General features: G+C 34.5%; 1 protein-coding gene across 1 annotated transcript; it reads right to left on the reverse strand.

Annotated features, from left to right (window-relative positions):
* Positions 1-22,890: 22,890 nt before the first annotated feature.
* LOC120626908 (lachesin-like) lies at positions 22,891-98,412 on the reverse strand. Its single transcript, XM_039894698.1, has 8 exons — positions 98,156-98,412; positions 70,762-70,892; positions 69,697-69,882; positions 37,574-37,763; positions 27,314-27,445; positions 25,823-25,951; positions 24,711-24,881; positions 22,891-24,099 (listed from the first exon to the last, which is right to left on the reverse strand). The coding sequence occupies exons 1-8, from the start codon at positions 98,265-98,267 to the stop codon at positions 23,744-23,746; spliced, it is 1,407 nt and encodes a 468-aa protein (XP_039750632.1). The 5' UTR covers positions 98,268-98,412; the 3' UTR covers positions 22,891-23,743.
* Between the last annotated feature and the right edge of the window lie 45,767 nt (positions 98,413-144,179).

Raw genomic sequence — 144,179 nt, forward strand, 5'->3', positions numbered from 1 at the left:
CAGCTATTAACGCCCACCTCCGGGTTTGCTTAAATACAAAAAGACTAAAACAAAGAAAAATTTAAATATTACAACTAAAACAATACAATTTACAATTTTATAATGTACGTGTTCGTGTATGCGTACGTGTGTGACAGTGCTTTTGTGTATGCGTAATTAAATATTCATTGTAGTAATTTAGATGTAGTCGTAATCGACGAATTCCATCCCCACCATCAACAAAAAGAATAACTGTCACTTTATTATTAGTATAAAATACCTAACTTTATAAAAATATGAAATTGAAATTTATTTTTCGTACTTCTATTTTCAATATTTATGTATCAAGGTTATTATCATTTATACCAACAAATAATTTCATCTTTTCATATTTACTAACAACTTCAACAAACAATTAAGTTTTCAATGCGTCTTGCAGTTCTTTTTAAATGTACGATTATGAAAACCAATTTTGCAGAGGTTTCTTGAACGATTTTTTTGTGGTTTTATTACGATTTCATTCATACCACCGCTTTTAACGGCCACCAGCTTTTTTTTTGTAGCTTTTATTTGGTAAATAAGTCAGGTGCGTTATTATTTGACAGCCGACATTCTGAGTCCAATGCCATGTGTTCGATTCCCAGAACTAGAAATGCTTGTGTGAAGAACATGATTGTTTTTCATTTCATTTTTAATTGTCTGTTTATCTGTATATTATAAGTATTTATGTGTATTCTATTTAAAAAAAATATTCATCAGCTATCTTAGAACCCGTAAGAAACCCGGGTTAGATGGTGATGTGTGTATTGTCGTAGTATATTTCGTCATCATCATCAAATCAACCGATTGAAGTCCACTGCTGGACATAGGTCTTTTGTAGGGCGTTTCAAACTCCACGATTTCTGGCCGCTTGTATCCAGCGGCTCCGCGCGACTCGCTTGATGTCGTCTGTCTACCTGGTTGGGGGTCGACCAAGCTGCGTAGTATATTTATTGATTTAATAATACCAGCATAATATAAGTATAGGGAAAAATAGCCTGCAAATGTGTTTCTCGAGCCTATAAAAATATGATAATTCGATTGCCTATTGTGTATCATTGGATCGGTCTCGGTGTTGGTCTCGAGGGAAATATAAATTTTCCACGGTAAATGCGCAAAGGTAACACCTTGAATCTTTTTATATCGATTGTATAAAAGGAACAGCAGTTCAAGTCCTATAAATAATAAGAATAGTTACGATAATAATAAGGGTTATTAAAACATTGTATATTAATCTTATGTATACTAATATATACGGTGATAGACTTCGACTTCACTTTTGGGGGCCCAGTTCGAATCCCAGCACGTACCTCTTACTTTTCTAAGTTATGTGCGTTTTAAGCACTATCACTTGCTTCAACGGTGAAGGAAAACATCGTGAGGAAACCAGCATACCTGAGAGTTCTCCATGATGTTCTCAAAGGTGTGTTAAGTCCACCAATCAGCACTAGACCAGCGTGGTGGACTACGGCCTTAACCCCTTCTCGTTTTGGGAGGAGACCCGTGTAGTAAGCCGGTAATGGGTTGATATTATAATGATGGTGATACTTTTATAATATAGCTAAAGATATTTCTTTTCTTTAGGTAGCTCGCTCATCTAGGAATTTAAAAAATCTGTATTGCATTTGATAGTTCAATTCTTGAGGAAGGATTATCTGATGTTAAATAGTAATTTAACCTAACGCTGCTCACCAAATACTTATATGGGAAAGTAAATAAAAGGGAAAGGGAAACGACGTAGACCTTCAGGTGATGCGACACGGTGGGTTCAGGGTTTATTGAGAGTACTGTGGAGGAAACGTTTGTAAAAAATAATTATAAAGGGTTTAATAGTATCACACGAGCGTTAGCATTTCGTCTATCTCAAGTCGTTAGCGTTAAAACAATTTGACGATATTGTTAAACAACTAAAAAGCAAGAAATAAAATATTTTCTGCAACATTTTTAAGTCGATGCCAAGTAAAATGTAAAATTACTCAGTATGGATATAGGTTAATTTTTATATAGTTAACAAGATGAGTGTACCTAGTAATTTTTTGCATTTCACTTGGCACGTAGATCGCACCAAGTTATAATAAAAAACTGCTCAAAAGATAGTAAGGATGATAATGATTTTAAGAAATCATCACTGCAGCTTTAAAAAAAAAATGAGAATAAATTCCGACACATACTACACTAAAATCAAACAATAGTAATCCATCAAAAAATATTAATATAAAATCATTTTAATACAACCGGTTCGTGTAGCCATTAATCATTTACATCTGATTTCACTCAGACCCTGACAATAAATGCGATGGCTTATTTTATCAGACGAGCCGTATAACAGTGATAGGATTAATATATGGTATATAAGGGTTCCTTTAAATAATGTTTATTATTGTATATATATTATGAAAAATAAGCTTAATTTGCTAAGCAAACAGATCTTCGATAATTTTTCCCTTAACAATTATTCATTGTACTAACTTCAACTATATTGACTTAACTAACTAATTAATATAATCTTAATATATATAAATCTCCTGTCACGATGTTTGTCCGCGATGGACTCCTAAACTACTGAACCGATTTTAAATTAAATTGGCACACCGTGAGCAGTCTGGTCCGACTTAAGAGATAGGATAGCTTAGATCTTTAAGTAAAGTCACAATTTTATTTGATTGCAAATTATTTGTCTATAATTAATTGACAGGCACATGTTATATGTATATACAACTATACTCATTTAAGGCTTAGCGATACTGAATACTTTAAAAACAAAATCAAACGCAGACGAAGTCGCGGGCAACAGCTAGTATATTATAAACATATTAATTAGTTAGTTAAGTCAAGATAGTTAAAGGTAGTCCAATGAAAAACACAATTGGCTAATTTTTCACTTAACAATTATTGATTGTATCATCAACATCTCTTGAAGATGCTCCGGTTTCGGAGCGAAACGTAACAACGTAACGTATCTCTATATATATATATATATATATATATATATATATATATATATATATATATATATATATATATATATATATACATATAAATTAAGGAGGATTATAACAACAAGATGATCGATCATTATGTTCCTTAAAATACGTTACAGACGAAAAAGGATTTCAACATATGGATACATGTTTGACTTTATATGCCCTAAGCAATTGCTTAAATTGCTTATGGGCTATAATCTGAAACTGATGATGATGTTGATTAAAGTAATCCTTTTTATAATAATTAGCTCCAGGTTAAACCCGGTTAACAAAGGTCGCTACCATTTGGATCAGTTTTTGGAACGAAACGTTTTTGCTAAGGAGGGATTAGTCTACCCTCTTCGGACTCGATTTCCCTGAGATGCTTTATCATTGGGGTTTCCGGCTAACATGAGGTTAACGTGTAATCTTAGCTTTATTTAGACGGCAACCTAAGCTCTTTAATAAAGAGATCTTTATGCTATCCTCTTTTACCTACTTATAAATAAACATATAAATATAAAATTTAAAAACCCCTTATTTTCAATATAAATCTACTAGTCATTATTCTACTAGTCTAGTTAAAGAAAAAAACGTACTTCGCATTTTTCTGGTGGTGTCCATCTTGATTTTGGAAAACGTCATAGCGTATAGTAATATACTAGTCGAGCCCTTCTATTTAATACCCATATTGAAAGAGTTGTGGAAAAATATGGAAACCGCCATTTTACAGCGGCGGCTATCTTATCGATTTACAAAAAATCTTCTTCCCACAGAGAGGCACACACACGCACGCACACAAATAAAAGACACGTCAAATTGATAACACCCCGTCGTTTTGGCGTCAGAAGTTAGAAAGAGGGCACACAAAATGTTGTGTTTATAATGGATGTGCTTTTCTCTTGACTGCTCAGCTGATTAAAGTATTTTTTTTTTATTTCACGGAGCTTTCTTGTTCAAGGACTTGGTTGTGATTATTATCATTAAAGCTCTCCAACTAAATTGAGCAGCGGGATGCCTTTTGGCTTTTTTAAAACTGAGTATAATTATGGTGATAATAAAAGAGTTACTGAAAATGTGCAAATCCTTCGAAATCAGAAGCGTTTCTGTGAATTGCTTGACTTTCATCAAGCATATCCTTAAACAAAAATATGGAATATTGTGGAAAATGTCGAGTCAATTTGCGAGCATTTGTCTGGTCGCCTTTATTTGACGGCCGAGTGGGTCGGGGACGGTAAATCAGCTTACATTTTTTTCAAAGGTTTTCTGTGTTTGGCGATCCGTACATCACTGGTACGGTTACAAAGCATGAAACAGTTTCGCTATAATCTCACTTGTTTACCAATACACCTATACCTACAAGTTTATATCTATGTGTCTGCTCAGCTTTCTTTTTCTAATAGCCATCTTTTTTGGTAAAGATTACTTCTCTTTCAAGTCTTTCTATTTTGGGTGGCCAACCTTTCTCTTTTCTAATTAAGTTTAAACTAACGTATTACTTGCCAATGCAGGTGCTATTTATCGCTTCTAAAAACTGGTCAATAGCCATTCTGTGTGCTACCACATTCGTTTTTTTCTAATCTAGCAACTTCCCATCACTTGCAACTATCGTGAGTTTACCCATATTTTGGTTCAAAAAAAAGGAAATTTTTCAATTTCATTCGCATATCTGTAGTGTTTTTTTTTTAAGTATAATAGAACCGCGCTTAACCACATTCTCACATGATGGAAAGTGTAGATGTGGCCTAAGATGGGATGCGCCTGCCTAGATGCCTATTCACTCTTGTTTTAAAGATAACCAGATTGTAAAAATTAGGATACACAGAACTCGGAAGCGTGTGCCAAACCCCAGTTAAAATACTCACATTTACAGGTATTAATCTATGAGGGCTCTCAAACACGTATTTATTTTTAAAGTATTAATGTTTGTCTTGTTTTAAGTATGTTTTAACACATAATGCTATAAAACTGTAAAACTGTGAAATTTTGACCATTTCTTTTATTTGCATCGTTTTCTTCATTTACTTTAATGGGACGGGGGATAGTTCAACATACATGCATTTATGAGAATATTTTTAATAATTCCGGGCGGAACTTGTAAGATTTAATCAATACTCTTGCTGATTGCTTTTTTTTATCATTGTGGCAGTGGGTTTGGTGGTTTTCTTTCATTCAATTTTTTAGCTCAAGTTTAGTATGTATTATTTCTTACAATTATAAAGTATGTTTTATTTTTAAAACATACTTTATAATTGTAAGAAAACTTAAAACATGGAGTGGGTAAGTAAGCCTTACAGGTTTTTTGAAACGAGGCAATCGTTCATTGTAACGTATCATATAGCTGTCAAAATAACATTTTTTTTTTTTCAAATAAATTACGAAGTAATTTTTTTTTTAAATTAAAATACCCGCTGGCTGACTGAGGCCTCATTTGGTTTTCCGCCCCGGGCCTTCAAAGCCCTCAGTACGCCACTCAAGCGAGGTAACGTGTCCTAAGCAGCTTCCTAAAAAACATACTATAATCTTTAGGTGTTTAGCTTCAATCCAAATGGATCATTAAAAGTTATTACTAATATTAAGTTCATTGGCATAGAAGTTCGATTATGAAATTGAATGCATTCATTGAGCAATTATTAGATTAGTCTTGGTCGGCTGAACACGCTAATCACATCAATTTAGATGGCAGACAGGATTGCAATGATAGAAATAGATAAGACGCTAATACTATAACGGTACTTTGCATTTCCATTTAAATCGGAATTCATTTCTAAGGTTTTAAGTTCATTTTTTGAAAAAAAAATAAGAACAATAGGGTTATTATAATTCCACGTAGTTGTGAAATATCTCTTGAGATTAACTATCGTGGCTAAAATCGGTCACAGAACGCTTTTTTTTCAATTATTTTCCTATGTTGGGATCAAATATTGAACCAAATAAGTTATATATGATGAATATCATTATAGTGATGATTTTTTATTTCAATCCCACGTGGATGTCCCTGTTTCCTGGATGCAGGCCAAGTGCCAAAAGTTTATCAAACTCAGTGCATTTGTTTAGCTTTACATTGGTCACAAATAAACAGACACACTTTAGTATTTAAAATATTATAATGAATTGACCAGCTAAAATATTTTTCAATCTACGTGTCCAATGTGACGATCAATCGCAAAACTAAATGACCAAGTACGTGCAATATGATCTACGAGGCCTTCGATCACCATCCATCAAACCAAGTCGGTTTTCGCCTTTACCTAACCGTAAGATCACACAAAAGACATGCCCCACGACAAGAAGTTTTTATTTGAAGTTATACTTCTTTAGCTGCGTTAGGAAAAAATCATGGGAGTGAAATTATACGATGTAAATACTTTTTGCTTTTGCTTTTTCGGAAGGACACTTGCCGATAACCACCTAAGGGGTTGCTACGGCGTCACCGGGGGAGTGGGGCGAGCGCGAAAGCTCGCCATGAGAAGAGCCCCAGGGCTCGACGACATCGGGGGGAGTATGGGAGACGTCGACCCGAGGGTGCCTCCTGCGAGGACTCGGACCTCGGCTCGGTTCGACGTTAATCTGACTGTTGGTGGACTTTTGGACTAATCATTGTTTAGTCCGAACGCCCCCGTGACCGTGGTAAGGATCCACGTCCGGATGACGTCAGAAATCGGGGCCCTCGTCTTCGCCGGCGAAGACGCTGTGTATGTTGCGTGTGTGTGTGTTGTTGGGACACGTTGTCGGTTGTTATTTTATCGTCAGGGTCGTCAAGGACATGCTTCGGACGTCGCCGCTTAAGCTCGACGTCGGGGACGGGGGTGTAAGTGGACGCCTCGACCACTAGGGGGTTGGGGTGTCGGACTGCATTTTCAAAGTAGGTCTTTGATAATGATTTCATGTACTGAGCTATGGTGGGAAGATCGCGGTCTCGGTGGAGATCTACGTTGCGCATGAACCACGGACTGTCCGTGGTCATACGCATAAACTTGTTACGATGTAAATATTACTCGCATTATTATATATACGCGCATTTTGCGCGCACATGGTTACATGATTTTAACAGGATGAAGGTAGTTGCGAAACCGCGTGAGAGGGGAATACATCGTCCGCCAGCTCACTTTTTACGATGCGCGCGCACACAAATCGGCACCCTGAAGTTGTCAGTCGGCAGGCTCATTTCGGTGATTTAATTGATTCAATTGTACAAGAATCCCAAATATAAATGTCCAGTGAAACTTCGTGGTCAGAAATGAGGTAGGTAACTAGACAATGCGTTATAATAAAACTTTCAATGTATTAAATACCTTTTTTCTATTGTTAGTATCGTTCTCTACAAACGTAGAATTTATTTATTCCGGTTTTTTATGAATCCCGTCGGAACCGTTTATTTTAATCACTGGGATAAAAAATAGCCTGTGTTACTCTACTAACTCTATGCTACAAAACGAGTTTATTGGTTTCTTATTTAAGGCAAGAAAGGACTAACAAAAAACACATAAGGTGCCTTTAAAATTAAATTTTAATTAGTTCGGATTGATGCAAAGCTGATAGTTTGGAGACATTTATGGCATTATCAATAAATGGGGCATAATGACGCAGTAGGTGTGCATTGGTTTTAATTAAATTTGCGCCTCCAACAAATGCAACTATTTGGCGAACTCATTCTAGCACCATGGTGCTAGAATGAGTTCGCCAAACCTCATTCTAGCACCATGGTGAGTCTTGGTTCTGTTGATTTTTTTATTTGGTCGTTACTTAAGTTTGGCTCAACTGCAGCAGGACATAGGATAAGTTATTCCCAAATAACTCACAGGGGAATGTTCCCAAAGGATTTAAAAATAAAGCTTACGCCTATGAATTCCTTGCTTATCAAAACTTTATCAGGAAAACCCACGGTTCCTGCGGGATTTTTAAAAAAAGCTAGTTTTGTCAAGTTCAAAATGTACATAATTGCGATATGTGACAAAAAGTATTGCTCCAAAAAATAATTACTTTTTTCTTGAAAATAGATATTTCCAAACATGTATCCGTATGAATGAATGAATACACTTTTACTGTACACCACATAAACATATAGTAAAATTATAAATAAAAATGTCAAGAAAACCAAAGAAAACGACAAACAAAAAAGGGAAAAGAAGTCATGGTTACGACCATTTTTTTTTGGTTTGTTTTTTGTCTATGTTTACGTATAAGATACTTATCGTTATTTTATTATTGCAGGCGTTTGGACAGTCACGATAATTTCTATTTATTATTTCTTCTAAACTTTATCCCTTGGGGCTTGCTAGTTGCTACGGTAACTTATAGTTGGTTTGTGTGTTGCCATGGATCTATATATGTATAATGTCTATTTGAATGTATATTTGTATATATCCTTCTCAGTAGGGGAGAATGTGCCTCGTTAAATCAATTAATTATAAAGCTTTGTTGTCTTCTATGATAAACTATTAAAAAGGCTTAAATAAACAGAGCAACAACATCAATTGATGTTAACGTGATAAATTAACAATCCTACGATTTTTACATGCTTTTTTTTAACAAATACATTAATGCCTGATTTCATTAAACTTAGGAAACGCTTAAATCGTATGCCTAATGATTTAGGTTATGCATAGAGAAAAAAACGTTTCACCTTTTAATTATAAGATGATGATTATGGACAGTAGGCACAATCTAAAAATACGGCATCGGTCAGGTGCGTAATGTTAGGGAACTTGTAAACTGACACTTGACAGACGATAAACCTATAAATTCGGATTGTTTCATTAACTTTAAATAAAAGATAAATACATGCCTAGGAATCTCCTTCCATTAGGCGTGACTTACTTAGGCATTGGCAGTCGTTAAGGAAAACGAGAATAAGTTTATAGGCACATTCCCAAATTGAAATTCGGTTTTTGTAAAAAAAACAAAATTACCTTTACACTTCTGAGATATTACGGTAAATTCACATGATCCTCGGGAGAAGCTCAGTAAAAGCATCAAAATTTTACATTTTCTCCATAACAATAGGGAAAACTTAAAGGAAAAAATAAGTCGTGAGAGTACCCAACCCTACACAAAGGTTCTTTCTCTAAAAGCCACTCAAGGTGACGACACTTTACTCCGATTAAAGTTATCGTAGTATACCAAACTGAATACAAAATGCAGGATCTGATAGCTTACTTTGCGTTGTTATTGTAGAGTATGCATGTGTATACGTTAAAGTAACGTTTAAATTTTTTTTTCACTATAAGCTGACTGTAACATTGCACCTCATGGTAAGTGACGATGCAGTCTAAAATATTTCCGGCCTAATCAAACCCAGATAAATCCTTAGTAGCAGTTCGAAAAGTCCGAAAGTAGTTTATTTCTAAGTTCTCTAACTCTTTATAAAATTTTGACAATAATTTATCATTTGTAAAACAAAACAAATCACTAAAAATCAGAAACAGTTCATGGTGTTTCTCCGGGATAAAAAAAATCATTGCAGTGTGTGAGCCAAACATTAGAGTGGATTAATATATACAATTTTCTGTAATGGTGACGATAGAAAAAGCTATAGTTGGCCCTAGCGCAGAAAGCCCCATAGCTTTAGATTTAAATAAGCAAATCTAGTTATCACCTTCAACTCTAATCACTATCATCATCATCATCATCATCATCATCATCATTATCATCATCATCATCATCGTCATATAAACCCACAATGAGAGTTGGTCAGGGCGGTAGACTACCACGCTGGCCCAATGCGAATTGGCACACCTGTCTTCACACACATTCAAGCACATTATGGAGAACTCTCAGGCATGCAGGTTTCCTCACGATGTATTCCTTCACCGTTGAAGCGAGAGATATTTTATTTGCTTAAAACGCTATGTACCTTAATACAATAAATAAAAATAAATAAATAATAATAATTATCCTACATAAATAAGAGTTGCGTGTGTAATGATAAACTATCTCTATATTAATTATTATTTATTTAAATAATATCCAAGCAGTTGCTGTATTTTAAATGTTTATAAATAACATTAATAAGAATAAATAGTCATAATCTACTACAATTATGGTCTACCAACTGCAAAGATAAAACAGTACAAGTGTTGACACACTTATACAACTGAATAGAGATGCCATACTCAATAATACCACAGAGTAACATTGACAGAACTTTGTAGAATTATGTAAACAATAATATTCCAATATTTTATTACGGAAAAAAGTATACTTTCATAAGAAAGTAAAGAGACTATAAAGTTTCTGACTATTTTCTAACATGCGTGGGATTCGAACTAACTTTATTCTAAGTCAGAGTCGCATTTAGTCAGTTATAATAAAGTGCAAAATTTGTAAGACCAAACAAAGTCCCACATTTTATGTATTAGTAACTTTCACAGCTTTATATTTTATGAGTAACTTTTCGTAAAAACAAAATACGTTGTCTGTGAACAAGGTATAAAGGTTATCCCAAAATTGTCCTCAAATAAATTCAACCGAAGAAAATAAACTCACCGAACTAAATATATACGACGATCGCAGTGTGATTATCACTATTTTATACTATTATAAGTAATCCTTACTTATAGCTATTAAAACAAAGATGTATTAGAAGGTATTAGTGAATTATCTATGTGTGTGATTGTTTGTTTTTTTATTCAGTGTACTGGTTAAGCTAACCAGTATAATGCTACACCGACAAAAAAAAATAGCAGAATGATGCTGTAGCCTATGTATACTTTACGGGATTTTAACTTAAGACTAACTTTAGTAGGTATTGACTTAAATTTTAAGACTATAGACCGAATGACACTCTTGAGTGTTCAGTGAGCAATATCAGTGATATTTCGCATAAATACAAAAAGTATCTTAAATACACTACTTAAATTTCGGTAAAGTAGTCTGAAAATAATTGTAAAGACATAATCGCATTCAAATGCCTCAATAATTAAAACACTTATAATAAACACAACGCAATTACAGATTTCTCTCGAAGCATTGATCGCAGGAAAACGTTTATTTGAAGGCGATAGTCTAGTGGTTAAGCCTGAACTAGACTATTGCCTTTTTTTAACCCAACAATAAGCCCCGAACTAAGATTTACGTGACACTATAACAACTATGACAGTACGTTAAATGTAGGGTCGCTAACTATATGTACCTACCTTTTCATTATTTCTATGTGGTTCATAAGGCGTCAACCAAATATGGGCACACTCATTCCATATTTCTTCATCATGTCAAATACGAGCACAATAAATGTTTATTGTCCTCGAATTACTCAAGTGAGAAACGGTATAAAGAGAAAAGAATGGGGCGCGCGGAAGGGACCACGACAAAGGCGATCCTTCTTGGGACCGCCAGCCGTGACGGCGCTTACATTAAGGTTATCGTCATCCGCCAAACTGAATACAAAGCCCCGCTTGGGAAGAGCCCACTGATTCATGAAACTGACTCTGTATATTATCATACCTAATGCTGTTTCAAAAAACTTACCAATAGACTTCCCTTTGTTTTAATTGTAGTAACCAAACCAATTTTTTGGTGCCACTTTCGGGCAGCAGCTTTAACTTTTCAAAGTAATGTGCGTTTTAAGTAATGAAATATCACTTGCTTCTACGCTGGCAGAACAATTTGAAGAAACCTGCATGCCTGAGGGTTCCCTTAGTGTTTTCAGACAGTGTGCAGTCCCCCAATCCGTACTAGGTCAGCGTGGTGGACTACTGCCTAAACCCTTCTCATTGTGGGAGGAGATCCTGATGAACTCAATATATATTTTTTTTTTAATTACGCCGCAGATATCACCACACCTTCTGACTTCTCTAGCGGTGGGTGTTGTATGAGGTGACTAGAGAAATATAATAGTGAACGGGCAGTAGCGTCTTCTGTGCTTCTACTACTATCTACTGCTATCGCTAGCCCGACTGACCAGTGTGGTGATTTTAGGCGAACCATCCAGTCGGGAGAGAACTTTTGCCCAGCAGTGGACTGTTGAAGGTTATTGATGAATAAAACAAAGCAGATGGCCCACCTTGGTTAGCGGAATACCGCCTGTAAACAGAACAATGAAAAATATAAAGTGCTACCCCGTATCCATTAACCTTAGGCGTAGATAATTAGCTTCATATGATATTTATCAAACCAGCAGCCACTATTTTCTCCAATGGACGGGGTACTTCATGACGAAGGTTTTAGTCTATATTAAATCCATTATGGTTTTCTGTTAATTGGTTTTTAATTCGTAATAAATTCACGAGACCAAGCCAAAGGCACAGCCAGTAATAAAGTAAATGCGTTTTAAGGAGACGGGTGAAAGGTATCGGAAATTATGCTAACTGACAGAAAAATTAATGATTATACCGACACAGATATACAGATTATTACCGAAAAAAAGTACGTGAAGCAATATGTCTAACTGTTATAGTTAAATCACTTTATAATCTTTAATAATTAGAGTTCAAATTAGTCAATTAAGTAGAATAGGTTTCCCATTCAATCGTACATAGGTAACAAAGCTAATTTGTGTTAACCCCGTGGGAACTGTTTCTGGGTATTTCAAGATTAAAAGTATCCATTTTAAGCAGCAATATAATGTATATGCCTTATTTAATCAAGATCGATGATTCAGTCTTTTCTAGGTAAGAAATAAAAAAAATAGACACACAACCTGGTAGAATTTGCTGGCAAATTTATATAATTAGTTAGGATAGTACTTATTATTGTCTTAGAAGAAGCAGTACATAAGCTATACAGAACTTATTAACAGCCAAAGATGCTACTTTTATTGAGATGGGTATATATCATAAAGAAGCTGAAACGACTTCTCAGCACGCTATTGTATTTTATAAATCGTTAATTAAATGCAGTATATAAGTTAGATGTTTGTATAACTATAGACGCAATAAAGAGAATAAGTTTCAGTTTTAGTTAATGAATTCATAGTTCCGTCCCAGTATTTGAACAGGAAACAAATGTTGGAGGACGGAGTCTAAACAACTTTAACATTAAGGCTAAGGTTTGAAGTACAGTGATAGCGATTAAATACATACTTCTCAACTTGCTTATATTTAGTTCATAAATACTATATATTTTTTATTTCACGGTATCAGCAAACCAATGTCGATCCAGGTCGAGTGGGTAACCAAACATAACTGAGTTGCCCCGAATGAAATTAACGTATAAAACAATAAAGAAAATAAAGTTTTTACTACTACATTTTTCTCTTTTTAGTTATATTTTTAGTGGATACATTTTAATGAGCCTCTTAAGAAATTTCAAAACTAGCAAACTAAAAAAATATCTAGTCTAGTCTAATGGTCTAAGTCTAAGAACTAAAGCTGCATTGAAAAACTCAGTGTCGTCGTGATACAAATCTTACTATACTTAGAAAACTATTTAAAGAACGATTTCTTTTCTAGCGGTTTCAAAAGTTTAAACATACCATCATTATTATATTTAAACATCATTTCATATCGATCTAGACGAGTTATAACACAACAATGACATAAATATATTTTAGCACTGCTGGTCTAAGCAGAAGCGTATTACAGAGAAAACCGTTTTTTTTGTTATTACCATCTTATTCTGCCACTTAAAACTACCTAGTTAATATTAGAGCTATTCACATTTTAATCTTCGCAATTTAGAATTTACAGCAAAAACTGATAAATCGCTATTACTCCCTACCTTCCCATGAATTATTTCCAAGAGTCTTTATACCAAGTGATACATACGAGATGCGAACTGAGGTCGGGGTCTTATCTGAATACCGGATTAGCCTCTGAAGCTAGTGTCCGTTCTATTTTACATTTGATTTAATTTAAATTAAGTAGCATTCAGCTTTTTAATTTTTTCCTCCCTATACCTACTTACAATGTTTTAATAAAATCTTTTCCTCTTTCACATACAAGTACTAACAACTAACCGTTTAAAAAAACAAGAGGAAACAAAATGTATTGACTTAAATAAAAAAGCATGCTTCATTATCACTATCATTTCAACCCACTTCCGGCCAACTATAGGACACGGGTCTCCTCCCACAATGACAAGGAAAGGGGGGTAATGTCCACCACGCTGGCCCAGTGCGGATTGGTGGCCTTCTATTGAAAGTAGCTCATTTTTAACATTTGTGACCCGTTCAACTTTTAAAAGAAGTATTCTATTTTATTTCAGCCAACGAGAACTCTATTACGCGAAGCTTTGTCCTCTAAGCTCTACAAAATATTTTTTCAAGAAACTATTCAATACTCAACATAGAAGTTTATTCAAAAGGAAGGAAGTATTAGTGCAATCTAGCGTACACTTACCTTAACATAGTAGCTTACAGTATGCACCTATGTATTATGTAAATGAAGATTGCCTGTGTAACGAATCTTATCGCATACATAAGTTGGAGCCAGCGATTCCATCCAGAAACATATTTTACCTGAAAGATTACGTTCTTACGGGAGACACAAAGATATCCAATGAAATTTCGCTATCAAGTAATTCTCTATAGGTACAAAAAGTTAATTTCTCATTAGAGATCTTATTTAAAATATGTCCATGATCTAGGATGTTATCCTTTATTGAATCTGACTAGTACTAAATGAAGTTGCCGGAACATAACTATTCAAAAACACAAAAATCAAAATTCAAAATTCATTTATTTCAAGTAGGCCTAGTTTATAAACACTTTGAAACATCAAGTCAGTCTGTTTGTAGTGACACTACCACCGGTTCGGAAGGCAGATACCACTGAGAAAAACCGGCAAGAAACTCAGCAGATTGCTCTGTTCCATCATATTAATAAATAATCTTCTATTCTTATCGTAGTATATTTATTAATTATAATGTACCGTTAATAAATAATATTCAAAGTGCGTATATTAGGCCTACTTGAAATGAATGAATGAATTTTTGAATTTACCTTGAATAGTTTTATTGATAATATATCTATATGTAGTTCACAGAGAAAAAAAAAGTTTGACCATATTTCTGAGTAAATGGATAGCCACTTTACACATAAATTGTAAGAAACTACAATGATATATATAATGAAAATTTCAAAATTTTCCTTAATTATTAAAATTTTGGCATAAAATAAACCAAATGTAGTATTATACCTATTAAATAGAAGCAGTACGTGACGTAAGGAGATGTTGACTTTACAACAATCTAGGTCTTAACAATTATTCATTGTAAAGTCAACATCTCCAGAGGATGCTCCGGTTTCAGACCGAAACGTGCGTAGGCAATGTACCCAACATCGCCGAGGATGTATATAGGATTATAAGGATTTAAGAAATTATAAATTACACCATACAGATTCTCCTGCTTTTCGCGGACTATAGCAAATTAAGCTTAATTTTCATAATGTATTAGAGACTTAATGAGTATTTTAGTCGTTTTGAAGAACGCGGTTACGCATCTATAACTTTTTTAAGTTATGGCATACGGAGATCGAATACATAGTGTGGAAACCTGCATGAATGTGAGTTCTTGAGACTTTCACAAAGGCGTGTGAAGTCCAACGATCCACACTTGGCCAGCGTGGTGGAATAAACCCTTCTAAATAATGCCTTTAATGAGCGGGTTATGAATTAATAATGATAAAGAGTAGGTATCTTATCGGTATCTACATAAAAGTAGTTTGGCCATCTATTTACGACTATTTAACCAAACAAGTGCCTGATTTCCTTCTCTATGAGAAGTTCCCAGTAGAAATCTCCCACATACACCCATTTTTTTAACCATATAAGTCAACTAGGTACATATATTTTGTAATAAATTTTCATATAGCAGGAGCAACGCAATATTACGAGGTAAAGTGTGGTATATTTCATGTCTGCGAACATAAGCGTCTACTTGATAATGCCTTCACCGTCTGATATTGTCTAATAGGACAGGAGACAGCTGCGAAAATATAGCTAGTAAAATTTATTTATAACGTTTGTAGTTCAAAATTTATTCGTTTGTTAACGTATGATGCAAAATGAAATGAGTTTGAGAACTTTTATTAACTATTATTTAATCTCGCTTGAAATAAGAAATCCTACATGGATATGTATATAATATTGTCTGATAATTTAAGAAAGTTCCTTGAGTATTTAGAGATGCTATTGTTCAATGAATGAATGAATTTCGTGAATTTGTTCAAATTGGCTGAAGAATGAATGAGTCCCGCGGGAATGGCTTATGAATCCATAAATTACATTTTGTTATGTTTTTTTTATTAATATTGATGCATAGTATAATAAAAAAACAAAACATTATGTATTAAGAGAATTTATTTCACCTCATTTATAGAAAATATTTTATTATGTGGTCTCCAAGACTACACCTTTCCACTATGACTATTGGAGTAATTTAGATTTATACCATAACACAAAAATACTTATTATAAATAAGAAAACGCTTACTTGGCAAACAATAACAATTGATTGATTGATTTACTCAGGCGAAATTTGGCTTAGGTTAAAAATAGGAGCAATTTATGTATGTGTTTATCCTTGTTTATACCTCTTTAAGCGAAAAATTAACTGACTTAAAACAAAACTGACAGTCCTCGTGTACCACATTTTACGTGCTGTGAAATTTGTAGAAACTGAACCTACGACTTTCGTTATTATTCAACTGGCATACTTACGCCATAAGTAATCGGCGCTAGTTTTATTTAAAACTTTATTTTTAGGTACCTTCAAACAACCCTATATCAACAGACAAAGACATTTTTTGTAATATTTTGTAACAGTAAATAAAGGAGGCTATAAATTTTCATAGCTTGATTACGGAAATTATGTATTTAAGACAAGGGTCGTGGCAAGGTCTTATTGAAGATACTTAGATAGGTATCTATCTTATTTTATTAATTAACCACTTTAATTCTCGGATAAGATAATAATTAGGTTTTATAAACAAGTTACCGTATTTCGAACCCTTGTAACTTAAATATCAAGATGACGAATGTAGTTTCCATAACCTTACAACAATGCAAAAAATGTATAGAAGGTTCTTATGAGATATTAAATTGAGATTAGATTGAATTAATGCGATCCATTTGCAAAATAGTTTTTATAGTTTTTTCAAGAAATAATCTTACTCAATAGAGTTTTCGTAACTACACTAAGTTTAACGTTAAATAAAATTTAGATAATACCTTCTTTTTTAATTCATTAAAAGGGTTATCATGAAATATTATATCAACCCTATCGTACCTCTCTCTAATCTTTTACAGCTTATGACTAACTACTTGTATAAAGATATATAATTTTTGTTTCCCCAGTAGTTTAGTAGTTAGCCAAAAAAGAAAAAAAGTGATTAAAATAACCTGAATTAAATTATTTTTTATTAATTATTTATTCAGAATGTACAATCTACACATAAGGTATAGTTTTTTTTAAATTAAATAATGGCAATTCTTCCTTACAACAGTGGCATTGCTGGAACATTTAGTTATGAATAAACAAATAAGTAAGTAATGGATGTGATAAGATTTTATTGACCGCGACTACGAGCGACATTTTTCCGTTCTATATTAAGCTCCTTTATTAATATCAGTTATCGAATACTTTTATAAGAGGTATGGAATAGGTTGAGTGTATATGTTGAGGATGAGTTATAGCATGTATAAGTATATGAAATGGTATCAAACTTGGTTGCTAATGAGATGTGTCTGTCGATAATAATGAGGGAAACACAATACTCTTGTCTAACAAAATCAGATATGGTAAAAACTTTTCGTTATTTAAATACATTAAAAAGCTATATAGGTACCTACCTACTGTACACACGGAATAACATTTTTTTAATAAAAAGAGAATCAAGTAGGGAAACGATGGCTGCGAATTTATTCTAAAATTGAATTGTATTTTCAACCTCAATTTAAGTCTTTTGGGGGTGAAATTTTATAAATTCTGAAACTGTACTTTACTATTGTCAATGTCAACCTAATGAATTAAAAAAACTTTTCTTTATTTACTTTCTCTTCTAATATATATTTTTTTATATTTATGTTAAATATAATACACATAATAATTATAACAAACTAGCATTATTATTTACAAAAAATATAAGCCGTCTAACTGTTCACTTATGGGCAACCTAAATACCAGTTTTAACGATATTACTTGTACTTGTTGCGGATTCTAGTATCAAGTTTAGTTACCATTATATAACCTTTGAAAAAGTACGCTATCAAATGCAGTAAAGATTTTGTAAATCCGACTGGTTTTTTCAGAGTTTCTAGCGTTATAACAAACGAACTTGCATCCCCTGTACACCCAGTTCTGGATTATAATCAATAAAGTTGCATATCATATAGTCTTCCTCAAGAATAGGACTGCTCAATACAAAAAATATTTTTTTTTTAATAAAAATAACGTTCAAGCCTTAATAATGGGACGTAATAGCCTTATCTAAAAACTTCATTCATTCATTCAGTTCATTCACTCTCAATATCCACCTATACTAAAGCCAACATAAGTGAACGAGTTGAATTATCATAAAGCTATTATAGTAGGACGAGGTAGATTTATGGAATAATTTGATTTATTCACTCACAATATCTACCTAAAATATTGACTTGGAAGATTTTCGCATTTCCTTAAAAATGCAGTCCATATTCCGCGGATTGAGTAAGAGACTGACATATTTCACAGTTCTTCGCGACTCGGAATATTGATCAGCCGAATCTCTCATACCGCAACGCCAGATGCTCACCGAAAATTACTTTCGAATAAATCCGCTGAGCGCCACATAAGTGATATACTCACGTAAAACGTGCCATGACAATGGGAGTAATCATTTATTTATGAGATGATTACTTGGATTTGGTGATTTATTTCTCAATTTCACTGAAGCAGTATATTATATTGTTTATTCCTGATAGCAAAACCGTTTTTTAGATACGCCGATACCTGCCTAAACAGCTTGTACGTTAACTTAAAAGAAAAATTAAAAAAGTTCACAAACTGAAACCCGACTACGGACATACTTCAAACTAAGCTAGATAAAGCTGGAAACAAGCAGGTGCTTTAGTTTTAAACACTCATTGAATTACGAAGATCTTATATTTAACAAAAAGGCTTAATTTGTGATCCTTTAATGAGTAAAAGTAGGAGTTCAAAAGGTCAGGAATCCAGCAGGGTGATTACGTATCTCGCGACAGGCGTAAATTTTTTGAATAAGGTGATCTTTGAAATTTTTCAAAGATCACCTTATACAGTTGCTTTCGGTTACTAAAGCTATGTTTATATTTTTTTCAAATCGACTAATTTTTAGTAATTGTTATAAATCTTACTCTTGAACAAAATAAATTGTATAATGTTAATATTTCATTACTTCAACTGCTGTGAGGGGCAAAGTCTGAAACTACAGGTTTGATTACTTAGTCATTGTCGAAGGTACCAACATTATGAGTTTCCCGATTAGTTGAATGGGGTGATCGAATATTCGTTTAATGGTCAGTGCGAGTTCCATTCTCAAGTGGGTCAACGAGAAAATGACTTCTTCTAAATTAGGTCAAATTACTATCGAAAAGAAAATATTTGTCTGGAAACTAAAAAAAACGTAGCTGCAGGGAAGATGATCGCCAGCAGTATATTTAGGTTGTCGAAAAAAATAAGTTTTGTACATAAATAGCTTTCATGGAACGTTAATATTACGAAATTTTTTTTGCTCATTATGTTTAGGTACACTTATTTTATTTATTTTATTTTATTTAAACAACTTTATTGCATACTAACGGAAACACACTTACATTAACATAAATTGTATATAAAAGGCGGCCTTATCACTAACAGTGATCTCTTCTAGGCTGCCTTAACTATTGGAATAAGGCAATGAGAGACGGGAAATCGCAATTATATACATAAAATATATATGTATTATATACATAAACTTATTTGGACTTCCACGTATTTCTTTTTGGCTCACCTGATGTTAAGTTGAAAACCCTATGCAGTGCATGCAAGAAATACGTCCTGCAACATGCCGCGCTGTGTCCATTATCCAGAGGCGTAGGTGTTAAGCCTCATGTGCCTTTAATTATAACATTGCAACAATGTTGCTTTGCGGCCAAAATAAGCATGGTAGTACTTACCGGATGAGCTCTGGCACAAAAAGCTCTACTAGTACGTATAATTCTAATTCTAGTCTAATTTATAGGCAAGCCCAGTTAAACCTGGGTCTCTGCAATACTTTCTTGGCATAATAATTGTAAGCGCAAGCCTATCTCGTATTAAAAAAATACACGTAACCTAATATTCGCAATCCGAAAATAATATAGCCGATATTATACCACCAAAACTGCCATTGCCAGCGTGGAAAAAGACTGTAAAAATCAGAGAAGTAACATATTGTTTTGAGCAGATATCTAAGAGTGACCATCTATTGGTTGTTATGACGTTACGTTTATGATTGGCTTTATACACACGCGTACGCTTATGTCAAATTTTTGCATTAAGCACATGAATAAATCAAATGCCGTTGTGACCGTGACGAAAGCTCAAAGACGTAAAACTATTGCGTATAATTTTAATCTTGCATTTACATCTGCCAAGTCGCCGTCTACACGCAATTTCCTTTACGCATATTATACGTTAGTTCTAATGACCGCAAAAGTATAGATTATTTATGATGATTAGTAAGAAGAACTAAATAAATAGTTCTTCTTTTTAGGTTATTTACTTACTTTTTCTTCCCGAAAATTTAAACGAAAAAGATGTTTGAATTAAAAGCACACCATAGAATATATCTTTTATTTTTAAATATCATAAAATGATATCAACATCTTAATTTTAACATTGATAAATATAGAATTACGTTCATGCTAGAAATGTGTTTAACTTGATATTAAAATATTTACACGTTACTAAAACTTTTGGATATTATTGTCATAACAAATTTTATTATTATTACAATTACATTTCGCTTTTACATTCCAGTCATTACTATGCAATTTTACAATGGCCTACCAAATGGCCTAAAGAAAAATTATAATAATGTAAAAATAATAAATGCTTCCTACTATTTAATATATATATAGTGTATACGTACAGTAATGATAAAACCTACTGTTATTGTTATTGTCGTTTTATTTATCAACGGTTCAATTAACATATCACAATGAAAACTTCTAAGCTATCTTAATTAATAAATAATGTTAAATGCTTCATAAGAGCCAGTGATAGACATACATGAGTTTTCATTTGGTTCCCAAAAAAATCTATAATTGTTTTATACTTTCCAATAAGGTATGTGGAATAGTCGTGGATAATTATCGATCAAAAAAGCTTATAGAATAAAGTATATATATAAGAAATCTACAGACAAAATGACATAATATTATAAAAAATGCATATTACACTACTAAAGCCATGATTTGATAAATTATAACAAAGAAGCGTAATGGAAACTCTGCGGTCCACTTACTTATAATAAGCGGTACCTAATTAACAATATTATTTTAATTCACTTTATCACTGTAACATAAAATGTACAACAGAGACCATCAAATGTTAACTTGTAAAAATGTATAGAGCAATGTAGGTATTTTCAATATGAATAAAAATACTTTTTAAATAATAATACATATGTTTGTAAATGTAATAAAAGTATTGTCATAACATTACAGAACTATAATATATTACAAAAAGCGTTATTCTAGATCTACAATAAATTCTTTCTTTTTACTTATTAGTACATATTATGTTTTAAGAACAATTATTTACTTACTACGTGTTTCGAAGTTCAAAAGAAACTTCAGTCGCTAATATAATTATTTTAGCACGACTATAACGTTATGAATCGAAACACTTTATAGCTACACGGAAGACAAATTTATTAGGTATCATAATTATTATCAAAATGTCAAATATATTAAAAAAGTTACGAATAAAAACGATTGTTTACAATATAAATGTAACAGAGAAATCAGTCCAAAAGTTAATCCATTCATTAGATTATTATTGTCATGGTTTTATGTCAGTAATGAACATATACTTACTATATCAACGAATGATTAGGTATCTTATTCACTGTACAAAAGATTAAAAGAAAATATACTAAACTTAATCTTAGATTTACTTTTAAGTACCTGTCTTTTTTAGTATTTCCACTTTTAGTTATTTTAAATTTTGATCGCGTGGAGTAAGTACTAAGCGAATGCTTATTTTATCTTCGCTGTATGCCTAAGAGCGTGCGTTTTTTAACTCGGGTTTTTTTATTAAACAAATGTAATGTCGTTTATTATGCAAATGCTTAGTCATAACAGCAAACTAATTATCACGCTTTGATTCTTCGCATTTTATGGACTACTGGTTTTTGTATGAAATATTAAACTATTTTAACAAATGGTAGTTTCGAATAAAAACACAGCAAGGAGGGATGCAAAAAACTTTCTCCTAACATCGAAGTCATTAGCTGATTACTATAATTCATAGATTTTTTGCCCCATTACGTATTTTTTCAAGAGCTATACATCCTGTTTAAATATGTTTATACATAACTAAGAATAACAGCAAAAAACAGTCCACGTAAAAATAATTACTTACAATATTTTTAATAACAAACTGCTTAAATAAGTATAAGATTGTATAAATGTTATGTAATCATTATAAACTTTTATATATGTTACACAAATATACTTGCCCTCGTTTTTATGTTGGTCTCTATTATTGTCTTTACAATCATATTGTCATGTACAAAATACCACTACGTACTTAATATTTATATTTTATTTCTTAGACGAATACACATATTTCAATATAATTATGACCAAAAGTCATATCAACATATTTTAAAATATTACATTACGAATGGTTAATTTATTATATCTCTCATGATTTTTAATTATTCTAATTACTACTATTATTATTATAAATATTCCATCCATATTTATTTCTTATAATGGTTACAAGAGAATGTTTTAAATTAAATACACAAATGTTCATTGATTTCTGATTCATTTTACACTCTAAATTTCCTGTGATACAAAATGATATGATTTTTTGATATTACCGAGATATTTCAATTTTAATATTATTATGTTTATCAGGGCTCATCCCCAGACCTAGAATTATAGCTGGGCCCTAATGGTCGATAAAATTTCAACTATAACGCACTTGTGTGTATTATTTTATGATGTCCTCTATTTTATGTATAGATATTTTAAAGTCTCAAAGAATCAGGGCCCTATTTGTAAGTATATTTGTCCCAATTAAGGTCGTGATTAACTTAAACTATACTTACATTAAAGCTGATATTTATTTTTGTATGTTTGTCGACTGCCATAAATTTTCGATTCACATACATAACAATCTCAACACCGTAGTGTACAGAGTAAACGTACACCAAACAGAGGCGGTGGCGGTCTACGCGAGGTCGCTTTTGCGGACAATCTGTCACGCGGACACGTTGATTCATACTTGTGTACATAGCTTGTGCTGTCCAGTATCTGATCTAGGTGTTACGCTAAAATCATGATTAGACGTCCTGATGTGTGTGATAGTAGGTGAGACTTTTTTTCTGGTTTCTCCATCAGGTAAATCACAGAAATCTTTTTTTTTTAAAGACACTCGCGGCTAGCTTTGCTTTTATAGCTTTGTACTGTTGTCTAACTCGCCTATTTTGGTAATTATCCTTACACTACCGCCTGTCACATATGACAATGAACGCGTCGGCTACCTCTTTTGCTTGAAGAACGCTTGAATCAATTACAACAATTTCGTATTACTTTACTCTTAAAAAATTCAACAGCCATGTTTTATCACCTAATTTAAAAAAAAACAAAAAAAAATCTTAATTTTTGTTTACAATATTGATAAGTTAGTTATTATGAAGATGAAAACATGCGCGTAAGAGCGTGTGGCTTTGTTGTACACGACGTAGTGCCGCGGTGGGCCAGAAGGCCTTACTTTCTGCCTTTCGGTTCGCTGGGCGTATTCATTATGCGTACTATTCGAGGGTCCATACGCGTTAACGTTGTACAAATTCAGTGCGTTGTTTATGCCGTGAATGTCTAAGTCGAGTGCGTTCTGGTTCCTGTCTTGTTGCTTTTTGTAGTGTCGTTTCGGTGGTCGTGTTGTCGCAGCGATAGTCGTTGTTGTGCGCTCCGTTGTCGTCGTTGTTGTTGTTGTCGTGGTTGTTGTAGTCTTCTGCGGCGTTTCTGTTGAAAGTTAAAATATAACAATTATTTTATTTATTTTAATACTCTGAGTATTACACTTTTTATATATTTAGTAGTAGTCTGATAATTTTAAAAGCCAATAAAGGCATCACACAAGCTAATTTTCTCTGGTTAATAAAGCTTCCTTATGCGCTTTTCACCAAAAGAGATTGATAAAATATTTGTTTTGCAGTGATAAATAAGTGATTTTCAATTCATCATATCAACCAATTACTGGCTCACTACACGGCACAGGTCTCCTCCCACAATGAGAAGTGTTACAGCCGTAGTCCACCAGGCTGGCATAGTGTGGAGTTTTCACGCGCCCAAGAACATTATGGAGAACTCTCAGGCATACAGGTTTCCTCGCGATGTTTTCCTTCACCGTTGAAGTGATATTTTAATTACTTAAAACCCTCATAACTTAGAAAAGATAGAAGTGCGTGCTCGGGATCGAACTCGGCCCCCCGAAAGTGAAGCCGAACTCCTTACCACTTCGCTATCACCGCTTCAGTATAATAATCATTTAAAATTCAAATAATAGCACATGTATATCTAAACTTATTAATTATGGTAAAGGCTACTTTCAAAAAGCTTAAAGTTTAACTAACCTTTTAATGTGATGGTTACATTCGCTTTCCCATAGGCATTGCCAGCTAAGCAAGTGTACTCTCCAAAGTCACTCTTTTTGAGACGATTGACCGTCAAATTCATACGCATTGCGTACTCGTTCAAATAATATTGGGATATTATGTACTTCGAGCTATTTAACAGCTTTGCACCTGTGGAATAACGGAGACACTTTATTTTTACTGCACACAGACACTAGACACACAATATTCATCGGTAAAATAGAATTTGATTTAATGCAACATTAGAGAGTGGACTGTGATCGCGAGTGCCACCCAGCTGTTTTCCGAGAGGAAAGGAGAATTATCAAAAACTGACGGCCAACCTTCACTAGTTGTAGAGGCACCTAAAGAAGAAGAAGCGATATAACATATTTTGTTAAGATTTATTAAGTTTCAAGTTCCTATCCTATCTAAGTTGGTCAGCCCCCAACGAGGTGGGCAGACAATATCAAACTAGTGGCTGGAAGACACTGGAAACCAGCGGCAAAGGTCCGTGGATTTTGGAACTCCCTACAAAAAGCCTATGCCCAGCAGTCGCAGCAGGACTTCAGTCGGTTGGAGTGATGTTATGAGATGAAGTATCTATCCAATTAGAAAGAGTTGATATTAGAACTGAATGCAGTAGCCATTGCTATTTATTACTGGCAAGTAGATATATTCTATGTTTAATTTAAGCACACGGCAGTACGTAAGTAAGGGTATGTAATTTTGCATTACTGACTTTTCTGAAATCTTATATATTTTACCTGAAGATATTTTTTTTTATATATAAGGTATTTGAGTTATAATAATAAATATACTACGACAATACACACATCGCCGTCTAGCCCCAAAGTAAGCGTTACTTGTGGTATGGGTACTAAGATTACTGAAGAATATTTTTATAAATAATATACATAAATACTTATAATATAAAGTATTACATAAATACTTATAATATAAACACCCAGACACTGAAAAACATTCATGTTCATCACACAACCATTTTCCTGTTATGGGAATCGAACCCACGGCCTTGGGCTCAGAAAGCAGGGTCGCTGCCCATTGCGACAGTCAGCTGTCAAAGTAAAGAAAAGTTGGTTGATATATACCATTTTGTGACTTTCCTCGCTGCCACATAGTCAGTGCCTTGGGAGAAGCCTCGACGTAACACTGAAGAGAGACTTGCAAGTCCGCGGCTCGCCAAACGACCATGCTAGCCGCTCGTACAATCGGCTCAACTAATAAAACGAAAAAATACATTCAACTTACCAAGTAGTAGTAATTCCAATTTACATACGGCACTCTAAATCAGCTATTTTCACTAAACAAGGTGCTTAAAATGACTATAGTTTACATCCATATTTATATCATGTAATAGATTTACTGTTTGATGTATTTTTGGTATGTAAAATTATAAATAAGTTTATTATCTTTTAGTATTTTATGTCTTATGTATTATTTTCTCTGTGTATTCGTATGTATTTTTTTTTAATACTACAGCGCTACTAAGCGATAAGGCCACCTTTTTTATTCTGCTTCAGTCTCTTTTTTCTGTTCTTCTTTTATTCCTTCAACTTGCAGTGGTGTGCAAATAAAGAGAATATTTTTTTTTTATTCAACCACAAGTTAGCCCTTTACTGCAGTCTTAACTGCTAGTAAGTGATGATAAAGTCCAAGGTGGTAATGGGCTAACCTGTTAGGGGTAAGACATTTATATTAAACCCTCACCCTTAATAATTTCGTAAAAAAATTCGTTCAGCGATACGGCTTTGTTTGTTAGTATTGGTCAGAGGCGTACTTTCGCAGAACGAATTAGAATTGTATTTATGTTCGAAACTACGGAATGATTTATAGTTATATGTTAGATAAATAGTAATGTTCTATGCAGTTCTTTGCAGCCAAATTAAGATCTGTTATTTTTGACCATATTGACTATGCTATTATATTATAGTTATGTATTAAATATATTATGTTCATAAAAAGGCGAGTAATAACACAATCTGAAATTTAAATAAAATGTTTGATAGTAACCTTATAAATGCACAACCATTAAAATACCTATTCCTAAAAACAAATCATTTCGAAAATAATAAACACCTATAAGGCAAACAACAAAAGAAAAAGAAAAAAACCTAAAAAATAAATAAAAGAAACGTTGTTTCTCTCACAAACATCAAAACTTTATGTTTCTTACACTTGCTACAGTAAAGAGCTATTTTGTGAACTCAGAGCTTTCTTACCTACTTGACTAAAATAAAATGAAAGTAGGAAAGTAGTTTAAAATTATTATCAAGTAAACTTACATTGCCTAGTTGTTCTAGAGCTAGCATGAAACTATGGATCACGAAGTTCTAGGTTCGAATCCCGGGTCGGGCCGAATTATATAATGTAATGTGTAACAGTGTATGTTCTATCATAAAATTTTTGATACCAGCATAGAGTTAAGAAATTTGGAATTTGAAATTCAGTTAATTGTACTAATAGTCGTTAAAGCCCACCAAACCGCATTGGGGCAGCGTGGTGGGTTTATGCTCTGAAACCGTTTCTCCGATGAGACACAAGCGGGAACTTAATAGGCTGTGGATGATGATCATACTTACATAGCACAGAAACCTCGTAGCTCCGACTCTTAATTGGTGGTACTCCGTTTGCAGCGATACAGAAGTATGTTCCCATATCGGTCCGCTTCAGTGCTTTAAGTGACAACGTCGTTCCCGCGTAGCTGCTCATCACTGAGTGAAAACGAAAAAAAAATCGTTACTAAAGCAAGCTATTAACAAATACCTTTATGTACGAGTACTACAAAATACCTATATTTACTACAAGTTGCGCCGCGCGTTGAAAGTAAACGTCGTTTAGTAGCTTTGTTAGGACGTGAACGAGGAACTTTTTCGGAATTTGATATTTTCCCAGGACCAAAATATGATAAATATATAATAAAAAGTAGCCTATGTTATAACTTTATAACGTGACGGAAGTACAAGCAAATAAGCATTCGCAATTATACCTAATATTAGCATACTAATACTTCTACTTCCGTAAATATCAAATATGATACATAACTATTCCATCTATGGATAGATAGATGCGGAAATAGTTGTAGACTTTTTTGTGAAAGACCTCGTCCGGGGAAGTACTATTGCCATGCTTATTTCTACCGCTAGGCAGCATTTTTGCAATGCTGTGTTCCGGTCTGAAGGGCGTGGTAGCCGGTGTAGTTACAGACACATGAGGCTTTTCACCCACACCTCAAATTGATCCTGGACGTGCTCCTTGCATGACCTGTAAAGTGTTGCTCGGTTTATAGAATAATGCTCTCCACTCAGTGGCGTGCACTTCAAACATGCACAAAAGCACTGCATACCCAAATTATTTTATATCACTCGTATTGGAGGGGAATTTTTCCATTTTATGTCATGTACCTGCTTTATGCATACCATACCCCATACCAAAAACTCTATGCACGCCACTATTTCCACATACCATCAGGTGCTTGGTCCGTCAATTATTACTATAAAAAAATGCGGTATGAAGTATGCTTGGGAGTTTCTCAGTTTACTGTTTCCATATTTACTTGGGTTAGATATGATCTAGCATCCCTTTTACTTCCACCAGACTGCATGGTCAGCAACCACCTTAATTAACAATGAGAAATAATTTTCTACTATTGGGCACAGGCCTTCTGTCTCACAGGAATGTTTTAGAGCTTCGACCCAAAAACAAACTCCAATTTGGGTTTAAGAATTATTATATTTAGTAGTGAATAAATAGGTACATAAGTTTATCATTGAAAGCCTAAATAAACGTTCTTGAACTGATTTACGTAATCACAAACACCTGCGTCTGTATTATTTATTGCTAGCAATCATATTTCAAAATTAATGACAAATATAACTCACTAAAATATTCCAGATTCAAAAATATTATTTTAAATATTTGTATGCCAATGTAAATACTCGTCGAAATATTAATTATAGGTGTAGAAGACCTATCAATGAGGATACATACACTGTGTTAGTTCTTAATGTTACCCCGAGATTATTAGCGATCATTTAAACTGCAGTTTTTACTCGGAGAACGCAAGGAATAGATAGTAATGGAAGGAATGTAATGTGTGTGTGTATATAAATGGTTGTATGTGTTGATATTTCGCAGGACTCTGAAGAGACGTGCCATTTCATAAATGCAGTGCCAATCAATTTGCATTATGACAAGATTTTCAATGACTAATAACATCACGTCATAACACAGAGAAATACTTATGATGATGGTATTCATCTGTAGATTCCATTCCAAGATAATGTAATATATTTACCCATTTCATGATTCTGATATTTCATAAGTGGTTTTGGGTATGTTAAAAAATTTTTATATGATGAATTATGTCATATATATATATATATATATATATATATATATAAATATAGCGGATATCTTTGACAAAATTATAAAATTAATAAAAAAGAAAATACAAACAAATGTTTTGATTTCGAAAAATTCAATCGTCCTTCCGAAGTTCACTATGGTAGTGAGACTACACGTGTGGTACAAGGTACTTTTAATTTTTTTTATTAAGATTAAGTTTTTAGACTATGTTATACTGTCTATCTTTAGCTTTTGAGACTCTGGGTCCATGAACGTAGGACACGCCATAAGTCTTTGCTTCATAGTTATTTTTGTTTGCAAATATTCAAATTTAATTCTTAAACTTAATAGAAAAAGAAAAATCAATTTCAGTTACTCATAAAGTATCGTGAAAACCCTAATTTTATTTATAGAACCGGCGGAGCACTTTATGGGCTCATCCTTCATGCTCATTGGTTTCACGCGGACTCACACTGGACGACTAAATCATTCGGTGATACGGCTTTGCCTATACGATTATAACGAACGAGAGCTAGAGAAACCAGTAACTTTCATCTCGAATAGTGATGAAGTAGCCCATTAAAATTATAAATTTCAAGCGATCGTACCCGCAGGCGCATTTCGTGGGTCATAGTTCATTCATTTATAGCCGAGCCATAAATGAAAAACCGCTTCAGCGAAGTGCCAACTACGAGGTAGCGTTGCCAAAACGTTGTTCACCAGATGTACCTACCATCAAAGAGTAACTCACTTTTACTAGTTTTGCTTTGAAATTTAATACAAAACTAAGTTTGTTATAATCTAAATTGTAGAGTCGTTATAGTCTTTGAATCTTAGACAAGTTACTTTAATGTGGAACGTATTATGCGGCGGGTAGGACTGGCTCTTGGCGTGGTGAAGCACAGTGGACGCCCACTATGCTTTTTATTTTAAAATTCAGTCATGAATATTTTTAATAAGAAAAAGTTTTGATGGTAGATCTGCGAATCAATTTTTCACACAAAATTTTACCATTACGATCTCTGAAATTTTATAACATAATAGTAGTGGCAACATATTTGACCCGGGGAGTGGTTCGATGGTGTAAAAATTGGTAATCAGCCGGCTACCTTTAGTTTTCCTCGATCAAAAGTATCCTATGACCTTCCCTACAACTAAACTATCCTAATGCAAAATATCATCACGACCGGTTTAGCTGTTACACCTTGTATAAATAACAAATGTAATATTTTTAACCCAAAGCTACCGGTTTTCAAGGGCTTTTCTGGTATGAAAAATATTATGACGTTATCTAGGACGGCAGCTTTCTCCATACCAATTACATAAAAAAGGAGCCTTAAATAGATAGCAAACAAATAAATAGACAAATCGGACCAAATATCGAATTTATAGTATTAGTATGAATATTTTTTTTATCAAAACAGAGAAAATCTGTTGGATCCAGTAAACTCTCGGAATGCTTCTCGGATACTCTTATATGATGCCTTTGGTCAGTAACTAGGCGTAGTAAAACCAAAATGATCGACAAAACTCTAAGAGTTGAAAAACTGAGTTAGCTATAGTACAAAGCTCGGGGTGTGACGTTGGAGTCCCAAGACGCCGAAATAGCGACCCCCACTTGAGAGGCCAACGTTTGTAGAACCCCCTGTGAGAAGAGGATAAAAGCGAGTCGCAGGGAGTCACTGGTTCACAAGCGGCCTAAGACCCTGGAGTTTAAAATCCCTACAATAGACCTATACTCAACTGTCGATGTCCATCAATTGAAATTAGATCATCAGATGATAAGGAACGTAATTCCATAACGTATACCGATTCTTGGGGATGTCACTAAAGAAGTTCAAAGTTTGTATTAAGCGAAAGCCTATAGAAAAGTCCTATTATAGTATAAAGGATTACGTAAACGATAAAAAAGCTTGGGTGTAAACAATTAGCTCTAACCAGGTTGCTTCTTAAATATTTTCTGATGACAATTTGAGATGGTGATAACAAAAAGAACACTCGGCTAAGTTTGTTGCGGGCTTCTTCTTAGACCAGGGCGCGATTGGAACCCTCGTAGCTTTAGTTTTAAGTTTACGACTGTAGTTATCGCCATCACTACTCACTGCTATGTACACATTTTGTATATAATAACGCATCAAAAGTGCGATCTATGCCTATTTGAATAAAGAAATATTTGACTTTGATTTCTGAGTATAGAAGAGTTAGCAAAACCCTCAAAAAACATAACCACGGAAAAATAATGTGGGCTCGTGATTCATACGGGTTGATACATTTTATAGTCAAGTCATAAAGGAAAAACCGCGTGAACGTAGCGCTACGGTGAAGCGTTGCCAAACCGACGCTTACCGGATGTAAACTATCCGAGACTTAACTCACTTATACGAGCCTTTTGATAGACGATATTGTTCGGACCGCGCCGAAGCAATATCAATTCCACTTTAAAATATTTATAAAGGTATCCATTATACCGTTTCCTGAGAAGGAAATATGGTTACTTAAGAAATAAGTAGGTATAGCATCGACTACTTTTTTAGGAAAAAGAATTAATAGTAGTACCTAAATCTGTGTTTGGTTTCATGTTTTGGAGCACACGGTCCTCAGCTCGGTTTCAGCGTCCGAACAAAAAATTACCTTTGTATCGGAATAGCCTGAATACTGACAGTTCATGTATTATGAAAAACGCATTTTTATTTATTTATATTCTAAAGGAGATTGGTGTTTATTTATTTGCAATTTATATCAATAAAACCTTTAATTATATTTTAGATACTTCCGGACATCATGAGGAAATTTTTCAACCTATTAGGTTTTATAACTACGAGATATAGTATTATCAGAGCTTTTAGCGATAGAGCTCGCCGTGGGAAGTCAGTACTACCGCGATGTTTATTTCTGCGACCACTCAACATTGTTGCAATGCTGTGTTCGGAAGGGCTTCAATACCTGTATAAAAACAGGCAAATGAGATTTATCACCTACATCTCAGTGGATGGGCATAGGGCGGCATGTTGCGTGACGTGTACCTTACATTCCCTGTGCAGTGTTACTGTTAATAACCGATGGTTTAATACTTACCATTGCTGGGCCATGCTAATTATTGCAATATAAAAAGAACGAGAAAATTGTAGAAGTAATTACCTCGTGGTGCACATGTTACCTTACTGGGCGCGAGTGTTAACCCTCGTAGCTTTAGTTTTAAGTTTACAAATGCAGTTCACCAATCACCATCATCTCAAAAACATATAAAAATATGTATTTTCGTACAAAAAGTGCTTTCCACAGGCTTATTTGATTGGAGATATATACTACTTTAGATTCGATTATGATAATTTGAATTTGATGCAAATCGTTAAACCCGCCAACGGAGAAGTGTGGAGATTCAAAATGCAATAATAATCATTAAGGCCCAACAACCCGCATCGAAGGAGCGTGGTCTCTGCTCTAAAACCCTCTCTGGTATGAGCAAAGAGGGTTGTGCCCAGAATTGGGGCGTTAATAGACTGATAATTAATAAATAAGTAAAGCTCACGTTTCAAACCCTGTTAAAGTCTGGTCGGTCTTTTATTGATACAAAGGCAAAGCTGTGCAAAGGCTATTACGTACTTTTTTCTCATGTAAACTATATCGTTTATTTGTTTTTTCAATACATTACATAAAAAATTACGTATGAAAAGCAACCCTATCGATCTCAGTCTTCCTCTTCATTTAAAGGCTATCTTTTTAGTATAGTTTATAAAAACTGCATATAAATGAACATATTACAATGTCGTTAGGAAACCTAACGTCGAAGAGTAATTCAGTTACTTTATAGCCTTTATACGATACCACGATGGAGTATCGACGCTAAACGGATTATGTAGCCTTAACGACGTTAAAAATTGTGCACACGAAAATGGCTCTTAAACTATTAACCTATTTGCCTTGTTACCTCAGAGAAAAATATACCTACATGAAAGCGATTTAGCTGGAAAATGTAACCAGTGTACTTTGTATAATTTTTGCCTTATTTATGGGGTGGCGATCTTTGACTAGGTCCAAAATATAGAATGGAAGGATGTAAAAATTCACTTACTCAAAAATAATGGAAATTTAAAGAAATAAATAGTTATAATTTAATTACATACTGCATTGAAATAAGTCATCATATGCCGCACGTCATTTAATGACGCAGGACACATTACAACTAGCGAACTCTGGTGATTACGTAGTCTGGAAGATTCAGTGATCTCTATTATTACGTAAAAGAGGTCAGTGGGAAGATTGTTTTTTAAATAAAATTGATAATGCAGCGATTATAATTACAAAAGTAGAAATAAGTGATTTTGTAAAAATACTTCATTGTTTATTATCATAAGCACAGAATTAGGAACAAACAGAATCCTCATTCAGTCAATATTGTATGCAGTGCATTGTCTCCAAAAACAGTGTAAACGCCCAGCACGCGTCTCATTTACACCCGCGGAATGTTGCCATATCACAAACCTGGTATGGTATACGTTACCGTATGGTAAACGTTAAGAGCATTTTGAATATATTTTTTTTTGAATATTTAAATAACCACGACCATACACACATCGCCATCTAGCCCCAAAGTAAGCGTAGCTTGTGTTATGGGTACTAAGAAAACTGATGAATAATTTTATGAATAATATACATAAATACTTATTATATATATAAACACCCAGACACTGAAAAACATTCAAATTCATCACAAAAACATTGTCCAGTTGTAGGAATTGAACCCACGGCCTTGGACTCAGAAAACAGGGTCTTCAGGTCCGGCTTTCAACATTTGAGGTAAAATTATTACTTTCAACTACTAGATGGTATGAGTGATTAACAGTTTGTTCGAGAAATAACTCTTAATATTATTGGTATTTGAATCTTCAATAATAGTCGTGTACACGGTTTCTGCATGTTCTTAATTCTCAGATCATAAGTATAGAACCAATGATTTTAAAAATTATTTATAACATTTTGACACTATCGCACAATAACGTCAGTTAATATAACAATATTCTTAACGTAACATGTCAACATATCTACACTTCCATAGAGCGACATAATTATAACAAACAGGTGTATTACGAAAATTAATCTTAATTTACTCTACACCGCGAAAAGCAGGAGAATATCTATGGTGTCATTTATGATGTCTCCAATATCTATGCTCCACACTAAACAGATCTTCCAATACAAATAGATGTGCAATTACCGTGGAAGCAAAACTACTACTGTAAACGATATAAGCATTTCGGTACAAATTTCACAAATTCTCTTAATTAAGCATCGCTAATCAGGCGTGCTTTAATCAAAACATTACCCCGGCAATTTGCCGTTTAGCGGAGACTGTCAAATTAAATTTAAATGGAAACAATTTATAACTTTATTATGGCATACGACCCCGATCCTAAATCTCGGGCGCAGACATAAAATACTGCGTTACGTACAGAGCAGCCAATTTTGAAATTCCAGTGCAGAAATATAATCCTTATTTTTGAGGTGATAAGGATCAAAGGCCTAAATATATATAAACGTGTTTAGGTGTACGCGTATAATATCAAAAGCGCCTGCATGAAATTGTGTTTTATTAACGGGTTATAAAGTCGGAACGCTACACGTCGTTGGCAACTTGTTACTCGATTCGCCCGCGATTTAGCCATTCGCCTTAATTATTACTTACGAGCTAATTGTTTTCCGATTTTATTATAGCGCTGTTGTTTTCTTAAGAACGCTTTTCTTAATGAAATATAAGATAAACGGGATAGGTATAGGCTAAACAACAAGGATTTGATAAACGTTAAGTTAACTTCCTAAGACAATATCTTAATTTAAGGTTAAAGAAATTTAGCTGAAACTCCTCTACATAAAATTATTAATTAACGCTTTAAGTTCCGTTAAAGGTTAAACGAATATTTCACGGGACGCAACACGGTTTAACTTTTTCAGCTATACCGATGAATCATCTAGCACGGTATTTTGTCATTATAATGCGTAAATATTTTTATTATTTTAGATATTAATAACGAAACACATGATCGCTTCGTGATGTTTTGTAACGAGTAAGTTAATTAACAACGCGAAGCCGCCCAGCGTCGCAAGCTTGGCAACAAAGATAATTATAATTAACTAATCAGACTCCGCGTGTGTATTTGATTAATTATACGATACACGAATACACGAGGAAATAGCTTCTGATTTATATGCGACATAGTTAACTATTATTTGTAGTGTGCAAATACCACTTCAGAATTTAAAAAAAGCAACAACTAGTACAACGTAAAGTTTATGTAAAACGTTGATAAGAGTATATTTTACTCATAAATGCCATAAACCTAAATACGAATTTTGGTGTTTATAACTTCAAAAACATAGAACTTTTATACCAAATTCCAATACCTGTTTACCCTTTTAGGGGTATATTTGTATAAAACATGTTCTTAGATTTGGAAAAAACTTTCATCCCTATTTTACGAGGGAACTTCTATATATATAATTCATCTATGACTAAAAGACTTTTTATGGCGATAAAAGTTAGCCCTTAACTGAAATCTCACCTTGCGGTAAGTTTAAGATTAGTAAATCACAATCGCTTCAAAAATGTCTAGAAGTTGCTTTACAACTTGCAAGTTACAACCAAGGAAATGAAACGAGGCCAGGAGTCAACTGCCCAAACGGCAATCCTGATTTGTTGAAGCGTGTATAACATGTCCAATTAATACTAAGGCAGCCTTCCCCCACTCTTTAACTATTACATCTACCCTCTGTTTACCCGCAACCGCAAGTCTTTTGTTTACGCTTAATGGCTTAAATAAAACGGGTCAAATACGTAAAACAGACTCATAAAAAGGTTTTAAATACTCAACTCGGCCCACTCTAATTTACACCTTAGAACAATGGGTTAAGGTTTAAATTATGCTAGGGAACGAAATCTATTAAAGCTACTCCACATAGGTACGTCAACTACGTGCATAACGCCCGGTAATCGCGTCAAACTGTTGTCTTTTTACCCCATTCAACGTAGGTAGTACTTATTACAACTATAAAAGATAACAACTTAGCCGGGCTGACTTCCACTTAGGCGTCCATTTAATTTCCTGACCGAAACCCCGATTGTTACATCACTTTGTTTAAGCAGTAATTGAGTTCTTTGAGAACGTTCTTTTTCGAGGAAATGAATACCAATCTTGATGTCGAAGAACACTACTTTCGTAAATTAAATTTTTTGACAAAATAAGTCTTTTCTGAGTGTATAAAGCCGCGTTTAATGTAACTTCGTTCTATGAACATTAATTTCGTTCGTACACATAAAATGTACACGGTAGGTACGTTGCAAAACATTAACCGATGTTAAATTTATGACAAGTGCCGGATAACCTCCGCTATACATTCATTTTGCTCGGTTTGACATTATTCAGGCGTTCCTCCAAGGTTGATGGCACATTTATTACATATTTTGTGAGTTCTTTCCAATATCTTAATAAATCCCATAAAACTCCAATGTCTCAACGAACAGGCACCTGCGCCCGCCTCGAGCGGGCTTTGAATGCAAAATTAGCCTTGTTTCTTTTTTACCACTTAGCAGAATCCGCCGATATGAATAGAATTGAAAAGAAAATTGGAAGTTTCTGTTTCACTTCTATTGGGGAAGAATATTATAAAAAAGCTGTGACAGATCTCAATAATGTCGTCACGTGCAGTACAAGCACGTAAGTGATATATTCAGATGAACGTGACAGGCATACCTACTTTTATAAGAATTTTCTGTAAAAAACCATTTTGTTTGTATAAACAACATGCATTCTCTAAAATAAATAACAGTTAACCGTACAGAGGAGACTTACCAAAAACTTATAGACCCTTGTTGGTATGATGTTGATAAAGGACGATGTAAAAAACGATCTGTCTATCTTTCAAATCAAAGGTTTGGTCAACTGCTGCATGATCCAATTCAATATTTGCGATGCCATCCATAATGACAAAAAATTATGCATACAAACTTAGAAACATAAAACTTTGAATTTTGGCATTAGATTAAATTTACTTCAGTTTTAACAAAACTTCTATATGTTTCTACTTTTTTATGTATTGTCTAAGAATCACAACGATAATATACCGTCTCTTATAGCAACAAACAATAATTGTGAAAGTTTTAAGACACATAAGATCAATGTGGACTGCGATAGCACTTAGCAATAAGAAGTTAGTTAAAAGAATAGATTCAGTCACTTTTATTGTTCTTTTAAGTTCTTAAGCACACTAACGTTGGTTTCGGTCACTAGTAAATTAAGGAAAATAGGTTTCCAAACTTTGAGTCAGATCTTATTTTTCACCAACAATTTAATATGACTGACAATACATCCAGTATATTATTGATCGATAACGTTTATATAATCTATAAATGAGTTCCTCAATAATAATAACTACGCAGCCACTCGTGACTTTTATTTTCTACAAACTGATATCGCACGTACTATAAAAATAAGAAAGTTTACCTTTTAATTCACTGCCACCTTCATCCCGGAATATAATATTTCTTCCGTCAGCTCTTTTCCACGACACAGTAGGCTCTGGCACGCCTGTGACAGTACAGCGTAGCTCTACGGACCCTCCTTCAGGTGCGCTAGCTTGAGAGCTTTCGTCGTCCGCGATGTCAGGCGGTATCACAACGGACAGGTGACCCATCTACAACAATGTGCAACAATAAATTACTTTAATAAAAAATTACAAATTAAACAAAAACAAGGTTGCCGGAACACTGTACGTATTTTTACCTTTCAAAATGGCGTAATACCAATTTATGCCATATTGAATTTGCCCAAAAAATAGACACTTGGGTTGAAATGTCTATATATATAAATTACGTATGCATGTATGTAAATGTAAGTGCGTTTGTATTTTGCCGTATTATTTCATATAATTATTTCTACTTTAACCAAAAAGGTAAACGATTATCTCTTAATCATCTATTTTAAATTTGATAATATTTCCAAAAAAAATAAATCAATTATTAATAAGTAAATTTATCATAATATTGAGATACAGGTAATTTTACCTGCCGAATGGTTATCATATAACATATTAATTATCACCTGCCAAACTGTCTGCCTGTATTACCTTTTGTGTACCTTCTGCTTAAATCTATTGTTTCGGATCTGACGGCTACTATTATATAATCACCATTTAAACTGTATTAAATAAGAACTTTATTTGCAATACAAAAAAGACTTTTTGATGCCCATAAAATGTTTCCATTGGCGTGACATTATGGTTATACCCCTCTGTATTTGTAAACTTAGAACGAAAGCTCGTAGGATTCTCTGGTCTAAGAAGAAGCCCACAATAAACTTAGCCATGCATTTTGCATTTGATTGAGCACACAAGGAGCTAAAAAACCGTACCCTTTGAAGTGTGAGGATATCGAGACGAGTCCAACTCGTGCAGTAACCTTACAGGAAAAGTATCATCCGAGTTCTCATGAAAGGCAACGTTAACGAGTTAATTCCGAATATCAGAGTGATAAGAAATAGATTGAATTGATGAAGATTGCTTGGAAGAACACCGCTCTGCTTTCATTTCTCACAATATAAAATAATTATTGTTTAATAGTGAAAGGAGATTGGGCAATTTTTTATGGAGATGGGGACACGTTTAAAATGTTTATACACCAAACGAATATCAGAATATTGCTTATTTTTAGTTTAGTTTAGAAAAGTAAAATTATTGAGCATGGAAGACTTGCAATTTTATTTGAGCAAGGAATCTTCGCATGTAGATATTTATTCACGTAACCATTATAATATTGTATGTGTTTTAAAACAACTGACAACACTCAATTAACAAGACAAACCATCATAACATTGACAGATATCAATATAATATAAATAAGTTTAAATAATTACTTTTTAATTTATACATGTATCTTTCTTTTTGATTTTATTAATAAAAAATATAGTTTAAAAATATACGATAAAACCAATAAATACCTTAAGTTACAGTTTAAAAATAAAATCTTGAACTTTTCAAAAATCTCATTTTGCAGAGTACGAGAATCGCTCAAACTTTATATTAGGTCGCATTTATTTAAATAAAGAAATTAGGTTATATTTTCTTAATTATAATTAGTGTACAATTAAGAAATGATGTGTCCCGATTTTCCCCATCTCCTTTAAGTGGCGGGACAAAGCAACAGTTTTTATTCTGCTGCCTTTTCAATCGGTATCTACAAACTTACCGATGTTTCAATCTTGCTCGTTAGGCATACTCGATTTTTTGAAGTGAAAACTTCTTTATGCGCGTTTATTATTTTTGGGTGAACAAAAATCTTCACCGAAAGCTTTCCATGACAGATATGTATACTTATTGGGTGCACAAAAAGCGTGAAACTCACATCATCGTCACCATTATCTGTATGTGTGTGTTACGACTTAAGAAGCTTGATGCTAATCGTATCATTTAACTACATTGCCGGTGTGTTGACGTGTACCGAATGCAGCCGCACGTTTAGCACAAAATCAGGTTATACGAGTCATTTAAGAGCTCACCAGCGGCGCTCTCAGTTGGAATCCGAAATAGTCGCTGTGACCAAATACGGTTAGGATTGATTGATAGATTGAGTTTTTAATTTTTATGGGCAGTGTTAAAGGCTGCCCCGCGTGTTTTTTTTTACGAAGCATTGTCAGTCCAAAATCTAATTTCTCAAACATCTGTATGTACATTTTATAGTTATCTAGAATAAGTTTGTTTGGAATGGGTTGTGTAGAACCTAAAGATACACCCTACTTTACAAGGGCATGGAAGTAAAATCTATACAAAATATTAGCTTTACGCCCTTTAACGGCTAATGTAAAATACGCTATCTATAATTTTAGACCTTTCAAATACTATCGAGAATTACCGACAACCTATTAGTAATCCAACTAATTAGTATTTGGAAAACCTATTAATATCTAATCACGGAATCAACTGATTCCACGATTGCTAATCTTGTTTATTCTACTCAGTTTAGCTCAGAGTTGAACTGTTTCCTAATTAGTTTATGTGTGGTATTATTACGTAAAGTTTAATCACTTTGCGGTTTAACTAAATCGGAGTCAATTTCCGTTTTTATTTCAGTACAAGTTAGCGCTCGACTGCAAATTCACCTGGTATGTGATGGTATCCTGGTCATAGTATGTGATGATGCAGTCTTAAGATGGTAGCGGGCTTACCAGTCTCATAGGTATAACATTTATATTAAAACCCATACTACATTTTAGAACTAACAATCACTTGGTTGTCATTATCATTCTAATAAAAATATCTCAAATTTCTATAGTTTTTCAAATTGACAACACGAATCGGAAACAAAATCCATTTCCATTTCAAAGTTTATATACTCCTTCTTGTTATTTTATACGTGTACTTAGAATTGCTTACGTGTCTCAGCGTAGGAGATAGAAAGGGTTTAAGGTATTCACGCTTCTCCTTATGTTATTCACAGCATTGTATAGAGTGAATTCGATTCTGTTGACAAAATTCGATCACGTAGAAGATGGCAAGCGAAATGTATTGCGGGACTACACAACCAGATTCAAAAAATCTTTTGTACAAAGAGGTTTAAAAAAGCTAAAATATCTTCATAAAAAAAATTCTTTGGACTTATTGTGTTTTATACTTATTAAATGAATGATGATGTAATTAAATTAAACCATAATAAATTTCCAGATAACCAAAATCTAATGGACAATGTTCCTATGTTGTTTTGCAACAGGTAACCAAAAGTTTTTTTAGAAAACATTCAAATTTTTTTATATTTACTTTGGTTATAAAAAAATATATATTGAATGCAGTTTTGAAAAAGGTGATCATTTTCGACTAAGCATCAAACATGTTATTATCCTCATCATCAACATATCAACCCATTACCGGCCCACTGAAGGGCACGGTTCTCCTCCGACAGTAAAAAGGTTTGAAGGCTGTAGTCCACCACACTGGCCCAGTGCGGATTGGTGGACTCCACACACTCTTGAGAACATTATGGAGAACTCTCAAGCATGCGAAAACACGTTACGCCTGCAGATATACGAGTATATCTAGGAATAATATTACAGTTTATAATACAACAGTATCATAGATTCCATTTGGTGCAATTCCACGACAATCCATTTATTCACGTCAAACAACTCCAGACTCGATATCAAGCCAATAGTTTAATACCAATAACAATCTTGTCCCAGTTATAACAACATAATGTTGCGCAGTGGGAAACTAATAGTTTGAGCGTAATGCCAGTCTGCCAGATGCGGAGTTGATAATATTATATCCTGGTTCGAAGTTATCTCAAAACATTTATCGATTATATCTTTCTAACGTTATTTCTATTAGTATGTCTACCTTTTCGTTCACAATTCGGATAGATTTCACATGCTATTTGCCTTCAATAATTATCATTATTTAGTTTTTTTTTAATCTTGAGGGTTCTGTTAGTTTTACTGAGATAAAAATTACCCTATGTTTGTCTTCAGGATGAAAGTTATCGGTGTATAAAATATTGTCAAGCTATCTTGGGTTTACCTGTTATAGTCTTCAGGTAAAAAAGCTATTTTTTTTAAGAGTCTTCGAATTGTTCCGGATTAAAAAGTATGGGACTTTTGTCATGGCTCCAGATTGTAAAATTTTGTTGAGCCGGAATTTTTTTGGGTACATTCGGGAGCCAGAAAATATGCAACCGACAACGGACGGAGCCTATGTGTCACTGTTTTCTTAATATATCTTAGGAATCTTTCACAGCTGTGCAGAAATAATGTAAAAATTTCGTCCAAATTTAGGGCAGCTAGTACAAATTTTCTTGTAGCGGAGCTTAGTAGAACGTAAAGTTGCTAAAATATAACTTTCGCATATTTTTGTAGATACTGCGGCCATTCAGTCGAGCACGTTTCGCTTGTAAGGAATTTTGACAAAGTTTTCCCCGAGGCAAATATTCAATGACTCTAAAACAAGGTAGTTTTCAACCGACTAAAAAAAGAAGTAAGTTCTCAATTCGACTGTATGTTTTTTTTTTTGACATTTATTGTTACTCAATATCACCGCAAATTATAAACCAAATATGATGATTTTGTTTAGTACGTTATACTTCAGAGGTGATTCCATTTAAATTTGGTGAAAATTTATTAATTTTATTTGATGCTGGAGAAATCGAGGGAACTCTTCACACATTAACGGCACACCTATAGAAATTTGAGCGTCTGTTAAAGGAACTTGTACATCTTCCTTCAGAAAGCACAATCAAAATCAATGTCAAACTGAACTGATGATTAAGACCATGGATCTCCTCTGGAACTACTCAATACAATTTACAATACTCAATCATACCATGATTGAGTATTGTAAATTGTATTGCTTAGCAATTCACTCTCGTCACAATGAAAAAACTGATGGTAAGTGCTGCGAGAACCAGTGGCCAGTTAGTTATTACCAGAGTATGCATACAGCAGGGAAATTGCATAAAACGGCAATAAACCTCCTCCTATACCAGTGAAATATAATTTTAAGGGTAGGCAGTGCTTTTGTGCATATATGAAGTGCACGCCACTGGCGAGAACGCCTTAACCATTAACTCCCCAGCCTCGGGAAAAGCAATAAATTGTGAAGGGTTACCAAACTCGGTTATTTTTTGTCAAAAATTTTGAACGTAAGTTAAGTTTTGAGCTTTTAAAAAAATTCAAACCTCACCATAATTTGTAGCAGATATAAATAACGAGGTTCTTTATGGTTAATAAGAGAAACTAAATTTTTTGGTAGAGACTATTCCTAATCAAAGGGGAGTTTGTACTGGTTGCGTTTAATCAATTTTGGAGACTTTGTAGAGAGTTGAATATGTTTCTATGCCATATTCAACTCTCATACATTTTTATATTAAACTGTTGGTTACATTTTGTATATCGAATTTCTTAGGCATGGATTATGGAAATTTCAATAAAAAAAACGTCTATAATGTGCTCATCAGAAGAAAAAGGGAATAAAATTTATTGGTGGAATTAATAAAAATAAAAATTATGCAAGTTCGAGACACCGCTCTTGCATAGTTTACTAAACACGATATTTTTATATGTATGTTTAAGATTGAGCAAACAAATAGACCTGAGTAATATTTGAATATCAATTTTATCAATTACTATCGAATAATGCTGTTATAATTAATGGTATCGTGTTTTAATAATATAAGAAAACCTTGCTAAGCCAGTAAACCTCTGCCGATGCTTATAATATCGTATTTAAAAATCGGTCCATCTATTTGATCGCGACGAAATCAAATTGAAAATAGATGATGTCAGGGCTCAATATTAGATGGATCTGGTTTAATAGCAGTAGAATGAAAAAGTTTAGAGCAAGAAGTATTCATTACTATACAATACTCTGCACTATGCTTTGTAACGAACATCTTCAAACGGATGTCATATTTTTGTAATAAAAAATAATGAGGCACCTTAACTACGAAGGATACCTTACTGACTCAGGAATTACTGAAGAATATATAAATCTAGGCCTAAATAAACACTTTAGTGAAAAATAAATTTCTTTAGTGATAGGAAATCCTTTTAGCAGCTAAAGTATCACAAAAGGAAGATAATTTTCGTCTAAAATAGAGGGCCAAACAGTCTATCTAGGCATAGTTTGTCACAAGATTGTTCAAGAAAATAAATTTTGTATTTTTGGATTTCCGAAACCTACGCTTAAAATAACGTCGAATTTGTCAGTTCGTATATCACTCGGATGCTATTGTCACTATCGGAAGAAAGGTGTTTTGGTTCAAAGAGAAGTAGGGTACTATAATTTAGGAAATAATTACAGCGCACATCAAAAATAAAGTTAAAAAAACGTTGACCACAGAAATAACTTTGCTTTTCAAAGTGTCTCCTTCCTAGGCTAAAAACTCTGTGTTCGAGTGTTCAAGTCTGACTCCCGGTTGGCTAAGCTTTGTTTTCATTCCTACTATAAAAATCCTCCTATTGGTGCAATCCGTTCGTTTTCTGAAGCTGCATAACCCATTTACTAAGGAAACTATTTCGTAGCGCAAATCCAAATAATTACTCGTACAAACGCTACGTACAGTTGTTCTGTGAACCTGATTCGATAACACAATTTGCTTAGCAAAAAACTTAAGATTCATATAATATTATAACAAAATTGAACTGGCGGTAAAAGTTTTACCAAAATACTCCTCAACTCAATTAAGTGAAATGTTTTCTTACAACGCTCCCTAAGGTGAGCTTCCCAGTATTCTCACATTCTTTACACAACAATTTGTTCGTTGGCTGGAAACAAGACTTGTAACTTTTGTTTTCAGGGAACATTTTTATTTTTTTTATTTGAGTAAAATAAAAGTATATATTAGTTATTTTCATTTTTCACCTAACTCGGCACACCTCACAAGGTAAAGCGCGTTTGCATAGAACACATTTATACGTGGTCGAGTAAACGTACTTTTATTCCTACTAATATTATAAATGTCAATGTAAGTTTGTTTGTTACGCTTTCATGCAAAAACTACTTAACCGATCCTCATGAAACTTTGTACACATATTCTTGGAAGTGTTAGAAGTAATAAAGAATACTTTTTATCCCGACAGTAAGCTTGGTTCCTTTGGGAGAGGCGATCAAAGTGTTTGACGATTTTCAGACAAATTATAACCAATTTAAATAATTATTTTTGTACTATAGAGGTTATATTATGTGTTTAATTTTGCCCAAACTTTGTGTGGATCTGAATGTTTGGAGATAGAGGACAGAACTTCTCAGATAACAGGAGCAAACCCCTCATTTAAGGCTTAGCGATACTGAATAATTTTAGAACTACAACTAAATTGAACGCCACATCAAAAACAAATTCAAACGCGGGCAACAGCTAGTGATTATATAAATTGTACTTATGTATAAGAAACGAGTAAGGTATAAGCGCTTGCTACGTGATGTATAAAAAAAAAAACAATAACGTAACGGTGCGGGCACAGACTACTTCTCGAATAGGAGGATGGTTTTAGAGCACAGGTCCATCCATCTGCACCAATGTGCATAGATGGGGTTTTAACAAACAGTCCAGGTAGACAGTAAACTAAGCAATGAATTATTAATAACGAAACGCAATTAAAAGTGCCGAGTCTGTGTAACACCTATCTCTAAACTGAACGAAATCTATCTACCTATCATTTTCTGCTGGGAGCATTCTGAAAAGGATAGTCATACTTTCAGATCTGTCGATTGTCCAGACGAAGTTCGTCGGGACAGCTAGTTATTCATAAAAATATTCATCAGTTATCTTAGTACCCATAACACAGGATGAGCTTACTTTGGGATTGCGATGTGTGTATTGTCGTAGTACATTTATCGTCTTGAGTCCTGAAAAATTCGTGGCACCAAGCAATTTAGCGTTCCGTTAGAATTCCGTGTAGAAAACCGATTAGCGGTATTGGTTTAAAATAACTGCTATAATAGTGTAGCTACCATCTTAGATTGCATCGTTTGCCACCAGGTGAGATTGCAATCAAGTGCTACATACAACTTACTAACTTGTGGAATTCAAAAAAAAGTCTATAACAGTCCACTACTGGACTAAATGCCTCTCCCAATCGAAGGGTTTTCGCAGGAGAAGATAGTAGTAGCGCAAAGGACGCTACTACCTGCTCCCCTTTATAATAAATGAATAAATGTACTACGACAATCGCAATCGCAAAAACTTCACATCGCAATCTAACCCCAAAGTAAGCTCAGCTTGTGTTATGGGTACTAAGATAACTGATGAATATTTTTATGAATAACTAGCTGTCCCGACGAACTTCGTACCACGGATCATTTTTTTTTTTATGAATGTTATATTTCATTACTTATTATCCTATTCCGGTCTGAGAGGAATCCAAAAAATCAAATATAATAAAAATTGGTCCAGCCGTTCTTGAGTTATAAATGGTGTAACTAACACAACTTTCTTTTATAAATATAGATAAAATACATACATAGTTTTAAAGTACAGATAAAATCAGGAACATTTTCCAGTTGTGGGAATCGAACCCACGGCCTTAGCCTCAGAATGCAGCGTCACTGCCCATTGCGCCAATCGGCCGTTATACTCCCTTAGTCGCCTCGTACGACACCCGCGGGAAGAGTAGGGGTGATGACTCAGTAGTCATCACCCCTACTATATTCTAATCTGCCATCACCACACGGCACATAATATACCAATATAATTGACGTCAACATAATTGGTACAGTTTCACGTTCCCTCTGAAGAAAACTGCTGCTGATACTGATGCAAATAAAAAAAATACTGACTTCGAATAAAATTAAATAGTAAATATTGTAACTTGAATTTTCAAACAGATAGCTCTAAAATATTATATGAGCAAATGAACGAAAGATCGGTGATCTTACGTACAGATCTTTCTGAATAAAGTACCTGCACCTAGTCTTCAAACTAATGGAGCAGAGCAACAGGCTTGTGAATGTAGCATGAAGACATATGACTCCTTCAGAGAGACACGCTCAGAACAGACTTTGACAAAATTCCAATAGAGTTTGGAGTGACGGCGCGCATCAGAGATTTATCAAGTCCCAGGTACAACCATCAATATAACTTTATGTATACTAACTTCGCAAGCTTTTTTAGCCTGTATCCTGGTAGATTTAAGAACTATTTTGAAATAGAATATCTTCTTAAACGAATAAGGATTTGTGTACGGGTTAGTTTTGTTCCACAATAAATTTTCTCCAACGTCTATGTACGTGATCGAATTTCGTCAATACGATCTGATCCACTCAATACAATGTAGAGAAAAACTTAAGAGATACAGTGAATACCTCCGTATTACCAACTTTTAGATGTAACGCATCTGAATTTTAAAAGATTTATCCGCTAAAATTTCAGCAGACTGTACCTTTTGTAATTGACGTTATATATTTATTTTGAATTATGAAGGTTGAAGTCATTCGGGTTTAATTGCAAGTTTATATCATTATTGTAACCTCCACAAAAATAACAGTATTGGTTAAAAGTTCACTACAATTTTTACTATAGAATCAATTGCACTAAATACGACTTAATAACTAATGTTCGTTAAAGAAATTCCGTCCCTATCTTAACTTCTTCGTAACTTCAAAAATTTAAAAACAGATTTGAATATATTAAATTACGTTAATAAAAAAAAAAAAACAAGCATAATTTATGTAATTCTGATGGCCATGTGGACTAAAATCACTAAAGAGATTTCAATAGATTTTAACAAAGTGTAGCCCACGTTCTTCAGAGAAAATGAATTAATGACGTCATAAAACAGCAATATGAAGGACACTGTCGACCAAAAAGTGATTTTTCCGTTGGTCTACAAAAATTTTATACATTTCGATAAAAACGGTGTTGTTAGATTTGCCTTAGTCCTGGAAGAATTTTTCTATTATACATAAACACATACGAACTTTGAAAGTAAAAGCTCAATATCCCCCTTAAATGAGGGAGCTCACACTCAACTACAGTACTTATGAGTTTAATTATTAACCACAAAATAAAGTCACTAGAGGTCGCAAAGAATCCCTTTAGTGTAATTGGTGCTCGCAAAGTTTAAAATTAAAACTTCATTTAAAGCTCCCATTGTAATCGTTTCCCGTTGAACTCGCGGCTAAAACTTTTCGCTTTGGATCGCAAAAGAAAAAAGGGTACCAAAAAAGACACGTTAATGCTAAGAGTAGCTAACACAAAGTTGTTCAGGAGCCCAGTCGGGTATGAAATGTTGCTCAAATATAACTTTTGCATATTTGAGAAGGGAATGTGACCCATTCAGTTGTGCTCGTAGGTCGCTCGCTAGGAATTCCGTCAAAGTACGAGAACATCCAACGGCGAGTAATATTCGGGCGATTTTCTACAAGATGGCGGTTTATGCCACGCTTATATCACCATAATATTATTATAATCCATAACGAATTCTTTTAAGTTTCTATTAGGTACATTTTGTTATTTTTAAATTGGTCTTTATTTGCGGTGATGTTTCGAGAGAACCAGAAATAGTTTCTGAAACCACTCTTATATATATTTTTTATCTTATATCACGTAGAATCATGTAGAATACCGTTAGACAGGCAAGCTAAACTAAGAATAAGGTTAACGCCTAAACTAGGAATATTATAAATCTAAAGAAATTTTTTGAACGCGCTAATTCCAGATACTATGCCTCATATTTGAAATTTATTTAAGCGTTAGATAACGGAAATATAATTGTGAATGTCATTGGAGATTCGATCGCTCAAACATGGTTCGAGAAAATAGTAAACGATACGAAACGTAAATTATGACTGCAAAATAAATAGAACCTTATTCATTTGGAATAACATTCCATTTTCAATTGACGCATAAACTGAGCTATGTTGGACCAATTATTCGGAGGGTGAACTGACATATGCTATGATGGATGACCGGCTGTTTATTACGTTTTTTGCCATTGACCTGTTTATGTGAGGTTGTGTGGGGAAGACCCAGAGTTCTATTTACGTTTTCCATTTAAATTGTTTCGATGAGGCTAAATAATATAGCATTGACTATTTATATGAGCATATAGTAGTAGTAGGTATAATATAATTTCCTGGACTCAAATCCCTGGTTAATGGTTGGGTCAATAATTGTTAGGTGTCTAGTTTTAATATCTAGAAATTTGTAGTTCTAGCCTTCAGGAGTGGAAATTGACGAAGTCCGTCCCTGTGCCCCAGAGAGCACATATCATTACTAACGTGAGATAATAATATTATCATTAATGCCCGAAAAACGCTCCGGGAAACGCATCGTTGGTAGACCCTCGACGAGGTGGACAAATGACATCTAACGAGCCACAGAGACCCGCTTGGCCCAAGTGGTATGTGGTACTCCCTACAAAAGACCTATGTCTAGCAGTGGACGTCAATCGGTTGATATCATTCTGATGATTAAACTCTTTTTAAAGATACTGCCACACGATACTATATACAACTTCCACCACACATTATGGTCAGAAAAATGAATCCTAATAAGTTTCTCGTAAGAGTTCGTTTAAAACGTTATGATAATAAATCCTAGAAAAGAATAACTACGTTTGATAGGTATTTATGTAGAAATAAGTCCAACTAAACAAATAAATCCTAACCAACCAACCCTATAAGTGGCTTACTTAATGTATGTATAACGATATACAAAATGTAGAGTACCCAATTAGTCGGAGGACATTTCTAAGCTACTCGTTTGTACGCGAAATGTAAGCCCAATTATTTATAAACAAGACTTACGTACTATAAGAATAACATAATTTGTTTAAAGAAATTATTTTTGCTCCATTCTCAGCTTGACTTTTTAATTAATAATAACGAGTTACTGGGCAACTTAATGGAGAATTAAATCCGAAGCAAATATTTATTAAACAATGAAAAACATTACATCTACCGTTTACAATAATTAAGTATGCAGCGGAGATTCGATCGCTCAAACATTATTTTTGCTTATTCGAGAAAATACTAAACGATCGAAAGGTACATTATGACTGAAAAATAAAAAGAACCTTATTCATTTGGAATAACATTCAATTTTCAATCGACGCACAAACTTAGCTATGAACAAGAACCAAGAACAGACAACATTAGAAAACAACTTAATTTTAGTAGTAGTTCAGTATTTGTGACAGAACTCGTTCCGGGACGCCAGGGTAATTTTTGCCGCCAAGAAGTATTGAAGTGTTCCGCTCTGATGAGCGTGGTTGCCAGTGGAATTAAAGTCCCGTGAGGCTTACCATCTACGCCTAAGGTTGATGGACACGAGGTGAAAATTTGTTCCATTGCGAGCCCTACAAAGTTTTGCTCGGCTTATCGGCGATGGATTTCCGCCTTCCGGAAGTGTAAGGTAGTGTAAGTAAATAATATATGTAAACGCTAAACAGCTAGCAGTGATCTATGACTTATTGTTAGTCCAAAATTGGCTTATCTGCGTGAAAGTCTTTTCTGGTGGTAAGTTTTAACTTAGAAGAATCACGGAGAAACCTATTTGGAAAGACTGAATCTTTATGTCATTTAATGAACTTTAAAAAAAAAATTATTTAATTGTAAATACTGCCCTATTTAGCATAGGAAGAAATACTGGAGTTTGAAGGAGGTAATGAAGAACAAAGATATTAATATCAGCATAAAAGCCAGGTTATACGATGTCGCAATTCTCCCATGCTTAATTTATGGATGCCAAACATGGACACTTAGAAAAGCGGATGAGGAGAAAATTGCGGTATGCCAAAGGAAAATGGAAAGGAGCATGCTGGGGGTAAAGTTGTCAGACAAGCTAAATAACCAAAAACTCAGGAAAAGAACGGGTGTTAGCGACGCCCTGAGGCAAATTATATTGCTAAAATGGAAATGGGCAGGTCATGTTTGCAGAGCAAATACCATTTCATGGACGAAAATATTGACAGAGTGGCTGCCACGGAATAAGAAAAGGAAAAGAGGAAGACCAAGGAAACTCTGGGCGGACGTTTTTACTCGAGTATGTGGACCTTTGTGGATGAGAAACGCTAAGGAAAGAAGGGAATGGAGAGAGCTGGGGGAGGCCTACGCCAGAGAGGCGACTTCTACCACAACACAACAAAACAAATAAGAACAAAGAAGAATAATGAAATAAAATATGTAATTTTTTAAAATATGTATACATTTAATTATGTTATGTAGATTAATTATGTGAATGAATGTAATATGTATTGCTTTATTTATTGGTAGTAGAATAAATGGCTTTTTTATTTATTTTATTTTATTTATTAACTGCCCTATTTATATTCCCATTCCCAAACCTCATTCACTATAATAACAATTGTGCAACGTTTTATCGAAAAGACGAGACCCTTATGAAAAAGCGAATAAGTCGTGGGGACGCACCTGTGGCATAACAAAAGAACGCTGACTAATGCCTCTCGATTTTTCGGCTAAGAAATAACTCACTTGTTGATTCTCTTTCCCAACCCTCAACCTTCCTCGTTTGCTCGAAATATTTCAATTTTCTAAGAGGCATCACTCCATCAAGCCATTTAATGCCTTTTGAAAAAATTACTAATATTTTAACTCACTATAATTGATCCACTTGGACAGCCAAACAGTCAAATAAACTAGACATATTTAAACAGGAAAAACAGCATGCTAGGTAATATCAAAGGATAAAAAATATAAAAGGTAAAACAGAGTTTGTACCCATATATCACAAAGTTTTGAATACATCGACTAACTCTTAATTATTCAATAATAATGATAAGAAATGTAAGAAAAGTGCCAAATTCAAATCCAGCAGCCAGAAATTCTTTGGAGTGACCATTTCAGTAAATAACTTTCGAACTGGTTTTTCTTTTAGTTCCGAATGAAACAATACCACTTTCACCTAACATGGCATAAATGCAAATATTTATATTTCCTTTTTGAAAACTATTTGAGCGTATTTAATTTTAACACGAAGGCGCCGTGAAACAAACTACTATACTATAATCAAGATAAGACTAAAGATAACTAAGATATTTCCGTTAGAGCTGAAACTAAATTATCCTATACATCGCAAATCGTATAGAGGAAGCTTAGCTCCCAAAGTTTATGAGTGACAAAATTTTGGCAGCATTGTTTGGATTTATATATTTACTACATATGGGCAAAACTAGGGCAAAATAATTAAAGAAACAACCGGAGGTTTTAAATTTTTCAGCGTGGATTCTTCCAAACGTCTAATTAATTCCTAGGCTTTAAACGAAATGCTTCTAAAGTTGGTTTCGACGATGCCAATAATCTCGAAGAATGTGCTACGGTTCCAATTGAAATATTATGTTTAGTGTTTTCCTTACGTCGATAATATTTGTGCTTTGATTAGCTTATATACAAATTTTGAAGACATTCAAGGAACTTATGTCGAGTCTTTAGGTCGTCAGTTAATAAGCGTAAATCTACTCTGCTTCATTATGTCCAATGTACTTATAATTTAAACATTATCAAAAAATAGTAACTTGAATCTGTATCTAGTCTATTTTTATCAGTTACCTTAGTACCCATAGTACTAAAATTACTGATATATATTTTTATGAATAATAAACAGATGAACACCTAGACACTGAAAAACATTCACGTTCAGCACACACACATTTTCCAGTTGTGGATATCGAACCCACAGCCTTAGGCTTACAAAGCGGGATCGCTGCCCACTGCGGCCGTCCATCGATATAATTTAATCATATAAACAAAGTCACAATACATCGCTATAATTTAGTAACAACAAACATCTCGTTATATTTAGTACGTAGATCAAGCGTTATTAGGGAACCTGCAACACAAAATAATAAAGATAATTCTGAAAGAGCTTAAAGATAATCCCATAAATCGCTAAACCCGTATAGGTAGCAGAGCCCCCACAATTTAGGAGTGGCAAAATTTCGGCCGCATTGTTCGGCTTTGTGTTATTATGTTAATGCGAAATAATTGTGTAATAACCTCAGTCTTGATGTCTTGCGAGGTGAATTCCTCGCATCAGTCTGATAAATTCCTTAGCTTCCTACTAAATGCTTAGCTAGTTGCGACAAGCACCTTTATACGGCAAGTATGTGTCGAAGAATGTGTTTATAGTGCCAAGCACCAGGCTCCTTAGCGGGGATTCCGCAGGTCATACCTTGCGCACGGCTTACTTTGTGGATAAATTAGTTATTACAAGCTCTTCCGAACATTCCTGTGTGTTAGTTACCTGAGGTAAGTCTAGGAATTTAGTGCTGTAAATTGGGTTGTTTGCAAATTTCTACTAGTCTAAACTAAAATGGCAAATTTAATTTAAGATACCTTCTCGCAGTAATTTCACTGGGAAAAGGAATAGTTCTTGCCTTTTTTTGACGGTCGATTGGCGCAGTGATCCTGTTTTCTGAGTCCAAGGCTGTAAGTTTGATTTGTACAACTGGAAATTGTTTATGTGATGAACATTAATGGTTTTCAGTGTCCAGTTACTAATATGTATTTATATATATTATTCATAAAATTATTCAACATTCATCTAAGTGCCCATAACACAATCTATGCTTACTTTGAGGCTAGATGGCGATGCATGTATTGTCGATTTATATTTATTATTTAAGCTTTATATAAAGATTTGTGAACAAATAAACTTCCCAGAGAACTTGTTTTTTTTTGTGATGATGGTAGCTTGATTACCAATCTTTGACCATGCTACATAAGAATCTTACAAATATTCTTTTGATACTATGAATTACCTGCGACAGTGTTGGCTAATTAATGTGATTGATAGGTACACTTAATCGATTGTAGCAAAATGTTGAAATCTTTTCGTGTTTAAACATCTAACCTGAGGAAAAATAGTAAAATGTGTTAGAAATGTTAACGTGATGAGCAGACGTTGATAAAGTAGCAAAAATATACTAGCTTGGCGATAAAAGCGATAAACTTAACTTTTTAATACGTCCTTAGCAATAAGAAACGAAATAAACTCTTAATCATATTAAATCGGGCATCTATCGCAGATGGGCCCGATTTCGGCAGTAAACATTCGCAAACGGACGCTAATCCTGGTCATAAAAGTAATCCCACACATAAAGTTACGCGACGATGGACAACATAAGGGTAGGGATTTGCTCGCACGAAGATTTCGTAGTAATTAAGATAAAATGCCAGGAGTTTTATACGTAACCGGAGCTACTCGTTTTTCAACGCTCATACCAAGTTAATCCTCGAGTATGCAATAAAGCTGCTAAAGTATTTGTGTTCCAGGCGAAATTACCCATATTGAAAATACCCTTCGCGCTAACAGCCGGCTAAAGGCTTATTTAAACACTAGCTGATCCCTTCTGGCTTCGTCTGTGTACGATTATCCCGTGTAGGTTTTACAAATAGTCCACTTTAATACAACAACTTTGGACCAAAAGTGTTGCTTTACCAAAAGATGCCGGACGTGCTTAGTAAAAAGTTCTTAGGTATATTGTGGCCTACTACCTAAAAAATTTACTTGATTTTCTTTAAGGGTTTTTAGGGGTGAATTTTTATATTTTACCAAATGACTGTACGGAAGTGGTCCGTGCATCAAAAAAGGTGGATATTTCGATACATTGATATTTATCTTTTCGATACATCCTGCATCCCTAATCGGAGCCTTCTGGTTTTTAATTAGTATCTACAGGAAGTTTACTGACCTACCTATTGATTTAATTTGTTACTATACCTATTGATTTAATTTGTAACTAGCAGTAACAAATTCTAGAAATTATTTTTAAGACTCCGCAATGATAAAAATAAAGTTAGGAAATTACAAGGAAATTTTTGAGTGAGTGTCAGAATGCTTATTATAAAATAGGTTTCTACCTTCGAAAATCACATCTATAAAATCCTGAAATATTTATGAACATTAACAACCACGCATTATCTCATTATATCGACTGATTGACGTTCAATTCTGGACTTAGGTCTTTTGTAGGGAGTTCCAAATGCTGAGGTCCTGTGCCGCTTGGGTCTTGCAGCTCCCTGCGATTTCTTTGATGTCATCTGTCCGCTATATCGGGGGTCTAGCAACGCTGCGATTACAGGTGCAAGGCCGCGATTCCAGTACCTTGAGACCCCAACGTCCATCGGTTCTCCGATCTATGCAACCCACCCATTGCCAGTTCAGCTTGACGGCTCTTTGAGTTATGTCTGTAACTCTGGTTCTTCTACGGATCTGCTCATTCGGTGTTATCCTCAATAGATTATGCTTGATCCCCGCATTAGCAAACAGGCAAGATCAGGAGATTTTAATATTTATAAAACGACTAGCTTTTGCCCGTGGCTTCGCTCTTGTTAAGTTAAATTTTTGATTTGGTAAATTTTAACTACAAAGGTTTAAAAAAATGTCTTGCTGTTAGTAGAAAAATATGAACGTAAATTGCTTTAAAAAATCAGAGACCTGAATATACATTTTCATCCCCTATTTGATGCCATTGAAGTTGGAATTTTTAAAATTTGAGAAACACGTTTTTTTATTTTTAATCAAAAACCTAAAACCAAAGTTTTATGGATGTAACTTGAAAAGTAAATTGATAAATGATGAATTTTATACAAACTTTCATCCCCCATTGAACCCCCTTAAGATTGGAATTTCCAAAAATCATTTCTTAGCGGTTGCCTACGCTGTAATAACTATCTGTGTGCAAAGTTTCATCCAGATCCATCAAGTGGTTAGAGCTGTGCGTTGATAGATCAGTCAGTCAGTCACCTTTGCCTTTTATAAGTATATTTAATAATCGCAAACCTAAAGTCAAAGTTTCATGGATGTAACTTGAAAAGTAAATTGATAAATGATGAATTTTATACAAACTTTCATCCATCATCATCCATTATTTAACCAAATAGGGGGATGAAAGTTTGTATAAAATTTAAAGGATTTTTGGAAATTCCAACTCTAAGGGGGTTTAGAGTTGGAATTTCCAAAAATCCTTTCTTAGCGGATGCCTACGTTGTACTAAACTATCTGTGTGGAAAGTTTCAGGCCGATCCGTCAAGGTTAGAGCTGTGCGTTGATAGATCAGTCAGTCAGTCAGTCTCCTTTGCTTTTTATATATATAGACAAACAGACAGCCCGACAAACATAATATAAGCTTATTATCTCATAAATACGATGATACTCGAAGGGTACGAAGTTTGATAACGGAGCCTATAAAAAGAATATACAAAATAATAGACGTACAAGCCGATCGCAATTTATTCAAGAATATCCCTACTGTATACGGACGTGCTCCCGAGAACCTTATTCTATAAAGCTAAGTAACTGCTTACATTAAATTCCGGAGCATTTTCAAGCTACTCCGAGTCAATACAGTTCCAATAGACTTACGGACTCGATATCGATTTGCAATTATAATATCGCTTTTGTTTATGCTGACTAAGCAAAATATTTAAAGTAAATCTTAGCAGCTCGCTTAATAGGTTTACCATTAGTGATAAAGCTAAATAAGGACACACATTTAGGTACTAAAATAACTTAATAACTAACATTCTTGCTCCCTTGATCAAACGTAAAATTACGTCTCAAAATTACCGATGACACGAGATTATTATATACAACTAAGATTTTTAATAAATTAATCATAAAATATTTAAATAAAATACCTACACAAATTTTGAAATCCCTCGATATAGAGTTATTCTTCTAGCCCTTTCAATTGATACCCATTTTGAGGGAGTTGTGAAAAAATATGTAATCCGCCCACCAATTTCCTGTCTAATTGTCATTGAACGATAGCTCATTCTTTATAGGATGGATGTTGGTAGGATTCATCCGTTCGAGAGCTACGATGCCCGTTGTTTTCGCGTTGGGGGTTAAAAAACGAATGATCCAAGAAACCACAGATGGGTGGTAATCCTATTCGTAGTTGGCAGCTTGGGGATAATTGGATTCGTAAAGATTTAGTTGGCTGACTATCTATTGTATCTTCAGAGTAAACAAAAGTCATTAGTTGGGAAATGGCGTGTGCACATGCGATTTCAAACCTTATTACACTGCCAAATCAAAGGCACAAATGCCAGTTTTTGATACAGCAAATGCAAGAATACGATACCTATATAAAAACCCGTTACGTTAGTCACATTCGTCTCCAGGTGTAGTTCTTGCGGGAAGATTTGTCTGGCTTTAATTAGGGAATCTTCTTTGAAAAATAATTAATTTAAATAAATAATTATAATAAAAATTAAATATTAACGATATTCCAGTTTCTGTGCAACAATATCAACACAATGTATTTCGTAAGTTCTGTAAAGTTTTGAATAACAAAAAATAATAGAAACACGGTCTCATCATCATCATCATTCTCACTTTGTTAACGTCTCAATGCCCAGGCTACACGTGCTTCCCAAGGCAAGAGGTTAACAAAGCTGGCTGTTCAACATGGAAATGCAGGCAACATTCTTAGTACTATTCCATGCAGATGCATGTCTTGTGCAATATACAGCTATTTTCACATCCACAGATTCACACACAGACTTACACGGCAGTTTCCGTTCCGAGGTAGGTTAAAATTACGTGTATTATTTTTAAAAGCTTCCATCCCTTTGGCCTTTGCCATGAATCCTGCATGGTTGCAGGCGAACTACGCAAAACCCCGAATGATAAAAGTGAACATAGAGTTTAAATCCTATGTGCTAGATACGGAGGCTTTACTCTATTTGAAAAAGCAAAGCACAGACAATTCAAAATAAAAGTTTAGTTTCTCTTCAATGGGTGCATGACAATGAAACGCATGGGTAAAAACAATAGTTTTCTCTTCACTCCTAAATGAAGTTGTAATTGTAAATGTTTAGACGTTAGTTTGTTGCGTTGCGTTAATCATGCAAAGAGCAGTGAATTGTTTTGTACGACTCAGTCTTAAGTACTACGCTAATTATAACTTAAAGTTGCGTAGTTGGTTAGGTACAATGTAGGTTCTATGCACGCCACTGGACAGTACAATGTGTTGAAATTAATTAGCAGCAACGTTACGCGTTTTAGTTTACAACCGTGCGAGGGAGATAACCAGCTACTCGTACCTAGACACTTAACTCAATACACTTATACAGTCAGGCTTTAGACAAAATAATAATAAACAGGTGCCTCTCTAGAGATCGTATCAGTTGCTGCTGACACCAACGAACAAACTGCCTAAAGTATATAATTTAGATTGTCTTTAGTATATTAGTGAATACTTAAAGACAACCTAAATTAAAACAAATCAATCTGCCGGTGTGCCAGTTTTACAGCAAAGGGCAACAAGCTAGTGCAAAATGTTAAAACACGCGTGAAACCTATGTGGAACTGTAAGTAATAGACACTTAACTAAAATCGACTTCTAAATCTGCCACTGAAAGTATAATTCGTACCCAAGTGAATAGGCCAATTAAAAGCAAAGATACAAACTTACCGAAAAATCACGTGAGTAAGAGCAACTATGTCAAATATTTTTTCGTTTTGTGAAACCCGCTAACGGGATCGTATTGATTTTCAGTTCAGTTTAAGCACAACCTTTGTTGAAAACGGTAGGTAGGTACAATGAGCTAATCAAAAGTAAAAAAAAAGAACACTACGTTATAAACCATGAAAATCAAAGTTACATCGGGTAGCAATGCAATAAATTATAATATTTAATAACCTGAAATCCGAATATGTTATTACAAGTAACATTTTGTAAAACGCTCGAATCTAAGTATCTTGAAGACACGAAGTGAAAAGTTTTGTAAATTTTAAGAATTTACTAGCGACTACTGTTGCAAAAGTATTTCTGAATTTCGTAACATAAACAACTTTTTTGTTTTAAAACAATAGATTGTGGCATAAAAGAAAACAAAATACCGTGAATTCCATGAAGAAAAAAATTAAATTTTTAGCCAGCTTCAAAATTCTTTGAATATTACTGAGGTATCTACTTTAAAATTGTTGGTTTGTGTTAAATAATTATCCTTTCATTTAGATCTGTTTTTAACTGCGTTCGTTTGAATGATCCGAAAAGCGTTTAAACCTCGTTTAAACTGTCTTTTTGTCGACAGAATGCTTGCGTGATATTTGATATATCGACATTTTAACAATGGGCCTACTGAAACGTGAAAAAAAGGTTTGAAAAAGGTCATCGATCACAACTTTGTCAACAGCGCTTGCCATCAACGCCGCAAAACAATTAGTAGGTCAATATTTATTTCATTTTCTATAGATTATCACCTAAACTAGACTTCTCTCGCCTTTACCAGTTTAAAATTCCTGTCAATTTTATCCCACTAAGTCTTAACAAGATTTAGACCGATTTTTATTAACATTGGGAGCAGAATTGAAGTCTGGCAATATACTCAGAATAGGATAAACTTCGCAAATAAAAGCTAATTTTTTTATAGGGACTACTAATTTATTTACCTAAATATTTACTTATTTACAGATGAGGCGATTTCTGTTACCAATCGATCATCAAACAAATAATTTAAAAATAAAATCAAGTATTATTTACTAACTTCTATGTATGTAGTTATTTGAATGTAGGTTTATAATAATTTTACACCACCTATTTGTTGTCCTAATCCTAAGGTTGCCTGGCAGAGATCGCTTTTAAGCGATAAGGCCGCCGTTTGTATTCTACTCCAGTTTTTGTGTTTATCTCTATTCGTTCTTTATTTTCCTAACTGTGTAGTGGTGTACAAATAAAGAGTTTTAATAAATAAATAACTTTACCAAAAGTAACAACAATTCAAATGTGATGTTATTAATAGTTGTTAATGTTTCTTATGTAAAAATATTTTTTACTACAAAAGGTTTGCTTCAGACGGGCAAATAAATCGTTCGTTAAAAGATCTTTCAATCCGGTTAGATATTAGAAGACGAGGCGACCTCTATCACCAATCGATCATCTGGCAAATAAATCCCCTTCGTTTACTTCAAGACTTCGACTCATTCTTAATAGGGTGCGGAGGTCAAGTGTAAATAGCTCTATTTGTGTAAAACCCTATCGAATATAATATCCTATTTAGGAGAACTTCAATATCTTAATTTGGCATTCAATTATCTTTACTCCACTTATAACCGACTTTTTTGGCAAATATTACAAAAAAATATTATTTCCTGGAATACGGTATATGTTTTATGCAACCTCCTCACATATTTAAGGCCAAATATTAAACAATCATGGCGCTTGCGTTTGAGACTCTGGGCCCATGGTCTTCGGACACGAAAATTTTTATTAATATCGTGTCCCAAAAATTAATCCTTACGTCTGGTGACCCAAGAGCTGGCGCTTATTTAGCCCAACGGCTAAGTCTAGCAATTCAATGGGGCAATAGCACCAGCATTTTGGGTACCATGCCCATAAGTGAACGGCTTATATTTATTGTAAATATTAATTTTAGTTTGTTATTATTATTTCCCTAGTAAAGTATATTTTACGTTGGTTTATTAATAAAAAATGAAAATGTGCTCTTTTAAAAAAAAATAAAAACAATCATGCCTACCAAATATTAAAAAATATTACTGGCAGTGTTTTAATCTTAATTAAATGTCTAATCAATATTGGTAAAACACGCGACGGGCAAACCTACTGTCAGGAAAATCATAATTCATACAAGGTGAACCTAGAGATAAAATGTGTTTAAGTAGTCATGTCTGTGGGTGCCTACTTTAGGTCATGGTTTGATTTTTGCTTTTTCTAGTGCTGTCACGAACAAGCACGGGCATAAACTAATTAAATAATAGCAAAATAATGAGACAGTAATCAATAAAGAATACACTAGAAAAAAAATGTTTTTATTGGCCGATTAAACTTATGAAAACATTCATTGCAGGACTGTATCAGATTGTTTCAATTCTTTATTAATAGAGCTTCTTTTGACAGAGCCTATCCGGTGTATTATTACCGCTATGCTTATTTCTGCCGCCAAGCATCGCTGTGTTCCGGTCTGAAAGGCGTGGTTACCTATTACAGACACATGAACGCTTAACACCACGCCTCAGATTGATAAATAATAAATAAATAAATATACCACGACAATACATACATCGCCATCTAGCCCCAAAGTAAGCGTCGTTTGTGTTATGGGTACTATGATGACTGATGAATATTTTTATGTATAATATATATAAATACTTATAATATACATATTATAAGTATGTATTTATATATTTATGGACACAGGGCGGCACTTTGCTGGTCGACTTCCTTGCATGCCCTATGAATGTTGCTCTATTTATAGGCAAAGGTTTTCCACTAACCGTCAGGTTGGGCATCTTTTGTTATTTGTTTTTATTTTTACTATAGCAATAAATAACAGACCAAAAAGGTACCTGGTTTTTTAATTTTTTAATTGTAGTTAATATTAAAAGACCAAGTATCTACTTGGTCTGTTAATTATTACAATAATAAAAAAAAACTAGTCGTTCTCAAATTTGAAGTTAATCCTCAATGAACCACAAATATTTCACAATCAGCACTTTTGTTAGTAAACATTATACATTTTAACTATTAGGAGTTCTTTAGCAGTACTAAGCGTTAATTTCTCATTTTTTTTTAATCACAGACTTCTGGTATTTGTTTCTAACAGTAGATGTTAACGATCCCGCTCAAATTCTTGACCTGGCATTTGGAAAGCATGCACTTATTTGTTTCTAACAATCAAATGAAAACGTGAAGGCAAACAAAACCCTCGAGGCATTTTTATTTAACTCGCTTACTTGCAGAAGTAAAAATTCTGTAAACAATTCCACTTGTGTGGAAGGAATGTTAATTGTGCTCTTTCACTTAAAAACTTCACCGCCCCATGTTGAAGTTAGCAAATAAGTTCGGAAAAAAAATAAAAAGGCAACAATGTGAATACTTAAGTGTTCCGACTAACATCTTTTTACTTTGAAAATATTTGTGTAATTGTACAATCTCTCTCACTCTCTCAAATTTACTTTTACACTTAACAAAGTTACAAACCCGCTGTGCAAATATAAAGGAACCTTTTCTGCGTTGTTGTACGGAACCTAAGCAAATACGATGCGGCTGAGTGAGATGAGCAATCTGTCCCCTGTCTCAATACAAATACATACATTTTGAAGTATAGTATTCCAACATATTTAATATGAAAATGTTTTATGTTAACTCAGATGAAAGTAAGCTTTTCGATGTGGAAGAGCAAAGAGTTTTTGCTCGAAGTAGTGCACGTTAGTACAGTATGGCCTAGATCTCAGAGTATGCAAAAAATATATTTGTAATTAAAATCATTCTCAGCCTATTAATGTTCGCCGCTGGGTACGTGGTCTTTCCTTCATACGAAAAAAGGATTTAAATCTTAGACTATTTTTACCAAGACACGATTTAACTTGTTCCACGAAGCACGGGGTTGAGCAATTAGGAGGAAACTTTCCTAAATCCTAACTCGTACTGAGAATTCATTGACATGAAATCAGATTCCTTACAACCTATTAATTTACCCACCACGCTTTTCAAGGGCGAGTTGGTGTACTTTTCCGTTTATTATCATTTTCCTGACTTCTGGCTGGTACTGAAAATGTATTAATAGAAGGAGTCTCTACCGGAACATAGCTATTCATATTCAAACATGCCAACCACTTCATCAATTAAGCAGCCATATTTAAAAAATATTAAGTCAATATCTACTAGATGCAAACAGATTTAAGACCCAATAGCTTAGTCAGTTTAATGTTTGGTCTTAAACCAGTGAGGACCAAGATTCGAATGTCACTGGAACTCAGTATGGCAATATCACCATATCAACTCTTTACCGGCCTAATACAGTGCATGGGTCAAGTCCTCCCACGATGAGAAGGGTTAAGGCCGCAGTCCACCAAGCTGCCCATGTCCCCACATTGGTGGAATTTACGCGCCTCCGAGAATATTATTACACGAGCTCTCATGCATACAGTTAAAGCAAGTTATATTTAATTGCATAAAACGCAGATAACTTAGAAAAGTTAAAGATACTTGCCAATGTTCCTAAATATAAACATACATTTTGTTACACATAAGCAAAAATAAACTAAAACATCTGGCATTCGTTACGAGTCTGGGCCCCAAATGAGCATTTTTCTTTATAAATACAAAAGAAAAGTAGCAGTTAAGTTGAAGCCATCAAAAACAAGCTTCGCACACAACCTCCAAACGAGAATGGGGACATTGTGTACAGTTGTAGTGTACTGAACATTTCAAAAGTTGTTTCGCATGAAGATGTCGCGGACACATTCCTGCCTTTGCGTTAGCATTCCCAAACGAAATTCCACGTCCCGCCTGCCATTGTCATCCTTGCAAAGGTAAATAACTAAATAAGTGTCAATGTCCAGGCTTTACTCTGGTATTTTCAACAACTATTTGGGCGCTACGTCAAAGTGAAATAATTGTGAGTTCGCGTACCCTTGTAGTTTTAATTATTTAGCAACTAAATTTCCGCTTTAAATGTGTAGGTAATTGACGGTTGAACTCACGTGAATTTTCTTCTGAGATTTCCCTACTAGTCTCGATAGACCAAATTCAAAGAACTGGGTTCGTTAAGCAACCAACGGTCTTGAATTTTGGCATAGAGCTTATTGAAAGGGCGGATAATAGCATATATAGTAGTAGTCCTGGAAAACCATGAAAAACTTAAAGGTTGTTTACAGGAACTTTCGCATTTTTAACGAATAATGGTTCCCCGTTCACATCGGAACAAGCTTACAAATCGATTTTTTTTTTTTTAGAGATAACTTTAAAATTAAAAAATTCTTTATTTATGTAGGCCTATCACAGGCACTTATGAAGCCTTCATACATATTCACTGATATCTATAGTACGAGTTTTTACTCAGTTTAGGTACCAGTGATTCAACCATACATAGTACTAAGCTATGATTTCTGTCACAATTTAATAATCGTGTGAATAAATGATTTTATTATTATTATTATATGTTTACATAATTATTGTGAGGTGTTGGTGATAAGTACGTTCGCTAACTTAAACCTAAAGCTACGAGAGTTCCAAACGCACCCTGGTCTTAGAGGAGCCCACAACAAACTTAACCGATTATAGTTGAAAGGACGGAGAATAACATAGGCTGCTTTGAGTCCTGGAAAAACATCAATTAATTACAATTACGTGTACAGACTTGTTCGTTGCGGGAATCACCGCGGGGCGAAGTTGCCCGAGTTCTTCATCAGCATTTAATACTGTTTTTTTACAAATTTTTGTTTAACCGTTTGTTTTCCTGGGCACAAAGTAGATTTCCATACTCTCCATCCTTTAAACTAAGAAAGAAATCAATTCGATTAAAAATCAAGTTGGTTATTTAGAGGGTAAAGTTAGTAAAAATATAAAATTAAACACACTTTTGCATTGATATTATTAGTTAGTTTTCAAGTTAATATATATTGGTTTTTAGAATTCAGTTGTATTAATTAAGTGTATAGATAACAATACAGATAGAAAACAATAAAGATAACGATGGAAATATTATTACAAACTTAACAAGTCAAACAAATATAGTTCTACATAGTAATATCAAAGTGAAAGTTCTGTTCTGTTTAATTAAGTTGCGATTATTTACAAGACCCAATTAAATTTAATCGATCTAGATTTAGCGCAAAAAGACCGTAATGAAAGAGAAAAAGCTTTGCGCTAGTGTCGTTTAATGTTTACTGTTTGTACAGTAAAAACGGACAGCTTGCAGTATATTTCTTGTAACTACGACATAAATAGGTTTCATTTGTAAAAGAGAATTCTCTTTGTCCTAGCATATTTCTGTTACCTATTTACGGAGGGTCTTATAATTCTAACCTATATATGACAGGCTCAAGAAACCTTTGTAATTATAACATTAAAGGGAGATCAAAATAATGAGTGAAATGATTTCAAAGGTGTTAGAATATTAAAATTGTAACTATGTGTTTAATTACGGTTACCGGTTATTAATGGCGTGTTTTCACACAGCCTCTGTAATCTAAAGTACCACCCCGTAAAATGTGGTCAGTTTCTGCACTAGTTGTAAAAAATCTTACAGTTTTAGAATAATTGGTCAAACGCATATAATATTTAGTCCAATGACAGTTTTTCACTCATAATGCGGATACACGCGGATGCTTGAGAAGGCTAAACGATGCGTTACCGTTATTCGAAAGCGTTGACGCTGCGTTGTGCTTGCGTTACAATTTTCTACGGTGACGAAACGCACGCGCAACATACAAGGGGATGGGGGATCAAAGCGGGGAGACAGCTTAAAATCCAACGCTGAGACTATACGTCTTCGTAACAAGCACCTTATTGATGACTTTTCTGATGATGACTTTATTGCTATCAGCAGAAAACGAATAGCATCCTTGATGAAAACAACATGGGTAAGCAGTAACGGCTTTAATAAATAGACAAATATTAAACTCCATGTAGGGCTGCCTGAAGGCAGAAATTCTAATTTGTAACTATTTTGTATATTTAATATTAATATCTCAAGTTTTTATTTAGTTTTTGATTATTACTGTTTTTAATTATTCTGTTATATAATAGTGTAGATGGGTCATAGTTATCAAATAAAGAATAATATAATAAGCACAAACGGCAATGCGTTTAGTCACTACAACAAAGGTATTAAATTATAGCAAGCATGCCACAGGTAGTGGCGACCAGCGGCGACCGGCGGCGGTGCGGCGTGCGGTTCTGTACTCATACATTTATCCAAATCGCGCGAAAATTCGTTGCGACCACGAAACGCATCGGCAACACCCATGTGACCTCAATGTATCTAGGTCACCGTTGTGAAACAAAAAAAAAATCATCGTGCATAGTAGCAAACTCTATGTATACCGAAATATAAGTAATATGTCTTTGATATGAATAAAGAAAACTATCATCTCCACAGCTGGGCATAGGTAGGAATTTCCTCACGCCAGTTAAATATAATCTAAATATTTTGCAGACAATAATAATTAGAATTTCAATAAAAATATTTAATGAGATTCCAATTGATTTGTGATGTAGTAGTGTTGTTCTTTTTTTACTAAAAAACGGGTAGGTACGTAAAATGTTGATTGCATTTATTGGAATGAAAAGTTAGTTTAAAATCTTAAGTTTAGTTTTTATTTATATTAAAGCATTGTTTTACTTAATAATAAGCTCGTGAAAGCACGAACGTAAAATTTAACTCTGAGAGTCTGAGCTATATTCTTAATTAGTTGGAACGAAGAGCAACTTAATTCGCGAAACTTTTTAACAGTAATTAATAATGAATAATTCATGCAGTATCGAGATTTTAAAGTCCTTTTGCTTTTAATAATTTGAGTTGTTAAAGGTTAAGTTCATTTAACGCAAAATTTGAACGAGGCTAGGTACTTTAATGCAGTTTTTTAACTTTAATCTAGTTTAAGAATTATATGAAACGTATTTTTAAAAGAAAAGTTACCTCAGAATAAGTCAATTACATGACGCACTTACAATTGAAATAGAGAGCGTCCGCAAGAACTTGCATTACCTTTTTGTTTGCCTCGCCTTGAGTGCCTTTTGTAGGTATTTTAAAGTCAAGTAAAATGCAGTCCTAAGAGAAATGGAATTTTATGTTTATTTTAGTTTTTACATTTTATGTTAGCTTACATTATATTTACAGGTTTTTATAAAGATCTATGACGCAACAACGCAAATCAACGATTGCACACGTTCAGCAACTTTAATCTAAATCTATATCAGGATATGATTAATTTTGCCTTCCCCCAAGAGCACGTAAATTCAGCGGTCCCAAATAATTATCATAACCTATGACTCAAAGGACTGAGGGACTTCATAGTGATTAGCGATCTCGCAGTGAATATAGTAGCTTTGGTAGACGCCCGACTACATGAACAGACGTCAAGTCGGAGGGAGTCTAAAGCCATTTGGGAAATCCTTACTATAACCACTTTTTGGCCCGCAAATCTCGTGGTCTGCTGTCAAACACTTTAGACTTTAGCTTTTTGCTTATTACGCTATATAACGATAGCGTTTTTGTCATCATCAACTATCTGAAATGTAATATATTTTACGAAATACAGAAATGATCCACGATCGGGCTGTAGGTTTTTGCAGTATTCCCGCGCGCAAGGCACACGCCTTGCGCGCGGGAATACTGCATGGATGAAAATGAAAACTGTAGGAATATACGAAATTATGATGTTATATAGCTGAGCCCTATTAACGTCAATATCCCTATCCCTATCCCTACTAATATTATAAACGTCAATGTAAGTTTGTTTGTTACGCTTTCACGCAAAAACTACTTAACCGTTCCTCATTAAACTTTGTACACATATTCTTGGAAGTGTTAGAAGTAATATAAGATACTTTTTACCCCGACATTAGGCTCGGTTGCTTTGGGAGAGGGGATGAGTGTTTTACGATTTTACACCATAACTACGACAAATTATAACCGATTTAAATAATTATTTTTTTACTATAGAGGTTATAATATGTTTTAAATTTTGCCCAAACTTTGTGTAGATCTGAATGTGGTTGGAGATAGAGGACAGAACTCCTCAGCGGACAACAGCAAACCCCTCATTTAAGACTTAGCGATACTGAATACTTGAATGATACTGAAAACTAAATCGGATGCCACATCAAAAAACAAATTCAAACGCAGACGAAGTCGCGGGCAACAGCTAGTATCAAATAAAGTGTAGCGGTTTTTGTGACAGAGCTCGTCCGGGGAAGTGCTACGCCATGCCTTTTTGTGCCGCCCAGTCTCAAGGCAAACTCTAACCAATAATAATAGAAAAGTATCTTACAATTAGACCTGGCGCAAAGGTGAGCGGTGTGGATTTAAGTTCCCGGGTTCGTTTGCCCCTATCGGGGTAGGGGTAATTTTGGAATTTATAATTTCTGAATTGTCTCTGGTCTGGCCGCTAAGTGATTAGGTGTTCCAGTCCAATTTTGCATAGAAACCTATAGTAGGGGTGTCATGACTGTCATACTTCCCAACATGTTACCCCGCTACCGTCTTTTCCCAGTACCATTTTAGACTGCATCATCACTTACCACCAGGTGAGATAGCAGTAAAGGGCTTACTTGTAGTGCAATAAAAAAATTAAACAAAAAGAGTTCCATTGAGAGATTTAAAGATTTATCATTACTGCATTCAAAGACTTTTGAAAAGGAGTAATTACCAAACTAAACACCAATAATGAATGTTTATAGCTAGACACCGTAGGTCTTAGTGTACCAACATTTGTGAATACCGGCAACCCTGGCTAAAAAGTATCCTATGCCTGTCTCAACGGCGCAAGCTACTGGTATCGTTATATAGAATATCGTTGCTAAGCCATGCGTATGTTATCCCGGCTAAGCACCTGGAAACCGTTCCTGCGGGATTTAAAAACTTACCTTTGTCACCTGTGTAAAAACAGGTAGGTACTACCGATATTGGCGAAATTTTGTATAAGGGTTGCTTTCATCTTGTTGGTAACCGAGAATACTTTTTAGTCCAATAAAGAAAAACAGGTAAACCGGAAAAAAAATCAAAATATAAAAACGACAAAACGCGGACAATATACTCGTAGCTAGATTGAAATAGAAATTGTGACTTCAAGTTCCAAGAGTAAATTTAAAGTATTTATAAGAAACAACCTTCCAGTCATCTATTCCCTAGCCTAAGACTGAGAGACTACGATAAACAATGACACTGAAAGCTGACCAAGCTGTAAGTAATTAACTAAAGTGCTCGTGAGCTCGACTCCTCGAAGCTCGAAGCCCTTGGGAAATACTAAAATTACTAACGCATTTTCCTAAAAGCCCATACCGCGTCCTGAAGAATATTAAACCTAAAATAAGCCTAAAATAATTAGACTAGGGGCAGATTTGAACTTACAATTATTGAATTTTCTCTAATCTGGACTTGTTACGTGGCTTCTGTCGTGGCTTATTGCCACTCTTCCGACAAAAACGTGCCGCCAAGCGATTAAACGTTCCAAGAAGCTGCCATAAAGTGTATGCGTTTAATTTAACTGACATAACCCCTAACAGCTAAGCTTGTTACCATCTTAGACTGCGTCATCGCTTACCACACGATTGCAGTCACGGGCTAACTTGTAATGTAATAAAAATGCCATGATATTGAATTCAACTTTTAATAAATGCACTTTTACTTTTATATTAATCTGACTTAAAACTCAACGATTTATCTAGATATTTTAACATTTCATTATCAGTATAGTGAGTTAATATTAAAATATCATACAAAAAATTCTAATCAAGCCTAAAATAACCTTGTTTTATTGGCATCCTAAAAAGAGTATTTTATGGCCTCAGCTAATCTTAAACTAAAACAAGGATAATAAATAAACTTTACATATTCTAAGATTGTATGGAAAAATTGATTCTTTTGTTTGGATTCTTGATACGGGATTAGAAGTTTTAAACTAAAATTACATTTGCAATCATTATGAATATTCGACATAATTGTCCAATCAAAATTGAAATAAGATGTAGAGTGTGTGATACTCGTATGTCAATTTAGTTTGGTTTTGACTCATATATTGATCCGTCTCCGCCAAAGCCCTCAGTCTAAAAAAAGATATAATCTCATGAAAACCTACGCCTTGCCATTATTAAGAAAATATTTGAAGGTTTCGTATGATATTTAATTTAGATACGCCAGAGATTTGCACAATGTATTCTGTGTTAACCTACCAAAAAAAAGTGTAGAATAATATACCAAGCATACATAATATTTTTTTTAAATTTTGGGCAATTTACCTAACATTCATAAAAAAAGAATTTTTTCAGTATTGTAGATTTAGATATAGACATTATATTTACGTAAACAAAGCATTTTTTTTTTGTAAAAGTTTCAACGATTTCTTCGTCTCATTTGTCTGTCTACCTAGTTCCATTTTCCAACACTACAACTACTTGGGCACCATGCATTCACAGTATGCTTCACTTCTCTGAGCTTTAGTCATACCTAATAAATATATCACACCCATAAAACAACAGTGCTTAACACATGAACACTGACAGCAAGGATAAGATTCGCCAAAGTATTTGATTCTTCGACCGAGCTGATGTTGTAGTTTGCACGAGTTGCATGGCCTGCAGTGAAGGGACATTAATTAAGGTAGACTGTTTGATGGAAGATGGATGAAAAGGACAGCAAAGGGTTTACTTACTTGACTCTTCATGGGATCCGTGTTGATCTGGCACATGTACGTGCCCGAGTCCTTCGGTTGCACATTGCTGATGTACAGCTTCCAAGTGTTGTGGCCGTTGTGTGTAACCGAAAGACGCGGGTTGATGTTGACCATGTGTGTGTGCATGGCCAAGATCATCTTTGTGTCGGATTTTATCCAAGCCACCTGCAAAATACGCTATATTGTATCAAACTCTTAGATGTCATATTTCCAGTGAAGGACTTCCATCATCATCGTTATCATTATTGTCATTGGGTCAGTAATTAGTATTACGGGTTCACTACTGGACAAAACCCCAAGAGTCTCTTCTTAGAATAAGAAGGGCTTAAGTTGTAATCCACCAGACTGGCCAAGTTATGTTTTTTTTTAAACTCTCCCTGTAAGCAACCAATGCAAGACGCTTGTATTTCAGAAGAAATATGATTTTATTTGTTTTGCGTGTTTTAATACCATTTGCCCAATTGCACAGTCAAAAAATAATATTTCCATAGGCGAAACTTAATGCCTGGAGGCATTTTGTACCAGTCTAACCTTTATTAATGTGGACAAGGTTTTAATAATTGTGCGTAGATAGAGAACACTTAGAAAGTAAAGATAACAAAAGAAAAGATTCTGAAGAGACGTAAGATTTTGAGATATGTAAAAAGAAATAAAAACAAATGAAAAATATCTATCAGGATACGTAATGTTTAATAGATACAATAAAACAAATACGAATTAAAGATTAAATACATAAAACAAATAAATAACGTAATACATATATGTATATTATGCATACCTAACCTACAACAACTTTAATGAAGTATTTTGAAGGTCCAAAAATAGTTAGCAAATACGGCAGCAGGGCGTGTTTCATGTTTGTAATTCTCGCAGCTTTAGTTTTAAGTAAACAAATGCAGTTAGTACGAATTAACATACAGTATTAAAGGCCTATAAGAAATAACAAAAGATATTTGAATAAACAAAAGTTTGCCTTTACTCTACTTGATTTGACTTGGAATTGATTTTATAGCCATAAGCCTTACAGCCTTTGGTAATACCTACCTTAAAGGTGCCGAGATGATTGACGGTGCATGTGAAATAAACGTCGCGTCCCTGAGCGACGGTGAAGTTCTCCAATGGGGACAGGAATTCCGGCTCCGCCGGGTCGCCGTATCCCGAACCCTGCAGTTGGCCTGCAAAATAATCGCTTAAGTTTTCACCTTACCTGGCTACAACCAAACGATACTTAACAAAGATAACAGAACCAGCCCGCGTTACAATTGTGTTATGTCTTGGAACAAAAAGTTGTCGTACGTGCGTGAAAAGCTACGAATGAGAACTTACACACTTAAATCTTTAAAAAAAATACTATGAACTTGCTGTTGTCTGCAGTGTTACCCGCGGTAATTAAGTCTGCATGCATTTTTTTTATTGCAATTACTTATACTTGTTCATTGACGGCCGAGTGGCACAGTTGGTAGCGACTCTGCTTTCTGAGTCCAAGGTCGTGGGTTCGATTCCCACAACTGGAATATGTTTGTGTGATGAACATGAATGTTTTTCAGTGTCTGGGTGTTTATCTGTGCATTGTTAGTATTTATGTGTATTATATTCATAAAAAAATATTCATCAGCTATCATAGTACCCATAACACAAGCTACGCTTACTTTGGGGCTAGTTGGCGATGTGTGTATTGTCGTAGTATATTTATTTATTATTTATTATTATTATTATTACGGGGAACAATGCGGAGTACAGCTAGTATAAATCTAATTTCGTGTAAGTTTGTCACAGCAAACCATAGTAGTAGTTATAGATAATTTATGTTAAATTAAGTTTTTCACAAATTGCGCGAGCGCCATGGATTTTCCTGGGTTAAAAAGTTACTTATGCATACAAAGCACTACCTATCTCCATTTCAAATTTAAGTCAAACTCATTCAGTAGATTTTGTGTGAAGGAGTTACTCTCATCACATCTACTCCAATATCTTGATTGAAGTAAAAACCAAAAATGTTAAAACCCGCAAATTCGCATTAGAACAGGGTTGTAGATATACCCCTAAACTGTCACGAGAGAGCTGGCCTATAGACATTTGAACTTTAATAGGGGCTAAGGTGTTATGTTATGGTTTAGAATGGGTTTGTTTAAAGATGCTAGTTAATAAAATCAATAGAGTAAATGAGAATGATAATAAATCAGTAATACAGATAACTAAGCCAAAAATGTAATGCTACTCGTATATTCTGTTAGCCTTTATTGTGCATGTAGCAAGTGTGTGTAAAGGACGAGACAAAACATTATGAAATAACTTTTCCTAGTAGGAGCTCTGAAATTCTAAAGGAAGTGTACTTCGTATTATTTTATTATAGCCTCGGATATATACAAAAGATAAAACGTTTTCATAGTCTGTTTGTTTTGGTAATTGAAAGGTCAGCGACTGAAATCGATCTAAGAAAATGAAAAGAGAAATTGATTATAGTCGACATTCAATTTAAAAGTAATCTTAAGTCAGTATCTAGGAAAGCAAAATAAAAATATCTAGCTACAATATCTATGAAATGATTAGCAGTGATAACTAAGTGGTTAGGAGCTCGACTTCACTTTCGGGGAGCCGAGTTCGAATTCCAGCACGCACCTCTAACTTTTATAAGCTTTGTGCGATTTAAATAATTAAAATATCACTTGCTTCAACGTTAAAAAAAACATCTTGAGGACAGAGGAACATCTGCATGCCTGAAAGTTCTCCATAATGGTCCTAAAAGGTGTGTGGAGTCCACCAACCCGCACTTGGCCAGCGTGGTGGACTACGGTCTTAACCCCTTCTCATTGTGGAAGGAGACCTGTGCCCTGTAGTGGGCCGGTAATGGGATCATATGATGATGACGATCTTTTTTTACCATTTTAACTACTTTCTAGATTAGACCTACGCAATAATGTAACCGTATAATAAACCAGTTCACAATCTGTAGCGCCAACTTCAAAAAATACATGCATAATTTTATCAATACGTACAGTGCACGAGAAGTTAAGTAGAAGTTTATAACGGGTACATGCTGGAACTATCATAAGAATGTTATGTACTATCGTTCGTCGTCAAATTACACCAAATAAAGGCTCCTTAGAAATACGATCGTATAAAGTCAGTGCCATTATCTCAATAAACACGATGTACACCAAAAGACAGAAATTCAGGTTACGCATCTGTTGCAGCCGGCCAGCTAAGTTATCACTTTAATATCAGAAATGCGTTCCGTTGTGCCTCGCTTCTTAGAAGCCGTTTGTGGTCAAGTGAGTTAATAAATTAAAAGTTCTTTTTTTTTAATTTCATAAGATTTTCATCGTTTGTTTTACTACGTTTTCTTTGTCTTCCAATAGACAGACAAATCGTTTCCAGCCAGGACACGATTTCTCGACAATATTTACATTCAATTTCAATATATCATTGAACTTCTAGGAGGCTCCCCAGAACTTCTAAGATTTTCTTAGAAATTTCCATCTTCTATTCTACGCCCGCCCACCAGTGCTATTCGGTTTCACAAGGCGTTCTTTCTGACTTTTTTTTGTCGCTGACTTCTTGTTATTGATACTTATAATTGTAATATTTACGTTTTTCATCATCATCAGCTTATTAACAACCAACAGCCGTGCAAAGGCCTCCTCTCTCATAGGAGAGGGAATTTTAGGGAGGACCCGCCGTGCTCCAATGTTGGTGAGTGAGCAGTTACTAGATTTATTTTTTTGCACCGACTTTCCCATTCATAACATTAAGTAGGAAAACAGTTATACCTACAGCACTCATGAATAATAGACGAGGGTAAAGCTAGTAAAAGTAGAAATATTTTGAAATAAACTATAATATTCTTGCCTGGTAGAGATCGCTTTCTAGCGATACGGGCGCTTATTGTACCTTTTTTTTGTTGATATGTATTTCTTGTTTTTTTATAAGTGTATTTTAATTTTCTATTCAAAGCCTATTCTAACCCTGAACCTCGGTACTTGACCGTTAAGTTATCACTTTAATATTAGAGCCTGCGTTAAACTTGCTAACGGTACGAGTGCATTCCGTTGTTCCTGTTTCGCCGGGTTCCACCACGGTTCCGCATTGGTGTTAATTTAGCGTCGCTCCAAAACGGATTTGAATTTCACTATTGGTAATCGATTTGGCGCATTTCCTAATTTTATTGGTGTGTGACAAAACTTTAAGTCAATGCGAAAATAAATAAGCATGATAAGGTTTCCAACGTTTATATATTTTCTATGCCCGTGGTCATGCGTATTCTACCTTTATGTAGATTAATACAGAGCAGATATAGAAAATAGTATCTGAAATAAACTATAATATCCTTGCCTAGTAGAAATCGCTTTTTACCGATACAGCCGCCTATTGTACCTTTCTACCTTTATTTTTCGTTGATTCTACCATTTCTTGTTTTTTAACGTATGGTGTACAATGAAGTGTATTTTCATTTTAAATTCAGTGCCTTTCCTAACCTCAAACCCCGGCACTTGACCGTTAAGTTATCACTTTAATATCAGAGATTGCGTTAAACTTGCTAATGGTACGAGTACATTCCGCTGTTCCTGTTTCGCCGGGTTCCACCACGGTTCCACATTGGTGTTAATTTAGCGTCGCTCCAAAACGGATTTCAATTTCCCTATTGGTAATCGATTTGGCGCTGTTCCTAATTTTATTGGTGTGCTATTTATATGACACAACTTTTAGTCAGTGTGAAAATTAACTTGAATAATTAGGTTTTTTAATGTGTATTTTCAGCGAATTTCGGTGTCATTGCGAATTTTTCCTTTTCCCACTATGTTAGCATTCTCGCTCTAACTTCAGGTATGCTTACTTACTAACTATAATATTCTCACGACTGGGATTTGATCCTATTACCATTTAGGATTACTTCTAAAACCCTTAAACTGTCGAATCTTTTTAGAAACTGTGCATTTTTGTATTCCCACAGGTTTCCTCGAGATAAAATTATTCTAACATGTCAAGCTTTCTACCTATGTCAGAATTTGGTCAGAACGGTTCATTTTAGTAAATAAAAAAAATCAAACACATAAATCTCTAAATTTATAATTTAAAAAAAGTTGACCACAAAGAACCACCTGTTTTTATACAATTAAAAAGCAAATAAATATTTTCTACATATTTATTTATTGCTTTTAAATTTTAAGTCGTTTATTCATTTTTAAGTCGTTGCTCAGTACAGAAAGTTACTATGTATTGATCATAAACTTCCTATTCCTTTTTATATAGCAGCAAGGAAAGAACCAGTAATTTTCTACATTTTACTTGACATCGATAGCCGACATTATTGTGACGAGCGTAAATTGCTTACCTACTATTTATCGTAATCGAAGCGCAACCAGTGTATCACTTATAATTGTGTTGTTTCGGTAGCCATCCGTCGTCTTCATCATCAGTTTAACTCGACCAAATGGTTCTTTCGCTTAAAAAATACTCAAACCGCCTTGAACTCAAATGTCGGTATCATTTTTTTTGACGAGTTCGCTCAATTTCTCTGGGATCCCTTCAACATATCTTGATCGGGTAAAAATGGGATCACATGGGAAGTATACCTTCTTAAACAAAAAAGAATTTTTCAAATCGACTTATAAACGACAGAGTTCTGAGCTAACAAACATACAAAAAAGTACAACAAAATTGAGAACCTCCTTCATTTTTTAAGTCGGTTAAAAATAAGGTTAACGGCTTAATTGACTGATCTATCAACCGCACATGTGAAACACAGATTTGGCTTAAGTTTTTTGCAAATAGATATTATTAAAATGTAGACGCCGGCTACAAAAGGGTTTTCCAAATCGTTATCGTAAAATTTGTGATCGAAGTCGTAAACGCTAGTTAAATTTTAATATTAGCGTAAAATAATAATATAACATTGTTTTAGCGCCATTGTGGGCTTACAGTATGAACGAAATGTGTACATGAACAAGGAAGTAGTATTCAGAAAAGTTCATTCATTTATAAAATTTCTGGTAACGCTCATGGCGAAATTGTACTCGTACATCATCATCATCATCATCATATGAACCGGTAGACGTCCACTGCTGGACATAGGTCTCTTGAACGAGTTCCAAATTCGATGCGCTTGATGTCGTCAGTCAACCTCGTTGGGGTCGACCAACGTTGCCATTCCAGCACCAGACCCCAACGTTCGTTCTCCGAGTCCCGCCCACTACAGCGTTGCGACTAATAATTCTTATTTAATTAATAAACAATTTGCAGAAAACAATTAAAATTGTATTTGATTCACAGCCAAGGTTCATGAAATTCTGTCAGTGGTTATTTTGATATAAATAAACCTCACTGTCTTCTATGAGACTCTAGACGATGCAGATTGATTAGACCTCACGGTGTCTTAGTCAACCCATTGATAACGACAGGGCTTTACTTAATTTCGTAAATTGGCTAACGATTAATTGTGATTGCATAATCAGAATAGGTCACCTTCCAAATTAGAAAAAGATGCATACCATAAATATAATATACTAGCTAGAACTAGTGACTTTTTAGGATTTTAGCGGACTTATGGTGGTTCATTCCAGTTGGCTTCACATTAGTCATAATAATAAAACTTTTATTTTGAAAGTTATCCTTTATTTAGTTCTTATCTAGTAGATTCAGATTACATATAGAAAAATTTGTGCAGAAATTGATAATTATAATAAGTGCAAGTACAAAGATTTTAATCGGCTTAGTGCATCTATACTTAGCCTATGTCCCAGAGCTGCTGTGTACAGGACAGAAATTGCTGCAGCAATAAGAGTTTACGAGCTTGAAATGTTTCATCGAATTTCAGAAATATCAACTTGGATAGCTAAAAGGAAAATACCGATTTCCTAACTCCAGGGTCCGAATTATACTTATCTACTTCGCTGTCTTCCTAAACCTTGAAGCCATGATAATATAGTAAGCCATATTTCAACATGCCATCCAATACACCACCGAGCTTTTAAATAAATAAGATAATTACTCAATTGCAAAACCTTCCAAAGAAAAACAATAATTAATTATTAAACGAGGAATGAATCAGGTTTATTTTCCACGTAGACAAATTTGAACAAAAGGTATTGGTTGGTTGAATTTGCCTTACAAATCGGTGGAAATCGGGTCAGACTTTTTCAGTTATAGTAATAATTGAATGAATTTACCTAAAAGGTACCTTAAAGGTTCTGCAATATATATTTATTTATTTTGTGTGTTTATGTGCCGTTGTTACCCCGTTTTAGCACGGCTTCAATCATAAGGCACATTGAGGCATTAAGAGCTTATATTATGTTGTGTTTTTATGCTCTAAGACGCCATGCTCAGAACCTTATAATCTGATTTAGAAAATATTGTTATTGTAATTTTTTTTTACAGTAGAGGGAAATCTTTTTTTATTTCATTATTTATAACGAAGTTATAGGTGCTAGACAATTCATAATTAATTATATATTTATCAACTTCGGTAACGAAATACTCCAAACATGAATTTGTCGGGAATCGAAATTAAGACAGTGTGTCGATTCAAGTAATTGTAATGAATTATGGTTCTTCAAAAAGTGAGGCATAGGAAAGGAAAGGCAAAGGTCAACACCTATACAGCCGTCTAAACCAAAGACTTACGCCATAATAAACGTCTGAACCTTATCTGCCCCATTACAATCCTATTATATACATTTTATCATAACGGCAGACTGGGCTTTGTGGATTTAATGCTTTACCTTTTTTTTGTTATTTAAATAAGTAATATATATCGGGCAAATTTGGGATTACTTGGATTTGTGTCGATTGATTTCGAACAAAAATGTTTCCGCCAACATCGTCATTGGAGATAAAATTAGAAAATACCTCTCCTGACTTGCTCGTAAGTACAAGTACTTATGCAAAATATTCATCATCATAATATATTTTCTTATAATCGTATATTTTCTCACTTAACTTAATTTAATATTAAAACAATTTATTTTCGCCGGAATTTGCACGTACTTTTGCTCTTGTACTGTGTATTATTTCATTAAAAACTTCTTCTTACCTAAAGGGGAAGTTTAAATTTCTGGGAGTGCAATCTGATCTAAGATCGTGTCGCGCGCTGTCCTTGAGCATGCCCTACCATAGAACTAAGTTCTAGAGGCAGTAGTTTACAGTCCAAGCCAATGCTCTCCCAATAGACATCCGGAAATCTAAATCACTAGCTATATTTAAAAAAGCAGTTAAAATATTGTCCTACAATAAAGACGACTTATAATAGTTTCTACTGTTATTTATCTATTTATGATATGATATAAATATGAGTTTTTTTAATACTTATTATTTTATGTATTATGTATGTATGTATTCGTTTGTTTTTTCTTAATTATACACCGCCTGCATTCTGTTATCCTTATGTTTTACTAATATTAAGTTTGCCTGGCAGAGATCGCTACAAAGCAATAAAGCCGCCTTATTTATTCTGGTTCTGTCTTTGTTTTTCTTTTCTTGTTTCGTTTCTTTTACTCGTGCTTTGCAAATTAAGAGTTTTAATAAATAAATATATATTTTCCTGGACTTAGATAAAATCTTGTATGAAACTGTACGTTATAAGCAATGGCTTTTATTACATAACAGTTGCATAAATAGATTTTCTCAGTTATTTATTATAAATGACCCATTACGTGCCCACAGGGCACAGGTCTCCTGTCAGGATGAGTAGAGCTTGGGCCGTAGTCCACCACGCTGGCCATATGCTAGACTTCACAAGCCTTTGAGAATGTTATGGAGAGTTTGCAGACATACATTTTCCTCAAAAAAAAAAAGTGTGTGTCAGCTCCGACGCACGACTGGAGTTTACTCCTTAAGTACGATTGTCGAAACATACACAAAAAGAGTTTATTTAACTGAATAAAGATTAATACCATATGAAAGGGTAAATTAAAAATCCTGTGCAATTTATTCACACATGGCGGAAGTGTAACTTCTTAAAAGTAGCCTACGGGAGATTGAGGTGGATGTAGAGTATCAGAAAAATTAGGATAAATGTAATGATTGTTATTTAGTTGCCATGGTAACTAGAATAGGAAAAAAAATGTATAAGGTTTTCTATCTCACTCTGTCCCATACATTTATGTGTTTGTTTCTTTACCTAGATAATATACGGTTTCCTTGGTAACTTAAATAGAAAAAATAAGTTAATTAAACAAAAGCGACGTTGCATGTTTGCGCATCACTGTCGCAAAGCGAAAACGTAACGGGGTCATTCATCAGTAGATTTTACTCCTCACATTTTTCTCATACCGGGCGCCTTATATATGAAAATCGATTCCTAATGAGTAAACTCGAAGAAACATCTGTTGTTTTCCTTTACCGTTAATGCAAGTGTCATTTTAATTGCTTAAATAAAAACTCACATAACCCGTACCGTAACCACTAGACTATCGACGCTTTATCAAATAATTAGCACTAATTAAATACTATTTCTGGCTGTTTACGTAACGATGCATCCTCACCATCACTCGTCCACCTACAATGAACATATAGCAATTAGTATCTGCCATTAATTGAATTCAGCATACGGTTGTACGAACACCCGTGATTCGGTTTTCGGCGTTCGGCCTTCGGTGATTAGGGACGGCTCGCTTAAAAAGGGTCACACTAAATGTCCCATACTGTGACATCAAAACGATTAATGGCTTCGTACGGGTTTCAGAACTCCGAATATTTTCGTTCAATTCGGCTAATGCGGAGCCCGGATTTTTACTTTTATATTTTTTTACCGACCTGAATTCTAAGCCTGGATGAATTAAAGAATGATATATAACGTAATTCATTGGACGTTTCTAGGTAATGCCATTTAGTTAATAAGATATATTACGATAAGGCCCTTTCTCTTCAATTTTATAGGCTTAGAACGGTCCAGGTATTGCGTAATACCTTAAAAAATACCGGTATTTTGGCATCTACAAGTTAGACGTGCAATTCTACCTGGTGGTAAGTGATGATGCAGTTTAAGGTAACTGACTAGTCGCTTGGGGGCACATCTTTGTCGGTAGGGCGGCAACATCTAAATAACTACTATTCGTTTTATAATTAATAAAAGCCTGTTATATATAAATATATATATATAATTATATATATATAAATATATATATATAATTATATATATATATATATATATATATATATATATATATATACATTATTTGGTGGCTTTCCACAGTGGCTAGCTAAGTTTGTTGTCAACTGAGATACAGAATAGGCCTGCTGTGCGGCATCACCACTCTAGCCCTCAACATCCATCGCTCTTCCATGCTACGTTATGCCCCACCCATTGCCACTTTAGCTTCGCAACTCGTTCATTTCATTTTTTTATTTACAATAGCATAAATCAAGCTTTCATTGATAGGCTACAAGCGTCCAGTGATAAACAGAGGCCTTTCGGAGAGCGTGCTAGTAATAAAAACCAGTGTATACATATACCTACCAATTTCTTTTTACAAATGCCTGTTTTTACTAACGACGGACAAGACAGCGAGTAAGTAACGCTTCTAAAAAAGATTCCTAGGAATACATTTAAATTTCACGAATAGATTTTCACTAGGCAATGTATACACCCTAACTGGTCTATATGGTGTATGGAATATGCATGGCTATCTGCCCCACACCTTTTGACAAAAATGCCACATGTGGTATTTTGTGTTTGTATTATCGTATTGTTCATTTCTTGGGGCTATTAAAAAGAACCGAATTTATATATTTTTCACCTGTCAAGTGTCATTTTACAATAATAATCGAGGCACGAATGGCTTGTTTAAACCAAAATCTACAAATTTTCAAACAGTATTGAAATAATCAGTTTATTCTGAGAACGTATTTAGAAGTTTAGCCTATTTTTGTCCTCGCAAGTGTGATAAAAATTGTCATATACAACGCGTATGGTACATTGCTTATTACACTCTCGGCTTCCTAATCGCGCTCGCTTACAGCTCGCACGCCTAATACTGCCTCGACTGTAAAAGGCTGTGTACCAATCTTGTTGTACAAATCTGTATATATACTATTTTCATTGTCTGCTAAACTATGTAACCTTAATATAACATAACTTAAAGGGCAAGCTTTATCAGCATGTGATTGTCTTTTTTTTAAATATTATTTCGTCAAAAAAACAATTGTAAAAAATGTGGATAAAGCAACACGTCAGCGCGTTTTTATTCTTGCTTGGTTTACAAATTCTATTATTTTAGGATGAACTTATCATGACTGAAATAAAATTTAGCCTATGTTCCTTCTGGATTTAACAGGTTTCTAATGGATAAATGAACAAAAAACCTCACAAATCTTTTCTCTTTATCTTAATATATCTAAATCTCCTGTCACGATGTTTGTCCGCGATGGACTCCTAAACTACTTAACCGATTTTAAATTAAATTGGCACACCGTGAGCAGTATGGTCCAACTTAAGAGATAGGATGGCATAGATCTTTAATTATAGTCGCAATTTTATTTTATTGCAAATTATTTGTCTATAATTAATTTACAGTCACATGTTTTATATATATACTACTATACTCATTTAAGGCTTCGCGATACTGAATACTTTAAAAACAAAATCAACCGCAGACGAAGTCGCCGGCCACAGCTAGTAATTCTATAGATTCTGTGGTAAGGATGTTGAATTCCCTTATATTCTGTATAAATGATATCGGGATCACGGCTTAAAATCCATGTTTCATAAAAATTAATATGAAACTACACGAGTATTGGAATACTTAAGCGAAAAATTTAATTCATTAATTTGGGCGAAAAATTGTTTCATTACAAAATGAAATATGGAATCATTAACGCTGCATCGTAATTTTTGCATTTTTAATCACAATTTTATCTGTAGGACCGGTTCAATAACAGCTGAGATTGCAGCGGAATGTCATCATTATGTACTTTTGAATTAATCTCGCTAGCCGTATGCACCTTTATTGTCTCTTTGGTATAGTTGTTAGTATGTTTAAATAGGGATCATAATATGGCCCTAGGTTGGGCAAAAAATTATGAGATATTTAGAGTATTTTTCTGTCATCCCTATCCCTACTAATATTATAAATGTCAATGTAAGTTTGTTTGTTACGCTTTCACGCAAAAACTACTTAACCGATCCTCATGATACTTTGTACACATATTTTTGAAAGTGTTAGAAGTAAAATAGGATACTTTTCATCTCAACATTAAGCTCGGTTCCTTTGGGAGAGGGGGTGAAAGTGTTTGACGATTTTACACCATAACTCCGACAAATTATAACCGATTTAAATAATTATTTTTGTACTACATGTGTTTAATTTTGCCCAAACTGTGGTTGGAGATAGAGGGCAACAGCTAGTATAACTATAAGTTACATAATAAGTGATTTGAACGTGATAATAATTGCTGAAACCAGACACACGTTTTTAAGAATAAAGATTTAAGTGGCGTTATGGGTCTAAGCTCGTAATCCCACTTTATGAACGAGGAAGCCTGTGCTTAGCTTTGAGCGTATAATAGGCTGAATATGGTGAGTCCAATTAAAGGTTTGCGTAGGTATAATATTTACTTGGAAACGCATACATTTCATATAGACCACTGCCCAATTTTTTACGAACACACGACTTCCCGAGGCTTCACTTTAAGAATCCTGTACGCTTAAAGGACGATTGTCTTAACCCGGCTGTGTCTAGGGTCCATCGGGGATTTGAAACTTTACATACATTCTGTATGTCGTAGTTCGTATTACTACGGACATAATCCATACCCGGTCCTAGCTCATGCGATGCTCGGCCCTTCCGCGATTCTTGCAAGGTCCCCTCCACACGTTCAATCATAAAATGAATCATGAACACTATACATACTCATTACACAGGCTACAACTAAGGCGGACCTGGTTAACACTCATTGTACATACGCCCCATGCACGTCTCGGTCTAATATTTATAATTTTGAAACAACAAGTATTAACATTCTGAAGTAACATTTCAATATTGCACTAACAATATTCTTTGAGAATACTGGGCGTTTCTTGGAGATCTGACGAGTCCAAATCATTAAAATCCTACAAATAGATCGTAATCTGATGAAAATTTTTTCTTTTTGGTGGGTAGGCACAAAATAAACAAGTCATAAGTTTTCTGCTCTGATTTTAATTATTGATATAAATTAAAATAAGTGATTATTGTTTACAAATTATGTACCTTTAAATAGCCTAATCCTGCCAGCTTACATACAATTATTTGCACAGAATTATTCAACAGCTTACTCAGTATCCCAACTTAACCTCACTTTTCACTGACTCATTGTATATTTACAACTCTAACAATGGAGTCTCTAAAACAAAGCTTGGATGAGATTAAGGATCACTTCAATGCCAGAATGGCAGAGTTCCAGAGGGATCTAAAGGGTGCTGTCCCGGCCACAAGCCCTACTTCTAATGTTAACTCGCAGTTTGGAGCCTTTCGGTCATTTGTCTTGACTGCCTTGGAAAATCTTCAGCTGCAGATGGAGCTCTTGGCAAGGCAGCAGGATGAGCTGGAAATGCGTTCTAGAAAGAAGATTCTTCTGGTGCACGGTGTCGCGGAGGCTGACAAGGAAGATCCTGGAACTTCTGTGTGTAATATTTTATCTGGGCACCTCAAATTACCCCATCTGACCCCAGAATCTCTGAGCCGTTGTCATCGCTTGGGACGTGCTGGTGGTGATAAACCCCGTGCTGTGCTCTTGAAATTTAAAGATTGGGCACTCAGGAACACAGTTTGGTCTGCCAAGACCAACTTGAAGGGCTCTGGGGTAACAGTTTCGGAGTTCCTAATTAAAAGCCGTCACAACATCTTCCTGGCGGCTCGACAGCGATTTGGCGTGGCGAAGTGCTGGACTAGGGATGGCATTATCATGGTGCTCGCCCCTGACGGTAAGCGGCATCGCATCGTATCCATGTCTGAGCTGAACGCTATCCCAACCTCCGTTCAGGGTGTTTCTGTGTCGGCCAGTGCTGCTACTTCTGCACATCAAACAGCTCCGAAGGATTCCAAGGTGGCTAACCCGAGGATTAAACGAGTAGTCCGCAAATAGGGCTTCTTAAGCATTTTTTTTTTTATTTTTTCTCTCTCTCCAGTGTGCTGTTTGACCGAGAATGTATAATTTTACGGTAACTATTTTTCATTTCACTGCAGATTTATGCTTTAAAATTGTTATTGTGAATTTTGTTTTGTTGACAACTGACTGACACCGACAGGCGTTTTATTTATTTATTTTTTTTCTTTATTCTTTCTTAGGGAACGGCAAAGGTATATCACCATACAGCCGGGTCTTCAGTGTTTGTTTTATATACAACTCGGATTATGGAATTTGACATTAGACAGTTCGTTCGGAAACTCTATAGATCTTTTATTACTAGAGCACAGTCTATTGAGGCCTACAGCACTCTGGTCAGAAAATATTTTATATCCGTTAGTTTTATTGAGTTACTATTGTTTTGTTCTTTTTTTTTGTTACTTTCTGTGTAATTGTTTTTTTTCTGTTGTTTTCCATTATTTATTTTACAGCTGGCGGATTGGGAAAATTAGTTCGTATATAGTTTTAAAAGACACGTTGTCGTTGTTATTATAATATACATATATATTTTTTTTTAATATATATATATATATATATTTTTTTATTATTATTAAATTTTAATTTATTTTATTAGGTTTATATTTATTATATTAATAATTATTATTTTATTATGTCGTCTGATAGTCTTAATAGTGATCTTTTTCTGTCTATGTCTTCTAGTTCCAATAGTTTCCACAGTACATCTTTCCTTCCTCTTAATGTCTCCCTTGATTCTTATTTCTCAGATTGTCTGAAAACATTTAATGTTGTTCACATTAATGCACAAAGCATCCCGGCTCATTTTCCTGATATGCTTGCGTCTTTTGAATCCCGTAATTTGCATGCTATCTTGGTGTCTGAATCTTGGCTTAAAACTTCTTTACCTTCATCAGCCTTCTCTTTACCAGGTTTTCGACTAATTCGGAATGACCGTGTTGGCAGGGGAGGGGGTGGAGTTGCGATCTACTTGCGATCCTATATTCCTTTCTCTGTTGTTAGTTCGTCTTCTCAACCCCCTCTTCCTGATGCGGCTGAGCACTTACTGGTGGAAGTTCTCCTATCTCATACTAAAATCCTTCTTGGTGTATTCTATTGCCCTCCATCTATTTCCAATTACTTTCACTCTTTTGAAACCCTGTTAGAAAAAGTAATCCCCTCGTACAGCCATTCAATTATTATGGGAGACTTTAATACATGCTTACTTAAAGATGATTATCGTTCCAGGAATCTTCTGGCTACGATAGAATCCTGTAGTCTTTCGCTACTCCCCCTTGCTGCTACACATTATTCTCCCGGCTGTACTCCCTCTCTTCTTGACTTAATTATAGTTTCTTCTCCAGATTTCGTCAATAAGCATGGTCAATGTCCTGCTGATGCATTTTCCTATCACGATTTGATTTATCTCTCCTATAATATACGTCCTCCTAAATCGAAAGCGAGAATTCTTCTGCGGCGTAACTTTGGAGGGATTGATAAGAGTCTTCTATGTGATGATGCCAGACATTTAGATTGGGCGGCTATCATGAATGTGGATTCCGTTGATCGCAAGGTCGAAATATTCAACACGCTGATTACACAGCTCTATGATAAGCATGCTCCGGTAAGACCAATTAAATTTAAGCACTTGCCAGCTCCGTGGTTATCAGAGGAGATTAAAATTCTAATGCATAAGAAGAACACGGCAAAATTTAATTATAAAATTAATGATTCCGATGCTAACCGTATAAAGTATCATAGGGCACGAAATCGCTGTAATACATTGTGTAGAGATGCCCAACGTCGCCACATCCATAAGTCAGTCGAGAACGGTGATACCGCTAAGACTTGGAAATTTCTTGAGTCACTTGGAGTTGGTAAATCATCCCCTAAGACTTCTATCAACATTGATATTGAACTCCTTAATAAACATTTCTCTACTTCTGATACAATTGATAGTGTCAATAAGGAGCGTACTCTTAGTATTCTTTCTTCGTCATCAACTCCAGACTTTTTATCTTTTACCTTCAAGACTTTCACTGAATGTGATGTTAAGAAGAGCATATTGTCCATCGCCTCGAATGCAGTCGGTACTGATAGCGTCAGCCGTAATATGATCGTTCCCATTCTTGATGTTGTTTCCCCTTTTCTTACCCATATTCTCAACTATTCCATCTTGACTAGCAAATTTCCTGAAGCTTGGAAGAATGCACAAGTCACCCCTCTGCCTAAAAAGGCCAATCCTGTTTCTTTCTCTGATTTCCGTCCCATTTCTATTTTACCGTTCCTTTCTAAAGTTCTTGAGAAGCTAGTTTACGAACAATTCCATCTTTTCCTTAATAAAAACTTACTTCTCAGTCCCTTGCAATCCGGCTTTCGTGCTGGTCATAGTACAGTTACAGCGCTAGTAAAAGTAACTGATGATATTCGGTGGGCGATGGATAATAAGGAACTCACAGTACTGATACTGCTAGACTTCAGTAATGCCTTTAACTCAGTTGATTATGATATCTTGTTGAGTATCCTGCGCTCCATTAACATATCTCCATCGGTGATAGATTGGTTTCGGAGTTACCTGTTTGGTCGTCGGCAACGCATTCGGATTGAGGAGACCTCTTCATCCTGGTGTGATGTTGCGGCCGGGGTACCTCAGGGCGGCGTGTTATCTCCCTTACTCTTTGCTATTTTTATTAATTCAATTTCCAAACGTATCTCTTCTCTCTATCACATGTATGCAGATGATATCCAAATCTATCGCCATTCAACCCTTGATAACCTTGGTTCTACTGTTGCTGCTATTAACACCGATCTTAATGAAATTTTTGAGTGGAGCAGGCAGTATGGACTTAAGGTTAATCCAGCAAAATCTCAGGCTATTATTATTGGAAGCCCTGGTATGCGGTCAAGGGTTGATTGGGGAAATCTACCTAGTGTTGATTTTAATGGTGTCATAATTCCGTTTTGTGCCTCTGTAAAGGACCTTGGCTTGCATCTTGATAAAGAGTTATCGTGGTCTGTGCAAGTCAGGGATTTGAGTAGAAGGACTTTTGGCACTTTTAGGTCGCTGTGCCGTCTGCGATCCATTCTTCCAATCCCGACTAAAGTTATGTTAGCTCATTCTCTTTTTCTCTCTATTCTCGACTATGCGGACGCAAGCTATCTTAATTTGTCCGAGGACTATCTTAACAAACTTGAGCGTCTTCAAAATCTAGCTATTCGGTTCATATTTGGATTACGCAAATATGACCATGTATCTGAATTTCGTCAGAAGCTTAAGTGGCTCCCTATCCGCCGTCGCCGGGATCTTCATGTACTTTCACTTCTGTACTGTGTGTTATTTAATCCTAAGACTCCTTCTTATCTTAAGGAGAAGTTTAAATTTCTTGGAGTGCAGTCGGAACTTAGATCGAGTCGTGCGCTGACTTTGAGCATGCCGTTCCACAAAACGAAGTTTTATAAGCATTCGTTCACTGTCAAAGCTTCTGAATTGTGGAATGCACTCCCATTGATCATAAGACAGTCGAAGTCATTGGGCATATTTAAAAATGCTGTTAAGGCTCATTATCTCGCTCAGTAAAGACGACTATTATTATTTATTATTATTTATTTATCTACTCAAACTCATATTTAAGTATTTATGGTATATTAGGATATGTATTAGTATATTTATTTTTTTTATATTTATCAATAGTATTTTTAATTTTTTTTTTTTATTTGTGTAGTCTGGTTTATGTATTAGTATGTAGATATTTGTATGTATGTACTAAATAGTGTACCCCACCTATTTGTTTTCTTTTTAGTTTTCCTAATCCTAAGGTTGCCTGGCAGAGATCGCTACTTAGCGATAAGGCCGCCTTTTGTATCCTGCTTCATTCTTCATGTGTTTGTTCTTTTTTTGTCTTGTTTCTTTGCTTGAGTGGTGTACAAATAAAGAGTATAAAAAAAAAAAAAAAAAAAAAAATTGGATCAACTTGGAATATATTCAAACAAAAGAAGATTATAAATAGGGTTAACCTCCTTCATTTTTTGAAGTAAGTTAAAATAAGGACACTTTAGTATTTATAATACAAGTATATCATTTCAGTCCATAATGTGGCATGTGCAATTAACATGTATGAATTATTATGAATCTCACGATTAATTAATTATTTAATTTCATAGAATTTATTCGAGTTTAATTAATCCGATATGAAACTGCGGTGTGATCAATTATTACCTACCCGCATATAGATTATGGAGTATCATTGATGTACACGCTCTATGTCCTATTTCCTGCCTTATATTATTAACTAGTGCCGTGTGGTGACGGCAGATCAGAATACAGTTGTAACTACCCCTCCTCTTTCCGTTGGTGTTGCATGTTAGGGAATATATCGGAAAACGTCCGTGTCCTCTCAGCTTTGATTTATTAAATAAATAAATAATAAATAAATAAATATACTACGACAATACACACATCGCCATCTAGCCCGAAAGTAAGCGTAGCTTGTGTTGTGGGTACTAAGATAGCTGTTAAATATTTTTAAGTTGCTTTTAATATTTTACACATAAATACTTATAATATACAGATAAACACCCAGACACTGAAAACATTCATGATCATAACACAAACATTTTCCAGTTATGGGAATCGAACCCACGGCCTTGGACGCTGAAAGCAGGGTCGCTGCCTAATGCGCCAACCAGCGTTCTAAAAAAAAAGAAGAAAAAAAAAAAGAGGAAGATCAGAATACAGATGCCACTACCCCTCCTTTTCCCGAGGATGTCGTACGAAAATATAACGGAGAAAAAGCAGCATTCTTTGTGCTACTACAACCATAATATACTGCGATCACGAACACGTCTACTCAGCGTGGTGATTGTGGGAAATCCCTTCCGTTGGGAGAGGTATTTAGTCCAACAGTGGGCTCTAAGCTATTGATTGCAAGTGTGTCTATCTTTTTGTTATTTATCTATGTTTGGCTCAACCGGTGAACCGATCTTAGTGAAATTTGGCACACATCTAGGTTGCATCTTGGATAGTGAAAAAATGAATTTAATAATGCTATGTACCTATTTGTACTAGCCAATTGTGTGATCGTGGACAGACTCAAATTACAACCGCATTAATTATTCAATATTTCATACTATCTGTTGACCATTCCAATACTATGGTCAAAAAACCGATACTTAATATGTGACTTCTGCATATTAAAGAGCTATGGATGCGTAAAATTAAATCAATTTACTCTCAGCGTACCGTTTCCAGAATATAAAACGGGCAGAAAATTTAAATTGTGTCAACTCACTGGCAGTTAATGGGTTTCCGGATCAACTACTGATATGCAGTTATGAGCTTTAATTAAATCACATTACTTCATGTAGGGCGATAATTTCATAGCTTGCGGCGCAGATGTTATGTTAACAGTTTGGGAGATTACAATAATTAATTAGTTTATAATCTGCTATGGATCTGATCCGATCGCGGTACAGAGTTTATTTCCTGAAAGCTTACAAAGCTGGGGTTACCAAATGCATCGCCCATTACAAGATTAGTTTGATCTGCAATGCGACAAGGTATTAAAGTTTGGAATCGTTAAATGTTATATTTTGAACTGTGCCTATCCGAGATTAAAGCATTTGCCAAAACCGGTTTTCAGGGAAAAAATGAACATATAACGACAATAAACACATCTAAATCTAGCCCCAAAGTAAGCGGAGCTTGTGTTATAATTTACTAATTACTAATATATATAAATACCCAGACACCAGACACTGAAAATATTTATTGTTTGTCACACAAACATATTCAATGTTTTCATCGTGATTTGAATAGTAATAAAAAATATTATAAATTCCAGCGTGTTAGCTTCGACCTACCTTGTTTGTTAAGTGGTTTGCATGTTCAACTACGGATCATGAGTTCATGGGTTTGAATCCCGGGCGAAGCATTAATTTATTATTAGGTAATAAGTTGTTCTGCTGTTTTTAATCACTGCCTGGAATTAGAAAATCGTTGATGTTTTGACTCTTACCTCAGACTCACATTAAGCATTCGTTCTGTACCGGTTATTATAACTAACATACTGTGAAAATGATCAATGAGCCCGCCAACCCTCTTTGCAGCAGCATCGTGGTTCTGAATTCTCGTCTTATGAGCGTGGTTGCCTTTGTAATTACATGCATATGAGGCTTAACGTCTACGCCTCCAGTTGATGAACACACAGCGGCACTTTGTATTACGTGTACTTTGAATACACTGCGGTGTGTTACTGTGTTTATATACGATGCTTTTTCTCTTACTTAAAGGTGGGCCATTTGTGTGTCCCGTCAGAACCCGTATACCCGATCTTGCTTACATTATAAAGACGCGACGAAGAAAAGGCAACCACGGGACGCGGGATACAACCGAAAAAAACGCGGTTGAAGTCGCAACAGCTGCAGTAATTTATAAACGAATATAGAAACTATCTGCGCTAGACTATCAAGAACACAATCCAGGAACTAAATAGTCCAAATGTTTCAGCAAAAAGCTTTAATTTGTAACGGCGTATAGTGTTTCGCAATGTAAAAGTATTGACTACGTGTGTACCTATATTAAGAACCAACTGGCAGTAAAGAAATTAAAAAAAAGACTTCCTCATAGGCCTAGATGTAAGCATATTTCACGAGCTTGTTTGATTTCCAGTTCGGGAATCAAATTATTGATTATTCATAATATTGGGATTTTTCGAGAAATTCGCCAGCCGGGCATCACACAGTACGAGCACATAGTAAAGTCCATCTTACTTTGATAGGGTAATTTGTATCAGTATTCCGTCTGAATCATTTAATAAAATGATAAGAATAATTGCGTGTGTTGTTGTAAAAAAGTGAATCAGGATAATTATTATTTGTAGATGATGACAGATGCTTTTAAATAATAATGGCAATGGCTTGATATAATGACGATGTAGATGTTTTTAAATTCGTAACAGAGATTAGGTGCATCTTCTGAAACAAAAACTTTGTTTATGGTTTGTAGAGGCTTATACGTTGGGCTTTTGACTTATCTAGTTTCTTTAATGCTTTTCAGCGTAATAGGCTTTCGGAGTCTGTTAATACTAATGTGCGTTTTCGGCAATTAAAATATCATTTGCTTAAACGGTGGAGGAAAACATCGTGAGGAAACCTGCATGCCTGAGAATTCTCCATACTGTTACTCAAAGGTGTGTGGAGTTCACCAATACGCCAGTGCGTACGCCAGTGACCCAGTGGCCAGCGTGGTGGATTACGGCCCTAATGGGTTAATATGTTGATGATGATGATGAAATAGATTCATATGAGACATATTAATAAACTTTTATTGTACACCAAAGAAAAATGTAGTTACAGAGATATACACATAGAATAAGAGAATACAATTTGGTGGCCTTATCGCCATATAGTGATTTCTTCCAGGCAACCAAAGATGCAAAAGGAAAAAACATAGAAAAGAGGTAGGTGCTATATAACAATAAATTACCATGTTCCAGGTTACTTAAAATCTAAAAACCATTTCGACTAGTAAGAACTTTCTATCACCATCGAATGAAAATTAATAACCTTAGCCAGTAACTTTAAAGAGCGACGACCCCGTTTGTCTTGATCTACGATTAAGAGAGATAAAATTACGCTTATGTGATACGCTAGAAGTTCAAATTAAACGTAGGCTTTAAAAACTGTTCGAGTGCGTGTCAGATAACATAATAAATATAAGGAATGGCGCAGCTGTGGATATATTAAATAAAGAAAATTTATCTATACATGAAAACTAAATTTACCTTTTAAAATATACTTTTGTTGCCGTTGCCAATTTTATCACAGTTTTTTACATAACAAAAGTAAAATATTTATTTTAAATTTTTATTTGCACATATGAAGCGATGATTAAAAGCTGTAGTAATTTTCTGCTTTAAGTTCCCAAAATTAAATTGCCACATAATAATCGGTAAATATTTTATATTTCTGTAGTCTCGTAGTTGATGTACGAATAAATAAATAGAATATATAAAAAAATCTGTATTACATATACAGTGTTTTTTTTCTCACAACCGTACCCAGTTAATATGTTCAATGTCTACTGCACATTGTTAAAAGACACACAAAAAAAAAATGAATGAAATAAATTGCTTGGTGCATAAGAACCCGCAGTAGTACTAATTAAATCTACTTAGGTCGTTTCATGGAGCAGAAAAAAAATCGAATGGATACTTAATTTTATCGAAATTCGAAAAAATGCTCTAGTTTTATTAAAAAATACCCGTTTCGCTATAGGTGTTTCTATAACCTACAACTATCCGTCTGAAGAGTCCCCACGACTTATCCAGGATCCTTCCAATAGATTTTCACGAATTAGAAATGGGGTATGAAATACGAAAAAAAAAACATCAAAATCGTTGTAATTATACACCGATTTTGATGCGGAGTAATCGCGTTACTAATATAAAACAAGATTCCTTTTTTTGGTCGATTAAAAATTACTGTGCATTAAAGAAAAGATAGATGACTGACTGATCTATCAATGCACCGTTCAAACCACGGGACGCATTTGGGTTGAAATGCATACAGATGGAGATTATAATGTAAGCGTCCGCTAAGAAAAGATTTTTATAAAAGTTATACACCGTAGTACTGTAATAACGATGTGAAATTAATATGAAAATTAACTTAACTTGAGCAAAGCCGCGAGGTAAACCTAGTTATAAATTAGTAGGGCCTAATTGTACTTACTAAATAGTAAGTCTCGTAAAACACATCTAAACTAACTAATAAAGGTACTGAAGAAAAAAGTAATAGCTAAGCATTCAACATATTGCACATATGCCAAGGTTTCCAATATAACACCTATTCGCACGTTGCCAAAAGCTAGGCCAAGTTTAATCAAAATATATCATTGTACGCATTTCGTATTTGGTTGAAACTGTATCCGATTATGCATTCCAATTATTCAGTATTTCACGCCCATCGACGCCTATAATTACATTCTGATAGAATTGCATTAAATCCAACGCGTTCGTTTACTAATTTCCATTCAATTTATCCAATGATTAGCCTTAATTCAGTGCAGTTTTTAATGTGTCTATCAATTACAAACCGCATAATTTGCGCATTAAAGTTTCAATTTCGGTGCGGTAATGAAACAATGCGAAACATCCACTTGCAGAAATGAGTTGAGGGCCTTAAACAATTAAAAGAAAAGGCTGTATAAAGTGTTTTCAATTAAACTTGGAATCCGAAGGCAACGGTTCCGTGCGGGTTTCTAACGTCAAGCATGCCGGGTACGTGTGAGAATCTGGGGTATTGCTCTAAAGTGCAATGCTACCGTCCGTGTAGACAGTCATTAAAGTGCAACAATTTGCCCGATCATGTAGAGCGGGGTTAGTTTTATTGGTACATTAGTGGAACTAGTGTAAACAGTAGGTATATGGAATATGCGAGTGATTTTCTTCGCTTCTCTTTATTTCTCTTGATTTATGCGGGTGTTTGTGCTTCTTCTTTCAAGCAGCAATGGATTGGAATGTAACAGAGAGAAAAACCACGGCAGTTCTTGTAATATTGGAACATAATAACAAATGCAAAAGTATGTTAGTTAGTTACTTCTTTTTTAATCCAACAACAGGGCAACGAATAGTTGTGATTATTTTGCATGGACATAGTTCATAACATAGAGCGGGGCTATAGACTACTCTGGATCATGGAAAAATGCACGGTTTGTATGGAATAGGTCTGTAGCGCTTTTAATGAAATTAATATTAAAGTCTTGACATAGTACCCAGAAACAAAGCATACTTTTTTATCACAAAATCTTTCTATTATATTCTAAATAAAACATTAAGTTCATTCGGTTACCTTTTTTCGCACCGCCACTTTTCAATTTATAACATAGTAGGGAAATATGTAAATATATATATAAATAAATATATAACGACAACGACACAACCAACCACAACCATCTCCAATCCATCCAACGACAACCCACGGCCTTGGGCTCAGAAAGCAGGATCGCTGCAAACTGCACCAATCGGCCGTCAATACCTGGAATATAGCCCGACTGACATGAAATATACTTAAATCGTATAGATAATTTATACCACGTGAAACGGAATTGTGAAATACTGTTGGAGTATGCATAAATATATTTAACAAGCAATCACACTGTAAAAAAAATTAAATCAAAAGGAGCATACTTATTTTTCGATACAAACTAATTCAAAACATTCTTAGTGACAACCTCAGTTCTTTTGGCAACCCTATTGAACATAAAACACCGACAATTGCATAGTACGTACGCTACGCGACGCGTACCTAATGAAGTGACAGGAATCACTTGATTTTACTTTGGCATGCTTTTGTAAAAACTATTAGAGTTTCGGTTTCACAGATAAGTCTCAAAGACGGTAAAGCCTCTGAAGTATTATTTCGGTTTTCATTTTCATGTTGTATATGTACTTGAATAGATTTTGTCTTCTGATACAAGTGAGTTGGTACGCAAATAAGATAAATACGTAAAATATATGTTTAATATTAATAAATCACCAACGTTCCATTTCATATTGAAGCAAATATAGGAAATTCGTGTACAGCCTCAAAGTAGCCGAATTAATTTCAAATTCAGCGTTAGAACGGGTAATGAATGTTTTCAATGAAGCGCTGAGACGTATTGATTGGTGTATTAGAATTTTCATCACACTTGCTAGTATTTAAAAAAACGCATTTGGTTACATCCACGTTTAAAGGAGATCTAAGTTTAATATAACATGTAAAAATTTTTCGGCAATATTATTATTAAAAGTCCGTTACAATAGTAAGAATATAAAAAATTATAATAAAATAAGGGATACACGACGATTCGTAATGTTTTTTTCGTAAATGTTCATACATAAAAAGATAACATGAATTTAAAAGAGCATATTATTTGAAAGAGGTATTTGAAAGAGATGCAAATAACAAGGCCCGCAATACAGAAGTAAAATGTAACAAATAATTCCAAAGTTGAAGCTAAAATCATAAGCTTCTATGAAAATATAGAGTAAAATATTTTCAATTTTACGAAAATATTTCCCTTGATCTCCGAGTAACGTCAGCTTCAATTTGAAATTTTAATTAAGTAAATTTTGAAATATTTTAGGAACTTCACAAAATGAAATCGAATCAAAGTACGATTCAATTCATTTTCTTCTTACTGTTGCTGTTTCTAAAGAACTTTTGGGAGAGTCTCTGCATTTTTTATGGAAATGTTAAATGAAACCCAGGAATTCATTCAACCGTAATATTATGATGATTTTTATAATATTACCTGCCCCCTACAGGAAATGGGTAAAGAAATTCAGCATTAGAAGGGTTTAGGCACACGCCGCATTAGCAAAGTGAGGATTAGTAAACTTCAAAAGAGTTATAGAAGGCTCTCAGGCATGTTGGTCTCCTCACGATATTTTCCTTTGCTGCTTTACCAGCCCACTACAGATCACGGGTTCCCACAATCAGAAGAGGTTGAGGCTATAGTCCACCACTTAACGTATTGATGGACTCCACACATCTTTGAAGAAAATTGAGTGGAACTCTCAGGCAGGTTTCCTAACGATTTTTTCTTGAACGAACGAAACTATACCTTTGAAGAAAGTGGTATTTTACTAAAACGCACATAACTTAGAAAAGTTAGACATGCGTGCTGGGAATCGAACTCGGTCTCCCAGAAAGGTTGGCTGAGGTCCTAAACACAAGCCTATTACCGATTCTACAAGCATACCCCAACACAACTATTACTTACACAACGATTTTCTAGCACGTATGAAGGTAGTAAATCTAACAACAATGATTCAAATTGGAAATAAAAACTGTCAACGTAAGACAACATAGAAGTAAGTAAAAGGGTTAAACGTAGTAGCAATATGACCTATAAACGATTTGATTTTAATAGCACATATTTAACATAACATTTCCATATTAAATATTTTGCTCACGTAATGTGTTCTACGTTCTTAAACAATTCCTAACATCGTATCAAATCAAACAATTTCTCAACTCACGAAAGCCGTCTGCAGCAGCTACAGTAAAATTCGCAAAAGATTTTCCAAAATAAATATATTATTAGAAGCAAAAGAGGGCTGTCGGCTACGATATTGCAATTCATGCATTCGCAAGGAACAGCCACTCGTAGTTTTTGCTATTATGTTCACAGACCGTCAAAAACCTTTCTAAGGCCCCTATTACACTATCAAATACAAAGAGTACTTTTTTTCTTTTCTGAATTAATCTTTTTTTGTATTAGGTAATAATTAGCCGACTAAGCAAACGGCTTATCTTATTATAAGTGTAAAACCAATCCTTGTAAACAGAGCAAAACTTTGCAGGTTGTGTAACGAATATGTCCTGTAAAGTTTTCCTGTGCCCATAGACCTGAGGCGTAACATCATCGCCTAAGCCTCATCAAATACCCTATAACAGTTTTGTTGGACTAAAGGCCTAGTGACTGGTTAGTGATGAAATTCGATGGCAGCACAGCCGATGCTGCTGACCGTTCTTCATTATATACATATTAGTCGCCTCGTACGACAACCAAGAGAACGGTTAGTAACAACTATAATCTGATCTGCTGTCACCACACGGCAATAAGATAAAACTCGTGCGTGTAATTATACCCACAAACACGCCTTTCAGCCCTTCATGTAACCTTTTACCATAGTACACAAGATACTTCTTCATCAGCTATCACCAATATTTCCGCCGTTTGGATGTGTTGGACGATTTTTTTGCATTCGATATATTAATAAATTGAAATCGCTTTAGTGATTTCTGCGATGCTGCGATGATTACGTGCATCAATGACCTTCCGAAATTAAAACGGCTATAGAAAAAAAATGGGATGGTGGAAATTCCGGGCAGATAAAGACCAAAATAAATTTAGCTGTGTTTATAAATAATATGTAGAAGCGGAATCGCAGAGGATGATAGTTAATTAACGAATAAAGCATTCTGGAATTCCTTTGACTTATTTATTAAAGATAACTGTTGAGACGTAAATGATCAAGAGGGTAAAGATCAAAATGTTATACCAAATATATTTGTCACCTTTTAATCTCTGTAAGTAAATGAATCAGTAAATGTGATAATATAATTGTTGCCCGTTGTTTCACCCGCTATTAGTTTGTTTCTCATAGACGTAAACTCTCCTCCCTAATGTATTTTAATTTTTCATTGCCTCCTAAATTATACTTTCAAACAACCACTGTAAAAGGCAAGGTTGAATTTTTTATAGATAGTTTTATATTTAAGGAGGACAAAATATAATCTTTTAATTTTTGCGTTTAACAGGCGTGTATAAAAAGACAGGTGAGGTATATTGTTCCCTGTCTCTTCATTAATAGGTAGATTTAATAGACTATTAATTTATTACATAGTATTTGTGTACAACGTACCATTGAGTTAGCATGCGTGAATACGGTAACGCTTACAACTGGCTTTACAATTACTATTATTTCTTGCTGAAAACTTTTCATTGCTGTAATAAAAATATAGCCCGTGATTCATCCAAATAAATCAGATTTTTACAAGTGAAAGAGTTATATTAAAATCAAATCAATCAACAAATGAATATTTTTATTTTTATAATACGATCGAAGGTATTAATGAAGCACATGGAGTTATTATAATATCAAGATATTGTATATACATCGGTATTTTTTACCCTTTTATGCCATGTGGTGACGGTAGATTAGAATACAGTTGTCACCATCTCTTACCGCGGGTACCGTACAAGGTATTCTCTGGGCTAAAATGCTACCATCTCATACGATCACTAACCCGTCTGCCCAGCGTGCTGATTATGGCCAAACCCTCCCGTTGGGAGAAACCTTTAGTCCAGCAGCAGATCGATGAGAAAGGATCAGTTGTATCCAGGATATCATGGAAAATTAATATTTTTCGCTCTCAAAACTTTGCTGGTTATATTATTATTGCTAATTTTTTTATGAATACTATTTAATCTTAAAGGCTTGTTAAGTCCACCAATACGCATTTGTCCATCGTGTTTGTCTGCGGCCTTAGCCCTTCTCATTACGATGGAGACCTGTGTTCCGTAGTGGGTCGGTGGGTTATGATGATTTATGCAAGTATACGCCGTCTAGCGCGTGGGCTGGACCCTGCTTTCTGAGTCCAATGCTGTGGCTATTGATAAAGTTATTCTAAAATCGAAATCATACAATATTGGTATCGGTTTAAATCAGATTGTAAATACATGCGAGAACAACTTGTTTTGTGATATGATTTAACATGAATAATTGTGTGATGCTCAACACATTTGTAACATTACCGGAACTATTGATCGGATAAAGTTCCAAATCACAGAGGCATAACTTTTCCCTAACTACAATCTGACACTCACCTGCAACTATAGTGAGAAGTGCGAACGTAGAAACCAGCGGTAGTCCCCCCGTTTCCATGACAACGGCTCTCGCTCGCCTTCGTGCTTCCGCAGCCATAATGTCAACAGACATTTGATATTTCAAAATCCAGCCGAATCTTACATTTCGCTCGTTAAGATACCCTTTACATTATTAAAAATGTATCTCATTTCATTCATATTTATTAGGGTTCGGGAAGATCACTCCTTAGCAATAAGTTCACCCTTTGCGCTTTTCTTTATAGTCTTAAGTCTTACATGTATTTTTTTGTTTTTGTCATTATTTTTGAATATCTTAATAATTATTTTCTATTTATCATAATGAAGACTTATTATTGTCATATTTCTTTGTTTGATCTGAAACAAAAAAAAACAGGTGTTTCAATGAATACGCAGAGAAAAATAACAAATGAAACACATAGAGCAAGAAAGAATATAATATCTAGAGGCCTCATCGCTTATATAAACATAGTTTGGCAAAAATAATAGTAGTTTCAATTAAATAGTAACATATTTGAATCATCTCTTGCAATACTACACTAGTAATAGAGGGTTACAATAGAATTACATTGGAATTTGGAACTCGTCGTTCTCATATGATGTTTTTTTATTATACGCAAATTTTTGACCGTAATATTTGTTCTTTTGGTAGTAAAATCACCTTCATATTTTTAAAACACTCATTAAAATTAAATAAACTCACTGCAGTTTTCCTTAATATGAGTTTTTCTACAAATAATATTCATAGAACCACATATAGCAATATAGGGATATTATATTGCACCTTTATTAAAAGCCATTGCACTTGTATTGAACTTAACCATCTTTGGGATATCCCTTTCGGTCAATCACCTCGGTAGAAACCAATTGCCAATCATTATTTTAGTATGAGATATGTAAATACGCTCATAACTAAAGTAATTTTTAAATCCGGATTCCATCGAATTAAGACCAGACAGTGCATTGTGTCCAAGAACAGTGAACACGTGACACTTTACACACGCAGAATATTGCTAGGTCACGAATTTTTTTCCATTCTCCCATTTTATGGTGAACGCTTAGAACTTAAGACATTCAATAATTACTGTCAACTGCCCAATGGTATGAAGTGATCAACCGATTGTTCGAGAAACCAATCTAAAGTGGAATGGTTTTTAATGCTTCAATACTAGTCATGTACACGGTTTCTGTATGTTCAATATTATGTGCCTGCTTCAAAGCTTATCGCTTTTATCGCAAACTAAAACACAGATTTTCCAGTATTTATACTCAAAGCACTAAGCACATCATTCAATAACATTTTATCGTTAGAATAAAGCTTTCATAAACTTTTATATAATTTGCAAATACTACTTTAACTTTGATACTTAATATTTGAAATATATATTATATTTCTTATAATATAATATTCGCTATAAGTCCTTATTTTAACTTAATTGTCAAGATCTTATCAAGATCAATAATTTATTACTTTTTATTCTTAATCAAACGAATGACTGAATTTAAAATGCATCGCGTACAAAAACGATTTATGATTACTCGTATCTCAAAATATGATGTTGAAGACTTTATTATTGTCATATTGCAGTTGCTCTTTCTTTGTTTGATCTGAAACAATAAAACGAGTTTTTCTTATCAAGAGTCTTCAGTACACTCCAAGCCAAATATTCGCTCTTCATCTTGCAACTATTGTTTGAATAATGGTTTTCATTAATTACTGAGGCTTTTTTTAATGAACTAGAGTAATAATATTCTTAACCTAGAGGCGTATTTATATTTTAAGTTTATTTTTACGTGATATGAACCTGTCTCCGTCCATCATTACTACGTTTTATTACGGATCAGAAGTACGAGTAGGCGTATACATACAAATTCCAGTCTAAGCGATCAGTCTCACATTTGAATCTTGATTGAGATTTAAGACTGGATGCTAAAAAAAATCACAAAATCTCTCACAAATTCATATAATATATATGCTTATCTTATTGAGTGAGGCTTTAGGATCTATAGAATCGCATAAGCGCGCGATTTTTTAGTCAAGATTATATGCTATAGAGTCAATACATAGGCTGGAAACTGCCAACCTGCTGATACAGCTTTGGTGTCAATAATTAAAACCAGAATTAAAACATAATATAAAAAAAAAGTTTTGCATTTAAAATAAATAAATATCCTACGACAATACACACATCGCCATCTAGCCCCAAAGTAAGCATAGCTTGTGTTATGGGTACTGAGAAAGCTGATGAATATTTTTATATGAATATAATACACATAAATACTTATAATATACAGATAAACACCCAGACACTGAAAACCATTCATGTTCATCACACAAACATTTTCCAGTTGTGGGAACCGAACCCACGGCCTTGGACTCAGAAAGCAGAGTCGCTGCCCACTGCGCCACTCGGCCGTCAATTTAAGTCTTTTGTTTTTAAATTTATGAGTTCTTGCAAAAGTAATATATCTTGTTTCGATAATGATACTTAACTTAGTTTCGGATTAAGAATATATAATTTGGCAATAATTGGCTGATAACTTTTATATGGAGATGAGGTAGACTGTAGTAGGTGGGCCCAACCTGAAAAGCACACTAGAAGCTCATTTAAGCACGTGAACGCGGCAAACCAAGCTAGCTAGATATTTCAATGCAAGTTCACAAGCGAAACATGTTCCAGAGCGAATATCGGTATCAATATACTGAAAAGCAAATCCAAGTACGAGTAATTATTGCAAAACCAATCATTGTAAATAATTAAACTGTCGAAAGTGAAATTCGTATGAATTGAATGTGTAAAAGCTGCACTCACGTTGATTTTAGTCAAAGTTACCAAGTTATCTTATATTTGATTAATATTGATTAATTAAAGTTACTGGGATGTAAAGTTGATCAGATTTAGACTATGATATAAAATGAAGAAAGTCTCCAGTAAGAGTTATAAAAAACTTAAGGCTAGGCATTGTAAGAGTTATAAAAAGCCTACCCTCAATTATTTATAACTCATACTGGATATTTTCTTCATCTTACATCATTTGCATACCCTACGCATACCCCCTATGCACGCCACTGACTCCGTCCATCATTACTACGTTTTATTACGGATCAGAAGTACAAGTAGGCGTATACATACAAATTCCAGTCTAAGCGATCAGTCTCACATTTGAATCTTGATTGAGATTTAAGACTGGATGCTAAAATAAATCACAAAATCTCTTACAAATTCATAAAATATATATGCTTATCTTATTGAGTGAGGCTTTAGGATCTATAGAATCGCATAAGCGCGCGATTTTTTAGTCAAGATTATATGCTATAGAGTCAATACATATGCTGGAAACTGCCAACCTGCTGATACAGCTTTGGTGTCAATAATTAAAACCTGAATTAAAACATAATATAAAAAAAAGTTTTGCATTTCAAATAAATAAATAAATATCCTACGACAATACACACATCGCCATCTAGCCCCAAAGTAAGCATAGCTTGTGTTATGGGTACTGAGATAGCTGATGAATATTTTTATATGAATATAATACACATAAATACTTATAATATACAGATTAACACCCAGCACTGAAAACCATTCATGTTCATCACACAAACATTTTCCAGTTGTGGGAATCGAAACCACGGCCTTGGACTCAGAAAGCAGGGTCGCTGCCCACTGCGCCACTCGACCGTCAAATTAAGTCTTTTGTTTTTAAATTTATGAGTTCTTGCAAAAGTAAAAACCTTGTTTCGATAATGATACTTAGCTTAGTTTCGGATTAAGAATATATAATATGGCAATAATTGGCTGATAACTTTTATATGGAGATGAGAGAGACTGTAGTAGGTGGGCCCAACCTGAAAAGCACACTAGAAGCTCATTTAAGCACGTAAACGCGGCGAACCAAGCTAGCTAGATATTTCAATGCAAGTTCACAAGCGAAACATGTTCCAGAGCGAATATCGGTATCAATATACTGAAAAGCAAATCCAAGTACGAGTAATTATTGCAAAACCAATCATTGTAAATAATTAAACTGTCGAAAGTGAAATTCGTATGAATTGAATATATAAAAGCTGCACTCACGTTGATTTTAGTCAAAGTTACCAAGTTATCTTATATTTGATTAATATTGATTAATTAAAGTTACTGGGATGTAAAGTTGATCAGATTTAGACTATTTCTGATTTGTAACTTGTAAAAATTCTTATGTTATTTACATTAGCTTCAAGTTACTGATAAAATTAATGAATTATGATCTGTGACACAATAATTGTATCGCAGACTTGGGGTAGGAAGCACTTTTTTGGAACATAAGCGATATCTCGTAACTATAAGCAAATATCAGATATCCTCGTGAAAGATTAGGAGATAAACGTTATGGTGTTGCTCAAGTTTTTTTATGTTTTTATTCTAATACAAGTAACTTCTTAACTGCAATCTCACCTGCTGGTAAATAATGATGACGCCTAAGATCAGTAGTAGAGTAAGAGTATTGCAGTTATTTTTTACCCCTAATCCGTTTTTACGCGCCATGGTACCGGAACGCTAAATCGCTTAGCGGCACGTCTTTGTCGGTTCGCTGGTAACTAACAACGGCCAAAGCCTCCCATTAGACCGAGGACTGATACATTTGACACGCCTTTTAAAAAAATATTATTAAGTCTGAGACCTGGAGCGCTTTTTGTTAATTTTTCACGCGTAACAAAATCTTATTTATTTTTACAATACGCTACGCTACGTTGTTTTCCAGTAATACATCCCGTTCTGATCTTCTTTGTGCAAAAATAAAAAATATTATAATGTATATCCCATCGTCCGTGGGATATACATATTTCTAATTACGTCGTCGTCATCATTATATTAACCCATTACTGGCCCACTACAGGGCACGGATCTCCTCCCACAATGAGAAGGGATTCAGTGCGGATCAGTGGGCTCATGTGGTTTTTGAATTTAGAATTTTATTGAATACCAAAGTTGTTTCAATTATGACTTCACTGAATGTTTACTTAACCAAAAACAGATTCATTTGTAAAAGACTAAATCTGCGGGTAAAAATTAATTCTTCTTAGATAAAACTGCCAGTACTAAATTATGTTTAACATGTCTTTTTAATAATATTAAATCCCCTTGTAGAAAGACTAAAAAGGTCGAAAAAGAGAGCAGACAATTTAAGAGGTTTAGCGTTGAAACAACGAGTCTACATTTTTGGGGGTTGTTCAAATTAATTTCGGTATTGAGTAATAAAAATGATTTGACAAGTTTATGAAAGTTTAAGAAATTGTATTAGAAGATTTTTTATTTTCTGGAACACACTTCGACACTTAGGGTAAATTAATATTTATCATGTAATTTTTGGGGCCACAATAGTTTCAAATGAAGATACTGTGCCATGTATTCGGAGCCTGGAGTAAATGACGGAAGCTTCTCTTCCTTGAGAAGAATGAACCGATTTGACCAATAACAAGCGTGATCACATCGATGCTTGCAGTCGACCGCGATTGAAAAACAAAATCTAGGTCAACATAAAAGTGAACCGCGATTTTTCATGAGTGGTATCCTTCGACATCGTGCTCGTCTGTTTGCAAAGATTTGTTTTAAATGGAGGCGACATCGAGCTAGCGAGCTAAACTGCGACCGCGAGATATCGCAGTGAGGCATCTTCGGCATGTTTTACTATTTTTATTTTATTTTATTTATTTATTTAATGGACAATCAACAGGTTACAACCACAACAACTCTTACAAAACTAAACAAAAAATGAAAAAACATATAACTGTCATATACTATTAGAAAGAAGAAATTGTGTTGTGAAAAACAAAAGCGGTTCAAGTCTGTAGAGTAATATTCCCCAGTATTTGGAAGTGCATATCTGTTACATAGTTATATAGGTAACAGTAATAGCAATAAATTCAAGGTTGCAGGATTTAAAAAACTGCCAAGGTGGTAACTAGCCACTTTTCCAACTCTAAAGAAATTTATATATTCCCAATTTACCCCCTCCCACTTATAAGACCACAGCTGACAAACATCCCAAACGCCTGAAAGTAGTTTGAAATGAAAGAATATAGTTTGTTTGAGTCCCTTAATTTTTTTAATCCTCAGGGGTTCCCAATTATTCAATTCTAACCAGTATCAGGCGTCGTTTTTTAATGCCTCGTTGGCCTATTGGTTAGTATGTTTAACTGAGGATCTTGTGGTCCTGGGTTCGAATCCCAGTTTTAGTCATAAGTATTCAGAGAATGTTAAGTACCACCCCGGAGTTAGAAAATAGATGATGTCAATCCCATGCCTCGGACAGCACCTTAAACTGTCAGTAACTTGTAATATGTTAAAACCCATCAACCTGCATTGGAGCAGAGTGGTGGATCGTTGCTCTAAGAGCGTCACTCCTATGAGAGAGGAGGCCTGACCCAGCTGTGGGAAATAAATAGCCTGCGGATGATGACTAGTAATGCTGAATAAATTTTTTTGGTTTGTTTTTTCAGGCTGATGCTTTCAAATTTACGAGGATATTATTAAAGTAGGAAAATGACTACGGAATAGGACAGAAGGCAAAGCCTTGGGCATTAATTAATAAGATAATAATTTGTATGAGATGAATTTTGGCTGTCCAAAAAGCGGTATTTAAAATTTCCCCATACTGTACAAGGCAAACTATAAATACATACGTCTACGCGCGCACAGTAGTTTTTTATTACACCCAGTTTCCGCGGCGTAGCGTGAGCAAACTGAGATAAAACAGAAATGATTGCCGCTCTGACGGTATATTGTTTTAAGTGTTTTGTTCCATTGCAGCTCTTCTGTGCCGATGTGTTCGTATAAATGCCGATCCGTGGAACCTACGCCCCACGTATCAATGCGTATCTACCATATGTATAACGAATGCACGACCCAGTAAGTTGCTTAATTAATATCAGCTTTCTAGCGGCTCGGATTAGTTATTAGAACATTTATAATTATTTATTCTCGAGCTTCATGCTGGCTTGTTTTCAATTCGCACGATAGCGCAGTTTTATCTCAGTGGCAAAAATGACGGACTTGAGTCGAATAATTTAGTTAGTTCCCGGAACCTGGAAGTCTGGAATTAATCAAATCTACCCATTGCAAATATTTTAGCCTCAATAGTGGAACGACAAAAGGTTGCTAGACGTTTTAGTTAATTTGTATCTAGAAACCGCAAGTCCAGTTCAAGATATTTAAAAGTAATTCTAGTATGAAAAACTCAGGCTTAAGGTTAAAAGAATCAGCACAAGAGAGTGGTATACCAAAGTTTTGTTGAATTGCCTGTTTGTAATGTTAAAATAACATGCTCTTTACTAAATACGTAAGCAAGTATATACGGGACTTAGAAAAATAAGCTTTTCTAAAATATATATGTATGTCTGACTGGTCGGATTTTTAAAGGACTTTTACCCGCATATAAAGATAACAAATGCCACTTTTTTATTTTAAAAATGCACCCCTAAATTCAGATTCAGAAATATGCGTCAATCCAATGTTTTACAAGGCAGGGACCTTCAAAAAATAGTTTAAATAAACAAGTATTATTATTAATGACTCTCAAAAGTGTAGAATAGCAAATAACCAATTATTTAGTAAAAAAAAAACGTTCGTTTTTTTTTCAAACACTGACTGGGTATGAACAGAACTTATATTTGGCAAGAAAAAATACATGACTTTGAAATTACTAAGTAAAACCATTATTATGGTCTGGTTTAGAAAATAAAGGAATTAAAAGCCTGAGAATAGTGATGATATTATTTCTTAGCTAGAAAACAAAAGCATACATTGAATGTTAAAATATGACCGTTAATAATAACACTGAATACTATTATCAAGATAAACATTATCGCCAGCCTTTTACGTATTATAGCATAGACCCACCAGACGTCTCCTTAGAACCGAAAATGTTTGAGGAATCGAATCCATGACCTTGTAATTCGTAGTTGAATACATTTACCACTAGAACGACAGGACAGTTAAACAGAACAACAATATAGTATTAAAAAACTATTATGTGTCCCAAATGATATACGTACTCGTAGTAACATCGTACGTTGAGTTGGGTTCTGTTGTGTAGGTGTGCGAAGGTATAGAGCGTTGACGAACTCGTAAAGTGCGGATAAGTATCGTTTGCGGCGAGGCATATAATAGTTTACAGTGGGCGGTCGGGTCTATCAATTGGAACACGCTCTCGTGGCGGCGACGTCTTTGGCGTACGGCATCGCGACAATAAACAATACAAACAACCCGGCCCTGCGTTTGACACCAGCCCGTTCGAAGTGGATTAGAGCGCTCTACAGGGAGTTCGGCAGCATTTAGGGAGCGTAATAGCCTTCCGCCGTGACCTGTTTTAGTTGCGACAAATAGAGATTTACGGGATTGCCTCCCGGGGATTTTCGAAGGGAGCCCCCACTTTCCTAATAAAATTGAATGGCGTTTACTTTGCGGTTACTTTATATGAAACCATTCACCGTTTTTACAAAAATACGAGTAATTCAATTTATAAACTTTTATAAATTCCGAATCGTATTGTCAGCCGATCCTGCACTCATTCTGCAAAAGTATCTAACAAAGTTTCGAACGATTTAATTTCCCTTGAATTATGTGGGGAAAAAATTCTCTCGCAAAAAGTCAGGGGAAATCTCATCACGAATTTTAATGAGAACGACGAGTCAAAATATTTTCATTGGGACAAAGTTACATAATAACTAAATACTTAGGTACCATTTAACAAAATTGTATAGAATGAATATTGGGAGTTAGACGAGTCGAACTTGAACCCTGACATTAGGCTGATACCTTAAAGTACATTAAAAGGGATAACAAAACACCAATGTTGATTTTATATATAACAATTTAAAATTTTAAAACCCCCCGTTTTTAAGAGTGTACATTATTCTACTAGCAAGCCCTTGAATATTAAGGAGTTGTGACTAAATATGTGATTCGCCATTTTGTGGTGGCCGCCATCTTCGACCGATTTTCATCTAACGTAGCTAAGAACACTTCCGACTAATTTACCTTTCAAACAACTAAAAAAATCAAAATCGGTTCATCCGTTCGGGAAATACGATGTCACAGATACACACATACACGTCACACTTATAACACCCCATCGTTTTGCGTCGAGGGTTAAAAAAGACGCCATAAATTCAAACTATTTATGGGAGACGTAGGTACAATAAACATTTGTAATATCCGTTCCGAAAAAATGTACCAACGCGACGTTGCGACGTCTAACCATTTATATGAAACCAAATGTAATATAAAATTAAACCTACTCGTCCCATGGATCGTTATATTCATAAAATGGGTATTAACCCTAAATGTAAGGGACGGTATCTCCTTTAAGACACTTCGTCGCTTAATAATTTTACATTTGTATACAAAGACGGTGTGTTCGGTTATCTCACGAGTGCCACACACCGATACGACTCTAACCAGCCGCTGCTCCTCGTTCCATTGTCATATTTACATTGAATATGTTCAAAGCAGAATTAAGATTAAGCTAGAAATGGAGCACTATTTGAAATACCATTTATACAAAGTTCGTCAAGGGATTACATATCCTCATTCACATATTTCGATTCCATTACTGTTATCTATCTTGTAGAAATTTACGATCGTGATTATTTGACGGCCGATTTGCGCAGTTTGCAGCAACCCTGCTTTCTGAGCCCGGGGCCGTGGGTTCGATCTGGAAAATGTCTGTGTGATGAGCATGAATGTTTGTCAGTGCTGGGTGTTTATATGTATATTCTAAGTATTTATCTATATTATTCATAAAAATATTCATCAGTCGTCTTAGTACCCATAACACAAACTACGCTTACCTTGGGTCTAGATGGCGGTGTGTGTATTGTCGTAGTATATTTATTTATTTATTTATTATTTTATTTTTTACTTGACGACCTCCCTAGCGCAGCGGTAAGCGCTGTGGTTTTAAGTGGCAGATCCCAGGTTCGATCCCCAGCAGAGGATTTGGGGATTCCACCTTAACGACAAAGACATGCCGCTATTCGATTAGCGTATGTCACGTAAAACCGAATAGGGTTTTAATGTAACCATACCCCTAACAGGTAAACCCGTTACCATCTTAGACTGCCTCTTACCAGCAAATGCGATTGCAGTCAAGGTCTAACTTGCAGTGGAATAAAGATAAAAGAACCTAATTACATTTTGATTATCACATTTCGCTAAATAACAATTTATATGGAAGCAAAAAAAGAGTTAACGCAAATTTAATAAGCACTTTATGGATTTTTCATAATCTATATTTATAATTCAACAATGTAATGTCTATCTAAACCTTTTATTTATACTATATTGCTTTTAGAAATTAGAACCCTGCTGAAGCTGAAGAGTTTGAAGCAAAAACACTGCGTTGTCGATACCAATTAAAGAAGGATTAAGTCAAGTACCTACTAAAGATTCAGGGAGCGGAAATATAACAAAGATATTTGAATTTGGTAGCGGAACGCTATATTGTTTTTCTGATATACCTAGTATTGACACCGCTGGAAATCGAACTTAGAACCTCCCACTTCTGAGGATGAATTGGTTTTGCATTGATCTATATAAGAGAAAATATTATTTTTTTACCGAATACGCTTTGACAGCTGATTAGCGCAGTGGGCAGCGACCCTGAGTCCAAACCCGTGGGTTCGATTCCCACAACTGGACAATGTTTGTGTGGTGAACATAAATGTGTTTCAGTGTCTGGGTGTTTGTTTATATATAAAAGTATTTATGTATATTATTCATCAGTTATCTTAGACCCATAACACAAGCTACGCTTACTTTGGGACTATATGGCGATGTGTGTATTGTCGTAGTAGTTAGTATATGATTTGAAACTACAGACTGATTTTAATTTTTTTTTACCACGAGAAAGCTAAATTATCAGAAAGTTACAGCTTATTTCAAAAAAAAAATAATGATATATTAAGAACATTGTAATAATGTAAATTAAAGAAACAAAATTTTTATCTATAAAATTCATTCACTACTGATTATGCATAAAAAAAATATGTTTTACATGGTTAAATTACGCATTATTACCTACACAAAAATCCGCACGGAAATTATAATAATTCATATTTTTATTTATTGATTTATTAGGCTGACCTACAACATACACATTTTACACTTTAAAAATGGAAAATTTGTATATAGTAAATAAATAACTGGGCTGATATGTATGTCAATAACAAGTGTACACAAAATTACCAATAACGTAATGTATATACAAAAGGAATTTAAAAATATAAACGATAGGCTTAAAACAAATACATAAAACTAAGCAAGGTAAATGAATATACTCAACTTACCACAGACGGACGGTTCCGAGTAAGGTTCAAGATGGATATAAACTTTTACCTTGATAAGAACGTCAGGTCATCGACGAATTATCGTTATAAGCTTCTTTTTTTTTTATTTTTCTTTAATTGTAAAACCAACAGTTGTTGACTTGAAACTAATAACAGGTTTCCGCAAATAAGTTTAACAGGATTTAATAGTTAAGTTTTTGTGTCCAATAGCAGCTTTTTTGTTCTACAATTCAAATAGATCCGGTAGCCCGGAATAAAAGTAAGTTTCAGTCGTATCGTTCTATCCATTTACTGATTCCAGTCGACTATTTTTTGTTTCTGCTACTGCCACACATCTCACAAATAAACTGATTCTACGGGATGCTTTAAAAACGAATAAAATCGCGGCCTTAGTCGCGGATAACAGCTAAACTAACAGCTAATGAAGCTAACTGAAATAAATTACCCAATATAATTAAGTAACATTCACGTTTGTAGGATTTCAATGACCTTCCAAACATTTAACTTCTCCGTTAAACTTTCGATAATATCACCAGGTTAGACATTGACAAGCCGGCCATAGTAATAAAGCCTCCAACCGGAAATTAAAAAATATCCAAAGAAATAACGATTGGGACATAAATCCCGCTCTGGCAATAGGCCAATGTAACGTAATAGTCAAAAGAAGTATTCTAGACACTTTATTTGGCTTAAAAAATCTCATTCCTCATATAGTTAAGTTTTCTTAACTTGAAATGTGATATAAGCTTAAAACACAAAACTTGTGTTCTGAATAAATGCGACTACTTAAAGTTATAATAAAATAAGTATTGTAGGCACTTTTATAAGCTTTTAGACTTCATCTCACTTATTATAGTTCAGTACATCTTACTTATATGTCATACAGGCTTCAAATTTAAGGAAACTTATCTTTGGAGTTAAGCTTGTTTTATCAGTCAGATATTAAAGTTAACATAATACATTTTTATTGAAACTATTTGTTTATTTGTTCCTCGTTTACTCGGTCCATTTTAAATAGGTTTTGATAAATTTTTTTTGTTTGGTACGTCATATCATACCTAATAGGTAAATTTTATTTGAATTTGGTAACTTCAAATATAAAAGGCTGACACCTATGGCAATTTGAATTTTTATTAAAGGAACTTTTGCTTCTTGACGATGAAAACCATGGATGGGCAACGGAACTATGCAATAATTTGTATTACACGGGGTGCGCTTCCGTTATGGTATATGGCTGCTAAGCAATTTATGCTCGTCACAATAAAAAAGCTGGCGGTGAATTGATGGGAGAACTTCTCAACACCCCGGCCTTAGGAAGGTTACGTTGACATTTTGCCAATATAATTTAGAAAATTGCAAAATTGCGTGAAAAATTTTTTTTTTTACAAAATAGAACCGACTCTGCTGCAAGCAGGAAATAAATATTTTCTACAACATTTTTAAGTCGGTGCCAAGTACAATGTAAAAAATTACTAGATACTTTCCTTGTTAGGTGCTTTGAAAACGGAAACCGTATACAAAGTATATCTATACTTGGTAATTTTACATTTGATTAGAAAATATTTATTTCTTGCTTTTTAGTTTTTTTCGTTTAAAAAGTCCCTCCCTCGTTGATTTAAGTAAACCTGAATTGGACAAAGAAAAGGCATACAAATCGATTCTAGTTTCACATTACAAAGAAACACTTTGTCTTAGAGAAATAAAAATACCTATTGTATACCGAAAAAGATAAAAAAAAACCCTACTTGATTTTGTAAAAAAATTCCTTCCCTGAATAGCTGAGTTTCTCTAACATGAAATAAGACAGAGGCTGAAAATTCAAAACTAGTCGTGGGAGTAAATTTTTGCCTCTAAAAAAGACAGTCATTTTATTCAACGACTGCATAACGTAATAGGCAAAAGAAGGATTCTAGACACTTTAACTTTTCAAAGTTTCTCCCTAATATATGTAGTTCAATTTCTCTAACTTAAAATGAGACAGAGGCTTAAAGCTCTAAACTTTGTTAATGCTTGTCTCATAGAAATATAGACATGTTATTAAAAAGACAGCAATAATATCCTAACTAGGTACTTAGGTCTAGAACTTTCATTTTGTCATGATCGCATAAGAATGGTAGATTTTATCAAACTTTACAGTACTTAGTATTAACTGTACAGAAAAGCATTACTGAAAAGTCATCTCTCAAAGTAAATTAAATGGAATACTGATATAACGTTAAATTTATTAATGTGTATAAAATGTAAAACGTGTAAATATTACAGATAAATAGGCGGTTCCCACATAAAACATTATTACACTATAATATAATCCCATAGAAAAATCGAAGCAATATTTATTATTGTATTTACTATGACAACGTCACTATTTAAGCTATTTATCTATTTGTTAATTGATTGTATGTTATAAAAATGAAATATAAAAATAGTTTAATGAACACAGTATAAATAAAGCTAATCAGCAAGAATAGAGCAAGATATTGTATCACAAACAATTGCATTTTAAACTCAATTCATCAAGTTTTTATCCTGCAACATTAAAAACCTTTTCATAGAATTAATTGCATTGCCATGTCCAACCTTTGCACCCCTGGCCCACTTTATCTTAATTCGTAATTAAAAAGTTAAATTGTCCGCTTAATAGCACAACGATGTTGTGGTAGATGACGCCTACGGATTAGACCCCTTTAAAATATGTAGGGAATTCCGTCCGAAATTTTCGATATGCTGTATCACAGCTTATTAAAACTAGGAGGGCTAATACTTAGTAGGTTGACACCAAATAAATTGGGATTATAGCCAGCAAAAATAAGAAGTATCTCAGCACATAAGTCTCAAAGAGAGAGTAGATTACTGCATTCGATTTCACCAATAAATAGCCTGATTGTGGGAAAATGTATTTACATTAGTGGAAATCAAATAAAAAAAGGAACGGTCCTACGATACTTCTCCGGAATTTGAAGTATTCTATGTCTGTTTTGAGGATGCCCGCTATCTCTGTACCAAATTTCGTTAAAATTGGCACCGTGGTTGCGTCGAACATAAAAAAATAACGTATCAAACTCTTATTTTCGCATTCTTAATATGAAATACTTATGAATGAGTATGAAATATTTTTTAAATGTAGTTAGTTTGGATTAATAAATAAATAATTATTTAGAGCTTACAACGTAATAGCAAGAAAATACAGTTTTTCCCACGGACCTAGTAAATCACAATAAGTAATTAGCTTATCTTTTCCCGTCACGTGGGTTGAATAAAAAGGGGAGAAAGTTCACGTTTTTCCTTAAGAGCGTACTAATCTTGAATTAATTTATAGATAAAGCGGAGAACCCGGGATCAAAGAACTTACTGACTTTGCACTCTACACTTTAGTAGCACATTTCATACATATTCAAACCGAAGAATGGATAAGGGGTTTGACAATGTATGTTGGAATTTTTTAATACAACATTACTCATGGAACTTTTAAAAATACAATATGCTGTATCTGAGAGACGCTCAGCCGACAATGTGGAACGGTATGCTCGAAGATAGGTATTTGCAAAGATCTAGAATTACCAATATACTCGAGGGGTTCAGACATGAAGCGGTTATGGTCGAAATATAACGTAGAGAACTAAAACAATATACGAGTAACAAATAAGGTTATATTCGTATACCCACCTAGGGCATACCACAAAATAACCTGTAAGAGCCACCGACCTTATGCCCAATCTTGAGGTTATTTTTCTGTTTGAAACGCAGGACCAAATGTAAAGTAAAGAATACAGATATATAAAAAAAGAAAATAGTTTTGCCTGAGCAGTCTCGACCAAGGTTGTCCATATCTAGATAGACTTCCCATAACACGGGAGACATTATAGAACACAAACAATGGATCTGGACAGGACACAAAGGACAGGTTGGTACTAAGATTTTTTTGACAGAAACCCAATATTACTATACTCTCTGACCCGGGGATCAAATCTAGGACCTCCTGATTTCCATTCAAACATGCTTGCCACTAAACCAACAGGAAATTATATGAGTTTGTGTATGTATGTGCTGGAGGTGATTTGCTGTATAACAAATAGAGAAAATGGACCATTCATTAGGTATTATTGACATGATATTGTGGTAAGATAAAACAAATTAAGAAATTTGTTTTATCTTACCACATCAAAAAGTGGGGTAATAATTGGGTAGGCGTGGGTCAAGGCTCTAATTCCCTCTCTCCTTTGGAGATGAGGCCTGTGCGCATTAATAGGCTGAGGATGATAATGATGATGAAGAAGATTTTTCCGTATAAATTCTTCAGGTAGATCAAAAACTCCAGGTTGAATTATTAGTAAAATTTCAACTACTAGCTATCGCAAACCAAGGCAAACTTAAAAAAGTTCTCAATTAATTAGATTCATTGCGGTGAGAAGTTCGCTCGTTAACTAACAATTCCCTTAAATTCTCATTCAATTTACTGTTGAATCCCTTCGCCGAACTTTCATAAAGAACCAACCTGTCACTTGCATTTACGATTATTGAAAACTCAAAAATCTTTCATAAAATTAATTCGGTTTAGGAAAGCATTTGTTAATATTCTACCTTATACTGTACCACTGCTGGAAACAGGCCTCATTTTTAACAGGTAGCATATTAAAGTTATACTGATTTAAGCAATGGTATATTCAGAATAAAAAAAACAAATTCCTAACTTTTCTTAATTCAAATTCAGTTTTATACAAGTGGTTACTTTAAATTGACGAACCATTCTATTCTATGACTAGCAGATTCATTTTTGTGCCTTTGGGAGTGGAGAATTTGGGGCTGTGGGGTCCGGAGGCACGAGCTCTTTTTAAAGAATTATCAAAAAGGGTTATCGAGTCGACCGGTTATCCTACAGCGGGCAGTTTTCCCTTTGCAAAAGAATTAGTTTGGCCATCCAAAGCGTCTGTGCAACTGTGCCTGTGCAAAGAAACTGTGCCTAGCTGCCTGCGGTCGTTGCGAAGACGAAAAGCAGCTATGTAAAACTAAATAAAATCTAAAATTTTATCTTTATATTTTATATATTATAATTTTTTAGATTTTATTTAGTTTACATAATCTATTTTAGGTTATATTTATAAATCAAATCTACGCCTTATAATTCTTCTTTGCCAAACATCGTCTGGAAAAGATCGCTTTAGCTATAAGACCACCTTTACAAGTTTCACCGTCTAGGCTAAGTTTCCTCTGGGTATATTTTGAGATGTCTCTCAATAAGTTCAAAGTTTATATAAAACGTAAGCTTACAGAAAAATCCTATTATAATATTAAGGATTACTTAATCGATAAGTAATCCTTAATATTATAAAAGCTTGGGTTTGAATTGCTCTAGCTTCATAGCTTAATATAAATAAACTGTAAGATGGTGATAACAAAAAAAAATTACTCGGCTAAGTTTGTGTAGGCTCTTCTTAGACCCTCGTAGCTTTAGGTTTAAGTTGGCGAACGAAGTTATCACCATCCCCTTACAATTATGTAAACATATAATATGTATGAACGCTTCATAAGTTCCTGAGATATGCATAGGCTTTACATGAATAAATAATTTTTTAATTACTTTGAATCAGTTTCAAACATTTCAAATTCGTATTAAGTAGTTATATTTAACACACTGCATACTAAATAAATATAACATTATCGCGAAAAGCAGGAGAATCTGTGTGGTGTAATTTATAATTTCTTCAATCCTTATACTCCACACCAAACAGATCCTCGGCAATACACCCTCTACGCACGTTTCGCTCCGAAACCGGAGCATCATACTGTACTCGTATAAAGTAAAATCAACATCTCCTGATGATGCTCCGGTTTCGGAGCGAAACGTGCGTAGAGGGTGTATTGCCGAGGATCTGTTTGGTGTGGAGTATAAGGATTGAAGAAATTATAAATTACACCACACAGATTCTCCTGCTTTTCGCGGAGTATAGCAAATTAAGCTTAATTTTGATAATATATCATGGATTTCCGCAAAGTAACGCCTGCTTCTATACAATATTTAAATATAACATGTAATATAGTAATATTATTATACTATTTTTCTTACTAAAGTCCCAATTGGTATTAAAATTGAGAGACTTACCTTTATAAAAAGCAGGAAACATCATTTTGGGGTTTGACATTTTCATCTATCTACTACCTAAATGCAAAAGAAAATGCAGCTAATGAAAAGGGCAATACTTTTTTTAAGAATTTTGAACTTAACGACTATAGGATGCGTTTGTATAAGGGTTCGTCTAGACGGCCACAATAGCTCTTTTAGAGCCTAAACAAAGGACACAATGCCAATCGTAAAGTCTATTATGTAGAGTAATACACAATGAAGCGGTTTTAATCATACGGAATAATGAATTTTAATCAAGGTAAAAGTTCACAATAACAACGTAAGTGCCGTGTTTTTACAATACAACTTTTATGATAGCTTATTTCAATTACAAATAAAAATAAAGTTAACGTAAGCTTACAGAAACATATATGAATACCAGATGTGACCTGCGGCTTCGCCCGCATACATTTCGGGACAAACCTATGATATAAAGTACAGATTTCAACTTATTTAAACGAATGACTGAGGTGTGGGCGAATGATTTATCTGTTCTTGCTCTTGGAGCTTTAATAACACACTTATTTCAAACATTTAATCACGTAAACATTGCCAACCGCAAATGCCCATCCCAATGAGCTGCTCCCGTTTTGCCTTGCCTCCTTTAGAATACTTTGAATTACCTATAGCAAAACAATTCATTAATAATGTGTGGCTTAACAGCAGCACTACGTATTATTCGATAACGCTGGGTAATTAACTAAACTGATAGTATAAACTATCCAGTAGATAAATAAGTATTTAAATCGATTGACATTTAACGGAGTTATGGTGTAAAACACTTTCATCCCCTCTCCCAAAGGATCTCAGCTGTATTTTGAGATAAAAAGTATCCTATGTCGTACCTCGTAGTGAACTAAAATCATGCGAAGTTCCATTTGAATTCATTCAGTATTTACTACGTGATGCGCGGCCCAGATACAGACAGACGGAGAGACAGACATGCATGAAAAAAATTACAGTTTTTGGTTCAGTATCGGTTATAGAGTCATCATAACGATCCATTACCAACCCATTACAGGGTACGGGTCTCCTCCCACAATGAGAAGGGGTTAAAGCAGTAGTTCACCACATACCTTTGAAACCATTATGTAGAACTCTCGGGCATGTAGGTTTCCTCACTATGTTTTCCTTCTCCGTCGAAGCAAGTGATATTTTTAATTACTTAAAATGCACCTTAAGTATTCATGGTATGTTAGAATATATATTAGTATATTTTTTTTCTATATTTATCAATAGTATTGTTGTGTTTGTGTAGTCTGGCTTATGTATTAGTTTGTTATTCGTATGTATGATCTAAATAGGGTTAACAACCTATTCGTTTTCCTTTTTAGTTTTCCTAATCCTAAGGTTGCCTGGCAGAGATCGCTACTTAGCGATAAGGCCGCTTTATTCTTCAAGTGTTTGTTCTTTTTTTTCGTTTTTCTGAGTTCGTAAATAAATAAACATAACATACAAAAGTTGGAGGTGCGTGCTGGGGTTCGAAATCGGCTCCCCGAAAGTGTAGTCGAGCTGCTCCCCACTGCACTATTGCATTTTCCTGGGAAGCGTGTGCGATCGAGTGCGATCGAGTGCAGAGTTCTCAATTATTAATGAATGGAACAAAACATAACAAGTATAAGACATGATCTTTGTTTTGACGGCCGACTGGCGCAGTGGGCAGTGACCCTGCTTTCTGAGTCCAAGGCCGTGGGTTCGATTCCCCCAACTTGAAAATGTTTGTGTGATGAACTTAAGTGTTTTTCAGTGTCTGGGTGTTTATATGTATTTTCTAAGTGTTTTCTAATGTATATATAATTCATAAAAATATTCATCAGTTATCTTAGTACCCATAACACAAGCTACGCTTACTTTGGGGCTAGGTGGCGATGTGTGTATTGTCGTAGTATATTTTTTTTTTTTTTTTGCTTATTTGCTCAGGCCTAGCAGGTTAAAAACGTGACTAAGGTCATTCAGCATTGTTTTGACGTTTCAGGGCATCGCCATCAGCGAACCGTAGATATGAGATCAATACACGTCGCTGATGAATGACAAGTGTCATCTTCCTCATCATCATTACTAACCAATTTCTAGCACACTACAGCGCACGGGTCTATTCTAAAAATGCCTAGAGTTTAAGCCGGAGTCCACCACGCTGGCCAAATGCAAATTGGTAGACTCCAAACGCCTTCTTTTAATCATCATTAGAAACACGTAGACATGCAGGTTTCCTTACGATGTGGTCCTTCACCGTTAAAGCAAGTGATATTTAATTACATAAATAAAAATCGCTCGTTACTTCGAAAATTTGAAGGTGCGCCGGGGATCGAACTCAGTACCCTGAAAGGAAAGCTGAAGCCCTGACCACTAGGAAAAAAAGCAGTTTAAAGAAGTTTCAATATATTAAAACAATAATTTGATAATAAAAAGTGTACTGCGTACTCGTTTCTAAAATGGTAAACGAACCAAATAACAAAGCAGAGGCCACTCTTAAAATGAAATTAATATACCTATTTCCAAGCGTACATACGATTTTATTTTTAGCGCGTAGGTATTCAATTTTAATTAAATTTACATGGCAAGATAGAATAAAAGATTCAAGATAACTCTTCTTTGTCTTTTACCTTTTGTCAGACTTAAATGAAAAGAATATTCAGGTATTCTGTCGTGAAAGTAAAAGATAAAGGTATATTATTTCTTTACATCTTAATTGAACAAATAATATTATGTATAAAAAATATTGCATAACATACAAATATTTATAGGAAACTAGCTTTTCCCCACTGCTCCATGTAATTTTTTTCCCGGAATTATAGTTATGTCGTTAACCTAATTCTCCATAACATTATAATCAAATATAATATTATATATCCGTTGATGTATATCAGAACCCTTACTTTCACATAGTATACGGAAAATTATTTATTGTTCGCCGCCCACCGAAAACGCCGTTTTTTCCACAATTTTCCTATCGACAATTTCAGAAAACACATTCTAATCGGTCCTCAGTGAAGCAATATTCTTGAGGGACACATTCTTTATGTAAATGGGTTGAGCCATAAAAAAACATGTAAAATAAAGAAGCGCCTGCCGCCCATACTCTATGTGAATTGTAATTTTCAATTTTATTGTCATCAATAATTTGTATACTCTTTATTTACTCTTATTGACTTAAGACTTTATAATTGACACTTTTGTCGGTCCTACTGTTATTTCTATACTTATAATAAAACTGTAACTGGAAGATTTCTGTACATTTAATATATTTTGAAAATTTTGATCGGGGTATGCTTTATAATCGATACTGAGTCTAAAACTGATTTTTACTTAATTTTTGTCTGTCTGTCAGTCTGTTTATTTGTCTGTCTGTGTGTCTGTCTGTCCGGGCATCACGTGAAAACTTCTGAACGGATTTAAATAAAATTTGGTATAGTGGTAGCTGATATTCCGGGTCAACATATAGGATACTTTTTATCCCGATAAACAATAAGCTTCCTCCGGGAAATGGGATGAAAATTTTTATCAATTTTACGTCATAACTCCGTTAAATTTGCACCGATTTTGATAATTATTTTTTTATTTGACAGTGTGTACTCTCTCTTCTCTTTAGTCTGATAGTGTGTACTACCAAGCATGTATTCTCTGATTTTAATGAAGATCTGATGAATATTGTTGGAGATTAAGGACATAATTCTTTACAGATAACAGCAAGGCACATTGAACGACGATCGAATGCATGCGTACCATCCTACTAATATTATAAATGCGAAAATTTGTGAGAATAGATGTATGGATGGATGGATGTTTGTTACGCTTTAACGCCACGAAGAATAAACCGATTTGGCTAAAATATGTTAGAGATACCTGCAATATAGTCTGGAAAAGAAAACAGCTTCTACAGGATAACATATTTTTCCGCATTTGTCTTTCAAAATCCGCGCAAACGAGTTTTAGATTGACGTGGTTTTTCGGATAGGCATAATTGAAATATTATTAAGCTTTTCAATTTTGTTTGGTTGAACGCGCTAATCTCAGAAAATGCTTTTTCGATTTTTATTATTTTTCTTTGGATTAGTAGTGACAATTATGGCTATACAACATCACGCTACGACCAATGGCTACTGTCATTAATGAAAAATGTTGCAATAAATGCAAAAAATACCCTTTCGATAGATTCTGATGCGTGCGATGCGTGAACGGTAAACGTTACGCCAAACGATGGAATTATGAAGTAAATACATTAGAATTGTCGGAAATGTTGTTTCTTTAAAGTTCTATAAAACAGTCCGCGACAATTTACGACAATTTTTCGACTCATTCGCGGACGAATTCGCGCGGGTCTGCTAGTCTATGTATAAATCTACAAAAATGAAAGTGTATGTTACCGAACAATACTGTAAATTGCATCCCTACATCAAAACTGTTTCAACTAAATACACTTTGCCTTTTCAGATTATACTTATTGTCTGATTCCTGATTAATTTTGTCTAAACAGTAGAATTTTACTTTAATAACCTACTCTCCACATTATTATTACAGGTTACATAGTTTTTTAGTGTGATGAGTAAAGTAATAGAAAATGCGCTTTTCTTTATTTGAAACAAAGACTGTTGTTTCGAATTGAGACAGTTTTAATGGTTAAAAGTATACTGTTGAGTTAATATTCTATAGGCAATATGCTACGGTATTTCAGGTTGAAACGCTAGGAATAAATGCCAGTGTACATGAGATAACTCACTAATATGGTCACCGTATTATACCATTCATTGCGATCGTTTAGAAGCTGTTAAAAAAAATTTTTACGAATATTGTCATATCGACATCACTTCGGCCATAAACGTACAACTTACCATGACAGGCTTGTACACTTTGGGATGCAAAGCTTGCAATTTCGTCGAAAATACTTTCATTTGATCTTCTTATTTAAGCTCATTAACTCCCAAATTGATTCTTCCGTCTTGCTCTCGCTCATTACTATAAAAACCATAATATAAACCATTTTCCCTAAGTGTTTACAAGAACAATACTTCCTTTTACAATCCCATCGTTCGCATGTGCCTTTATAATGATTTAGTATCAAGTAATCATAATATTGACATATTTAACAAAAGGATAAATATTTTTAAAAATCAAATTATTAAGCACTATTCCACATAATCTTTAGGGAAATAATATATATATTATTATTTAAGTGTTTCTTTTTTGTTTCAACTTTAATTTTATCTTTACTTTCTGTTTAATTTCATTCCAAGTTGTGTACACATACTTTGGGTTGTAGCTTAGAACAAAACTTGTTATTACTTATATTAAGATCTACTTTTAGTTATTACCTGTTTTGTGTACCTAATAACAATAAACAAAAAAAAAAAAGATGCTAGACTAGAAGGTTGCTGGGAAAAATGTATTGATTCTCAGTGACAGCAGCACTAAAATCGATGGAATCCACTAAAATCACCTCTCGAATAGTGCTAGAGTGCGTAGGGGGCGTAAGTTTTATCCGGATTCCAGGCCAAGAATACAGGGCAATGAGCTGGCTCACGAGCTAGCTCGCAAGGGATAAAAATAAACATTCATAGGTCTTGAATGGTCTGTCTGTCTGTTAGTGCCGGATTAACCACGTAGCAAGAGTAGCAATTGCTACGGGCCCCGTGCGGAAGGGGGCCCCACATATTTAATACCGCTCATCTCTGCCTGACTGACTGACTGACTGAGAGACACGCACACGAACACGGACACGCACACGCACACGCAACAGACATCTCCTATAGTAATTTACTACACTATTAATTACCCTTTTATTAATTAAAATTGTAACCTAGAGATAGCTAATACGTATTGTATTTAAGATAAGGTATTTCAGATACATTTATACGTATTTAAGATACGTATTGAGTATTGAATTGTATTTTTACCACTTTATAGTTAAGAACCCATACCAGATCAAGGGCTCTTTTAAATAATTGAGCCAGGTTTTCAAAACAAGGTTAAGAAACAGAGTAGGAGACGAGCAAGTTGCGCCGTAGCGGTCATAACGGGACAAAAAGGCACAGGGTCCATGCTATTCTAGATGGGCATCATTAATGATCTTACACGTAGGGCCTGCAAAAAAGACGTGGAGTCTATGGAGCTTTTGCTTTGTAAATACGACGGATTGGCTGCAATGCGAATAGACCTTTTAGGAGTGGCCTATCCACAGCCTGAGGATTACTGTTTCTCCTACCTAAAAGCTTCAACTAAACTCATAGAGTGGGTATTTGAAGCTATTTAGGGTGAGGGGGATTTAAAGATGGGGCGAGTACAAAAGATCCTGAAGGGTCGAAGTGCACCCACCGAAGCGGGTCTTACCACAAGATAGAAAGATAGATAAATACTGTTTAATAAAAACATTGATTGCGAGTGATTGCTTATTAACTACTCAGTAGTTTCATCTCGATCGGCCAATATATTTATCAGGTCCTCTTAATTTATATAAAACCATGCAAAAGAGGAAAGGAACATTAAATTGGTTCAAATTTTGGTTTAAATTTGACGGAGTAACATCGTCGAGGAAGATTTAAGGAAAAAGCATCATAATGATTCCCTATTCTTTTTGAGAGTCAGTAGAAGAAACTTACTCAATTCAGAGCAATAAAATTTTACTTTTCTCCAATACGACGATACGAGTGTGTTTAGCAAACATGTTCGACGTGAATGGCTGTCTCATCTATAAAACCAGTAAAATAAACTTCTATATCTAAGTTTTCATACATTTAAATCGAATTTCCAAAACGTGGTTTCCAGAATCTAGAGGTGGTCCGTCCAGATCAAGGAATCGACGACCAATACCTGGCCATACATCCTCCCATCATCATTCCTTTAAAAAAATGTCACCATGCTTTAGTATGTTTTTTTGAAATGTCAGATAACTAATGTTGTGTGTAGATCGAAATTGAAGTTGCTTGTTTAGTTTAGCAAACACGATTCGTGATTCAATATCAACAGAATTTACATGTATAAGGAAAGTAGATCGGTTTATTAACCGTGCGTCCAATTTTTATATTTTAATGATAAGTTATTTCTTCTTAATTCTAACATATATTCTGTACAACCTTGTGTATATTTTCATTCACGACATACTTTTCTTGTTAAGATTATTTGTAACTGCGCATCAGTCAATTAGCCTCTCACATAAATAGCTCATATAAATCGTTAGCATTTTTTTAAACACACTATTTTATCTTATAACTTCATCATATCAACCCATTACCAGACCACTACAGGGTCCCCTTCCACATTGAGAAGGGGCTACAGCCGTAGTCCGCCACGCTGGCCCAGTGCGGATTGGTGGACTCCCCACACCTTTGAGAACATTATGAAGAACTCTCAGGCACGCAGGTTTCGTAACGAAGGTTTCATTCACTGTTGAAGCAAGTAATAATATAATAACTTAGAAAGTTACAGATGCGTGCTGGGGATTCGAACTGAGCCCCCTGAAAGTGAAGTCTAAGTCCTACCAACTGGGCTATCGCCGCTTCAATTTTCTATGATAGAATAGTCACTCATATGTTAAAATCCACCATCCCGTATTGAAGGAAAGTCAAACCTATATTTTATAGAACCTCAAAGGGTTATGATAATAATGCTAAACAATATCTAACAATTTTTTGGTTAAAAACCTATTCACGTCGTCGTACATAAAAATAACTCAGTAGGTACTCATAATTCTTCGTATTTCCAGCTGTAGGTAGTCGTATATTTAAGGGGCTTAATATTAGGTCCGCGGTGAAACCCAGACTCGTCCTTTATTTTCTGTTGACACTGTTTGTTCCGAACACAATGGACCTAATCATTGTTCTTACGTTTGACGAAATCCCGTATCGCGTTTTCGAACTCCCTATACCATTTTCATTTCCGATTTTACTTTCATTATACCTACGTAAACGAATGCAGCAAAAGTATGTCTAGTAAAAGGAAAATGTTATGAAACAAGAAAAAGTTGAAAAATTGAAAATGAATAATCATCACAATGACCAACTGTCGGGCATAAACCTTCTTTCTCATAGAAAACTGTAAAATGAGAATAATTCTAGTCGGAAACCAGTGTTATATTAACCAGTTAATGGGACTGGCTGAAAACTGATTATGTATTTTCCCTTTTTTAGGGTTCTATAGTCAACAAGAAATGACGTGCTAAATAAAATCGTAATTCCTTTTTTGGTGTCGTTGTATAAGATTTTCAAAAACGGTCCAGAGACGTAAAAATTTTGATTCCGGGATCCGTTTACGAAATATTGAGCTTATAAATGCAAATAGAGACATATACTCTTTTGAAGACAGATACTCTTTGTGTGACAGTGTTTCTTTTTATTAAAAGGGCTTAGTCTACCTACCGAAAAAGTAAATGCTCACTACAGGGCACGGGTTTCCATTATCAATGAAAAGGTGTTAAAACCGTAGTCCACCACGATGGCCTTGTGCGGATTGGTGGGATCCATACACCATTGACTTGCATGTTTCCTCACGATGTTTTCCGTTGGAGGAAGTGATATTTAAGTTTCTTAAAACGCAAATAACTAAGAAAAGATAAAAGTTGCGTGCTGTGATTCGAAGTTCTACCCACTGGGCTATCACCAAAAAAGTATAGGGACACTGAAACTTGGTTAATATTTTATTAAAATGTTTTAAGACCTTCCGAAAATAAAGGCAAAATTGCTTTGTAAGGAAGAAGCTTTGCCTGAGGGGGCTCTTATAGGGGGCATGTATTGGAGAATGTCGAAGTTATTATTAACACAAGGAGGAAAATACACTGCGCTAATACCCGTCTCGTGTACACTTATTGAAGTTTTATTAGTAAATACCATCTACCCGGAAAGAATTTCTCTTATAATTTTATGTGTTTAAGTTTTATCTTTGTAAAACTAAGCCGTGCAGTTTTAAGGTATAGCTCAGAAGAATGCTTATAATAACTTCTTAAATTCAAATAGATAGATAGTGCCCCGATTTAAACTACGTTTTTAATCTCTAAACGGAAAGTTCTTTACAGAGTATGTACTCGTTACTATGAGCTTAAATAGATTCTTTTAAAATTTTGGTAGCTTTAACTGTACATTTTATCGAGCAGCACTGATAAGCATTATTTAAACCTGTCAACACCAATTGTTATATTGACGTTATCGGAAAAAAATAACAGAGTAAAAGATTGTTTTTTTTTTGCAAATTAAAGTATAAAAACTAATACCATTATTTGCTACTTTTTAACAGCTTCAACTTCAATCATGTCTTTTTAAAAGCTATGATGAATACTTGGTTACAGCATGCTTGCTTAGAAGATGGTTCTTTCCTCTTGCTTTAAATTTCAAATGAGATTTGTAAGTGGCAGTAACCGAATAAAATTTTATGAAATTTCATTTTATATTGTATATCCAAGTACCTTCGAATAACTATTTAAATGACGTAGGTACTTATGAAATCTAAAGTATTTAGTTGATAACGAACTCAATAAAAATTTCTTAAGTATTTATGGATATAACAAACATATAATCACAATATTCGTGGATATGACAAAAATATTACGTAAAGTTTTTTATGACATTCATATGCATTGGAGACGCTAAAATGTAACCAACGACACCCCATTTAATAAATCGGCTTAATAAGGGATCTGATCCAAACTCACAAGAAACTGCAATTCAAGGTTTGACAAAATTGAAAAATCTGCATGCATACACACATAAATCATTAACATATCAAACTCCCGTATTCGGTAACCGCGGTTTATATTTTTTGAATGATGTAGATACTTGGATGTAGGGAAGACACTCCTGTAACACAGTTTAAACTACCGCAGGAGACTTCACACTAATGAAATCTATACGTTTTTCTGATTAAATAAAGATATATTAGTATTATTACTTGTGTTGTAGACTACAATATATTTTATTAACAGGAATTAATTGAAAGTTAAGACTTCTTGCTTGTACAAGCAGCGTTCCGCCGTAGAGTAGAACTACAAGTAGGCTTTTAGGCAGTATTTGCTTCTGTAGGATGTAGTAGTCCACAAGTAATACAGCGTGTAACATTGCACAGTGTACACACAGGCCGACCAAGTTCAACATCCGAAACATTTCGAGCAAATGCTATAGTATTGCTTTTAGGCGGGATTTCAAGATTAAATCGTTTTGTTTCACATTGTATAGATGTTCGGTAGTGCTATTTCATGTTTGCGGGATTTTTTTTGCAACGAACTCCTATTTACGGTTCCGTTTTCGTGCTCCGGACCGGAATTGGCGAAACGAAACATTTATGGAATCATCGTGGCTGTAAATTCCGTTTTCGGCTGTTATTTGACATGGAAAATGAAAATTGCAGTAAGTACTTTTTATTTGAACTGTTAACGGATTTTCACTTCTTTCGTTTCTACTACAGTTTTTAAAACGGTCTGCATAACAAATTGATAAATTCAAAAACTGCACGGCGTTAAGTGTTAACTTATATTCATAAAATTATCTATATATAAATACTTTAATTTGCTTAGTTGCAAATAATCTTTATCGCCGATCAACATTTGAAACCGGTCCAAAGTAAATTCATGTTTATTTCAGCTTAGTAGGAAATTACTCGGAATTTGTAAGTCCTAAATACTGTTTTATCAGCTTTTAATACTTATCTTAAACCAGATTGCTGATAACGGCTTTCATTAACAAATTGCGTTTCTTCTTAATAATAATTAATGGATGCTGTAAAAGGAAACATAAAATTACAAAGAACCTTTAAAGATTTAGATAACAGCTTCGGGGCTAATGAAAATAATGGAAAACAGATTATTATATCTCGCCTATTTATGTTTGTTTTTTCCACGTAATACCACGATTTTTAGGTAAGCCTGATACTGTTAGACCCAAGTCTCAACCGTTGATATGTTGTTTTCATATAAATACACTCTAAAGAATATATTAACTCTTACAAAACATAGACCATCATAAATATATATTTTCCTCTAGTGAAACTGACCAGTACGCCAGACGTTTGCCGTTTTAGTATAAAATACAAAAATGAGTACAACGTTATCTTTAAAACTCTCTATAATTAAAATGCTTGCTCTGGTAGACAAAGAGACGTTACTGGAGCTTAAAAGCGGCTGCAGTCCAAACAAATTACTTACTGCAACTTTGAACTGGTCCGAACTCTGATGAGCAAGATTTTGAGGATTTACGTTATACACAGTGTTTTTTTTATCGTTGAACATCGACAGGCCCTTTAATCTATCTATCCAAACTCTAAGCAATATTTAAAAAAATACTACACCAGTGAAAACATTAACGTCTGCATTTAGAATTTCGAAAGTAGCTGATCCAATTAGTAGGGATTCGGATTTTATTTTCTGCTGCATTAAACGACCGCAGTGATTGCATTGATACCTTCACCGCATCGCTCCTCTTTACATTCTACAAGGATGCTTTTTGTACATCAAACTATAAATTTAGTTTTCTTAATATTTTTTTTTTGTTTATAATTTTTTTTATCAATTAAGACAGAACTACGAAGTAGAGATCAGGCCGATTAACTAGTTTCCTGTAGAAATACTAAAAGAAAGTCACGGTGGATTTCGCATAAGCATCAAACAATTAGTAGTTAGTTGTCCGGGCTACTCTTTGGCTGGACCGATTTTGATAAGACTTTTAGATATATATAAATAAGCAGGTAGAAGATTTAACAGAGAGTTACATCGGCTACTTTTTATTTCGGGAATCTACCTCTAAGGACGGTTATGGAGTTGGAACATTGTATAAATACCCAAAGTTTTAAAGGATTAAATAAAAAGGGGGGTTCATACTTAAGAGGCATTCAAACTGAGAAGCTACCTTTTTTTTTATTCTACTGTAAGTTAGCCTTTTCCTGCAATCTCCCTTAAACTCGTACACCTTTTATTTATATTGACCTGACTGCCCCAGAAAGAAGGGAAATATTGTTTGGCTGTATGTGATGGTGTAAATGTCCTGAGCTCTGTTCCTTTTTGTCACTTACGTTTAATTTAATTATTTTTCAAGCGGGTCTATAGTTAACTAGCGACCTGCCCTGGCTTCGCACGCTTTCGCACTTCGTTCAATGTATTTAAGTGTATATGTAATTTGAATATCTTTTTCGAATGTTTGAATGTCGTACCTTCCTGCCCCCTCTTTTTAACTCTCTGATTTTCTTTAAGATATTCATTTAAATTATATGCTATAAAGGACAATTTTGATCCTTATGAAACAACGTATCTAATTATTTAACTGGATAAGGAATAATTTTTTTAAATTATTTTAAATAGCTTTTACATAAACCAAATATTTTTATAAAATGTTAAATATAAAAATGGTTTCTGTGGGTAACCTTTTGGAGATAAACACATGCTAAAGCGGATTTTTTTGTAGACCTTTTTATGATGTACATTAAATTATTTTGATATCTCGTAGGGCTCAGCCAGCGTTTGTAATGTAAGCTCAAAGAAATGTGTTTATTTAAGACATCACGTAAGAAACCTCTAAAATTCCCAGTGTGTTTCTACAGTACTATGCATGTATTGTAGATATAAACCTTCCTTGAATCATTCTATCGATTTAATCAAAATCCATTCAAAGATCTAAGCATATATAGGGACAGACATACAGTGGGACAGCCAGTGGGTTCTATTATCTAACTTAATTCAAAATGTGCATGTTGCAAAAAAATATTGCGTAAATATTTCGTTTTAATAGTTGAAAGATATACTAAAATGGCGAATTTATTACAACTTTTTACATGGATACATAATTTTTATCCCCATCAAACTTTCTAAAAGCCAAATTTATGTATACCAAATTGTGCGCGAACGATATACAACTCTTACGAGTAGCTACTATAGATAAAGAAGCCTCAATATTTTCCGCACATACTCTTTTGCACGTAAACTTTCGATTACACGCGTATCATAAGTGCGCTGTAAGTAAGCATTACTAAAATTCAATGTCGCGTGAACAAACCTATTATATATATAAAACTATTCAGAAGGTTTTGAAGGCTGTTCCAGCCAGCAGACAGATGCTCTCGAGAGTGACAAATGTTCATAAAATTTACATTACATTAAATATCCAGACGTCTGTGTTGATATTACTTACGAATTTTATATATCACCAGCTCAAAATCACACATACGATGAAATTATTCAAATAAATTTTACATTCGCCCCAATAAAAACCTCCTGCTAACAGTGCGAATATAAAAGTTCGCGATTTTAATTTCGGTTTTTCGCATATTCATGTACACAGTCCGCTTGGAAATGGTCATAAAAGTTATATTATTATCAATACGCTTATTTTAATACAAAAAAATATATATACCTCATAAACTCATACCTACTTTATTCATCTACCTAATGCATTCAAGTGAAGACAATCATTTTATAAGGTATCAACCTTTGAAAAATTCAATTTTAGTTCTACCGTATAGTGTTAATGTCTACTTAACTTTCTTGGAACATTAAGCTGATAAAAGATTATCAAGAAAGCTTTCTCCAGAGGATTTGTTTTCAAAAGCTAGTGCGTTTTGTTTTAAAAGTTAGAAATAACACGAAATGGATTTTTATTATTATAAAAACTATATCGAAACTTAGCGATTATATTCTCTTTGCCTTCGATAGCTTTTAAAAAAAGTTATTCGTTCTCAAGTGATAGAACTGGAGGCACAGTAAAGTAAGAAGCAAGCAATATAGCCTATCTTTTATCGTAGCCCGTCTGCGATACAAAGCGCCATTTATTGTAGTAGTTGAGCTTCTCGGTACAGAGCACGCCCAGAGCAGTACTACCGTCATGCTTATTTCGGCCGCTGAGCAGCATTGTTGCAATGCAGTGGTCCAGTATGAAAGGCGTAGTTGCCAGTGTTATAACAGGTATATGAGGCTTAACACCTACGTTCGGATGATGGCCACAGGGCGGCAAAATGCAGGACTTGTTCCTTGCATGCCTTGCGAAGTGTTTCCCTATTTAAAGGCAACGGTTTGCCTTTTACCATCAGGCAAGTCACCTTCTTGTTCGTCAATTGTTAATATAAAAATTAAAGAAAACTTTTGCATTTTTAATATTTGTTCAAATTATGTTAAGTAACGAATAACGTTGGTTACTCTACATAGCGTATTGGTGCTACTTCAATGAACATCAGTAAAGGCAAAGAAATGTTTAATGAAAACTGTTTTCAAAATATAAGTTATAACTTCGTAATAATACCTCCTTATAAGAACTAGCATGCTATGTGCATGCTAGTTCTTATAAGGAGGTATTATAGTTCTTATAAGTTACCTGTAGTAGGCCAGTAATGGGTGATGATGATGATGATTGATAGAGCACAAATTTAAATTTCCTTGAATTAATTAGTAACCCAATATAATTCTTTAAAAAAAAACTACCAAAAGAAAGGTTAGCTAGGTTAATAAGTAGGCTATTTTAAGCTTTTGTCATCGCTATCTTAATTAAATTAAAGATGGTATTGTAATGTTACAATAAGGACGTTGTTTTTTGTTTAAATAATATGAGTTCTCCTGTTGGAAAGGTACTGTGGTGTGTGACGTCCTATTCAGTTTTAAATATTAATGTCTTATATTTCCTACGTTTTGTTATCTTTTCTCTATATCAATAACAATTTTTTTTTGGTTTTAAGTTCTAGGATAATGATGACCTACTATCAAATTTCATGTCTCACATTTGCCGGGTATCCCGGAACGAACAACATTTTTATGTTATTACAATTCCTTTCTCCATAAGATTAACTGGATGAGCTAAATTATTTACTCCTGAAACTGAGTCAACGATTATTGCACCTATAGTTGTTCCAGTCAACGGTATCACAGCGAAAAGCCTACAGGCTCTCCTGAGCTATTGAATTTTAAACAATTGACCGGATACAAGAGACGGGATTATTTCAGTCAGAAACAGTCTATAGGCGGTAGGCTACTGTCTCCGGAGCGCTAATTCTAAATAATAAGCTTCATTTTTACTAAAGGATCTGCGTTGAATACAATATGTAAACAAAAAAAAAAACTTTCAATTCCTATCAATCGAAATTCGATTGTGTGAAAGTTAAATATGATTTATATGAAATGTAAAGAGCGCCATCTATCCACAATACTAGGAAATATTGTAATAGAAAGGTAAATTAACAGTTGGTCACATAGTCTTTATATATATATATATATATATATGTTGAATAATGGTTAATATAATGTTACCATTATTTATCATGCGCCCAGAAAAGTATTGAGAAAGCAAAAAGATTACCTTATCTTTAAATTACGCTGGATTTTTATTAAAAACCATCAGATCTAGGATGCAAGCTATCTCTATGCAATATTTAGCCACGACCGGTTGATCTGGTTAGGGTTACAATTTATTTTACGGGACGTACGGAAGGGGGTTTACGTTTATGAATAAAATATCCGCGTGGCCAAAATAACATTACGCCCCTAAGTTAACGCGGGTGAAACCATGAGGAACAGCTAGTTAGGTATATATAATAATAAAAATGTAGTGGTAATATTAGCTCAGTAGGTTAGGACTTCGGTTTCACTTTCAGTGGGCCGAGTTCGAATCCCAGCACGCACCTCTAATAACTTTTCTAAGTTATGTGCGTTTTAAGCAATTAAAATATCACTTGCTTCAACAGTGAAGGGAACATGGTGAGGAAACCAGCATGCCTGAGAGTTCTCCATAATGTTCTCAAAGGCGTGTGGAGTCTACCAATTCGCACTTGGCCCGCGTGGCCGATTATGGGTTGATATGATGATAATGATGTGAAAATTTGTTTACTGTCAACTGACTTCAAAAAATGTGTTTGAGAGGGTTATCAAAAATTGGTATTCTATTTGGCTACAGAGTTGACATGTTCGCTTCAATTTCTCAATTACTGTATGAAGCATCATCAATCATTAGCATCATCAATAGCCTATAACAGTCCACTGCTGGGACAAAAGAACTCTCCCAATGTGAGGGTTTACCCTAATAACTACGCTAGGCAGACGGGTCAGTGATCGCAGTCGATGGTAGTAGTTGCACCGAGGAGGCCGCTAGTCGTTCTCCGTTATATTCTCATAGTCACCTCGTACCACACCAGGGGAAAAGGAAGGGTGGTGATAGCTGTATTCTGATCTGCTGTCACCATACTGCATACGCGAATTGCTTCTACTACCGCGCGTTGTTCCGGGAGTCGTTCTCTCGATTCAGAAGACCATTCAGACAATATACTAAAACCACGTTCACACAAGACGTACGTGTCGCGCTATCGCATGGATACCTTCTTACAATATATGACCCTTCTGGAGTACCAAACTCAGGACACGACACGCACAAGCGCAGAGTAAGAGCGTCAGCGGAAGCGCAGAAGAGTGTTTTTCAGCGTAATAGTTGAGGTACCAAGCTAATCAGAAAAGCTTATTGTATGCGGTGCTTTGTGTCGAAAAACAGTGAAAACACCCCGCGCACGCTTCACTTTACACCCGCAAATGTTGCTAGCTCAGAAACTTTTTGCCATTTTATGGTGAACGTTTAAAACATTAGAGGTAAAATAATTAAGGTCGACTACAAAATCGTATGACGTGACTAACCACCATTCTAAAGGGGAGTGGTTTTTGATGCTTCAATATTAAACGTGTACACGGTATCTGTATGTTCTTAATTCTGCACGTTTCTGTTAGATGTTCGTAGTCTTTGTACTTTTGTCAAACTAACAAAATTACAACAATACACAGTAGCGTAGGCTGGAAATTCCGCTCTCCGCCTCGCCACCCCGCCCTGCCTCGCCTAGGCTACAACCATATTGTATCGACGGATTGAACACTATTTCAATCCATTGAAGGGCCACTTTTGTTACATTGAAGTGAAGTTTAGGTACCGCTTAAAATTTTAACTTTTTTTTGAACAATGGAATCCTCCATATCTCAGTCGTTTGCTTTTCGAACCAACGCAGTTGAAATCAATGCTACCTACTTTAATCATACCTAAAATATTACCTTTATAAAAATGGCACGTAGGTTTTGTCTTTTCAAATCCTATTTTTATTTATATTTTGTTATCTCTTTCTGTTTCGAAACTGTAAAGGATTTTTAAAAGAAAGACTTAAGAAGAAACGTACGACATGTTTATTAAACTTGGAACATAAAACATCCCACAAAATGCTACAACTCGTTCCGAATAACCAGAAAAGCAAATGTGCTTATTTGGTTTTTCGGACGGTTATGACGTAGGTGCACAAAAGTGAACTGAAAATTTTGGCCGTTAAACATCTATGTCATGGAAATAATGGACTCAGATGTATTCAGAACTGTTATTTAGGCCAACCAAATCAGTTGCCCGATTGAGTAACTTTTCTAACAAGACGTTGCTAACCGTTGGTCGCCTTTAAAGAGAATGCATTATTTGTTAAAGAAAATCGATTCTCATTCCAAATTTCGTATTAAGCTCATTAGCCTCAGTATCCCACTACAAGACACGGGTCTCCTCTTAGGATGAAAATCGTTCGAGCCGTAGTCTGCCACTCTGGCCAAGTGCGGATTAGTCGACTTCCCGCCTTTGAGAACGTTATGGAGAACTCTCGCGTATGACGGATTTCTCACGATGGTTTCCTCTACCGTTAAATCAAGTGATATTTTAATATTTCATTTATATTTTACTACTGGTAGGGTTGTGATTGCAGCTTAAATAATAAAAAAATAAAAAATGATTTTAAAATGAAGGCCAAGTGCGGATTAGTCGACTTCCCGCCTTTGGAAACGTTATGGAGAACTCTCGCGTATGACGGATTTCTCACGATGGTTTCCTCTACCGTTAAATCAAGTGATATTTTAATATTTCATTTATATTTTACTACTGGTAGGGTTGTGATTGCAGCTTAAATAATAAAAAAAAATGTTTTTAAATGAATATCATAAACCTTGTCACATAAACTCTGTGTGGTTTGAGATGAGGTGAGTGACCTAGTTGTCGTTAATTGTTTGACTCTTAAGTTGACCAATAAAAAAAAAAATCACGGATGAAAAAGTTACAATAATCTCATCATGATCAACTCATTACATAAATGTTTTTCAGTGTCTGGGTGTTTATCTGTATATTAAAAGTATTTATGTGTATTATATTCATAAAAAATATTCATCAGCTATCTTAGTACCCATAACACAAGTTACGCTTACTTTGGGGCTAGATGGTGATGTGTGTATTATCGTAGTATATTTATTTATTTATTATTTATTACCGGCTCACTACTGTACTAAGCCGAAGGGATATTACAGTATTCGTGGTAAAGAAAAACTTTTGTTAAACAACTTTTTCCTGAGATCAATGTAAATCATAAAAGAAATAACAGATTAGAAAAGAACTAGAGAAATAACTTTACATTTAATAATACCAACTGTGTTTACGTCTAGAAACAAATGGAGTGAAGGATATTTATTGCAATAGAAAAAATTTAACAGTACTTCCTAACATTAAACCAATAATTTACTGACACGTAATACGCACACACATACATGTGTATCTGGTATTTCAAGTCATTTACATAATGTTATAATTTTTCTAAAACGAATGATAGTGATACTCCTATACTACCCAATACCCCTTTTATAATTAGCCCTTCATAGAGTGTTTTCTTATTCCAATACAAATAAGTCATTGACTGCAATCGCACCTGGTAGTAAGCGATAATGCCTTCTAAAATAGTAGCGGGCTAATCTGTTTGAAGTATAGCGAATATATATGTATACCTTCCTTTAATTCAAAAATTCAAATTTCCAGATTTCAAGTTTATACCAACTGTATATTTAAGTAGCGTGGTAACTATCCACTGCCGAAGATTTCCACAATGCCAGACAAGACAAAATTCAGAAATTATAAATTCCCAAATTGTTTCTATGGAGATGGAACCCGGGACCTCAAATTACATGACCCTAATAGTCACCAATGCGCCCTGGAGGTTTTCATAAGGAAAACTCATAAAATAAATAAAACTGTTTACTTCGGTACGCAATATATCATTCGGGAGTGCGTATTATTGCTTACAGGTAACAAAAAAGCATCAATGGCTACGACAGAAAACCGGCAGACGAGGTACAAATCAAATAAGCACAGACTAGTTAGCTCAGGTTTCTGTATTTTTAAACAAAAGGTATAATTAATAGTTGTTAGCGGAGTGGGCAGTGAACCTGCTTTCTTAGTCTGGAACTGGAAATTGTTTGTTTGATGAACATGAACGTTTATCGTATATTTTAAGTATATATATATTATTTATTTTTATTATATATATATATATATATATATATATATATATATATATATATATATATATATATATATGTTAAGTTACTAGCGTACCCAGCCCGTTTCGCCGGGCCAGATTTTGCCTTATTTTATTTAAACAATAAACTTACATCATTACATTTTTAATTTAAGTCTCGTAATATATCTTCTATTCTCTTCTCGAGCGAGTGTTCTTACACCCATGTACACCCAACAATATAATATCATCATAAAAGCTGTATTTGACAATATGACAGTTTAAAAATAGGAGTGCTCCGATCGTCACCAAACTTTACAGGATTACTCGCCAGGTCAATCCGGAGATTCCCTGAAAGTTTTATTGAAATCGGTCCAGCCGTTTCGGAGCCTACACGGAACATACCCTCACACTTTCTCTTTTATACCTATATATAGATCCTAGTACTATATCAGCAGTTCCGCTTACTTTGGGGCTGGAAGGCGATGTGTGCATAGCCAAAAAAAAAATTAACTAATTTATAATTGGTCGACCGATTCGAAAACTCGTAATAGAAAAAACTAAATTATTCCACTACTAGGAAGCCCTTAACTTGAATCTTACCTGGTGGTAAAGTGGTTATGCAGTTTAAGTTGGCAGCAGGCTAACCCAATCTCAACTTTTAGAAATTGAACCTAGACATCCCACTGATCCCACAGCGCTCTCCACTTCGACCACTTACATACATGTTTTTTTTTTTATTTAAGTAATTTAAGTACCTGGTTTATCTGGAATCCCTACATCGAAAAGAGCTGATAATTTTCAAACGGCCGCACAGTAGAGTTGAAAACTATCTACTATTGGTGTACTCCACACACCATTGAGAACATTATGGAGAACTCTCAGGCACGCAGGTTTCCTCACGGTGTTTTTCTTCACCGTTGAAGCATGTGATATGTTAATTGCTTAAAACTCACATAACTTAGAAAAGTTAGAGTTGCGTACTGGGATTGGAAACGGAACTGGGCCCCCGAAAGTGACATCAACGTCCTTCCCACTGGGATATCACCGCTTTTATCTAAATCAACCTCGATTAAATCGGCCTATCGGACGCAACGACGACAAAATCACATAAGTACACAAACATAGAGCCATTCCCTACGCAAACACATCACTCGCAAAGCTTCCTAGGGCATTTCTGGAGGGCAGGCACGCTCATACATCAAAGGTGTATTTAATTCCCATATTACGCTACAGCTCTATTTACCTTAAAATTTTAGGGGTTATAGAGGCTTAGGATTGGTTAACCAAAGGTATTAATCAATATTCTTACTAATATAATTAATGCGAAACTGTGCTTGTTTGTTTGTTTGTCTTTCCTTTAAGTCCTTAACTTAGCAAACAATCTTAGCATAAAGTTAGTTGAAATACGCTACACTTTATGTTCCCACAGTATTTTTTTTTTAAACCGCAATAAGAGCAGGCAAAGTTACAAATAAAGAAAAACCGATAAATAAATAAATAAAAAGATATTCCCCTGATTAGGTTTTCTTTTCTCCATATCAAAAGATGTATCACCAAAATATCAATGGAATCCCTCCAGATTTCCTGACCTATTCAATACAGGAGAATCACCATAATCGGAGTTTCCTGTATCACTGGATCACGCATAGAAAGTTACAATACGCTAACATTAACATTAAAATACATAACGATACTCTTTTTAAACCTATTATAAAGTTTTAGACTTGTGTCGAAACTTGTAAAATTAACGTCGCTCGTCAGTTATTTTTATGGAAAAGTGCCACAGAGGAAAGGGTTTTGTTGCTCCACGTCACTTCATTTATAGCAACTGAAGGATTGACAGACCTATTGTTACAGCGAACAATACACTACCACACGAATTTATTAAAATCACTTGAAGGCTTAGAAACCTAGTTATTATCCCGTAACGTTCTGATCTTAATTGTCATTTTATTTCAAGGAACATTTTAATTTCATCGATGACTTTCACTATCTATGTATCGTTGTATTAACAGAATTATGAGCTACTTAATTTAAAACCAAAATTGTCTGATAGTTTAAATGTGCAAAAATAAATATTAAAAAAGCCAACGTAGTCGATAATCAAAAAAGCCTAATGTTTACAAACAAAGCAACTTATTCTCAACTTTCGAAAAGTGATACAAACTAAAGGATTACGGGGAATCGTTATGCAGGTCTTACCTTTGAATCGACAGCGGCTGCAACACCCGCGATCGTGAGTCGTAAGGCGCGAGAGAGACAGCGTTTCTCAACTTTTTTGCGAGAGCCAAGCGAACACAGCGCGACCCGCGGGTACCAGCGATTCATTACCAACGAGCGTGGAGTCTGCACGCCGCCCGCGCCCCTCGCACCCCGCTTCCCGCATGCGCCGGAGCCCTACTTCGTCCTGTTGCATTTGACATCGCCGTCAAAACGAACCGCTATGAATACGGTTAATCGGCGGAATCTGGCGACAATCGGGCATCGCGAGATTTCGCAGCCTTGAATATTATGGGGCGCACTTGAGTTTCAATTTGATTAATTTTCTGGCTTAGCGCCTACACTTTTATCCCGGTTACACTTTTACGATTTAATTTTTTTTTTTCATAATAAAAAAGGCAAACGGCTGTAATCTTCTTCTTAGTCATGCACTCTTGACAGAGTGGTTGTGGCTGCCGAGATAAAATACATGGAGTTGGGCTTCATAGGATTTCCCGCGCGAGTCTTTTCCGAATTTTGATGTTTGAATTCGGCTTTTTTCTTGGCTACTTTAATACTTAATATGTGGAAAGTTTAATAATAATTAATAATATTATTCATAAAGAACTTACGTTGAACTAACCTATTTGAAGTTCTCCCATATTCCTTCGTATATTACAGGTACTATACAGGAGGTTATAAAAATGCACAACATATCAAATATATATAAATAGATTTCCATTATACAAGGTAGGTGCTAATTTACCTATTATATTGAAATATTATGTAACACAATCACGCACTCGCTCCCCACACACATGCACACCCACACACACACACACACACACACACACATTATATACACGCACCTGAGACAAACAATTCAACGTACACCCATGAATTCATGTTCTATGAGTTAATTTTTTTTTTTTTTTAAGATAAAAGCAAAGTCCAAAGACACATCAAGTTTGTGAAAAGCATAAATAGCACCAAGCAGCCACTACGGCTTATCCTTTTCAGAACAGCGACGCTAAACACATCACTCGTGTTTCGTAATAAGAACAGAGCTATTTACCCTTAGAATAATTTCATATTTAAGTCGATCATTAAAGCACTTATATCAATTCTGATATGTCTACTAAACATAACAAGCGAGATAATTGAATATTTATCTCCACCGTCTTAATTGGCAGCTTTGTTACCTAGATTCGCCACGATATCAAATGAAATATATTGAGATTGTGAATATGACAGTATGAAATTCTGATTTCTGATATCTAGATTTGATATCAAGGTCTGAGAATCGATTAGCTTTCAGGCTATCGTATTCGGGTTATTGTATATGATAGTTGGGAATAAATAGTCTTTTTCGGATTGATTTACATATTTAGGTACATAACGACTATTAGCTTTCTAACATTAGATACTTTGTTTTAACATATATATATTTTTTTAATTTGAACAAAAATCTTCTCATTACTAGTAATGTTAAATAATATTGACTCTTAAATTAAGTGGAAATTGAAAACTTCATCATGTTACAATCGGTATATTTATATGTAAGTATTTTTATATTTTTATAATTAATTTTTTTAACGTATTGTGTTCATATACTTATGCTCTGTTTTAGAAAACGTCGTCTCGAAATTAAATGAGCATATAATTAAATTCAACTAACCCTTAGCATATAAGGCCAGTAATTTAATTTTTAATGATATTGAACCCTCTAAATTTTGTTCATTATTTTTTTACATTCAAAACAACCTATACACGTTGCTAACTCATTTTGAAACACCATACAGTTTCTTTATCCAGTGGATTCAATGGTGATTAATCGCTGACACTGGCAAAACTATTTAGTTTAAACATAGCATCGACGCTATGTTCTGCCTATTTTATAAGTTCAACAGGATGTACTTCGGAACTTGGGCTCAGGACCTTTACCTTGTTGTTACTCCATCGTAATTCTTGGCAGAACGGCTCATCTGTTATTAAAATCCAATAAACTCATATGATGCGTTTCTTATTTGAAAAGATCCCGGCATCGATGGTTCCTGCCAAATATAACTTGAGTACCTTCAAGTTAAGACTGGATAAGTACTTTCAAGCAACTACGCTTCACCTTAGACCTCATCATTGCTTTCTGACATCATCATGATATTCGTCAAAACAAAATAAACTAACAATTTTTTACTTGCTTTTTTAATAATTATTAGGTACAAAAAAACAAACTTTTATTTTCACCTTAAAGACCATTGACCTAAAATATCTGACTAGTCTAAAGTGAAAATAAAATCTACGCTTAATCGCCATGAGCCTTCATCAGAGCAGTACAAGCTAATACTTAATCCTTTGAAACATGTAAGACCTTATTTATAGCTGGGCTAATAGCATCTAACCCAAGACCGAGCTTTACCGAAAATTGAACAGAAAACCATTATGCCAGAAAGATACAAAATACGGGTGGAAAATAAATTTATAAAGTATTTTCTCTTAATATTCTAAGGCATTTACGTTTTTGGTTGTATAAAGTCTTTTTAGACTACTTAGCGGAGAAAATGAGAGATGGATATAGAACAAACATCCACCATGCTTTTTCAATAGAGGGCTGAGCAAAAACATACTGCAACTTATAGTTTACGATGATTTCTTATTAAGTGATAACGACTAAGACACCGCATCGTCTGAGTCCTTGTAGGACTGAAGTGTACCGATAATGCAGTCGTATTTATATCGAAATATCCACCAACTCAATGTCATGAACATTGGTATAATTTTAAATGTTCCTTGATCACTATTTATTAATTAAAAAAAAATTGTGTATAAGTAAAAACCTAATCAATTTAATAAAATATCTGGCCAATATGAATTTATAGTTATCAAAAGTTTAATAATTTACCCACTTTATAAAATTACTGCAACACAAGTATTAAAGAAAACGACAGTACTCTTCGAGGTGTTTTCTTTTAGTCCCTTTTGCATTAGATTCAAACCTCCGAAGTCCTACACCCATCGAGCTATTGACTTGGATTAACTTTGCGTCATCACTGCAAACGATAGGATAATAATGCTGGTAGAATAAAAATGATTAGATGGAAAATAAATCACAAACTGTGAACATAATAAAACGTGAAGTATTTCCATTCACATATAGATACATATAAATACGATACTAGTAAACCCAGTGCGCGGATATAATAAAACGCAAACTACAGAAAAGATACTTATTGCGTGCAGTAGTAAACTTTTTCTAAGTTACACTTTTGGCAGTGGTCTAGTTATAGGTTACTCTTGTGATCTCCCTCCAGCTGTCGGTCGGTGGCATCGGTGGCATTGCGATGACATCTGAGTTGCTGATAACAGAGGAAAAGTGTTCGATATTAGATAAATCGGTCAGGTGGATTGTGGATTACCTTTGACGGTTCTATGGTGTCTCTCTTTCAAGTGACATGTCCAAAGAACTTAAGGATTCTATCTTAAACTCCTTGAGTACGGAAACATTTGTACTGGCCAGCTTCTTTCTAAAAGACTTTTGCAGCGCCAAATCTTCAAAGCATCGATTTCTCTCAACCAGACGTTCTGACTGTCCATCATGTCTTAGCTGCAAATGGAAAGATCGGAAGAACAAGACATTTCGTAAGACGAACTTTCGTATTTTCGTGATTCTTTTGTTTGTCCAATCTTTGATAGCATTTCAACGGCTGATGGAATCAATGCACAGCTTCTTTAGATTTTTTTCTAGAAAGTTCCGATGTTAGTGATAGTGGAACCAAGGTAAAATTAACTAGGCAACACTTCACAGCGGTGATAGCCTAGAGGGTAAAGCTTCGGTTTCCCTCTCGGGGAAACCGGGTTCGAGCCCCGGCACGCAGCACTAACCTTTTGAGTTATGTGCGTTTTTAAACAATTTAAATAACACTTGTTTTAAACGGTAATAGAAACATCGTCAGGAAACCTGTATGTCTGAGAGTTCTCCATAACGTTTTCAAGGGCGTTTATTTGAGTACGATCTCGAATAGAAACCTATCTAGGCTATGAGTTCTATAAACTGCAGTCCAATTGCGAAAGAAAACAACTGCAGGGTTGCGAGAGTTATCTTTTACTAAAAATGCATGTTTTTTTTTGGGTTAATCAAACTTGATGGACTGGACTGGATGGATGGACTACTGTAAAATCAAATCTAAAAGTAGCGAGTTTGCTTTATACCCCCTTTTAACCTTTCAGGATATCCGAGCTTCCATTAAGACTGCATAAGAAACAAATCTTAATTTATTTATTTGAAGTGTTACTTTATAAACACTTTCGAAACGTCAAAACTGTTTGTTTGTATTGACTTCACCGGATTTTAAATTCACCTTAAAAGTGCCGGAAAGAAAATCAAAAGTTGCACTTTTCCACCATCACCATTTTACAATGTGAAAGTTAAGTTACATTTAGAAATTCATCGTTTATTTAGTAACCTACCTGTAATAAATTTGTTTTAACACAGTCTTGTAAGATTGACCGTTCTTGAAGGTCAAAGCTAAAATACATGACTGGGTCGTTTATAAATGTTATGTACAAAATTATTTGCCATGAAAAAATTAGTTTGGATTTATTATTTTTTAGTTAATTTAGATTTTGACATACGACTAATATAATAATGCTGAAAAAGTGAACGTTCTTATAATGATAATTTTTATTAATTTTACCATATTTGCATTTGAGTTTTAAACTTGTTTAATAAATGAATATAGATACCTTAAGATTTGCATGCTGTAGACTGCGAATAAATGAATTTGAATTTGAATTATATTCAAAAAGTCAAATACTCCCTAAGGACTTCTGCACCTATCGCAGACTATACGCAGATATTACGAACCAGTCATGTGATTGTCCGCTTTTTGTTTATAAAGACAATTTGTTTGTCTTATAAATACTTTTTTACCATAAGTTTATTGCGGAGCTTCTGAAATCAATGATCAATGATAATGAAATAATCGCTGGTAAGTTTTTAGTGAGTAAAAATGTATTACATTTCATTAAAACCTTTATTTATATCAATTTTTGTAGCTTATTATAGAATCAAAATGCCTTTTAAAACATGAGGAATATTACGGTATTCTATAAAGGTATCATAATACAGAAATTGTTAGACAAAGGAATGTTAAGGCGAATTGTAAAGTTGTAGACGCTCAGCATTCGCTGAAAATCTTGCAAGCGAAATTTATAGAATTTGAACGAATGAACGTGTATTGGTACAACGAATGAAATAAATTCCACCAAAGATAACGTAACTGCTGTATTCAACCATCAGCAGGGGAAATTTTTGAATTACTAGATGTATCCTGCAGCTTTGCTCGCGTACATTACGGGACGCAGCGTACTGCCACATAGTCTACACCTTAATAAGTACTGGATAATATATAAAACCTATGATAAGTGCAGATAGTATTTCATTATATATTAACAAAACGACTGAGGTGTGGGCAAAAAATAAAATATCTGTTCTTGCTCTTGTAGCTTTTATATTAAAACCTGCAGTCACGTAAACATTGTTAATCGCAAAAATCCGTCCCGAGAAGCTACTCCTGTTTTGCCGTATTTAAAATACTTTGAATTTCCTAAAAACAAATGATTGTATTCATTATGTGGTTTAGCAGCAGTACTATATAGGTGACCGAAGTCAGTCAATGGATGTGTGACCGGCTTTGGCAGTTTGAAAGATACCTTGGTATCCATGAGTCTCCTATCACAAACAAAGAATAGTAATCGTTATAGGAAGAATCAAAATCGCATTTGTAGTAGACTCGTTTTTCGTATATTAGTATGATGCGCGGCCATGGTACAGACAGAAAGACAAAAATTTTAAAAAATACAGTTTTGGCCTTATTTAATTATAGAGCGGCTTCCAAAAAATCTTTTAAAATATCTTCAATGCACAGAATTCGACCGGCAACAGTTTTATGTATAGATAGATTTATTTCTCTGGTCTGATCTGGCAAATGGTCGTGAAGCCAAGCGAATTGGCATTTCAGTATAATATCGCGACCGAGGAGGAGGAGGAGGTTTAATCTTAATGCCGTAAAACAACAGGTTAACCCGGTACAATCTTAGGAAAAATACACAATCAAAGCTAACTTGTAATGGAAAATTAAGTGTATTTACCTTACTATCCTCAAGCTGAATGTCCAATTTATAATTTAGTTCTTTTAATACACGACAGGACGAATGATGAATTCGCCGATTTCTGGAATACATCAAAAATTGCACAAAATAATGCGGTCATGTCACGATTTTAAGTGCGTTTACAGTACTTAAATTCTAATACCTACCGAGCAAGAACTGATAAATTGTATGGCACCAAATATGGTTTAAGTCGAGAGCAAATGGAGGAGATGATTTTAATTTTTTAGGGAATCAGGGTCTGCCTATAATATTACGTCAAAATAATAATAAATACTATATTAATGTAAAATTGTATGGATATTTGAATCTTAATGTTAAGCTCCAACAGCCTGACTTTCTAGAAAAAGAAATGATCTGATAAATACTCGTAAATGCCCTTGAGCTTTTGAGGCCCTTTGAGTAAAGATTTTGTAGATACAGAAAAATGTGGACAGTTAAGGGCGCGTTGAAAAATACCGCCAAAACCTTCAAAAAGAATGCCTTTGAAATGTTTATATTATTATGAATATTATTTAATCCTATTAAAGATGAAAGAGAGTTAGGAAATACAAATAAATTGCGAAATGCCTTTAAGCCGTCTCATTTTTGCTGTCCGGTTTTCTTATATTACGTGGAATAAAATTTCTCATATAAGAAAATATTTTTTTTTACTTTTAGGGTTCCAAACCTCTTATAAGAAAAATATAACACTTATAAGGTTACACAATTATCTGTCCGTCCATTTCAATGTAACCACCCTGTTCTTCAGAAACAGAACACCCTGTTCTACAGAGAGGCTTCAGGTACAAAGTTGAAACATATCTCACACTAGGTCGGTTTTTTTTTATCATTTTTACTGTAGTGTTTTACCATACTTGGAGGAAATAACAAATTTATAATTTTTTAATTTTTTTTTATCTAATTTAAAGTCATCATATGCTACTGATGATAGCCTAGTGGTAAGATAGATAGGAATAGAT

Source organism: Pararge aegeria, chromosome 10, assembly GCF_905163445.1.
Source record: "Pararge aegeria chromosome 10, ilParAegt1.1, whole genome shotgun sequence".
Classification (NCBI taxonomy): Eukaryota; Metazoa; Arthropoda; class Insecta; order Lepidoptera; family Nymphalidae; genus Pararge; species Pararge aegeria.

Coding starts and splice junctions, on each gene's coding strand:
- LOC120626908 (XM_039894698.1), bottom strand. CDS start 98,267: ATGTCTGTTGACATTATGGCTGCGGAAGCACGAAGGCGAGCGAGAGCC. Junction 70,893..98,155: donor ACTTCTCACTATAGTTGCAG/GTGAGTGTCAGA, acceptor ATTATTTTGCAG/GCCAACTGCAGGGTTCGGGA. Junction 37,764..69,696: donor CGGATCCCATGAAGAGTCAA/GTAAGTAAACCC, acceptor ACATTGTTGTAG/ATGGGTCACCTGTCCGTTGT.